Below are 128,288 nucleotides of genomic sequence, written 5' to 3' on the forward strand. Positions count from 1 at the left end.
GTGACTGGCCGCTGGGTTTCAAATGTGCAAGAAGACAGAACGAAGCAATTGTCTAGCTGGGAAAATCAAGCACAGGATCCTCTGTTGTGAGACTCCGCTCCTTCTTTCAGCAGCATTAATTTCCTAGCCTTTCTATAGGTAAAAATAAGAAAACTTCCCTGCCTATAATGTGCCCTGTTGAATGTGGCAGAAACAAGGCATCCTTTGTCTCAACTTGTTAGCTTATTTTCTTTCTGCAAATGATTTCTAAGTTTTTTCTCTCTCTCTCTTACTCTCTCTTATCTTTACCGATGACTAAAGATTGACTCTATAATAAAAAAAAAACCTCTTATTGAAAGGACCATGCTTGCCCGTTATAAGCTTAATTAAGAAGCATGCCAAGAAAAAAAGTGCCAAAAATTGAACAGGACATTGAAATATCAGCCAAATGCCAAATTGTTCCAGAGCTGTTAAAATAGGGTAAGCAGCTTGAAATGGACTTGGAGGGATTAGTGGAGCTGAAAACCTCTGATTTGGAGAGGGGGAAAATTATCCCTTCAGGACAATATTTCAGATTTCTAACAAATGATCATTTGTTATGAACCTGTGAAAGATATGAACTTTTCAGCACTGAATGCTCTGGGCAGCCATAACAAAGTACTGCATTCAAGACAGGAAAAAAAAGCAGCAATATGAGCTGATTATTGGGAAAGTTAGACCAATGGGATGCGGTGGCTCAGTGGCTAAGACGTTGAGCTTGTCAATCGAAAGATCAGCAGTTCAGCGGTTCGAATCCCTAGTGCTGTGTAACGGGGTGAGCTCCCGTTACTTGTCCCAGCTTCTGACAACCTAGCAGTTCGAAAGCACGTAAAAAATGCAAGTAGAAAAATAGGGACCATCTTTGGTGGGAAGGTAACAGCGTTCCGTGTGCCTTTGGCGTCTAGTCATGCCACATGACCACGGAGACGTCTTCGGACAGTGCTGGCGCTTCAGCTTTGAAACAGAGATGAGCACCGCCCCCTAGAGTCAGGAATGACTAGCACATATGTGTGAAGGGAACCTTTACTTTTACCTTAGACCAATATAAATTTGCAGTAAAAGATACAAATCAGAGGCTTGATATAACTTTGGTTAACTGCAAAAGTAACAATGTCCATTTCTTCCCTCCAAGGTATATTATTTTGAACCCAAGTAACTTCAGTGGGATTAAGCTCAGTATTTAACTGAGGAAATAAAATATATGTATTACTGAGCAAGTAAAACACGTACATTTGTGTAAAAATCATATACACCGAATAAATGGTTGACAATCTAATTTATGAAAAGCTAGCAAGCCAGCATTTCTTTCATACAGCAGTGAAATACTGTAACTATCCCAAATCCAGCAAAAGCTTACAGATAAGTCACTATTAAAAATAAAAAACCCTCAAAAATATTAAAAATATTGGATGGCTTGCTAATATGCAAAAAGAAAAAGCTCTCTGTTTTAAAATTCATTTGTCAAGATTCCCTTGTCAATCTCTTTATCTTGTCATCAGACTTAGCATGCTCAAGTTATTAATAACACTACTAGTGATTAAATAGGAAGCCAATTCTCTTAGCTCTGCTCGAATCAAAATATTCTAAAGAAAAATGGCAATTGATAGAAAGGAGGGAAAGTTTCTTTCTACCCCAGGGTCAGCAAAAGACAAAACAAAGGTTTCCCTCCCTACCTCCTCAGGTTTGGTTATAGATCCAGAATTGATACCTCCCAACTGGCAGTGATAAGACCTATCCTGTCCCTGCTATCTTTTGCTTTCCTTCTTGCACAATCCTCTTAAAGATTCCAGCTTACTAGTTTCCCTTCTCTTTGCATATCTTCAGATCAGGACTGCAGGGCCCGTTTCCTTCCTGCCACTGATGCAATCTGTCCCCTGAATTTCCATGAGAGCTCTTAATTTCCCACTGATAGCAAGAAGAACTGTCTCTGTCTGTCTCTTACATTCCTTAAAAATGGAGAAATGTTTGCAAATGCAGTCATTTGCATGCAGCTGCTGAACAAAAGCTCTGACCACTTTCCCAGCAATTCTACTCAAAGGCTGAGCTTTGCTGTAGATTCGTCTACTACAAATTACTGTTTGCATTTTCCCCCTTTTGTATTTTCCTGTTGTTCATTGACTTGGTTGTTTCATTCTCCATTACTATTATAGGTACAGGTGGTCCTTGACTTACAAATCATTCATTTAGTGACCTTCAAAGTTACAACGGCACTGAAAAAAAGTGACACAAGAGTTTTTCATGCAATCCTGTGGCAGCATCCCCATGGGCACGTGATCCAAATTCAGATGCTTGGCAACTGGCATGTATCTGTGACAGTTGCAGTGTCCCGGGGTTATGTGATCACCTTTTTTTCCTGACCTTTTGAAAAGCAAAGTCAATGGGGAAGCCAGATTCACTTAACAACTGTGTTACTAACCGAACAACTGCAATGTTTCATTCAACAACTGTGGCAAGAAAGGTCACATAATATCTTGCTGAGCAATAGAAATTTGGGGCTCGATTGTGGTTATAAGTAGAGGATTACCTGTATGTTATTACAAATGTGTTACCGTCTTCATATGTCAGTAGAGAAAGTTAAGATTAAAACATTAAGTATCGCTAAAAATGGTTCTCTTAAAAAAATGGTTAACTTAAAACTTAATGGTTTTTTTAAAAAAAAAGTGTTGAAACTTGTATTTTGTAGAATGTCTTATTGATAAGAAGGTATAGAAAGGATCTTAGTAACAAATGTGAAATGTGATAAGAGAATTTATAAAAGGAAGGTTGATGAATAATCTTTAAAAGGGGAGTTAAAGAGTGTGAGGGAGTTTTGAATCTTGTAGTAAGTTAGTTTATTTTAGCTTATGTTTGTTAAATGTTATACCCTGTTTTTGCTCTGGGAAGTCGGTGTGTGTGGGGGGGGGAGGGGGGGTTGAAGGATGGTTGAGGATAAAATTGTTGTTGAAATTTTTTTTTTACTAAAAGAAAAAGATAGATAAATGTATTAATAGAAAAGTAAGAAATTTGGGGGGAATGTCACAATAAATGAAATGATAAAATTAAGATATGATAAATACTGGCGGAATAACAAGAAGATACAAAAGATGTACTCAGATGATACACTGTATGATTGATTAAGAATTGTATGTTTGTTTGTTTATAAAATAAAAAACTTTTTAATAAAAAAAAATGACTCTGGCAGAGCTTATAATTACAGTTAGACATTTATTGCCTTGGAGACTGAACTCCTGGTACAGACGCTTAACATCTTCAAGCATTATTTTTTTTTAAAGACACATCATACGTGTACATACATTGCAGGGGTTCAAGCAACAACTCCTTCTTGGAAATACAATCCTTAAGAAAAGAGACTAGAGGCCATTTGCACATTTTTTAAACAAGTATTTGCAGGGCCAAAGCACAGACTGGCAGCTGATTCGCGTTTTTGCCTTGCTCACATAGCATATGTAGGTTAGCGGTAACTTTTCCCAACTGTTAAAACCAAAGTCAGAAGGTTGGGGCATCTGCGCCATGCAGGCTCTGTCCGAGTTTATACTGAATGTGACACATGTCCTTCAGATGTGCCAAGAGTGTCTCATTTGACAAAAGAGAAACATCTGGAGATACAAAAAAAAAAAAAAAAAAGAACAAGCAGAGAAAGAAAATCAAGTCCTATATGCATTACAAACATGGATGGAATCAGAGCCAGTCATCTCAAGCCAAGGACCATGGGAACTGTATTTCAAATTGCACTGCATAGCTACACACCAGAGTCCCCAAGATTCAATGGAGGAACTGCGAGAATAACATTAGTTAAAAATATGCGTCATGTCAACGATTCATTTCTCTAACATCAGGCTTTGAAATTGAGGATGCGCATGAACCATCAGCCCAAAGCTTTGTCATTTCTAATGACCCCAACAGAAGTGGGATAAGTAGGTTCTATTGACAGGGAATTGTCAAGGAGAAAATGTGCCAACGTGCCTGCACTTTACTCTAAAAATGGTGAAATCAAAAGTCAGACACGGCATTTCTTTTCTGTCTTTTGTGACAGGCTTCATGTCTTGTCAGCTGAGGAGACGGTCTTTTCAGATTCTCCTGAAACATTTGCATGGATTAGGAAAAAACAAGTTTTTTTATACTTAACTCTTCACCAAACTAAACTTCTGTCATTCACTTTGTGGAATAGCTTCACCAAGGCACTGGGGTATTTCTTCTCCTGAACAAAAATTAAATTCATCTTCAGCCCCAATGGGGTTTCTGTGAAACCAGAAATGAAAATCTTTGACAGCATGAGCCATGTGAAGTGAGAAATGAATTGTTGACTGACATACAATAAATTATTATCAACAAAGCTGTAAATATCCATCTTTGCACCATTGACTAAATGTTCGGAGCTCAAAGTGACAGAAAATCTTCAAGAGAAGAAGGTTGTTTTAAGATGTGCTAGTAACAGACACTCTTCATATCAATGTCCAAAAATCCTATCCAATGAGAGTCAATATGTCTGCTGTTACATAGGATGACCAACTCTTCATGTCTTCATAAAAGGGAATAGTTGCATAGTATGACAGAGGTTAAATGTAGCTTCTCTGAACAGAAAATGGAAAGAACATTGTTGTTGTTGTTGTTGTTGTTGTTGTTGTTGGAAGAGGAGGAGGAGGAGGAGGAGGAGGAGGAATAGACTGTGTGTGAAGAAGAACACTGTCCTCCACAACTTATTTCATATCACTGGTGGAAAATTCCTGTAAACAGCTAAACAACTCATACATTATCCAGTTGATATAATGATAAACTTAACAAGTAGCATGTGGTCACAGAGAAGCATTTTTAAACACTGTCCAAATGGAACTTATATTTAAAATCATTCTTAGTTTTTGCCAACAGACAACGTGAGTTTTAAGAAAACAGGAAAGCCAGTTTGGCTAAGTATTCCACATTTGAAGGTAAGGGTTTTTTTCTATTTCAGTTTTGCTTGCTTTTTCTTTTTTGGTTGAACTCCATTCGTAAGTTATGGACTGTCCAACAAAGCAATCAAAATATTAATGCTTTTTCTCACAGCTAAGTAATCCACCCATGGTATCTGCATGGCCTCTAGTCTCAAACTTTCTTTTTCAAGTTTTTATGCTTATCTCTACTGGCTATTAAACTATGCCTTGGTAGCTTTTAAAGATTTTTTAAAGCTATGTTTTGGTAGTACACGTTCCATTCTGGCAAACACATTTCTGCAGAAATGAATTAAGACGTCCTGAGGTAAACTACTATGGATCGAGGGCATAAAGGAAGACAGGCTGTTTCCAAATACATTTTATACTTGGTATATGAGAAGTAACGCCTTGGAAATTAAGCTTAGCACCTAGAAGTTTTCAAGTAACAACTGCCAACAAGCTAATTAAGATTAATATGATTTAAAAATGAGGATGACTTAGAATTATTAGTGACATATAGTATTTTCACAGAAACAAAGGTCAAGGAATAAGGTGAATCCTGGATCACTTCTATTTCAGTAAATGGCACTTTAGAAGCTACATGAAGAAAAAGCAGCAAAAGGAAATCAGAGAGATATTCTGATCTTTTGAAATTAAGTTCCAATAAGGAAACATGACTCTGGTAAAAAACTTCTGCCCTTAAATAACTGACAGAATATTGTAGAAAACAAAAGAAGAAGAAGTGACAAATAGTGATACATATAAAATTAATCTGCAAACAGTATTCAAGTTTACAAATATGAATGCACCAAGAAAGTTTGGCTTTCATTAATTAAACAAAATACTAGGGGAAAATATTAAAATTAGTTGTTTTTTAAATCAAAATGAAGAGCTGAGAATGAAGCAAACAGGTAAACTGAATCAAAACACTGAAGTGTATATTCATCGTTTGATGTCGAAGAGGAAAGAAAAAGGGAGAATGCCTTGTAATTAATACATAAGTGTATTTGGTTCAAGCATGAAAATGGCTCATTAATGGAAAACCATACAACTAAATTTAAATAATCCATTCTAATACTAGCTTTTTGACCCTATTGTTGAACTAAATGAATCTGTCCAAAATTCCAGAAGACATATGGCACCAATGTTCAAAAAAGAAGGAAAAAAATTGGGATTTTCAAAAAGTAATCGAGTGAGTTAAAGAACTCCTGAGGAATAGTGAAACTTTGTGGTTATCCAAGGGAAGTCAAAATTGATATCAAACATGGATTCAGCCATAAGAACAGGGGTGAAATGCTCCTGGTTTGGACCGGATCGCCTGATCCGGTAGCGATGGAGGCGAGTAGTTCGAAGAACCGGTAGCAAAAATCCCTGCCTCCCCCCATTGTCCAGCTGAGCCGCACAACCATCAGAGGCTTTTTTTAAAAATTTAAAAAGCATTTTTTCTACAACCTCTTTGGCCAAAAAAATGCTTTTAAAGGTAAAAAAAAAAAGCCTCTGATGATCCTGCGGCTCAGCTGGGATCATCAGAGGCTTTTAAAAGTATTTTTTCTACAACCTCTTCGGCCGAAGAGGTTATAGAAAAAATGTTTTTAAAAGGAAAAAAAGCCTCTGCCGATCAGGCAAGTCAGCTGGGATCGTCAGAGGCTTTAAAAAAAAACCCATATAACCCCTCCACCAAGCCACGCCCACAGAACTGGTAGTAACAAATTTTACATTTCACCACTGCATAAGACTCTTACAATAAAGAGTCCACAGGGAGTGGACGATGTAATGTTACACATGATATTACTGAAGCTTCTACTGGACACTTGTGAACCGACTCTAATTAGGTGTAGATGCATGTCCTAGGAAATATATCTGAAGGCACCAGAGAAGACTATTTTGGAAAGATACCTTGCGATGTTATACATTACAAAGAGGCTGGAGAAAGTCACATCAGAAACTAGAGGTTGCTGCAGAAACTGAAGCTATCTCACATCGAAACATGTACTGATTTTTTTTAAATAAAACATAGAATAGCAAAGAAAGAAACTATGGAAGACACACATTTTGCATATATCATTCCCATTTTTGTTAAAACAAATATAACTACACAAAACTTTGCTTGCATCCTACATATATTGCTTCCTAGCTCCTTTCCTTGACTATTACCATATTTACTACTATGCACCCAATTACACTGATGAAATAAAATTTGATGTTTTGAGTTATTCAATACCGGGGGAAATTAAATGTTACACGCATTGTCACACTTTAACCTAAATTAAAGTAAGACTTGAGAGTGGGAGCCACTCAACTTTCTCCTCATGCATTTGCATTGAAAATCGCTTTTCATGATTATTTTTATCTTTTTTGAGCATTCCAAAAGAGATGGGCTTGATGTGAGTCAGGAAAATGTCTTCCATGGGCTTCCCTATTTTGTGTAATTATTATCATGCAATTCAAGGCTCCAGCATCCCAAAAGAAAATTGGTTTTCCATTAGTTGCTGGTGGAGTGGTGGCTAAAGGCTTTGCCACCCCAGGAAAGTGTTGAGAAATGAGTAATGAGGCTTTCTTTTAATTGCCTGTTTTGCTTCCAAGATAAGCATCACATGCAACAGCAAAGCTGAGTGCTTTCTAATATGCTTCTGATACCCCAAAATATTATCTGTAAAAAAACAAAATCTGATAAGATTTCTCCCTCCCTCAAATGCTTGATTTTTACCCTCTGGAGAATATTAGGCAAAATGCACTTGGTTCTGCCATTCAGACAAAAATATATCACAATTGACCTTTGCATAATGCAACTCAGTCATTAGATTTTTCTAGTTATTTTAGAAATGCAGAATGACTCACCAAATGTATTGTATTAATTATGCTTTTATAGATGCTTTGGAATTCTATTTTAATAAAATTGTAAGACCTTATGGCATTTCTCCTACTTAAGGGAATCTTCTCTAGCTATTAATGTGTTTTACACATTCCCCATAAGCAGAGTTGCTATTTTATAGTGCCCTAAACATTTTCATGGCATGGTCCATATGCATGCATTGTTACATCTTGTACCATTCTGACAGATGTTGAAAGATACAGAGGTGCTGTGAATAGCACCATTTTTTTTTTTTTGAAAAATCATCATGCATTCTTTTCAGCAGTTTTAAACATGCTTCTCAAGAACAAGCAGCGTTGGAAAAGGATCACTGAGAGCCAAAAAATAATTGGAAAACTCCTAGTAGATATTGCAAACCAAGTATTTTCTGTAGTTACTAAGAGTTGCAGGGAAATCAGTTTCCCAAAGCCACCAGATAGCACATAGCAACACCAAGCATACATTCAACATTTTCTTTTTTCTAAACCGCATATGTATATCTTAGTCTTCATTGTTAAAGACACAAAAATGGATGGGAAAAAAGCTACAATTTCTGGATTGTTGAAAAATACACCGAAGCAAGCTCAAACCAGAGAAGCCACACATATTGTCTTGCAGGTAGAAATGGGTAGGAAAACAAGTAAAGAAAAATTGGGTGGAAGGCTGTTTTTATAAATGTCAAACAAAAGGTCAAAGGCTGCTTTCAGTCACTGAAAAAGAAAAAAGAAAAGATGAACTGGCGAGGAAAGTTTTTTTAAAAAATTGCATTAGTTGCAATGCAAACTCCTTTTTCTTTCCATTCATTTTTGGAGAATGGGACTCCTTTAGGAGCAATGCAAAGCTGGACCAGTCCTTTGAGGGCCCCTATGCATAGTGTACGGAGAAGAGAGAGATGGCTTCAAGCAAGCTAATTCCTACAGCTGTAGCTCCTTTTCACAAGCTTGCAGCATTCTGTCTCTTAATTCACATTTCTCATGGAAGTATCAGTGTCATGACCATGTGGCTTTTCCAGACCCACTTAGCCAGCTGTATATACTGCAGAATTTAAATATTTACTGTATAAGGAAAGTCACTCCATATCCAAGCTGTACAATTTTGAAAGCCACACAGCCTGTGCATCTCCCAAAGTTTAGGGCATCTGTTTTGGGAGACATCGCATCAGCTGTAGATAAATTCCAGTCCACTCAAACAGACAATTGGCTCAAGTCTCTATGTCTATAATCCTTTCCCTCTTTTGGCCAAAAGGAAAAAGAGTTAAAATACTGTCTCTTTTCATCACTGAGCTGCTGTGGCTGGAATCAGTCAATGAGATCAATGTGACAGGTGAACAAGCAGCACATTTTCTCCCCGAATGAAAATCTGGTTTATGTGTCGTGTAAACACTTGCTGATAATCCACTCTGGGCCTCTGCTTTTTTCGGGAACGGCCTCTTTTGCCACCCATGCTCTTCTCCTCTACTTGGGATATTCTGCTGGGCAAATCCATGTCTCTCCCAGAAACTTTCGGCAAACTAGAGCTTCGTGTCCTCTCTCTGCTGACGTGCTTCTTTGCTCCATGTTTCTCCTCTGATCTTCCCCTACCTGACTCAGATTTCCTCCTCGATGTCCTTGGATCATATGGAAGGGCTGGCAAGTCCGTAGTCGTCTTTGAATCGGCTTCTTTTTTAACCAAGGACTCCTGCAACCTCAGTCTGTCGAAGAGCTACAGAGAAATATTGGAAATAAATTCACAAGTCATAAAAGATGGCACAGAGTATTTTATACTCTGACTGAGATTTCAAATGATAAACTAATCTCCTTTGTCCAATTAAAATTTGTAAATCAAAGATTTAGTAAATTCTCTTTTGAAGAAGAGAGGATCTATTTTTCCTTAGTCAACAAGTTCTCCAATAGCAATAGCACTTAGACTTATATACTGCTTTACAGTGCTTTACAGCCCTCTCTAAGAGGTTAACAAAGTCAGCATATTGTCCCCAACAATCTGGGTCCTCATTTTACCAACCTCAGAAGGATGGAAAGCTGAGTCAACCTTGAGCTGCTCAAAATTGAACTCCTGGAAGTGAGTAGTGAGTTATCGTGAAATACTGCATTCTAATCACTGCACCACCACAGTTCCTTGTATTTTCTATAGACATGACCATGCATGATTCACACACTTCTCGTACAGTACACATACTATACTACAGATCTGTCAGTAAAAAATATGCCACAATCATTGATGCAGCTGATTTGAATTAAAATACCTCTGGGATGGGTTCATTTCAATTTTATATAGTAGCCAGTGCACTGCCAATATTAAATGTTAAATGGTAGTAATGTACATATATTTACACTTGAAAAGTCTAATGACAAAAAGCCTGAAGCAAGATCAAAGACCCAGCCTTTCCTAACTTTACCCACTTAGGAAGGGACAAGTTTAGGAGTAATCCTGGTTATTGATCTGGTAGCTAGCCAAACCGAACTTTGTGGACTCTTGATGATTAGGCCTACCTTCATCCCCAACATGGATCAAATGTATTGGCGAAAGAATATAAAGAAGAATGGAAGAGAAAAACTAGCATGTAAGATTATCCTCATTTGATCAAATTTAAGCCAATCTACTCCAGCATTGTGTTCCACAGTAACTGACCCAAGTGTCTGTGAGAAGCCCACAAGCTGGTAAAGAAAGCAATAGTACCTCTGCTTCCCAAGTCCTGCTACAAAGACATTCTGTAAATTCTGATTCTTTGGAGTAGACCAAATATTAGTTTCCATAGCATTAGGACATGACTGTAACTCTGACAAATGTAGGAATCGGTTTTAAATCATTGTGAGTTTCTGGTGACTGGTACATTTAGTAATAAACAAAAACAAAACTAAGATGACAGCCACTGAATCAAATCACTGGAAAGCAAGAGGCTAAACTCTGAACAAACTTAAACTCCCAAATGATCTCCCCCGATGAATAAAAGAAGAAATAACCTTCCTTCCTCTTTGCTAGCAGTGAAATCAGACTTTTATAAGGTAGAGGAAGACAGGAAAGAGCCATGTCTTTTTGAAACATATGTGATATTGTGGAGAATGGAAACTTACTCTGGTGAGGGTCAACTGTGGCTCCACATAGAAAGCTTTACCCAGCACTGGTTTTCGGTATGTCTCGTCTACATCAGTCAGGGCCTGGTGCAAGGCAAATAGGCAGAAAGACTTAAAACATATAGGATCTTCTTAGCATAAATTTTGGTGTCACAGTGGGGAAAGATGACAGGAGTCAGAAGGATATCAACATAAAACAATGATTTGATACTTGTTCTCAGTGTCTGATTGAAATATCATAAAGCAATATAGGATGTTCACCTTGCTCACTCAGAATTTTTCTTTTATTATGAGAATAAGCCCATTCGGATATATTAAGGCATTTAAGAGAAATTCCATAGACTTAACATAAAAGCCCAGATTCTTTTGACATTTTCTTGTATTGGAAATGCCAGTGATACCATTTGAATATATGTAGTTAGGAGAGCAAGCACTCCATAGTCCTGCTTGCTCTCCTAACTACATATATTCACATGGAGGTTGGTCTGAAGCTTTCAAGTAAATGCTAGTATATTAAGATATTTAAAATTCAATAGCTGGACCAGTGAAGGGTTGGACAATGAGTAAGAACACACAGTTACAGCTAATTGGTTAAAGAGAGCTGGCCACTGCATGAGGGAATCTGAGCTGTGATTGGTTGCTGTAAGGGTAAAGGGGGAGGTTCTTTGTTTCCCACCTTTTTATTCTGTGTGCTGTGCGTGCTCTCTGTGATTTACCTGAGGATGTTCCTGCTGGGTTGATTTACCTGACGATACTCCTGTTTGCCTTGTTTACTGTAAATATATTTATAGTATATAAAACTGGCTCGTGTCAGCATCTCTGACTCCATTTGGACACCGGCTACACAATTCCCTGACAAAGTAAAAACCACAGAAGGGAAATGTTCAGGATTACCATATTCCAGAACTTGTCAAATGCAACCAAGAATCCAATGCAGACACCACGAAGCCCCTTGAAAGTTCGGATATGGACATTGACCTTTACACCATCACGGACACAGCGGTGGAGTTCCCCAAGTGGACTGCCTTCATGAACTGGAAATTAAGATAACAACCATAATTTGCTGTAGAACAAAACAGCTTGCAGCTATTATTGCTGTTATTATTTGAATTATACTTCTGCCCACAAAGCGTGAGAGAGAATACCTGCAGGATAATTTTGCATTGTATTATTCAGAACTGTCCATCTGAAAGTTCCCAAATGTTCTATCTACCTTCTTATTAAGCATTAACTGACATGGTTCTTGATTTTTCATCCCTCTAAAACCAAAAGAATAGCACATTTTTATTCAGTGAGAATCATTTAATCAAATACTGTATAATAGTTCTCCAAACATTAACAAGTATTATTCTTAATGTCATAGAATTTATTTTTCTCTGGCTTTAGGAACTGCAGACATATAATTACTCATACAGAGTTTATGGGTATGTAATTGGATATGCAATAGTAGTGAAATGGATTTTTAGCACAGTACATATGCTTAATATCCCAATTCTAAAGGATTATTAAAAGGCTTGTCACTATGCAGTAGTTAATATTTCTGGTTGATAATCATGTTAGTAGCCAAACAACAATCAATGCAGTCTAAATTCTAATCTTGCAAATGATTAGTCTTCTATAGCTCATAATTTATTATAAGTGACAAAAATAAATATACCAGCCATCTCTCTGGATAACATTAAAAGGATCGTGTTAACATTAAAAGAATATTAAATTATCTAATATAGAGGTTGCAGTCTTGAATTTACTATTTTTTGAATGGATTCTATAAGTGTTCCAAATATACACAGATATTAGGAAGGAGAAAATGTCCAGGAATGGTTCTAACCATTGGCAACAGCTCTTTCTTTTGGAGAGGAATCATCTTAAGATACAGTAAACAGCAGATGCTCCAAGCCAGTACAAAATTCTTTTCCCCCAGCTTCCTATCATTTAGACATCCTTCCATTACCTAGATACATCTTGTACTGTGGGTTTAGGTTGTGACTATTTGCAACCAAGTGTAGGCTGGCTGAGGAAGTCTATGAGTTGTAATCAACCCATCTGGAGGATAGCCAGGTTGGATAGGAGTGCACAAGGTCATTTAGGCATGCTTAAGAATATGTAATTTTGCCACTTCACTGCAAATTTCCACACTATACTATGCTACTTCCATGGCTATTGGAATCTGGAATTCCTTGGAAGATTCACTGAAACGTGTTCAATAAATTAAAAGCTTCTATACTTTATTAGCTAGATGAGTAGTAGATGATTTTTTTTTTTTTTGGTATTATCATCTTGCATCACTCTGAAAGCACAACCCAAAGAAGTGAACCTTTTTCTCTTGTAAAGTGATAGAGAGCTGCAGTTATTTGGTTGCTATTTAATTGGGATCATAACAACCTAACTATTGCTACAACAGCTGCAAAAGACAATGTCAAGTTCTAGGCTTTCAAAATGCTGCTTACAGCTTTTTCTCCAAGTCTAGTCATTTTAATTCAAATCTGAAAGAATAAGTTTTTAAAGGGGCGGGCGGGGGGGGGGGGGAAGCAAGTTCCTGCAAATGACAGACTTGTGTCGATTAGGAAGCTGTGAAACATTTTGAATTATTCTGAACAGTATAATTTTGAAATGAGTGGTTACAACCTTACCAGAATGATTAGCACAACATAAGAACACTTCCAAGTAAGGTTAAAATAACTATTTTGAACCTAAGATATTATTTCAAAGCTGAAGCATTTAAAATCCAAAATCTCTTGCATGCCGTTAGTATCAGCTACTAATAGCCAGACCTTCTCAGCACAACCTTTGAACATTATTTTAGAATGCAGAATAAAAATTAATACATGCCTTATGTTCTAAATGTGTTTTTGAAAGTTGTCTGCTATGTAGGCACAACATGCTGGAGAAAATATAGGCAGTTTGCATTTACTTCATGCTGGACCCATAGTAGGGTTTTTACTTTGAAGCTACTCTCAATCTCATCTAAACAGGAATACTTAACAACATCCAGAACATCTAAACCAGTAGAAACTTTAGATCCTTTATTTTCTACCAACTATGGCTCTATTATCAGAAATGGTTCCAAGCCATTCTACCTCAATTCCTTATGCGTAAGAATGTCAGCAATATTTTGGTGCTTTCCCAAGAAAATACCTTGGACAGTTCTCTCATTCTTCCTAGCATTATTCCATCAGAAAAGAAATGTTCATTGGCCAATTATGATCATCTCTTTAATCAATTTTCAAGCAGTCCAGTAACTAGGGCATTCAATTTATTAAAGCTCTGTGGTCCCATGGTGAAAGTGATGAGGCATGAGTGATCTCAACTTTTCATTTAACAGATGTACATCTTCTCTTATTTATTCAAATAGCATTTACATTGCCCACATTCAATCCTGCTTAGCACCAGCAGAGGATGAATCTAAGGTCCTTTAACCTCTTATACCTCAGAATATGGAACAATGTGATCTCCAGAACATAGTTGGGCATCTTTCTTTCATTATGCTTCATTGACAATTAAAGAAAATCTGATTACCTTCAGTATTTTTATTCATTTTTATCTTGCCTTTATTATTTTTTACAAATGGCTTAAGGCAACAAATACACCTGATGCTCCTTCCTTCTTTTATTTTCCTTACAAACCTATAAGGTGGGTTGGGCTGAAAGAGAGTGATTGGCTCAAAGGCACCCAACCAACTTTCATGCCTAAGGCAGGTCTAGAACTCACAATCTCCCAGTTCCTAGCTTGGTGCCTTAATCACTATAGCAAACTCCTCAGTGCCCTTTTTTCCTAAAACAAGAAAGCACCCATCATTAGGATCTTTCCTCACTACACCTCAAATTTTCAAACTCTTTAACCAGGTGTTTCCTTGGACCACATTTGCTGGCTAATTATGACCCACATACAGTATTTAAAGTCAACCTAATTATGGTTCAATAATTGATCCCACATTGTGGATTCACACTAAAATAAAGAACTAGGCTCATAAGCTCAATTCACACAACATGCTAAGCAGTGGTGGGTTTCAAAATACCGGTTCTGTGAGTGTGGCTTGGTGGGCATGGCATAGCTTGTTGGGCGTGGCTTGGTGGGCGTGGCAGGGGAAGGATACTGTAAAATCCCCATTCCCACCCCACTCCAGGGGAAGGATACTGCAAAATCTCCATTCCCTCCCCAATCCAGGGGAAGGTTACTGCAAAATCCCCATTTCCTCCTGAACAGCTGGGATGTGGGAGGCAGAGAATAGATGGGGGCAGGGCCAGTCAGAATTTTTACTACCGGTTCTCCAAACTACTCAAAATTTCTGCTACCGGTTCTTCAGAACTGGCCAGAACCTGCTGAAACCCACTTCCGATGCTAAGGACAAATGTAGGCAGCTAATTTATAATTTGGTATGGTGTGGGACCCATCGACTAACTCTAGCTGCAAAATGGCTTGTCAGGACTCGTTCCATACCTACCTACCTTCCAAATGGGCCATCACCCATAGTTCTGTATTCCCACTTTTTTTCCACTCTCTTTAGCACCTACTATTAACTTAAAATCAATTACAACTGGAAAATAGAATTACCAGAACTGTTTAAAAGATTGTTTTGGTGAACGTCACATATTCTTTTTTAGAAACCCCTCGCTCTTTACACAAGCTTATTCTTCACCCACTCGGGTTTTCATTCGTGCCTATCTGCGCCCAATGCGCGGACCTCGGATCAATGCCAACATGCAGCAATACATACTCTGCACTTCACAGCTCGCCCCACATGCGCAAGCTGCGTTCAGTGCCAGATCTCACCGGCGGGACCCAACCCCAGAACCTGCTTTCCAATAACCAAGGCTAGAATCTGGAACGCGAGAGAGTGCCTATCCCTTCGGGCAGATATTTGGGGTGTGTGAGGGGAGGTGGGGGGGGGGAATCGTGATATTTCGTCCGAAAGGAGACGCTGCGCTAAACGCCGCTCAGCTTACGGGGCATCTTGGTGAGGACGTTGCGCGGCGCCTTCCTGCCCCGCGCCCTCGCTCTCTCCGCCGCTTCTGGGTTGGGCTCCTTGACCAGCATGAGGTTGCGGAGCCGCTGGAGGCGTTCGGGGTCGGCGGGGGCTCGGCCGGCCCGGCTCCGAGTACGAGTCCCGGCGGAGCGGCTGCTGCGGCCGGCGGCTGCTCTCGAGCGACCCGGGGCGCGGAGCAGGCCGCGCTGGAAGCTCTCGTACTCGGCCAGGTTGTTGAAGCAGGGCGCGGCCGGGTAAGGCAACGGCGTGCGCTCCGTGTACAGCGCCAGCAGCGGGTCGAAGCGCGGCGAGCTCACGTCCAGCCGGCCGGGACTCGGGGATCGCTCCGAGCTGCGACGCCCGCTTGAGTGGCGCCGGCTCCTCCGCCTCCTGGGCTCAGCCCCGGCCTTCTCCGCCGCCTCCTCCTCCATGTCTCTCCCGCTCTTGCCCTGGTCCCGGCCCTGCTGGGAGGGGCAGGAAGAGCCGCCCGCAGCGCGCTCCTTCGCCGCTATGGGCCGCCCCAGTCCCGCGATTGCACGCCAGGTCCCTTCCCGCATTTCCCGCCGCCTCTTGATGCTCTCTCGGCAGGCCGGCGAGAACTGCGTTGTCGCCAGTCCGCCCGCTGAGATGGCCCCCTGAATGGCTGCCCTTGGCTCTGGCTCGGCCGGCTAGAAGGACGACCATCGTTCGCCTTCATTCATCTGAGGAAGGGATGGCGGAACTCTCGGTTCTCAAGACATCGCATTCCTTTCTTGAGGCTGCGGACTGCTCAACACTTGGCCGCGCGGGCTAGGAAGGGTACAGACCGCGGCTGGTTTGCATTTGAGTTGGTCTTTTGTGAGCCCGGCCATTGGGTTTATTCACTACCGGTAAATCATAGTAGAAACAAATGAGGGCTACTGTAAACCATGCTGTAATAACACCTGCTGAGCACCGGGTGCAGTGGAACAATCAAGGATAACCAGGCTATGCCTTTTGGATGCGAAGTAGATTCTGGCCTGGTTAGTGCTTGGCTAAGGTATTTCAGGGCTGTTAGCTTGAGCGGTCATGTCAGGGCTGCATTGCACCAAATGGTCACTAGATGTCAGTTTTCAAGGTTCTTTGCTGCCATCTAATAGTTTTCCCGGATCCTTTGATGTTCAGGTAGTGTAGCTAGATTGGGGGGGGGGGGTGTCAACCATTTTAATAATGCTGTCAACTCCATTAATAGTGAGTAGTAGTTGAGCTAGACAAGAGTCTCTTTCAGTGCAGTAATTAAAGTAGTCAGGTTAAATATCAAGTATTATAACATTTCCAGTTTGCTTCTTGTTTCAGGCAATTCTATGTATAAATGGAAAATAATGGTATGCTAATATGCCATTGATCTTGTATAAAGCATTTTGTATATATGTATTAGTAAAGGCCAGTAGATATTTTTCACAGTTATAGAACTAAACATTTATTAAAGGTTATCTTTAACCCATTTAGAAAAGAAGGCCATTTGCTGACGTTTGAACTGTCCAGTAGGAACCAAAATAGTGGACATGCAAAGGCCAGATTTACTGAACATAATATGATACGCTGATTCTAACAACCTTCAGAGGTTGGGTCCAAAGTTGTGATTCAGTCAACTGTTAACAAGGAAGTTAGTGATTGTGCAAGAATATGAACAATAAAATAAGCAAAGAAGGATGAACTTTTGTAAACATTTATTTATTCAATTTCTATAGAGGCTCATCTCAATCAAACCCAGATTCTAGAAGATAACCAAAAAGAAGACCATACAGTAAAGGTTTTAGCCTGGTCTGACAGAAATAGGGAAAAAAGCAACCTTGATTAGTAGGCACCAAGGAATATCTTGTGCATAGGATCAGCTTCCCCACCCTACCTCATAATTGTTTTGGCTGACTATTTAAATCTGTAAGGTGACTAATGAGGGATGAACACAATTGTTTACTGACAATTGGAAATTAGGATTTTTTAAAAATTTAGGTCTGTAAGAAGTCTATCATGTACCTCATTTTCTGCTTATGTCTTATAGGTTGATTACTTAAAAATAGACAAATTAGTGAGCCAAGTATATTCCGTCTTCTGATTCTCAGTATGGCTGATGTAAAAAAATATGACACATTCTGCTACCGAGAAGTTCCCTGAAGATGGGCTCTAGCATGAGTCTGAAAGCTCAGAAGACAAAACCTCTGGTCCCAGTGACCGACCCAGATTGGATCCTGCAAAATGTGATTAAAACAAATCTGGTTTTTAAATCTAGCAGAGATCTCTCTTGGAGATCTCTGCTAGATTGGAGAAAGGTGATGGATTAGTAATAATAATTCATAAAGGCACTAGGCCAAGGATGTCAAACTCAAGGCCCGGGGACCAGATCCAGTCCACGGGGTGCTTAGATCTGACCTGCGGAGCTACCCTAAAACACCAAAGGACTGGCCCGGGGTGCCTTTGCCAGTGAAAATGGAGCTCAGGAGGGCTGCGTATGGCTTTGTTTTTGACTGCGACGGCCTCCTGCCGCACTCTGCCAGTGAAAATGGAGCTGGGGGGCGTCTGTGTCGGAGGGCGGCAGGAGGCTGTCACAGCTGAAAACAGCTTGGAAGCCCATTTTCACTGGCAGAGCACTCAGGCCACCACAGACGCCCCCAACACAAGTGATGTTAAGCTGGCCACGCCCACTCTGGCCATGCCTACTCTGGCCCCTAAGGTGAAACACAATCCTGATGCAGCCCTCAATGAAATAAGAGTTTGACACCCCTGCACTAGGCTAACAACTGGCCAGCTTGTTTTTGCTTCAGTGTGTTATGAAAACACAGCTGCTTTTTTATTGTTGCTGCCAATTACCTGGAGCACCTTATGGAAAGCAGGAATACAAAAATCCACCTTGCATAGATACTTTGTCTATTATTCCTGCTAACCTCACTACAAGTATTGTGGATTGCTGACACAGATACAAGAGCACACCATTTTTGGAATGCTAATTGTTCCAGTTTCTTTTTACCCCTTTAATGCTATCTTAACTATAGTAACGAAGACACTTGTCACTTCAGAAAAAAATAAGTACAATTTTTTCAAATGGCTTTAAAATGATGCTAAATGCCTATTATTCTAAATGATTTCCTTTTAGAGCAAATTCACAAACAATTAAGAATCGCCTTAAAAAGTTCTATATAAAATCTAGCCACTAGAGAAGTCAGGCCAATTTTTCACAAATCTCACATTTGGTCCCAATGCCTCTATCCTTTTTGCTCCTGGGCAGCATGGCCTTTGAAAAGGCAGAAGAGTAACACAACTCTTTGAACTTCACATCCCAATACAAGACTTTCAGTAAGTTGGTTGCCACAATTCTCAACAGCAGGAACTGGATAGTTTCCCAGGCAGCAGCAAAATGAGAGCATGACCTACAAACACACCCTGCTGCGCTATCTCCCTTATACAATAACATTATTGCTCTTGGTTGGCCACCTGAGACCTTGTCTAATAATCCGAAAAGCAGCAAGGAGAGAGTCCAAATAATAAATGTTCGATTACAGAGGGAAATTATGTTTCCATAGCTTTCAAAAAGGCCGGAACTAATTTACACTTGAGAGAAAACTTCCTAATTACTTTCTGCTACTTGCCAGGGTATTTTGTTTATCACTCATATAATCCAGAGACATTAGCAACTAGGATAATTTGTAACTTGGCTCCCTGATGATAGAATTTAATTTGAAGGAGTAGTTTAAATGTTTTCAGAGTTTTAAATGGGCAACTTAGCATCTCATGAGACCTACAGCAGTAGAGTTCTTTTGAGGGCCAGAGAAGAAATTAAAGGCATTCCTTTTTCAGTGTAAAGTTTAATATTATTATCAGCCTACTCGTAATTTTAATAAAAAAGTATTTATTTATGAATAATACCTGGATTTTTCATTCATTCCCGGAAGTAAAATGGCTATTACAAAATACAGAATTACATTTTTCTCCCCACCATGATGCAGTCCTTATAAAATAAATTATACCCAATAGGTTCAGACTAAAATGCAGATAGGAAAGGTCACCTCTTGTCAAGCAGGATTTGAGGGTTGTGTTCCCAAAATTCATTTCCAATAATATCACAATGCAAAGGAATTGGTTTATTTCTCATCCTGGTTTCTTCCATTTCCTTCTCATCTGTTTCCCCCGTTTTATTTTTTTTTTTAATGATTTCATCTACCTAGGAATAGAAGTACAAATAATATATTAATAATTGAACTTTTAAAAATCTATTCAGAATTTAATTCTTTTAGAGTTGCAGTGTTTAATGTATTAAAGTGAAGTATCACTTTCACGTATTAGACTATCACTGTAAAATGGCAGACTTCATCTTCAAAGCATTTTAATTCTACTTCATCTAGAAGAGAATGACTTTTTCAACATGTTTTTGACATGCAGTGGCTTAAACTGATGCATAATGCTAAACCAGGAAGAGGCAAACTATAAGTAGCATCCCCCACAACCTTCTCCCAAAGTCTTCAAAGAATTGCCTCATTCCCAAAACTACTCTGCACAAATCTGGCATCAAATCAATTAATGGCATAATTTCCAGTAGGAGCAAAAGGGAAATAAAAATGTGTTTAATCTTCAGAAAACCTTAACATGTTCTAATGAATTAATTCCTATGAAAGTAAAAGAATCACATCTTGAATACCAAGGATGCTGAGTGTCATTATGTTTTCACCTTTTTTTGCCTGGAGGCAAAATATAGGGCAGGAAAAAAAAAAGAAAAAGAAAAAAGCATTGCTTGGCTTTCATGAAAACATAAAATAAGTTTGCTTGCTTTTGGTGTGGGGGATGCAAAAGCCATACCATGACTTCGTACTATAGTTTGCTGATTTGTATAGTTAATTAGAGTACAAATTTGGCCATAACTGTTCGCAAGTCAAGGACTACCTCTATGCTATGTTCAAATAGGAAGATCTGATTGAAGACAAAGAGGTACTTGGAACATTCCCTATCCTCTTGCGTATGGAAGGGAAGGGAACTCCTCCAAAGGGTTGCAGAAATGAAGTTCAGATCCCAAGTGAGTTGTTTCAGTAGCCCTTTGAAGGCATTCCTCTCGATGCAGAGGGGAGGAGTAGTCTTCTGAAGAGCTGCAGAAAAGGAAGTCAGATCCCAAGATGGGAGCCTCATTTCTGCAGCCATCAGAGCAGTTCTCTTCCACACCTAGAAAAGAGCTAAACTCAGCAGGCAGCAATCTTACTCGGCTTAATGACCCAGGGGATTGCTTAAATCACAACCATGAGTACTGGGATTGTGGTCATTGAGCAAAACGTTCACATGGGCATCTCACTTAACGATCACTTTACTCAAAACTGAGATTCTGGTCCCAACTGTGGTCGTAAGTCAAGGACTACCTGTCCAATAGAACATATAAATCATAAAAAAATATAGATGAAAAATGAGAAGCATGATGAAGTGAGGGATCTCACTTTCCCTTGCCAAAGCCCTGGGCTTGGCTAAATAAATACGCTATGTAAATAATGGTAGCTGATACACAAAATGTTCAAGTATAAATACAAACATCTAGAAGCACTCAAGCTTTGTTGGTTTTTTACACTGGCAATACATAGGAAAATGACTGTAAATAGTGGTCTTTCGTGACCAAAAGGTGACCTAAAGAAAGAAAGCTGAAATAAGATGGCGTATTATCAATAGAATACTTAAGTGTTGAAAAGATATAAAATATAATAATGAAAAAATAACTTTTGGGAATAGTACTGAGAGCACACCCAACATCAGTTCCAGATCCAATTCAGGATGTTGGGTCATTACCTTTAAACCCTGGATCCAGAGTATCAGTGGAGCCATTGATCCCAAAGGGACAGGTTCCTCCCACTCACTCCAGCAGAAGTCATATTCCGGATCCCATTTGCCGAAGAATTTCAGTTGGTAGGCTGCAGGAAAAGAGCCTTTTCTGCTGTGATCCCTGCCTTTTGGAATATTCTCCCACTGGAGGCAAGATTAGTCCCCACATTCCTCGCCTTCCAGAAAAGGCTCAAAACCTGGCTCTGCCAGCTGGCACTGATAGGGGCACCCTATGCTGAGGTGACTGAGTGGGTAAAGAAAAGATTTCTACCCACATGTCACCTGTCCCCTTGATTTTTAGTTTCTTATTTAATTTTAATAATTTCATATTATCTCTTTTTTATCTTTTTATCATTCTGTAAGCCTCCCAGAGTCACTGTAAGAGTGAGATGGATGGCATATAAATTTAATAAATAAAATCAGTATAATGTCACAAAATATGAACAGCATAATGGTGTGTATTCCAGTGTACATGTTCAGTACTATTACACTTGATAAAGTCTGCCTCTTTTTTTCAACTTTATTTCACTGAACACTAAAGTGATATTTAGTGAAATATAATGCTTAATATTTTGGCTAGATTAAATTTAATACAGTATTCTACTTTACAACTATTTTTGAAAGGACTCAACAATAGAGATAAGAATATGATTTGATTTTATATATAAACAAATAATCTGGATAGAGACTTCATAAACCAAAATATTTCCACCTTCAATAGCAGGGTTAGTTAATATGTGAGGATCCAGCTTTAATTAAATCTCAAACCAGAATTACCACTATTTTGCTTCTGGTGCCCAGTACCCGCTGGCTGGACATATAATGGATGTCACCGGGATGGCCATGGGGGAGCTGAAGGAGGCAGTGCAAGACAGAGGAGCATGGACAGTGCTGATCCATAGAGTGGCCTAGGGTTGGACACAACTGAATGGCTGATGACTAAAACAATGCTTCTGGTTGTCTAAGACAGAAATAATTCCTGCAGTAACTTAATATAAAAGCATAATCAACTGATAGGACAGATGTCTCTGGTAATTCAGCACAGATGGGCTTTGTAAAAAAAATCACTTTATTATCTTAAAATATTTTGTATCATTACTTACTTAAAATATGTTTGCTGCCCTTTTAAAGACAAACAAGTATGACTTACCTTTTTCCATATTAAAATAGTTCCTTTCCTATATATTTCAGGTTCTTTGTTGTAGTTAATGTTGAATTCAGAAAATAAAATCTCATTCTTGTCATTTGCAAGGGTTCCCTAAAGTGGAAAAAAACCATTTCATAAGAACCTAGGAGAACTCTAATAATTTCAAATGTAATAAATGAATGTTGCTCTTCATTTCATTCTTCCCAGAAAGAAAATAGGGAAGCATTGTTTCATAGCTACTAGCTTCGTTCTTTAACAGGTGACTAAGATGCCACATCCATCACTATTAGTAGCAGGCAAAAGGTTGGTGAAATAATGTAATATAACTTTCTCCCAATTTGGTGGCCTACAAATGTGCTTATACTATAACTATCAGAACTCCCTGACTGCATAAAATATAATACTGAGATCTAACACATCAAAAGGGTACCAGATGGAAGAAGGCAAATTTAGTATTTAAAAATTTAATATTTTTATTCTATAACAAACATTTAAAAAAACAGAAATTTCAGTATCACTTTCTTCTGTGGACTCAACTCATGGGTGTAAGTGCATACACAAACATTTATTTTTAGCTTGTAAACTTTCTGCAATTGGGAGAGAATATTATTTGCCAAGCAGCAAAAAATGTAATGTGCTCTGTCTTCTCTTAATAGCTATTTATACTTATATGTCACCATGACATATATAATTTTTTTACCCTGATCTAGAAGTCGATATTTTCATTTACTTGTAATTTTGATAAAACATAACATGGCCAGAGTCCTTAGCAGGGGTGCTATTCACTTACCTTCCCTACAGGTTCGCAAATGTGAGCGCGCGCGCATGCGCACAGCCTCAAAAATGCCTAAAAAGCACGTCATAGAGCCGTGGCGGGTGGGTGGAGCCACAAGCAATTTCTGCTACCAGTTCGGGCAATCCAGACAGAACCAGCTGAATACCACCTCTGGTCCTTAGTTGAATCTCCAGTAGCACACAGAGAAATCACTATATTTCCCTAACTCTGGGCTGGAAGGTAGATTGGGAATTTTGGAGCTGTTACACTCTTGAAACACTCACATAGTTTACCCACACACAATCAAGTTCCCCATTTCAGATCCAAAGCTGATATTATCAAGAGAAAAAGAATTGTCCATAAATATGCTTGTGCGTAGAGGTACAAGATAAGGACGACGGCAAAGAAAATGTCTTGGAAAAATACTATTTTTGATCTCCTTGCCAAGATTATCAGTAGCAGATGGATGATTGATCCCATTCAAGTGTCTAATCTATGCTACATCCCACTAACTTTTGCACATGGGAAATGAACTTTAGGAAACTAAAGTTGATCAGTGATCAAACCTTCCTGAATGATAGAGCTAAAGTTGAGCAATGAAAAGTATGTAGTACATACTACATTTCTTATAAAATTTCAAGGTCTTAAAAATTAAAAAAGTGAGAAGAAAATGAATCCAATTACAGCTAACAAACACCATTGTTTTTCCAGAGGAATTGAGCTTTGTGTCATCATTATTCTCCTGCAACTCTATTTTTATTTATTTATTTATTTCCTACCTTTATTTTACAAATAACTCAAGGTGGAAAACATATGCAACACACCTTCCTCCTCCTCCTTTCTCCACAACAATTCTGTGAAATGAGTTGGGCTAGAGAGAGTGGCTAGCCCAAAGTCATCCAGCTGACTTTCCAGGGCAGGACTTGAACTCATGGTTTCCCGCTTTCTAGACTGGCCCCTTAACCACTAAACCAAATAATAATTTAGAGAAAAAATCTCAAGGTAGATGATTCCGACAAACAATTACTACTTTTTAAGTAGGCTAACTAGCATTAACCAGATTAAAAAGGGAACTTTTTAATCTTTTTCTTTTAATTAATTTAAATTAATTTATACTGCTAATTCATGTATGATATGCCATATGTTAAATAAATAAAGTTTTCTCTTTTTTATTTCCTATTTTATCTGAAGTTGATCAGTTGCTATCCTTACATCTTTTCTAAATAATAGCCAGTTCTTTGTAGGTTTATAACTTTCCTACCAGAAACCAAATCCAATCCACGTAAACAAGCATTCCAGCAAAAACAGCAAATGTAAAATAAAACTTGGAATACAACACAAATGCACAGATACATCTGTTCCAATATTAAAAATACTTTGAACATTATCTATGCTTCTGAAAATAATACAAGCTAGGTACAATGTGCTCTTTAGGCTAAAATATTTGGAATAATGTTTCAAACCTTAAGTTTCTCCTGCGCTTGTACTGGTGTCAGGCCACTTTTCTGCACAAGAGTCCAAAATACCGTATTATAGAGGTTATTGATATGACCTATGGTGATATCAAGTGAAAAAAAACATCATTAGAGAAGACAGCAATATTTACTATAAGATTGGTTTCAGAAGGGGTGTTATAATTACTACTATTGTTATTTATATGTAACCTAATACAATAACATCATAATTTCTTAAAATGTATTTTTATAATAAATTCCTACATTGTGCAGAGGTATGTTGGTTGTTGTTTTTTTTACTTTCTTCAATTTATTCAGCAAGCCATCTAGTAAGGATTCAATAAGTAGAAATTTTGGGGAAGGCATCTCATCCATTGCTACATGCAATGGAGGGAAATAAAAGACATCATTGATAATCCTGAATGTCCAGCAATATTAATACCTTTGCACTTGTTGACCTGAATAATAAGGCAGCATCTGAATCCTATTTGATAGAGTAATTAATAGGGCAGCTGCATTTTTGTTATGGAAAATATGACCTCTGCAAATAGTTGCCTCACCATGTGGAATATTCCAGATTCTCATTCTCTTTACTTATTTCTAAGTAAGAATACAATTTTAAGAAAATACTTAAGTACTATAAGGAAGATGCAGCCCTCCCCTTCTACTTTCCATCTCTAAAGTTGTGATAATTCAAGTGAATAAAATCAGGTACTTTTAATGTTTTTTTTAAAGCAGAAAATGGGATTAAATATATATTCTTAAAAATTATCATTCTATAACCTCCATCTCACTCCTGCAATACTTACAATCAGCTTGTCGCCAACTGAGATAATCTTTTAGATTTTGGTCACTGGGATACAACACAACACGTCCATCAAATCCTGGTGGATACAAAAGGGGCTTGTCCTTAAAATAATCCTTCCAATAGAAAACATAGCTGGATGCAAACTTGGCGACCACGAGAGTCATTAATTTACTTGTGGGGAAAAAAAGGGAGAGAAAACATAACTTTTTAATATAACCAACACAAGAGTTAACTAGCCTATATAAATATAAGAATGCCTGCCTTGTTCATGATTTTAGGAATTCTTTCCAAAAATGTATAGCTTATTTGTAACTTATATTTGTAACTTATTCTCATAGTTTATGAATCCAAAATGTTGACAGCATAATTCCAAAACATGTAAGATTTCTCTAGAAAAAAAGAGTAATGACTAACTCTAGTAATCCCAAAGTATATGCTAAGTATAAAGTCTAGATCCAACATGTTTAATTTTGTCATGTATATATTTTATGTTAGGCAAGATTGACTGTTAGTATTTATGATTCTATCTCATAATACAATGAAATATGCAATTCTTATTTATGAATTATATAGAAAGCATCTTTTAAAATGTTTTTAGTCTATTGTATTAAACTGATTTAATATCTTTCTGCATTTTACTATAAATGAATTGAACAATTTGTTGTCAAATAAAGTGCTTCAGAAATGTTTGGTATACCACAAGGCTTAACTTACAAACTGAAAGTAACACAGCAGCTCACATTGCTATATGGCCTTCATGTGCTAAATAAACTATAATCCAATATTACACAATCTCTTGAAAAACTAATGTTAAACAATTATGAGGCCATCATCTATTTTTGGAAGATTTCATACAGTTAAATCACTTTTAAGAGTGAAATATGTGAATGAAAGTTAAAAATACCTTGCCCATAACATTTAATGGCTGCTTATCCATCAATGTGCTAATATACATATGCAAAGATGTCTCTGTGTGTTTGTCCCTTTTTCACTACATGTATTGATGTTTCTAAGAATGGAGATAAATGGTAAAGCTGCTGGTATCAAAAAATCAAAAGTAATCAAATTGTTATATTAAAGTTTATTTTGGAAAGGGTGTCTTAACATATATTGGGAGGGGAAAAAAATTGTAAAAGTAATTACCTTGCCCTTCTGTTAAACAAGTTGGTTTTCTTTTTGAAAACAAAGCTGTATTCATCACTTTGTCCATAGGCAATGACAATTTCCTCCATTTCTTCCATCACTGCTTGGGCGCACTTGTTCATCAAATTAAGAGCACAATCATCATTAGGTTTCTTAAAATCATGCTGCTCAGCAAAGCTTCAAAATGAAAAGCATATAATTAAAAACACTTGATTTGTTGTATCTGTTTAAATAATTCTCCTGTATTATAGATACTGATAGGGGCTTTGCCCACTTAGTTACAGCCGTATCTGAGCAATAGACCTTAGTAACAGTTATTGCAGTGTGCTTTACATGGGGCTGCTTTTGAAAATATCTTGAAGTTGGTGAAAAATGTAGTAGCCTACGCGCTGGAAAATGAAAATCACAACAGCCATGTAACATACTGTGGGTCCTGCATTGGTTGCCCATAGGTTTCTGCAATTCAAACTGCTGGATTCACTCATAAAGTCCTATATGTTTTGGCTTTTAGGTACCTTTCCATCTGAAATTAACACATTTGGTGTATGCTCTCCAACATATTTGTCAACTGTCTACCATTCTTAAGAAGTTAAAAGAGCAGGTGCTTGAAGACAATGTTTTTCAATGGAAGCCTCTATATTGTAAGCACATCTCCTCTTAATCATATCAACATCCAACTTAATGACCTCCTTGGAAACTAGTAAAATCAGAGCTTTTCCAGAGAACATTTGGAGCATGATCAATGCACGCCATCTATACAAATGCAATATATGGTTTTATTCTTTTAAAATAAACCATTGACAGTTCTTCCAAATTATTGCAGAATAAGGATATGAAAAACATTTAAGATGGGACCCATCTAATTTTACATAATGTTTTATTGTCATTATAAAATGTTAGAAGGTAGTCATTAAAATGCTATTTTAGAAGAGTAGTATTTTGCCAATTAAAAAATATCAATTAGAAAGTGAGAAATTATTAGGTAAGTTAAACTTTAGAATTATAAAACTAGACATGTGCAGAATGTTACCCCTGAATATAAAATAGCTTTGTGCTCCTTGCAAGAGGTCAACTACATTCAACGCTTTCACGTTGGATGCTAATATTCTTTTTGAACTCTGGATAATGGCATCTGATGTTTTGTCCCTAGCAAGGATCAACTACAGAGAAAGGATTCTTCCCAAAATTACAAATGTAATTAAAAAGAATATTTGCTAAGATTTGACTCATGCTTCTAGGTCCAATTAAAACCCCTGTTACCAAGGTTCAATTATGGTATTATCAAACATACATGCAAGCGCACAGCGGTACCCCCAAATTTGCAGCGTTCACCAAACTTGGCAGCTTTCAAATGTGTCAACTTCAATTCCCAGAATCCCCAGCAATGCCCGTATGAACTGATGAACCCTGGGAACAAAAGTCCAATATCTGGTAGCTGCCGACGGCTGGGAAACGGTATCCCAGAGTGAAGTCGGGGAAGCCAAACGGCCACAGAGCGAAAGAGATTTCACTTTGAACTGGCGCCGCCGATCCCGGCGCTGACCCTCGCTCCTATTGGTCGGGCGGTCGCCGGGCAACCAAGCCTGTTAACTCCACACGCTGCCGCCAATGGTTGAAGCGTGTCTTTACCGGTGGAAGCAGCGTCCGTCCAACCGTACCACGATCCAGCAGTTGGGCAAACATTTATCCTCCGTTTCGAAAGCCCGGACGTATTCGAACTTGCTCTTCGCCATGGCGGCTCGGACGTAACAACGAAACCTTGACTTAAGGCCCAAAGCGATAGCAGCGAAGGCGCCGCCAAGCCGAGGCTGAGGCAGCATTGCCGGAAGGAGTGCTGGGCGACACCGGAAGAGAGGGGACTCTAACGCTGCCTCTCTATGATACCGTAAGATCGGCCGGAATCACTACCGGCCCCTCTGCCTCTTCCAGGCCCTACGTGGAGGCTTCCGAGTAAATGCAGAAAGACCTGAGGCTGAGACCCGCCTTCTCGGATCGCGAGTCCCCTCATCTCCCACCACCACCATGTGCGTAGACTTGTGCGTGGTTCCTCAGTGGGATGAGGAGAAAGGAGCAGATACATGGGGTTTTTTTTTTCAAAAAAAAAAAAAAAAGCCGCAAACCATCTTTCGCTCGGTGGCAAACGCGGGGGGAAGGGAGGGGGGGGCGAGGCCCAAACTCGTCCCTCCGCAAAAAAGCGGCGACACCGACGTAGGGTCCGTGCGCCTGTTCCTCCCCTCGGTATCCAAGGGCGACCTCATTGTTACGTGGCGCCCAGGGTAGCCATGGCAACCTCCAGGCAACAGTCCAAGGAGGGAAAAGTGAGGAGGCACGTGGAGCCCCACAAATTGCCATTTCTTGGCCGACGTGCGGCAGGCGCGAGGCCCTCGCGAGCCAGAGGGCGGGGTCGAGAGCGGGCGCGTGGACCTTGGAGTTGGGGGGGGAGGGGGAGCGGAGAACGTTTGCAAGCCAACCGCAGCAAACAAACGGGCGGTAACAGAGGACCGGGCTGAGCTCACAATCCCGTAACAATCCTACTATCAAGGGCGGGCTGCGGCATGGAGAAAGGGGCGCAGGAGGAAGCCCCAAGAGAGCAGCACCGGCTCCTGCATTCCACGGCTTGGCAGAGCACTGCCTGCATGGACCATCTTCTCCTGCACCCTCTGCCAGGACAGGGGGGCAGGGACCCGCACCTTCTGCTGTTCCCTCCCAAACAGGCTCCCCAGCACCATCTCCTGCACCCCCTCTCTCCCAAACAAAGTGTTTTGCACAAGGAACAGAAACTTCCACAGCCTGGGGAAGGGGGGACCTTTAAAGAGCAACAACATGTTTTGGAAGAGCAGATTTGTCTTGGCAGGCAGCAGCTTTCCCAGCCTGTCCTTGGGACGGAAACTGGAGCCTGTGAAAAGCAGGAAGAGGAGGAAGAAAACGGGCACCAGAAAGGGTTACAGGTGAAAGCGGAGGAGCGTGAGCCAGAGAACCCATTGCTCTTTATGGGAAGTAGCAACAAGAAAAAAAGACGAGAGCCTAAAACGCTTACAAACCGTCTCAGCGGCAAAGATGAAAGTAGTTGTAGCAGTGTGAAAAGTGTAGGGGAAGTCAAACTGGGGAAAGTTGAAGAGACGGAGGAGATCAAGAAGGAGGCAAAGTTGAAAGAAAACTCTGATGCCAAAGTCTTGGGATCTGCAAAAGAAGGGACCATCAAAACCGAACTTGTAGAGCCTCCCGAGGAGGATTGCAAAGGGAGGGAAGAAGTGGCATCCAAGCCTCCACCATCTTCCAGTGGTCCCGCTCACATTAGCCAGGATGTTAGTTTGTCTCAACCTATCGGAACACAGCATTCTCAAGAACTGAAGATTCCTGTTACACTCCATCCGGTCCCTCCAGGGGCTAGGATCCAGTTTCAGGGACCACCGCCATCTGAGCTTATAAGAGTGACTAAAGTGCCAGTGACACAAGTGCCCCTTAAAATGCAGTCCTTGCTGGAGCCTTCAGTCAAAATTGAAACTAAAGATGTTCCTCTCACAGTGCTACCCTCAGATGCAGGTATTAGAAATTAGTCAGAATTTATCATATTAACCATAAACTGGTATGTGTAAACACTGGATTGAACAATAAGAGTGTGCTATTATTTCAAGGTATACGACAGTGCACCCCATCCCTCAAACTTTGAGTCAGCAATTCATGTACAATAGTGCATATTCCAGTTAATGAAACCTATAAATACACAGGGATTATACTTCTCAAATTGTTTTATAGTTTGGTGTAGTGGTTAAGGTGCTGGCCTAGAAACCAGGGAACTGAGTTCTAGTCCCACTTTAGGTATAAAAGCTAACTGAGTGGACTTGGGCCAATCATTCTTTTTGAACCCAATCCCCCTCACAGAGTTGTGAGGAAAATAGAACAAGGAAAGAGTATTACTTATGTTTGCTGCCTTGGATTATTAATCAAAATTAAGGTGGAATAAAACATCTGTTCAACAGAGGCAAAGAATACTAAAACAGATTAAAATGTAATACGTCTGTGTGACGCTTCAATTTTGATTCCAAAAGATGCAGCTGCTTTAAAAAGCTGAAGACTAGTGCTGTATTTGTGCTCACACATCTTTGAAATTGAATAAAAAATGCTGCACAGGCCTAAAATCTTAACATTTATTTTAGGATTTAATTTCACAGAGTAAAACCTATATTACCAATTCATAAAACCCTATTTACAATAAAAGAGTTAGGCTTTTAAGCATCAAATTTGTATAGCCACCCATATCTCAAATGTGACTCTGGGCAGTGTACAATAAAATCAGAATGATAAAAACGTATCTGAAATAACAAAAACAATAAACCAGGGGTCTCCAACCCTCGGGCCGTGGCCCACTACCAGGCCACAGCCTGTTTGAAAGGATAACCCTATTTAGAATAAATTATAGTAGTCTATGAGTGGGAGAGGTGACCAGATAATTGTGATCAAGGAAGTGGTACAAGCAGGAATAAAAAAATCCAGCTATTTGCTATTTGTTTAGAAAGAGCTAGAATAAGTGAATAGTCCTCCATTTTATTCTCACAATCCCATAAAACAAATTAGGTTGAACAAGGAGCAGGTAATGGTTTATTCAGTGAATGTCATAGCTAAATATAAATGAGAAGTTCATTCTGTTAGAAGTCTCATTTTCTAACATCTGTATAAATCTGCTAGTTTGGTATCAAAAGGCAGAAGTTTTATTATTCCACTAAGGTATCTCTGTAATTTTGTTTAAAAATACATTTGTCTATGTCAACTGAATTTGGCTAGATTGCTAATAAAATGCCTTTTCAATGATACATAGATGGAATCCTCATTTAATATGATTGTGGAAATAGTGATATAAGTTAAAACCAATCTTGTGAATTATATTTCATGGTCAATGAGAAAGAAGAAAACTATTTCCTGACTTCAGCTTTATGTTTTCTTTTGGAGGGATATGCAGTGTTTATGATAGATTAACATGAGCCAGAAATATTCTGTCTTCCACCACTAAAGCCATTTATTTATACTGTGTGTGTGTGTGTGTTTCACAACAGCTATATGTTGATTATATGACTGTCCAAAAGAGGGTTTTTTTAAAAAAAATCTGTCCATTCCATTAGTGTATTACAGTATAAAATGATCAAGAGAAAGCAGTATAGAGCTACGTGAAGATGAATAGACTCTGTTGTATTGAGTTAGGGAACAAAGAGGAAAAATATCTCCTGTTTGTAATATTGTGAGACAATATTCTCCTAATAGAAATCCTGAATGCAGGCATTTATTTTCATTCTTACTCATATGTGAAAAGTTAAACACTGAAAGTTCCACATGGCCCATCACGAAAAAGGAACCCCTTTACCCGAAACTCTAAAGAAAAACTGGCTGCCATTGAAAGTGGTCCAGTATTAGGATTTTATATGAATCTTCCTGGATCTTTTTTAGACTCAGACATCACAAATGTAATCATCTTATTATCAAGTAAATAAACCTATTCTTGAAAATATTTTTAAATTTCATAAAATTACTCTTATTTGGGGAAGACATATTTATAAAAAGCATTTTTTATCTCCGTGGCAGAGTATATGTGTTTTTATATGCTAAAGATCCATTTCTGGCATTTTTTTGTGGGAAAGTCTGCTACCTGAATTTCTGAAGTACTATCTGCTACTCAGTTTAGCTATATAATATAATATTACACAAAAAAATGGGTCATTATAAAGCAACTTTATGTTTTATTATTAAAATGAAAGAAATGAGACTGAAAGTTTATTAATGTTTCTTTCAATGTATTTTAATATGGAAGATGTTCTATAAATGAACACTTTTACATGAACTTCATTGTACTGATTTTGTTTTGCTGTAAACTGAAAATTAGATACTTGTTCCAGTATAAGGCTACAAAAAAGTAATTTCAAGTACGCTCAGAATAAGTGGGTTAGTGGAAGTATCTTGAAGGGGACAACATTATGTATTCTGTATGAATGTAAAAATTATTCTCTTCATTTAATATTTAAGTATTGCCAAAGATATTGATGTTATGGCCAAATCATTGAAAAGTCACGGATATATTGCAAGAATGAAAAAATAAATCCACTGGATGGATTAGATGCAGATCTGGCTTCCAGACAGAAGGTTTCTTATGTTTGTGTAAGTTTGTGATCATAATTAAAATATGATCTAAAAGTCTAAAACAGTTTAGAAACAACATCATGTAGTTTATCTCAACATTCTTACCACAAAATTAGAAAAGATGCAGAACAAAAATTCTGAACTATAGCGTAAAAGGGTTGGACTTTTCAATTAAGAAAAAATTGAAATTGTTTAAATTGATACAGTACAATTTCATACTATGGATAAACGGATAGAGATGCTAAATGGGATTTGTTACATGTGTATCTGTTCTATCTGTTTTCCCAGAAGCTATGGGGTTTTTTTCCTCACACAAAACTCTGATGTAATTTTAGCTAAGAGATCCTACTGTCTTATTGAGGAATTGCAAATTTGAATTCAGGTGTCTCTTAGTGCTTCTCTTATCTTGCAAGAAGCTTTCCAAGTGATTGGCAGTTGCATTTAAGAAGATAAAAGGCACTGCTTCACCTACCCTAGTACTTATTGAAAATTTGGAATTTGTTTTCATGAGATACAATGTTGCTGGCTTGTTTAGAAGGGAACTGGTAGATTCCTAGATTGTAAATTTAGTGACATGTGATACTTAAATTGGATTTCAAGGAGTTGGTCTCTAAATAGAGAGAGAGAAAACAGGGCCCTGGGCAATTGAGAAGAAACGTCTGTCAAGATGCTCAGTTAACAAGCCTCCGACCAGAATGCTATTCATCTGGTGATAACCTGGTTATTTGGAAATGTATCCTACTGATTTCAATGGAACTTGCTCCCAGAAAGAAGCCTGATCCATATAACATAATATGATTTGTTTTGGTGTTGATTTAGCTTATTATTTTCATTATACGGCTGATATCTGGCCAGTTAGCATAGCTTAAAACACCAGTGCAATAACTAGCTCATTAGCAAAAAAAAAGTAAAAAAGCAAAAATGGCAACCAAGAGCAGACCATGCTACAATAGATTAACAAGACCTTACAGATCTAATTATTCTGATCTCCATACCTGGGAAAACAGCCAGGTTTTAAAAGCTTTCCAAAAAGCCAGCAAGGTTGGGGCAATCTGAATCTTAAGTGAGCAAGCTGTCTGAAGGGTAGGTGATATGACAGAAAAAGGCAGTTTCCTGGACCCTATTCAATGACATCCTTTAATTGGTAGCATTTGGGTTGTGGTATGATTTTTGGGCTGTTTAAGAATATAGTGTGTTTTCTGAGCCCAACCAATTGGCTTGTTCAACAAATCATGGTATATAGCAATAGCACTTAGACTTATATACCACTTCATGGTGCTTTTACAGACCTCTCTAAGCGGTTTACTGAGTCAGCATGTTGCCCCCAACAATCTGGGTCCCCATTTTACCCACCTCAGAAGGATAGAAGGCTGAGTCAACCTTGAGGCGGTGAGATTCGATCTACTGAACTGCAGCTAGCAGTCAGCTGAAGTAGCCTGCAGTACTGCACTCTAACCACTGTGCCACCTCGGCTCTATATAGCATAATGTTAAGCCAGTCAGGGCCATGTAGTATATGTTTTTATATCCTGATTCAATATACATTTATAGCCATGGCTGCTTTAGTCTCAGGTAAACTCAATTTAGAAACAAAACACTAAAGAGTCTTAGAGACTTATTGACCTAGGAATATTTTTACTTCTGAATAAATGTTTTTATCTTTTCATTCAAATATGGAATATTTTAAGATAAAACAAGAATCTAGCAGAAGTAAATTTGTGGTCTGTTGCATATGCTTCTTTATTTGTAGACTAAGTATTACAAAGTATTTTGAAGCTCAATTCTGTTAATATCTACTCAAAAGTTTAAGTCTTATTGACATGGATCTTAGACTTTGCAAATGATAACCATTTGCAGAAGAATGTGGTAGACCCAGTTCCCTTGAAAGATCTGAGCACATCCTCCAGAATAGTCATATAACAATCGGAGGGGGAGAGAGGGGAAAAGGCAGGAGAAGGAGTTGCTAAACATTATTTCTCATCCTGACAGAAATTTCCTGACAGTGAGAACAATTAACCAGCTTGCCTCCAGAAGTTGTGGGTGCTCCATCACTGGAGATTTTTAAGAAGAGATTAGACAGCCATTTGTCTGAAATAGTATAGGGTCTTCTGCTTGAGCAGAGGGTTGGATTAGAAGACCTCCAAAATCCCTTCTAACTCTGTTATTCTGCTATCCTCTTTGTTGGGATGAGTCTCTTTGTTGGCCTGGATTAGAGCAAAAGCACGACTGAATAGGTGAAACTTTTACCTTTTTAAACAATGACTATCATTTACAAATCAGTACAACTAGAATATGATATAATCTAAAACCCAAGTATCTTAAGGTAATTTTCATTTGTTAAATGGGAATTATTTTCATGCCAGTTTCTGCAGCAGGTCAGCCATAACATTTAATTGGGAATAAGTGTCCTGGATGACCCACCAAAGTGTACCATCAAATGGCAATGCTATGAAAAGGTTATAATGAGACTAAAGAACTCCCACTGTAGTCTGTGCTGGAGCTATGCATGTAATTCTTGTGGAAATCAGTTTAGCCTTTTTGATGTAAAATGTAATCTCCATGAATATTTACATTTTATCAGATTTATATTTCTCTTCAATCATAAATTCTTGGTGGCTCAGTAATTAAAAAATAGTAAACAGTAAACATAAAAATACTAAGAATATATACTGGTAATTATGTTACAAACCCAAAATAATATTTAAAGCTGTCCAAAAAACCCATTTTCAGTTTTTTCTGGAAGGCACTTAATGTTGGGGACAAGTGAACCTCCAATGGGAGACCATTTCAGTGAGCCAATCCCAACATGGAAAAATAATTATTTATTATTTATTAATCACATTTCTATGCCGCCCAACTCCCTAGGGACTCTGGGCGGCTCTAATGCTTCTGGACTATAATTCCCTTCCCCTCTTGAAAATGGGGACAAACAGCTCTTTCTCCTGGCTCAAAGTTGTTGAGATGACTCTAGTGGGGAGATGGAGTCTTGCAAATATTCCAGCAGCAAGTCCTAAAGGGCCTTATAGGTTGAAACTCACACTTTAAATTGAATCTGGGAAGTAGAAAGCCACTGCTGGACACACAAAATAGGTGTGACGTGCCTATTTGTAAGTACCGGTACCTGGGCCACTGCATTTTGTATCAACTGAAACTTCCAGGTGTTCCTTAAATACAGCCATATTAGTATCATATTTCTTTCAGTATATTTTATAGCTTTCACGATTTTCCTGCCCATACAATTCCACAATTTAAACATGACTATTGGACCCATCAATAACCATGCTTAAATTGTGGAATTGTATGGACAGGAAAACTGAAAGCTATAAAATATACTGAAAGAAATTAAATGAGAAGTTCATCTCTAATCTGATCTCTGCTCTTTTTAATCCAGGGTCGCTTGTTCAGATGGGCAGCTATGCAAATTGACTGCATAAATTAAAAAAATAAATCTGTAGTTCCCCATTGAATGAAATGTATGGTACACTCTTAAATATAGTGGACACCGTGAGACTTAATTCTGACAAATCATGGATAAATGGATAAACTTCTGTTGTTCATGATGTAATTAGTAAATTCTAAGAGCAATTTACAGAGGAAAACATGGGATATTGTAGACTTGGAACCTCATACAAGACATGCTTTTGTTCGTTTATTATTTTTATCACTCAGCATATAGTTATTTATCCCCAGTGTCTAGTTAGATTCAAAAAATGTAACCACCTAGTGAATTTCCAATCCCTATGTCATCTTGCAAATTGTTCCTGACAACTTCATTCAGTTTCAAATATAGTTTGCCCTATGACAAAGTGGAAGTCAAAGTTGCCTCAAACTGGTAGAGAACCTGCTCATTCTTTATGTAGTTACTAACATTTACCATGCTTCATATAGTGAGAGAAAGAACTAGTTACAAAATCCAATGGACTTTTTGTTATACAATTTTTTTCCTCTTTCCTATTTCCAACAACTCCTTAGAGGAGGTTCCCAGTCTAAAGCACATAATTCTCCAAAATATCAATGCAGATCCTGAAGATGAATAAAGGCTCCAGGAGGAATCACACTCCTACCTCTTCCATATACAGTAGAAAAGTAAATTACATACTGTCCTATATCAGTTTATAATTTCACTTTACAATAAGATCATATGATACTTGCCAAAAATAGCCCTGTACTAATTACCAAAATTCATAATCTACAGTCATATGTAATAATCATAATAATTAGAATTTAGAATTGGGGTGTGTTTGAGCCTAATGTTTGCATTTGTTGCCAGAATTAAGCAGTATTTTCAGCAATTGAGGGAGAGAAAAATCATTTTATTATTAATTGTTAGGATCATACTTCAGTGCCCACAGAATACCTCAGAATTAGCAGTATATTCCACCCATCCCTATATTACCTAAACATTAATATTACTTTATCGTAGGGATACCAGACACTCCGTTCAGCAAAGATAGAGATGGCCATGTCAAGCGTCCTATGAATGCATTTATGGTATGGGCAAGAATTCATCGGCCAGCCTTAGCCAAAGCTAATCCTGCTGCTAATAATGCCGAGATCAGTGTCCAGCTTGGATTGGAATGGAACAAGCTCACTGAAGAACAAAAGAAACCTTATTATGATGAAGCTCAGAAGATAAAAGAAAAACACAGAGAAGAATTTCCTGGTACTAGAGAGGCAATTATTTATACATTTTTCATAACTGATTGCCATTAGGTAATCCACAGGTTCATGCATGGAAAAATGGTGTTTAAATATAATCATTCAGGAAACAGAATCCTGCAAGATTAAAAAAAAACCTAGTATGTTTAAATAATGAGGAAAATTCCTTAGTTTTTTTCTGACTCGTATATCTTCTCCCAAAGACATACAAGTAGCCAAATGAATGGTGACATTATGCCACCACACATGTAGATCAATCATCTGTATATTAGTATGAGCACTAAGGTTTTCCCATTTTATCAAGTGGGACATATTTAGGATCTGGAAATAAATAATTATTAAACTTGCAGACACTCTGTGGCTCTGGCAGTCCGCAACAATAAAAGAAAGAAAGCCTCAACTTTTCTCTCATCTGTTTGTGAATGTGCATTTCCACTGATTTATGTAAACCTTGTTCATTAATTGAAATTACATCTGGGAAAAAATAGTTTATTCAACAAAAGGCATATGTTAATATTAATTAACCCAATTATATTAATGCTGATAATTTCTGCTGATGTTCCTGTTTTAAATGTATAAACTTATTGCATGTCTTTGTATTATTCCCAGTGAAATACAATTCAGATAATATAATTTCCAGGGCTCTGATTTTATATAAATATTTTAAAAAATAATCTGATGCTAAATTCTGTAATACTAAAGTAAATATAATGAATAATAGAATAAGAAAGGCATTAACTCTATTTAGTATTAGCAGAAATAATATTTTATTTAACAAGTTGGTATTCTGTCATGATTGTAAAGTTATGTCACAATCGGGTGATAATATGGATGGCATGAATACCAATTTGGTGTAGTGATTAAAGATACTGAGCATGAGTAATAATCTTGCACAAAGCAACCGGATGACTGGGGCAGTCATTTCTTTTCAGCCCTAAGAAGAAGGCAAAGGCAAACCACTTCTGAAAAATGTTGCCAAGAAAATTATCCATGTAATCGCCAGGACTCCAAATTGACTCTCATGTTTGTATATAACTCAAACCAAAATCCATGGTAACGAGAGGTATTACAAATAGAAAGAAACAGTATCTCTCTTTCCCTCTGAGAGATTGTAAGATTCCTATTCATATTGTACATATACGTGTGTTCTTTTGCAAATATGATTTTTTGACTTAGCAGCAGAGAAGTTTATGTTACTCTTAATAATGCATATCTTCACTAGGTAAGAATTTTCAAAAGCAACTCTATCTTTCAGCTGGCGTACTCTTTAACATTTCTGCAGGTTGGGTTTACCAGCCAAGGCCTGGCAAAAGGAAGAGGTTTCCATTGACTGTCTCCACTGTATTCTCGGGTACAACTCAGAACATCATAGCTACGAGTCCAATGACAGCCTCTACTGTGTTTACTGGGACTTCTCAGAGTATTATTACTACAAATCCAACTACCATTTATCCTTTCCGATCACCTACCTACTCTGTGGTTATACCCAACGTACAGAACAGCATTGGACATCCAGTCTGTAAGTTCATTTTCGTTGTTTATATGAATTCTTTAAACTGGTTTGAAAGAGGAATCAAAGAGGCTAGCTGTGTTAAAATTGAATAGGCCACTCTCAACAGTGGGGAAGGGATAGGACACATCTGTTTACTATGCAGCTCTTTCAACAGTCCCAAGTCAGTTCCACACTCATTGGCACTCTGATTCAGGTGACTCTGAGGACCTAGATTAACCACCAGATGGTTTAATGACCCTCATAGTGGATGATTGCAAACAGTATAAATCCTTTTCATTCCCCACCGCTTAATTAGAACTGAAGAAGGTTCTTGGGTGAGATGTCTTGAAGAAAAATCAAATAAGTCCAGTTGCCTTTTTGAAAGCACCTTTGGAATAAGAATTTAAATTCCTATAAGCACATTCATAGCACAGTTTTGTAGAAATCTTTAAACTAACAACTAAATATTGCACTTATTGTCTTCATCAAGTTAAACAAGTTGATAAAATATAACCATACTTTTATAAGCATTTTTTTCAAATTTATAAATTTGATTCTTATAAAGTAAAATTGCTTTTAAGTGAATCCACATGGTGAGACTTACATAGTATCAAATTTCTTTGCCACCAGCCTGGAATTAAACAATCTAATGAACAAATTTCCCAGAACTCCCAAGATAAGAATTCCACAAAGTACGTTCTTTTCAAATGAAACATATAAGTAATTTCTGACAACAATACTCTGGTCTGTTTTCTCACACTTCTATAATACATGGAACCAGAAATGTGCTTCTTTTGTAATGGCTGGTCTCATGTTATGACAGCCGGCTCAAGTGAAACTGATTCTTTCAAATAAGAATCTCAGAATCTTTCTTAATTAGACATACTAAAATTAAGGGAATTTGTTGTTAGTTGCGAAGTCATGTCTGACATCGCGACCAGGGGTGGGTTCTACTTACCTTTACTACCGGTTCGCAACGGTATCGCCCCAATGCATTATGATGGAGTGTTTCTTCATTTTTTGTAACAGTTCTGTCGTACACAGTTGTGGACACAGTTCTTTCCATAAAAGGGAAGTTTGCAGGTAGCTGTCTCCTTAAATCTGTGTCAGTCTCTGAACCAACCTTTACATTGGGACAATAGGTATCTGTTCATTGTTTTTATCAGAGTGAAAATTAATTTGCAGAATTGGACATATCTTCTACACAGTTTTCTTGAAATGGAAGTGGTCGGCCATTGCTTTCTCTCAGAATAAAATTTTCAGCTCTCTAATCCAACATACCTCCCAGACTAACCCTTTATAACTTTGTAGATCACATGACTGGGTGTTGCCACTTCTTGAGGCGGATTTTCTGTTTGTTGTTGTTAGTTGCGAAGTCGTGTCCGACCCATCGCGACCCCATATTACCAGTGGCATCTGCCATGTTTGTACAGGTATATGTCAAAACTTGCAAAATGATGAATCTATTGTAACAAGCAGTGTCCATTTTCTTTTGACATGAATCAGTGCACTCATGCATAATGCATGTCCACTAGCTTACAGATTTTGATACTCATAGATGCTTTAGAAGACTGGTAAAATGTACTATAGGATGGTCTCTTCATTCCATTGCCAGTTATCATGGGATGCTTCCATATCATCACTGTTTTCATTCAATAAATCCTTAGAAGCAATGTGAAGGCCATCTGTAATCATTTTCACTTCTGCCGGTTTAGAAATACTGTAATGAGATGGGGGGTGGGTAGTTTTGACCACAAACTGCTGCAAGTTCTGCAGTAACGAAAAATATTATTTCTTGTTCTACCCAAGTAGAAAGAAAAAAACAACAGTTTGTTAAAGAGAAAGGGGAAACTGGAAAAAAATCTGTCAATTTTACTCCTAGGTAGGGCCTATAGTAATATAATATTGTAGTTCCATTTTAAGCCAGAATGCTATTGGAGTATATTTTGTATTTTCTATGGATAATATCCTTCATATTCCATCCATGCCTTTTGTGTCTTTTAATACAGAGTTCCCCAACCTTTCCGGGTTGGCAGCCCAGAGCGGGGGAGGGGGGGTGAGTGAGGAGGGAAACGGGGGATGGTTTTGTGGGAGTGGCATATGTGTGCGTGTGCACACATTGCTCATGTGAGTGGGGCTGTGTGTGTGTCCACACACACAGCAGCCAGCCACTCACACAGCCCAGTTGTGAATAGGCCGCGGCCCACAAGTCGGGAACCCCTGTTTTAATAGGATATAATTTTGATATGGGCAGTAACTGATACACGCATTGAATCTAATCATAAAATAGGTCATTTTCACTTTAGAATTTAGATATTTTTTTTTATAATTGATTAACTTCAAAGAAACAAAAAAAACTTCTTTTAAATGGTGGGTTATTTTTTATTTTTTTATTTGAAATTACAAAATATCACTTAAATCAAGAAAAGACCAACTAAGATTCACATTCAGTCAGCCTTGTTTTCTTTTTTGTTCCCAAATCCCACCTGCAATTGTACTATTAAAATTCAGCAATAAAGTGACATTTCCTCTTCCTTTAAAGGAAACTGGCTCAAAACTAATTGTGTACTTCTAGTTAAACATACTTATTCTTGTGTAAAAATAAAACTCCTCAAAACACAAACATACTCCAAAAGTTCAGCTTTTCTGTGCTAAAACAATTGCCCACCCCCTCTAGAATACAGTCTAAAATGAGGCCTATTTAAAATATAAAATATATGATGAATATAAGATTTACTGCAGATGTTATAAAAATGTGAGATGAGCTGTTAAGATCACCTAAGATTTCCTATCCTTCTTGAAAAAGTTAATTTTCTCCAGAAAGAAAAGAGCTAGAAAATTGACATCCTGAAGAACTTCACTACTATTGTGATGATCCACAATAAAGCTATATTTGGAAGCAGCATTCATCATGCTAGAGTTGACAGACAAAAATAAGAACAAATGTGGGAACATAATCTCCTATAAACAATTATTATTTCACACATATATAAATAATGTATAATATTTAATATATTATATATACTTGGTGTATATATAATACCAAATGAAACTGGATACTTGGTGTCTTAACTTTTGGATACGTATTTGATTTCTAATTCCATATACAGTATTAGAAAACAATGGAATGCAGGCCTAAATATAGGCTTTTATTAACAAGTTTGAAAGATATCCTAAATATCTTTGGATATTAAGATGATAGATACAGTGTTTGTTTGTTTGTTTGTTTGTTTGTTTGTTTGTTTGTTTGTTTGTTAAATAGAGCCAGATTGGTGAGAGGTTAAAATGCTGGTCTAGAAACCAGGAGACTGTGAGTTCTAGTTCCCACTTTAGGCAGAAAAGCTGGCTGGTGACCTTGGGCTATCCCTTAGTCTAACTCACCACACGGGAAAATAGGAGTGGGAAGGAGTATTAGGAACATTTGCTGCCTTGAGTTACTTATACACAGTAATAAATGTGAGATAAAAATCAAATGAAGAAATTGTTCATGACTCTGAACAGCATACAAAGTTTAAAATATAAAAACAATACTACAAAATAACCAAAAACAACAAAAATAATTTAAAAAAGTTAAAACAATACCAATCTTTAAAAACAAAACAAAAACCCATAATTGCAGGACAGTGTGCTCAATTTTCCTAGCAATACAGTCTCCATATCCATGTTTCAGATTCCCAGGCCAGATGGCAAAGCCATGTTTTCGGGCCCTTTTAGATAGCCAGTACTGTTGGGGCCAATCTGACATCAAAAGGAATAATATTCCATAGGGTAGGTGCTTAGCAGATAAGCCTTTCTTCCTCTGTCCTATTAGATGCCATTTCTTCATGGATAGGACTCTTCACATGCCTTCCTGCTGGATCTGTTGGTTAGGTGTGCTTAGACAGAGATTTCCTTCAAATCACCCACCCCCATGCCTTTTTTATATTTTATATTTAATGCTGTTTAATATATATCAATAAACTTTTATTGTTGATAATAGTAATGAGTTTCCAACAAGAGAAGGCATTTTGAGTTTTCAGATTTACAAATTTAAGGAATTATATTTTAATATTTATTTATTTTTTTGTCAAAGTATAATTGCATAGTACAATTTTTACAAAAGCATAGGTTATAATATAGTCCTGCACATATTACTTACAGAACATATGTAATGATTTTCACACATAGCATAATTATTACTTGTTGGCAAATGTTTTGTAGTAAAATTAAATGAAGTAAACTTTAAATAAGAAAATACTATTAATATGAGTTTCTCAGTTAAAACTGATCATTTTCCTTCTCCAAAGGTGAAGCCGCTTCTACTATCCAGCTGCCAGCTCCTTCTGCTCAGCATCCAGGCCCTATTACACTGTTCCAGCCAAGTGTAGGAAACACAACACCATTAGCTGCCTCAACTGCAAACCTGCCAATTCGGCCAGTCCTTCAGCCTCAACGATTTGCTGCACCTTCCCCAACAGAAGCTCATCGTGTATCTTCAGGAACAAATTGCTCTATAAAGAGACCCAACCAGATTTCTATTGAAAGCTCAAGCAGGACCCCAAATAATACAAGCACTACTCACCCTAGATACAGTGTCTCAAATAGCCAACCCCCCAAGGAATACTCAGGTGTTTCTTCATGTTCTAGAAATGGACCCATTCCTCAAGCACCACCTATCCCTCATCCACATGTTTATCAGCCTCCTCCCATTGGTCATCCAGCAACTCTCTTTGGAGCTCCTCCTCGATTTTCATTTCACCATCCTTATTTTTTACCAGGACCTCATTATTTCCCATCAAGGTAATGCAACCACATACTTGCATTCTGGAATAGGTAATTAGACACACTATGCCAAGGTTTGCAGTTACTGTTAGGAAAAGTGCAATAACATTAGACAATTTTCCTTCTGTTTTCCCTCTGTTTCCTTTCATATGAAACTTCCATGCATTCCATTCTGCTGAAATTATTTTCATCAAATTTTTCAGTCACCATAGAGGCTTTTAAAGATTTTTCTCCCATGTACAATCTTTTAAGCCCATCTAGTACATTGTTGTCTCTTTTTAAGACATGAAACAAGACCTTCCAAGTAGAAAAAACAAGTCAGAATCATCATACTCATCTAATTATTAAAACAAATCTTTCCAAGAGGCAATCTGAATGTTTGGGGCTCTACCCAACAGTTTTGGATTAGAGACCTCAAACCCCAATGGCTCAGTTTCTGATTTGCACTCTTGATTTTTCCTAAGTTAGGTATAAACCCATTACAATCGGGACATGTATATATTTTTGACCTGAATCCACCGTCTTCCTTGAAAAGAAGACTGGATGATGGTGGTGGTGGTGGAATCCTGATATATATATATATCAATCAATCAAGGTGACAAACATACCTAATACTCCTGTCTCCCATTTTTCTCACAACAACTGTCTTCTAAGGTGGGTTGGGCTGAGAAAGAGTGAGTGGCCCACAGTCACCCAGCTGGCTTTCATGCCTAAGTGAGGCTAGAACTCACAATCTTCTGGGTTCTAGACTAGCACTTCACCATGACACTAAGCTGGCTGAGTTTTTAGTTCTCTTATATAATCACTTCTGTGCTGAACTCACCCATCTGGCTAAGTATATGGTAAATGTACAAGCACAGATTGTTCAATAAGCTATAGTACTAGTAACTATAGTACAAGACAGTAAACCATAAAGCATGTTGTACGTGTAATGTCTGAATTTATACAACACACTAAAACAGAATAAAATATACCTTAGATTTATGTGAACCTCCTCTTAAGTCAATTTTTCCTTGATAGACTACTACTACTTTTTTAACCTTCCACAAGGGTCCACTGAACAGTGTGATATGGAAAGTACCCATTAAGAAAATGAGAAACGAGCAGAATACTCTAATTTTAGCTAGCTAGCTAGCTATGCTCTTATTCTGGAAAAGGATATCCTTATCAATGTTAATGATAATTTCACTTCAGGGCTGCTGTAGTGCATATTGTGTATAGCAATCACAATCTGGAAGTTACTAAAAATTGGGGCAGGATAGGTCAGAAGAAATGTTAAGTAAAATTTATTCCAAGACAAGCTTGACTCCTGGTAACTTTATTAACTTACCCATCTGGGATTTTTTTTTATTCCCCAGTCTAACTCACCTCTGGTATCCCATCTAATCAGTATGCCCCTGCCAAGGCTATACAAGACTGTTCGGATTCTGTTAATTTGTTGAGAAAAAAACTTGCATTTATATTAAATGCAAAGGAGGACTTTTAAAAACAAAAGTCTGTTTAGCTTGTATGGCTTGGTATAAGAGTGCTTTTGTTTATTGGATCAATCACCTGTCTTGTTAGTATTTAGGGTTTTGCAGTATAAGACATGAGCCTCAAGACAAAAATAACCGCCAGTGAAGGTAAACATAGCAATAGTGGTTAGTCTTACGGTACAGGAAGTTTTAAAGAAGAGATTGGATAACCATTTGTCTGAAGTGGTGTAGGGTTTCCTGACTAAGCAGGGGTTGGACTAGAAGACCTCCAAGGTCCCTTCCAACTCTGTTTTTCTGGTATATGCTGCTCCACAGTGCTTTACAGCACTTTGGGCAGTTTACATCATATTGCCCCCAACAATCTGGATCCTTATTTTACCAGCCTTGGAAGGATAGAAGGCTGAGACAATATTGAGCCCCATCAGGATCAATCTCTCGGCTGTGGGCAGAATTAGCCTGCAATAATGCGTTTTATACACTATCGCACAATACACTGTGCCACCAGGGCTCATTATAAAAGACTAACGTTTTGAACTGACTTCAGAGATGAATTTAGGTGGTTACAATATAGAGTAGTTGGGGGGAAATGAAATGCAGAATACAAGACAGTGGTTGTCTTCTTGTTAATCATAAAGATCCAGAACCAGTTGAGTTCCCTTACTCAATGCCAGGAAGTTATTTGATCAATAGCAACTTTTCTGTAAATTGCTAAATGTAATCATCACAATACCTCACCTATTTAATTTGCTTCTGATATCTAATTACATGTATCTTGTACCCATTCAAACCTTGTATTTCTGTATATGTGTATATATCTGTGTTTATGATAGATGTTCAAAATGCTTCAAAAGTGCAGTTTCAGTTTTGAAACAATTTGCACACCATTCAGTCTATCTATCCATCCATCCATCCATCCATCCAAATTATCAGGAACTTGAATTGAAGGAGAATAGAGATACATATCCATGCATATATGCCTGTACTAGTTAACATTTCATGTAAACAATAAAGCAGACTATATGGCATTTGTCATCACCATAGAATTTTTTAATTGCCTTTTAATTTTTATTTAACCCTTTCTATTTAAATTCAGGATGCTGCTGGGGTGTTTATTGGTTTTGTTTATTTTATGTCACCTTAAACTATCTTATTATTTTGGGATGGATGCTATACTATATATTCATTAATTAAATCAGCTTTTATTAAAAGTTGGGGGTAAGTGACTGAATTGTCCTACCTCTGGATTGATTTCTATACTGTAGGACTACCTAGTCAATATTCTACTTTCTGCATCTATAGACCTTGCAGCAAGAACCTTAGATGCAGCTATAGACCTCCTCTAAAAGTTGTTATAGAACTGTGAATTTAAATGTGATTAGAAAATATGTAGAGAATATCTATAATACCTTTAATTTAACATATAAATTAAATATTAAATTACATTAACAGAACTGATGTTAATCCCTAGTGAAAAGGAACTTTTTATCCTGCTGCAAACTGTTCCTTCTATTGAAAAGTCAAATGCAGTTTTCAGCCTGAAAGAGAATGTACCTTTCTATTAGTTTAACTCAACTCAAGGTCAATAAAGACCTGCTATGCAGGTAGTCCTCAACCTATGACTACAGTTGAGTCCAAAATTTCCATTGCTAAGCAAGGCAATTATTAAATGAGTTTTGTCCCCATTTTATGACCATTTTTGCCACAGTTGTTAAGCAAATCACTGCTGTTCTTAAATGAATCATGTGACTGTTAAGCAAATCTGGCTTCCCCCAGTGACTTTGCTTGTTGGAAACCAGCTGGGAAGGTTACAAATGGTGATCACATGACCTCAGGACCATACAACTGTCCTGAATACATGCCAGTTGCCAAGCGCCTAAATTTTGATCACATGACCACGGGGATGCTGCAGTGTCATAAATGTGAAAACTGGTCATAAGTATCTCTTTTTTTCAGTGCCATTGTAACTTTGAACGGTCAGTAAACAAATGGTCGTAAGTGGAGAACTACCTGCATGTGTTAGTAGTAATATATCAGTCCTATGACAAAGCAATCAAAGTAACCTTTTTTTTTTGTTTTTTGTTTTGATGTAGCACATGTCCATATAGCCGGCCTCCTTTTGGCTATGGGAATTTCCCCAGCTCCATGCCTGAATGCCTTGGCTTTTATGAAGACCAGTATCAAAAACACGAGGCCATGTTTTCTGCCCTGAACAGAGACTACCCTTTCAGAGAATATTCCGATGAACATACACATAGTGAAGACTCCCACAGCTGTGAGAGCTTGGAAGGGACATCCTATTACAGCAGCCACAGTCAGACTGAAGAGGAGTATTTAAACCCTATGCCACAGTTGGACATTGGGGCCCTTGAAAATGTTTTTACAGCCACCCCTTCCACCCCTTCTAGTGTACAGCAAGTCAACGTGACTGATAGTGATGATGAGGACGAAGGAAAGGTGTTGAGAGATTTGTAATTTTTCAGATCAAATCTAGCATACTTTTTAAAACATGAAATAAAACATGTTCCTCATATAACACTATTTTAGTGAGTGTTATCTAGAAGGCATAGTAAATCTAGATGGTTCCAAAGTTTTTATGACACATGGGAGAGTTCCTGAACCAATGTATCATCACAGGTACTGTATCTTTTTATATTAATTTTGCATACTCTGCTGATCAAGGCAGCTCTTAAGATGGTGAAGACTTTTTCATTTAGTTACCTCGTGCCTTTTAGCTGAAAGTTATGGGTAATGTTTCCAGAAACCATGTGAATAGTGTACCTTATTGATTCTACTTTCAGCTAAACTTGATTTGTCAACATTTTCCATTTGAAAAAGTGCACTGAAGAAGTTTGATAATTAATGAAATCAGGGCATTGCCCTATATACCTTGCGTTATGCAATGCTAGAAGCAACATAATTGTGTACAACTTACCATATTTTTTAAAAATCTGCTGTTGAGCAAATACAGACCTTAATTTAAATAGAATCATATATTTATGATGGGAAACTTCATTTTCCTATTTCAGTCTCTGTTCCTTGGTGACATGGTGAGATTTTAATTTTTATCAAGATAAAAAATGTATTTATTTCTCTGTTGTGCCTATGGTGTGCACACAGTTTGTTATACATAAGTCAGAGTTGTCAGATTTTAAAAATCTGTCCTGTGGTGAAAATAGTTATTTTTAAAAAAGCAACTACAGTTGTTCCAGAATCTAATCTATATTTATGCTGAAATTGCTATGTAATTATCTGGTCTGCAGCCCCTCTTATGGTTTAACTTATTCCTCTGCAAGAACAATTCATTTTTTAACATCCATATAAATAGAAAAGTTATATAATTCTAAGAATAAGTAAGAATCAATTTAGCTTTCAGTTGTATACAAGCAGGTTATGATTCTACCAGAATATAAGTAACAACAATATTGCAAACAATAAATTTTAAAATGTAGTGCTTCAAAAGTAGTTGTAAAGAAGATGAAACATTACTAAGCTATTTGTTCATGTTACAAACCAATTTTATAGCTACACTTTTCTTTCTGTTTTGGGGAAAGGGGTTGATAGTATAGATGTTCCATTTTTGTTATGTTAAAATAAAATCACATGAACCGTATGTTGTTACCTCTCTATATTGTGACAAACAATGAATTATGACCTTTGCTTGTATGTATATGGTAAGGTCAAAAATGTGGTTATCAATTTTAATATTGCTTGGAGGGATTTGTTTTAAGGATAATCATACAAAGGGTGTGCTCTAACTATTGTAAGTTGATTGAAAATGTTAATCTTTTTCATGACATTTCATTTAAATTGTGAATTAGCTTAACATATGTATTAAAAGAGAATAGCCTTTATTGGACAGGAAAAAATGTAAAGAATGAAAAGGAAATTCTATACTTGATTGGTAATTTTTGCTAACGATCATAGTACTTTTGCATCAGCACTAATACATAATACTGATGTTGTTTAGAATACCTGATATATTCTAAACATATACTTCAAATATGCTTTTTGGGGAAAGTTGGTCTTCAAGAATTCTTGTGAGCAAATATGCTACAGTCCAGGAAAAAAAAAGTCTGTGCAATCCTGTCTAACACAGAGCGTACAATTGTTCTTTTTTGTTTCCTTTATAATATGTAAATACCAAAAAATAAATAGCAGCACTAAAAGAAGGACAGGTAAACATAGGCCTAGCCAGATCTTGCTCATCCTAAGAAAAGTAGAAGAATCCATGTAAGCCAATTCTTCCCAACCTACAGTCCTCTAGATTTGTTAGATTATAATTCCCAGCAAGGCAGCATACAGAAAAAATTATCCTGCAATTCAGCATCATTATTCACAAATACAAGAGTTAACCACACTATTCTGGCTCAAATGAGTCATATTTCATTTCATTAAAAAAAATACATTTTCCAGACTATGAAAGAAGGTAAGAGAAGAAATAATTATGTGATAACAAAAAGGAAAAAGACAAACCTCCGATTAAAAATTTCCAGGGATTAAAAATCCAATATTAGAAAGATCATTGGCTGTAGCATACTCCATTTTTACAATTTTTTGCTTGCCCAATATAGTGCTATTTCAGGGCAAAGAAAAATCAAGATACGAATTTATGATTTTCTTTTTTTTACGTAGTTTTTTATCTGACAGAATGGAAAACTATGCAATATGAAGAATAAATTGCTGACTTTTGAAATCAGAAAGTAAACGACTAACCTCATGGAGACATTCCTCTATCGTGGAGACCAGTGGTTTTGTCAGATATGGGATAAAGCTCAAAGCAAAAACTGCTTATTAAAATAAAAACCCAAGCTTTTTGTATAGAATAAGGGGGAAAGTTTGCACATTTTCTTTCATATGTACAAAAAATGTAAGCAAACAAATATTCAGGCTGCTGATTCTAAAAACAAAAATGTTTGGCAGCTCAGTTTATAAAACAATATGCCTATTACATTTTATCTTGCATAATTGGGCACAAGGCACAAACAAAATTGTAATGCAATTCCCCTTTAGAATAAGTTTTGTTTTATGCAGGCATCCACAGAGAAAAGAGGAAGTGGGCATTAATTCTGTATGGAAGATATATAGCATTATATGTATGCATAGATATATAGCATTATATGTATGCATATATGATTCTCATGCTGTTTTGATGAAATAAGACGAAGTGAATTAAGGGGAATTCCTTCCATCAAGGACTTTTGCCATCATTAAAACTCATCTGAGACACATTCAGAATGGTTTACCTGGGTCACAAATGTAGAAATCTGTATGACATCAATGTTATGTGTCTACAGGTAGGTTTGCCTAAAGGTTCTGCACTTTTTACAAATCTTAAAACAATAGTGACGATTAAGCTGAGATAGGAATGAACCACAGTACATCGGTGTGATTTCAAAAGCAGAGGTTATTATCTTTTGGTCCAAGGAAAGAATTCTAATCTTCAAAGAATTCTCAAGACTGTTGGAAGAGTGTTAAACCTACAATTTTTTCGTAGCCATGGTGCATTTTCTCCTCCCAGTTTGAGAAAGTGATAGTAACATTAAAAAAAAAAAACGTATTGAAGAGCATTGCTTGATTCTGCCCAGGCAATAGAGTCAAATAGGTATGTGGTCTGCACAGTTCATAGAATAGAATGAAAACTGAACGGATGGAGGAAGTTATGAAAACCCAAGAACAGGAATTCAATCAACAGTAGGCATGTAACATAGAGGCGTGTGATGTACATAATTTCAGCACATAAAGATGCAGAGGTCTCCTGCTAACTCTCTGTTGTCCTGAGTGATCAATAGGCTCATAGGTGCAAAAGGCGGCCGCATGCGAAGTTGAATTACAATAGCATTACAATTCTCAAAAGTTATTGCACCAATTCGAACTGTCATCACTTCATGAAGGTCTTTAAATTGGTCTCTTCATAGTGCCTTGTAGGTATGTCTGTTACTATCTTTAATGTGGGGTAGTAATCAGCTCCTCGGTCCCATTCAGCTGTGTATTTCATCCAGAATAGTAATTGGCACCAATGTGCTTTATATGCACAGTAATTTTCTCTGATTTTGAAATCAGAATGCAACTTTTATTGTCCTCATGCATAATTGCAGGACTAATTTATGCATCCAGGTTAACTTTATCTGCAGGTATGTAGTCTGCTTCTGTGGATGAGGGGGTGATTATTGATTGCTTTCTATTAGTCCAATTGCTCCCCATAATGAAATAAGTTTATACTCATGGATTTTTTGTACTTCCAGGCCATTTGCATCCATAACCTTGTACTTAGCTGATCAGACTGATCTTGAAATGTTAACTAGCATCAGATCTGGTTAAATTGGATGGGTAACCATCAAGAAACAGTAAGCTAAATTGGAAAACAAAAATATCAGAGTATGGTATTGTTGCCCCTAGCCACCAAAAAAGACATAGAAGTATCCATAAGTCATCAAAACCTGAACTCAATTCAAATATTTTATCTGCCCTATAGCAGCTGCTACTGCTTAGACTAATCTTTCTTCAATATTTTGGCTATGCTTGCTTGGTATTCTGAAGATTTTAAGCTAACTGCTTAAACTGCTAAATTGGCAGACTCCAATTTAAGAATAGAATAGAATTCTTTATTGGCCAAATTGATTGGACGCACAAGGAATTTGTCTCCGGTGCATAATCTTTCAATATACATACAAGCAACAAGTGATAAATTATGATCATAATCATAAAATACAATCATAAGTCATAAGATACAGCACTCAGTGATGGTCATAGGATACTAAATAAGCAATCAATATAAATCATAATAGGATACTAAATAACAATCCACATAAATCATAAGATACAAACAGCAAAGTTATAGACATAAGACGCTAAGGAAATAGGTTATAGGAAAGATGAGAAGGATAATAGTAATATAGCCCTACTAGGTAGTTTGACATTCCAGGGCTTAAGACAGTATTGTGAGAATTAGTTGTTTAGCAAAATGATGGTACATGGGGATGGGGGGAATGTCCTTGTATCTAGTTGTTTTGGCATGCAATGCCCCATAACGTTGTCTTGAGGGAAGTTGAAACAGTTTAGGACTAGGATGTGTTGGTCGGTTGATACTTTCACAGCCCTCTTTCTAGCTTGTGTGATATACAGATCCTCAATGGAAGGCAGGCTGGTTGCAATTGTTTTTTCTGCAGTCCTAACTATCCATTGAAGTCTATGTCTGTCTTGTTTGGTTGCTGTGCCAAACCAGACAGTTATAGAAGTGCAAATGACAGAGTTAATAATTCCTTTGTAGCTATATCAGCAGCTTTCTGATTTTCTGAATTGGCTCAGAAAGAACATTCTTTGTTGTGCTTTTTTGATGACATTTTTGATGTTAGGTGTCCATTTTAAGTCTTGAGATATTATAGTACCTAGAAACTTGAAGATCTCTACTGTTGATACTGTGTTGTTTAGTATTGTAAGAGGTGGTAAAATAGGAGGGCTTCTCCTAAAAATCTATCATTTCTACAATTTTGAGTGTGTTCAGTTCAAGACTGTTCCAGCTGCACCACGCCAGCTGATCAATTTCCCGTCTGTATGCAGATTCGTCATCTCAAATGAGACCAATCACTGTTGTATCATCTGCAAACATCAGTACTTTAACAGAGGGATCCTTTGAGATACAATCATTAGTATAGATAGAAAATAGTAATGGAGAGAGCACACAACTCTGGGATACCTGCTAATTGTACAGGTATCTGATGTGATTTTGTTTGGCTTCACCTGATGCTTCCTAAGCTTATGATCTACTTACAGTTGTGGTCAGGCACAATTGTGAGTCAGTTTAGTGACAAGAATATCTAGAAATATGGTATTGAATGCCGAGCTAACGTCTACAAAAAGGATCCTTGCATAGGTCCTTGGAGATTCAAGATGTTGTAAGATGTAGTTTAGTGCCATATTAACAGCATCATCTGCCGATCTATTTGCTTTAGGCAAATTGCAAGGGGTCTAATAGTGGATACATGATGGTTTTCAGGTGGGGCAGTACTCCAAGTTAAGGGTCTGTTTCTATCTCTCATAGAACCACACCAATATTTTTCTAGAGATTCCATACTATGGTAGTGCTGTTTTTCTCTTTTACCAAACAACAAACTAGAAAAATTACCTACAGTATATGAGACATTGTCTTCCTCTGCAGATGGCTTGCTACATGCTTGGAGCCATCATTAAATATGAAAGAAAATTGTCCAGGACCAGGGGTGAAATGATACTGGTTCAGTCCGGTTTGCCCAAACTGGTAGTAAAAAAATGTAAAAAAAAAGTTCCGACAAACTTTACAATGAATTGGTAGTAAAAAAATGCTTTAAAAAAGTAAAAAAAAAAAAGACTTGGATGATCACAGCTGTGCCACATGATCAACGGAACTTTTTTTTTTTTAACTTTTCATGCATTTTTTTTACTACCGGTTCAGATGAATAGGTAGTAAAAAATGCTTTAAAAGAGTAAAAAAAAAAAAGGCTCAGACAATCGTGTGGCACAGCTGTGATTGAGCCTTTTTTTACTTTTTTAAAGCATTTTTTTTACTACCTATTCACCCGAACCGGTAGTAAAAAATGCTTTTAAAAAGTTTTTTAAAATGGTCCCCAAGATCACGTGCCACAGCTGATTCCCCCCCCCAATGCTGTTCTACTTACCTTCCCAAGCCTCCTTTTGGTGTATATTGTGCAAGCGTGTGCAGTGCACGTTTGGTGTGAATTGCGCATGTCCGCGCAGCACACATGTGCAGCCAGTCAACCAGTAGCAAACCGGTTCAGATTTCACCACTGTCCAGGATCCAGAAGACGGAGTAATGGAAAATATAGCAAACTATAGTTGCAATTTGCCTAGTTAAGAAAATTGCTTGCAGCATACATACATCCTTGATTCATCATGAATCAAAGGAAATCATTGGAGACATAATACTTGATTCATCTTCTGGATAATATTTTCCATTAAACCCACCAAATACAGTATTCAGCTTTCTACAGGACTTGTTTTATGAAAACCCAAAAGATTTATTATAGTACTGTATGGCTTTTGTGGGCTTCAGCCCACAATGGCAGATGCCAGAAATACAACACTGATCGTCCACAAAATAATAAGTTCAGGACACTGAGAAAGATCCTGATGCTCAGAATAAAAACCGAATCCTTCAGATGAATTCACCATTTCTTATTCTCTGGATTTACTGGAGCTAATTCCAGTGGTCAGTGGGTTTCATATGTAAACCAGCAACCACAGCTGCCAGAACTTGCTTTTCTTTCCCAGTTTGAAACAACTTTCTGAACAGCACTGAACTAGGCACTCTCACAAGGCCTTTCTCAAGACAACAGTGTCTGCCGAGGGTGAGGGGGGGATTGACAGTGATAAGATGGCAAAGGGAGCACTGTGCTATAAAGGCTGACCTTTTTTTTACATATGCTAAAGTCATTCTTTTTGCCTTCTTATCAATTTTGGCTGCCACAAGTGTATGCTGCTGGCACTAGTCTTGACTTTTAAATAGGTCCTTTAGTTAGTGGGGAATTCGGTCACTCATAAAAAGGAAATCAAATGCATGACTATAGGATGAAAGGTACTTGGCCCACAAACTGCTACCTTGATATTTATGGTTTAAACCAGTGGCTCCCAATCTTTTGGCCACGGTTCCATAGAGAGAGCTTTTTCTGCAAACCAGAGAGGGTGTGGTTTCGCATCCTGCCTGCATCCTGTGCATGGGGCTTTGCTTGTTTGTGCAGACTGATTGCTGACATACCACGGACCGGTGCCGGTCCATGGACCGAAGGTTGTGGACCCCTGGTTTACACCATTTTTTAAACCTTCATTTAACCTTAGCGCTGGAGAATTCTGGGACTTGAAGTTCACACATCTTAAAGTTGCTGAAGTTGAGAAACTGATTTGGACTGTGGTGCTTTTCATGCCAAAAGTTTGGGTTCCCCCACACCATTGACATCCATAAAAAGGATGTCATGGAGAGAAATGTTACTGTGGGTAACGTTCCACCTCCAGCACCGGCTTCTGCAGGATGTAGACTCGCCACCAGAGGGCGCACCGAAAGAGCCATTCCGGTTACTGCGCATGTAGACTCGCAATGCGGTCCCCTTCGGGAGCTTGGCGGAGGCGCGCGCGGTGCTTTTATTTCCAAGGTTGGAGCTGCTCGGGTGCCGGGCTGTCGGCTCGATTTGCACGTTAGACCTTAAAAATAAGGGCAGGCGGGGGGAAAGAGCCCCCGTCACGGATTTTAGGATTTTAGGGCTCCTTAAAAGCAAACCTGACGGAAGTAAAAAAAATTGCACGTATAAACCCATCGCGCTTGGAGGCTTTTGGAGACTTGGAGTAGTTAATACTCGCTGCAGGTTCTGATCAGTTTTAAAACGGGAGGCAAGGAGAGGTGGGGAAGAAGGATCGGTTTTCTCGCTTGCATCTTTTTGTGATGGCTTCGTATCATTGATACCGGGAGAAATTCTGACCAATGGGCGGAAGGATGGCTTCCGTGGGCGGGCTTTAAGAATGGCCTTGAGTAGGCGCACGAATTCAAGGGGCTTCTGCCCAATGTCCTTGCAAACGCGGAGGCATAAGAGTGGCGGAGCTGTCAGTCTTCATCTCGCGGACGATCTTCCCAGATCATTGGAAAAACGATGCCCATGTTGGCAGAAGGGGGCTTGGCTTATTGCATTGGCATCACCTTGCTTTGTCTAAGAGAGTTTGCAGCTGAGGCTTCGGGATGGACAGGTAAATGTTTGCATCTCTCTGCAAGGCTAATATTATAATTAGAGCTGCTAACTGAGTGGCTATTCAAGTAGAGCAACTTAACGATGAGTGTAAATATCCTCAGCATTGGAAAATAATCTTTATATTTTCTTTAAATGGTGCCATTATTATTATTTTTTTAAAAAAAGGGGGGTATTTAGTGGGAAATAAATGCCCTCGGTTCTAGGGAATGGAACTGGTATGATATGTAAGCATTTCCGGGAAGACAAAATATGAGGTGCGTGTTTAGTTTTCATAACTAAGTTTTTTAATAATTTTAATTAAATTTTAATTAATTTTAACTAATTTTAAATTGACTGATGTTTATGTAATTTTTTTTTGTCTCCTTCTTGTAAACTGCCCTGAGCCCTTCGGGAGAAGGGCAGCATATAAATTACATACATACATACATACAAAATAAATAAATAAATAATAAATAAATAACTGCAAAAGAATTTGTTTATAAATAACAGGACTAAAACAGATTGAACAGGGGAGCAGAATTGTTATTCCTCGTCAGCCCGTTCTGCTTTTATTGCTACTGTAATTGTTCTGCTCCCAAGAAGGTTTAATTCAGAAGCAGTGCATTTGTTTGCGAAAAGATGTTCAACAGGTATGCCCAGGAGAAATGGAATTGCTGAATTTTTTTTTCCAAAACAACACCCACAACCTGGTGTCAGCAGAACCCTGTGGGATAACTTACAGCAGCTATAATTAAGAGTCACAGCCTCTAGTTGGACTAAGTGTAGAAGTTTTTAATTTTAGGTTAATTAGAAAGGTATGAGTACTCTTTGAAGAACCAACACAGGGTCTTAAAATGCCAACAGTACTTACAATGTTCTTTGAAAAATATGCTCCAAAAATGAATAAAGTGAATAATCCATACAGTAGGTGGGTTAGTTTTCTCCTTGATTGGGGAAGAGGAGAGAGCTGCTTGTCTGTTACTTCACTCTGGTCATTGATCTCCTTAGTCGTTTTTAAAAACATATTCCCTCTCTTCCCTTGAGAACTTTTCAGCCAAATCAAATGGAGAAGAGTTCTGCCACTTCCTCCTTTAGCCTCAGTGACAGGAAGGATTATACATACAAAGGTGTTTCTTTTCCAGCATGTCCATCATGGGGCCCATCAGATAAGAAAGTGTCAAATATGTAAGGGAATCAATTCTGGGGGAGGAAGGAAGGGATCCTACAAATTATCTAAACCAAATGTCCTGAAAGCTTTCCAGACATGGATGGGAGGGATAAAACAGCAGAGGAATCTACCAATCAGGACAGCGGAAAACATGGTCCCCACAGAACCTCCGACCATCACTGGACAAAATATAGCAAGTTTGAAAGTCAAAAAGGAATTTCTTGAGCCAGTGTGGTTCCCAGCTAGTTTATGGACAGCAATTGAGCAAGTTAAGACTGTAATAAGGAAAAAGCAGGTAAGGGAAAAGTACCGTTATTTATTTATATCCCACCTTTATTTTTATAACTAGCTCAAGGTGTCAAACATCTAATATCCTTTCCTCCTCCAATTTTGCCCATAACAATAACCCTATGAGGTGGGTTGGGCTGAGAGAGAGTGACATGATAATTATCTTTCAATACCTGAGTGGTTGTCACAGAGAAGAGGGGGATTGACTTTTTTCTCTGAAGCACCTGAGGGCAGGACAGGAAGTAACGGGTGCAAGCTTGTTAAAGAGAGATCCAATCGAGGAGTAAGGAGAAATTTTCTGACAGTGAGAACAATTAATCAATGGAATATTTTGCTCCCAGAGTTGTGGGTGCAGAGTTGTGGAGTTTTTCAAGAATAGGCCGGACAGCCATTTGATCGGGATGGTATAAGGTCTCCTGACCTTATAGCAAGGGTTGGACTAGATCAGGGGTCTCCAACCTTGGAAACTTTAAGACTTGTGGACTTCAATTCCCAGAATACCTCAGCCAGCTGGTTGAAATATTCTGGGAGTTGAAGTCCACAAGTCTTAAAGTTGCCAAGATTGGAGACCTCTGGACTACATGATCTCTGAGATCCCTGCCAGCCCTATGATTCTATGCTGTATGTTCTATATTCTAAAGAGGCAAGTTAATGCGAAGGATGAATAAAGAATGAGAAGAGATAAAAGATGAAACTTACTTTTCCAAGAAGAGAAAATGTAGTCTGGCATGTGCATTTTGAGAGGCCCCTTGTAAAGCCAAAGCTAACAGACAAGCAGAGATTGGAAGGAATGACATATAACCAAAGACCACCAACATCCATTCAGCCTATGAGCCATTGGTCACAGGATGGTGGGATGATCCCAAAAAATCTGATTCCTCTAAGGGTAAAGAGAAAACCAACCTAAATAAAAACCATAAAAAACAAAAAGCCATAAATTTTAACAGAATGGGGGTGACAGGACCCAATGACGATGAAGGAAAACAGGAACATAGGGACAGAGCTCCCTAATCCCCTAAGTGGTAGGGGATTAAATTAGAAATAGGTCAGAAATCTTTTCCAGTTTAATCTCAGTATCAGAAAGATTTAGTGTTATAAATCCAGAAGGAGCAGCTGAAGAAAGTCAAGCAAACAAACTTAGTTCTGCTCCTAAATCAGGCCACCATGAATGTTTATGGAGATTGTCTTATCATCTAGGTCATAGTTGTCCCAAAGATGCTTTTACAAAAGGCAACTGGACTTTCTTGCTTTTTCTTTGAAAACGTTTCATTCTCATCCAAGAAGCTTCCAAGAACTGAACCAACCAAGAACTGAAGAAGGTTCCTGGATGAGAAGCAAAACATTTTCAAAGAAAAAAACCAAGAATGTTCAGTTGCCTTTTGAAAAAAAGCACCTTTGGGACCAGCCACCATGATAGCAGTGTTCCAATATCTAAGAGGATGCCATAAAGAAGAGGGGCTCAACCTATTCTCCAAAGCACTTGAATGCAGAACAAGAAGCAATGGATGGAAACTAATCAAGGAGAGAACCCACCTAAAACGAAGGAGAAATTTCCTGACAGTTAGAACAATTACTCAATTGTTAATTAAACAAAGAGCCGCTGTGGTGCAGTGGTTAGAATGCGGTACTGTAGTACTGCAGGCTACTTCTGCTGACTGCCGGCTGCCTGCAATTTGGCAGTTCGAATCTCACCAGGCTCAAGGTTGACTCAGCCTTCCGTCCTTCCAAGGTGGGTAAAATGAGGACCCAAATGGTTGGGGGCAATATGCTAACTCTGTAAACTGCTTAGAGAGGGCTGTAAAAGCACTGTGAAGTGGTATATAAGTCTATGTGCTATTGCTAATTAGTGGAATGACTTGCCTCCAGAAGTTGTGGATGCTCCAACCATGGAAGTTTTAAAGAAGAGTTTGGACAACCATTTGCCTGAAATGGTATAGGGTTTCCTGCCTGAGCAGTGGGTTGGATTAGAAAATCTCCAATGACTCTTTCAACTCGGTTATTCTGTTCTGTTCTGAGTTTCTAACACTGTTTATTTTATCTTTCCAATATTTTTAAGTATGCAATACAATCAGATAATTTCTGTTGCAGGGCATATCCTAATAAATAAGATGATGATACCATTAAATTAAAGACGGAATATTTGAAAAACACTAGATGAGTCTTTTCTAAAACTAAAGGATGCTGCTGAAGGGAAGTAAGAAATATCCAGCGTGATAAAAGTTGTTGCTGCCTTAATGAATTATGGGATTTTTTTCCTCTGATGACTTTTACAAGTTCATAATAGATCTTTGAACAATTTCTTATATTTCTCCAGGAATGAGGAATACAGTCAGTGCCCAGATGCCCCATGAAATTATAATCCCTCAGTGGAGAGCGGATGCAAACTCAGGCAACGACAAGGTAGGTTGTCAAATTACAATTGTTAGCAAAGATTCTGTTTTCTGATGATTCCTCCAGATACTCATTCATGATCTGCTCATGGCAAGAATAGTTTGCCTGTGGCTGGTTGCTCAGCAGCTGCAGTGAAGAACCCAAAACGACGTGATTTGCATATGTTTGTGTACATGTGTATGAGAGAGAAAAGATGTAACCTTTTGAAGCAATATATGGGAAGAAAATTAGAATTAAAATTAAAATGAGTATTCCCTCTTGAGATTTGAATGCTTTGATATTAATAACTTCCTCTTCAAGAGAAGGAATCGATTTTTGCCAAAAACCTGTCTAAATGTTAAGCATTTGTTTTCTCATGGGTTTGTTCTGGGGGAGAGGGATTAAAAAAAAATCAAGATGATAGCTGAAAATTTTCAATTAAAGTCCCTCCTTTTTTTACATCCCTTGTGCATGTGACATATATATAAAGAAAAAGAGAGCTTGATAATGCAGGACCCTTTCCAAGGGATGTCCCTGCTGCTTCTCCCAGAAGCATATATCAGATTCGGTTGAATCCAAAGTGAGTTGAATTGGAAAAGTTCAGAAGTTGTCTGAATCAAAGCAGGGCTTTTCTAGATGAGATTGAACCTAAGTCCTTTGCTAATGATGTGGAGGAACAGGAAATATATCTCAAAAGGGCTGATCCGCTTTTCTTCCTGTTAAGCTAAGAAAAGCACCAGCCTGCAGAGCTTCCCCAAAGGAGCTAACTGACTTTAAACAGTTAATCATTCATTGTCATTCTCCAGTTGCTGGGCTTAGTTTCTGAAATTTAGCAAAATATTGCACAGATTATCAGTGAAAAGAGACTAGTGGTTAACATATTGGAGTAAGAGTGGGAAACCTGCTGGGTATCCTCGGGACAGTCCCTCCCCTTCACTCCTAGGCAGAAGGCAAGGGCAAACCTGTTCTGACCCAGCTCCCCAAACACGACAAACCCTCTGTAGTTGAAGCAATGATTCCTTTATTATGAGCGCCAGCAGCCTTGGCAAAAAGTTTCTCTCACACAGCAGGCTAACAAGTCTGTCCAGCAGGGAGGTGAATAGTTGTCTGCCACATCTATTCATCTCTGCCCCCTGCCTTTTATCCCCAGAGCTAGGGTGGGGCTTCGCTAGAAGCGGTGGCTCTTCTGTCCCAAGGATTGGCCCACAGATTTCCACTATTCTCCTCTCCTCTCTGCCTTCTGCGCATCCGTGTGTCAGGCACTGGACCCAGCTGTTCCTCCTCTTCCTCATCGGACGGCCCAGGCTCCACCTCTGTCTCTCTCTCTGACAGCTCCATTCCTTCTTCCCCCTCAGAGTTCTCAGGTTGCCTTGATGCTGACCTTGACTCCCACATCTGCTCCTCATCTGATTCGGCTGTTGGAGGAGCTGGCGGCTGACAGACCACAACAAAACCACTTCCAAAAATGTTATCAAAACCCCCTCCCTGGGCTTGTCTGTGTAGTTGCCAGAAGTCTGACTGATGAGAAGATCAAAAGGGAAAAAAAACAAAGAAACAAAGCAGTGAAAATAAGAGAAAGGGAAGAAAATGCATATCAATTTTTTTCCAACTGTAAAGATACTCTTGTACAACAATTTTAAGTCCAATCACACAAACTTGATCCCCTCATAAGCAATCAACATGCTGACAAATTTAACTGAAACCTGCCGAGAAACCATTAAAATAAATGGCAGTTCTATTTAAAAATAAAAATCCAAGGTGTAAATAAACCTGGCATATACTTACATACATTTATTTTATTTATTTATTCATTTGTATCCCATCTTTATTATTTTTTTTTTTACAAATAAGGCAGTTAACACATCCAACACACGTTCGTCCTATTTTCCCCACAACAATAGGTGGTAATACAGGCTGGTCTTCAACTTATAAACATTCATTTAGTGATTGTTCAAAGTTATAACAGCGCTGAAAAAAGTGACCTATGACCATTTCTGACACTTAGAACTATTGTAGCATGCCAGTGATCATGTGATCAAAATTTGGAGGTCTGGCAACTGGCATTATTTATAACAGATGCAGAGTCCTGGGGTCATGTGATAACCTTTTGTGACCCTTTGATAAGCAAAGTCAGTAGGAAACACAGATTCACTTAACAACCATATTAGTAACTTAACAACTGCAGTGATTTACTTAACAACTATGGCAAAGAAATGGGGCAAAACTCACTTAACAACTGTCTTGCTTAGCAACAGAAATATTGGGCTCAATTGTGGTCATAAGTCAAGGATCACCTGTACCTTTACTGAAACCAACTGGTTATACTTGTTTTTCTATATTTACGAGGTACTTCTAGCAAATACGCATAACTGCTATTGTGCAAATGAAAATACTTTTTAAAACTGGGAAGCCTTTTGTTTGTTAATAAATGTCTTGCGTAACTTTCTGCTTTGTTCCTCTTGTTGCTTCCTCTTGCTTTACCTGGAATAATTTGTGAAAATGCTTAGCTCAGAGTATTGTATTAGTTTTAATAGTAGTGGAGCTTCCGATGTGGAGGTCATTTCATAGTATGGTAAAGGTTCTGAATAGAAAAATGAAATTATCAGTCTTTGGCACTTAAAAGACTATAATTCATATACACGCTTCATCTTGTGAATTATTCATTTTCATTGTGGATAAAAGAGGAAATATGCTATATGTTACCACAGTGTTAGATGGATTGCCTCTGAATTGCCCAAACTGCCACAAAAAGCTAAAATTGCCTTTAAATTGCTAAAATCTCATGCAAGAACACTAAAAAGGTGTGAGACTTTATGTATGTATATAGCTGATATACATCACACTATTGGTATTTTGAAGGGTATTATTATTTTAAATGTTCTTCAGGCATGTCTGACATTATATATATTAAATTCTATTTAATAAAGGTAAAACAAGACATTGATGATAATACCACAAATAAATTACATTTATTTGTAATTGTTGTAAGTAATCCTTGATTTACAACAGTTCATTTAGTAGCCATTCAAAGTTACAATGGCACTGAAAAAAGTGACTTACGACCATTTTTCATACTTGCGACCATTGCAGCATCCCTATCCATGGTCACGTCATCAAAATTCTGATGCTTGGCAACTGACTCATATTTATGATGGTTGCAGTGCCTTAGGGGTCACGTGATCAGCTTCTCTGACCTCCGGACAAGCAAAGTCAACGGGGAAACCAGATTCACTTAAAAACCTGTTACTAATTTAACTGCAGTGATTCACTTAGCAACTGTGACAGAAAAGGTCGTAAAATGGGGCAAAACTCACTTAACAAATGTTTCACTTAGTGTAGTCTAGTCCCAATAGTGTTGTACGTTGAGGACTGCCTGTATTGGTAGATTCAGACTTGGGTCCAGTGGAGACATTGTTTCTTATGCTTAGTTCAAGACCATTAAAGAAACCCTGAAAACATAAAATGTATGCCTGTGCAGTTTAATTGATCATATTGCTTTCCCCAATTGTTATGTATTTATTGCTTTACTTTGTAAGTCTCTTTGTATATTTGTGCATCCAATGTCACTTTTTTGTATCTCATCTCTTTGGTAAAACGATGGCCCAGACTGTACACAGTGATACATGTTGGCTCTTGCTTAAGGAACTGGTGTTATATACAAGACTCTGATAGTATGAATTAGTAATACTGATTGGATTCAGCCTCTCTTCATTTTCTTTTGCTCCAGGCCTTGGGCCAATGTTGAGAATTCTTTTAGTCCCTACCCAGTTATTTGCTACAGAAAAACAAAACCCAGTTCAGGGAGCAGGATGATGTGAGATCATTCAGTTGTCGGCCTTTGCTGTTCTGACTGTAATTCGGCTGTTCGGCACCAGCTGAATTACAGTGAACACAAGCAGAATGTTATTTCCTTTTCTGTGCATGTGGCAGTATGCTTTGCTTCAAACATCCTTCATTTGTAACCAAATCTTGCAGAGTAAAGGATGGGGAGGATGTGGTAGCCTTGTGCCTCATGCAGGAAAGAGTATTGTTATTCTGTTTTTGTTTTTCTTGAGTTTAGTGTCGTTACATAGATTGCCTAACAAAGGCATTGCATAGAGAACTGTCAAGCTGGGAACTCTGTCCACCTCTTTATCCTAGGTGTAAGCTGGATATCTGTGCAGGCCTGGTTAACTTAAAGGGGGAAAAAAAGTTACGCTGAATTTATCCAATGGAGAGTGGGAGCCAGTGCCTCTAATTTGCAGACTCAACTTTCAATCTTATTTATTTATTTATTTATTAATTTAATTTGTATACCGCCCTTCTCCCAGAAGGGACTCAGGACGGTGAACAGCCAAAATTAAAAAACATACAAATGCAAAAGTTAAGATAATTAAAAGAATTAAATCACTGGCTACCCAATTTAAAACCCCAAATCTATAAAATTTAAAATCCCAATTAAAAACCATTTAGGCTAGGCCGGCTTGATGAAATAAAAACGTCTTCAGGGCTTTACGGAAGGTCCGGAGGTCCGGGATCAATCGTATTCCAGGAGGCAGCTCATTCCACAGGGCGGGTGCCCCCACAGAGAAGGCTCGCCCCCTTGGGGCCACCAGCCAACATTACCTAACCGATGGCACCCCAAGGAGGCCCTCTCTGTGAGAGCGTATTGGCCGGTGGGAGGTTATCGGTAGCAGCAGGCGGTCTCGCAAATACCCTGGCCCTAAGCCATGGAGCGCTTTAAAGATGAGAACCAACACCTTAAAGCGCACCCGGAAGACCACCGGGAGCCAATGCAGCTCGCGCAGGAGAGGTGTTACGTGGGAGCGCCACATCGCTCCCATAATCACCCGCGCGGCCGCATTCTGCACCAGCTGGAGCCTCCAGGTGCTCCTCAGGGGGAGCCCCATGTAGAGAGCGTTACAGTAGTCCAGGCGTGACGTAACCAAGGCATGAGTGACTGTGCACAAGGAGTCCCGATCCAGAAAGGGGCGCAACTGGCATATCAGGCGAACCTGATAAAAAGCCCCCCTGGCCACAGCCGTCATATGCTCTTCTAAAGACAGCCGTGTGTCCAGGAGGACGCCCAAGTTGCGAGCCCCCTCTGTGGGGGTCAGTGACTCGCCCCCAATAGCCAGCGATGGCACCAGCTGGCTATACCGGGACGCCGGCATCCACAGCCACTCGGTCTTGGAAGGGTTGAGCCGAAGCCTGTTCTTCCCCATCCAGACCCGCACGGCCTCCAGACACTGGGACGTCACTTCGAGGGCATCATTGGGGTGGTCTGGGGTGGAAATGTACAGCTGAGTGTCATCAGCGTACAGATGGCATCGCACCCCAAAACCACGGATGATCTCACCCAGCGGCTTCACATAAATGTTGAACAGGAGCGGTGAGAGGACCGACCCTTGCGGCACCCCGCAAGCAAGACGCCTCGAGGTCGACCTCTGCCCCCCTGCCAACACAGACTGCGACCGGTCAGAGAGATAGGAGGAGAACCACCGCAGCACGGTGCCTCCCACCCCCAGTCCCTCCAGCCGGCGCAGCATGATACCATGGTCGATGGTATCAAAAGCCGCTGAGAGGTCTAACAGGACCAGAATAGAGGAACAACCCCTGTCCCGAGCCCTCCAGAGATCATCCACCAATGCGACCAATGCAGTCTCCGTGCTGTACCCAGGCCTGAAGCCGGACTGGCACGGATCTAGATAGACGGTTTCATCTAGGAACTGTGGGAGCTGTCACGCAACCACACTCTCCACAACCTTCGCAACAAAGCGAAGGTTGGAGACCGGACGGTAGTTTGCCAAAACGGCCGGGTCCAGAGAAGGCTTCTTGAGGAGGGGCCTCACCACCGCCTCTTTCAAGGCGGGAGGCAAGAAACCCTCTCTCAGAGAAGCATTTATAATCCTCTGGAGCCAGCCTCGTGTTACCTCCCGGGTGGCCAGTACCAGCCAGGAGGGGCACGGGTCCAATAAACATGTGGTTGCGTTTAACCTCCCCAGGATCCTGTCCACGTCCTCAGGAGTCAGGATCTTCTCCTTCAACTTGATCATATTTTTAGCATTGTCCATGAATTTGACTGAATGTAAACTGAAAAATTCTAAGAGGAAAAAGTCCTGGTGGGTAAAACAAAGAGTTCTTCCATGGCATTAATTTGAGGAGTGAAAGGCATTGTGAATGTCCTGTCTTTCATTCTGGGGTGACCTTTGTACTGATTTATATTCCCTCGCTTCAGTTAAATCCGAAGAGAAGGAACAACTTCTATGGACCTTTGGCATCTTGGGAACCATGAATTGAGACAATCTGCAGTTGAAAAATGTAAAGATCATAACTAGGGAAAGAAGAGCAGCAACAACCTCACAGGCATAAATATCTTTAAAAATGAAGTAGAACACTTAAGCATCATTTATAAGTGTAGAGGTACTTCCAAGGGATTGGAAGTGTTTGATATTGGCACAATATTAATGAAAATGAACCAAACATCCCCAAAAAGATGGAGGTTAAATAAAAAGAACAGAGAGAGACTAAAATTATCAACCAATATTCTAGTTCAGGAATCAGCAACCTGCAGCTCTGGAGCAGCATGTGGTTCTTTCACCCCTCTGCTGCGGCTCCCTGTCACTCAAAATATGTGTCACAACTGCCAATGTGCAACACCCGCCGGCACATGATTTATTGAGCTTTTCAAACCCCTGGTAGGCCAACCATGGATAAATCCAAGAAAAGAAAAGTTTCAGAAGAAAACAGAACATTTAATTCAACTACATATGCTAGTTTTGTGGCCGCTCAAGAAATAGTCAGGCACGGGAAGGGTTTTGTGGCTCCTGGTGTTTTCTTTTCTGTGGGAAACGGGTCCAAATGGCTCTTTGAGTGTTTAAGGTTGCAGACCCCTGTTCTAGTTTATCCAAATACCAACTAATATTACCCAATTACTAACCAATATTCTGGTTTATCCAAAGACAAAACAAAAATCTAAAGGCTTTGTAGGTGGAAAGGATTGTGACTGGAAAGCTCATTGTAATAATTTGAGGAATGTAGGGAACAGAACTTTAAAATTAAAATAGACATTTTCTTTCATAATTAATGAAATTGTATATATAAGATGGCATCACAGAGAGCTAGCAGGACTTAGTGATCTAAGATTTAGGCGTTGGACTAGGACTGGGCAGTTGTCCACCCTCTATCAAGGAATCCATCCACTCTTGGAGCCTTCGGGTCAACTCACTTAGCCCAACCCGCCTCACATGTTTGTAGTTGTGAAATAGAAAGAAGATTACCATCTGAAATTCCTGGAGAAAAGACAAAGATATAAATCTAACAAATAAAAAATAAACAAATGATGGATGGATGGATGGATGGATGGATGGATGGATGGATGGAGTTAGCATCCTTTAATATTGTGCCAAGTCATAAAAATTATGCTTGGACTCTACCTAGAGTACAGTATATTTTCTTTATATTATTGTTTGTGTGCTCAGCATTTTAACATTTAGGGAATGAATGAATCTGTAATTATATTTAGGCAGCTGTTGTACCTAGGGGATTTATATTTGTGCGTTGTATCTAAATCTATGTTTGACCACAGGAAGTATGGTGATGTCATCTGAGAGGATAGGGTCAGGTTTTTAGGTGATTTTTGAGGATGAAAGCTTAAAAGTAAAATAGGTATGTTAAAGTCTGTGGATTAATAATCTATTTAGCTTTTAATTTTAATGAAAACCACAAAAATTATGCTACGGAAAACAAGTGATTTGCTCTCAATTTTTATCGGTGTGGTCTTGGGGGTGGCTAACCTCTATAGATTATGAAAAATGAGTTGGGGGACTGCATTTAGGCTTCATGTTTAATATTACAAAGAGAAAACAGGACCTAATATATGATGGTTAGAAAACTCAAATCTATTCACCTAGATCAGGGGTGGGGAACCATGGCCCTTTTATGACTTGTGGACTTCAACTCCCAGAATTCCTGAGCCAGCCACAAGTCATAAAAGGGCCATGGTTCCCCATCCCTGACCTAGATAGACTATGTTCCCAGTATCCTGTCACAGATATCAGGGAAGAAAAGAGATTATAGAATACAAATACTGTACAGAAGCTGCAATGTCCTACTAAGTAGAATGTTCTACTGAGACTACAGGGGACAGATGGTTATGCAAAACTATGAAGATGAGAACAATTATTTAATAATATAATTTGGGTTTCAGGAGCCCAAATTGTCATTTTCCTTTCTGTTCATTGACAGTTTTAATTCATTATATCTAATACATATGCTGGCAAGGATATGCAGGGGAAGGAGACAATGGCTTGTTATTTTGTTCATGTTTGTTGCAATGCCTATATTTGGTTCCTCAGCTCATAGTTGACAGTCACACAAAAGTTCATTCTAATTGGCCAACTTCCTCACAGATGTAGCAAGAAGTGTTACCTTCTTATTCAGAACCTGCTTCCAGTAACTGTCACAACATGTGTCTACATTAATTTCCTTTTAAGTCATGTTTTTTCTATATAGCTGGTCATGATGCGTGTCCATGTACTGAGATTGTTTAAAATATCATTATACCACTTGAGCATTAGATAAGACAGCAGGGAAGAAAGAATCATTTTTGGGCAAGATTAGAAAAAGCCACCTTTTTTTCTGGCAATATAATTTTAAATTAGTTTTTAAATTAAGTAAAAATTTAATTTAAAATTAAAATTAAATTAAGTATTTAAATTAATTTAAATTAGTTTTTAAATTAAGTATCCGCAGAAATGTTGGTGGCAATTAGAGAAAAGGAAATTCTTCAAATGGCAACAACTGAAACTAAGGTGTTTTAATGGGCTCTTGAAGATACTGAGTGGTATGTCAAGGGAAAGATTATAATAAAAGTGGTTGAAAATACTTGGTGATATTTCAAGAGGTCCCTTGCGGTACGAGGGCATTTGGTTTGGCCTCTTTTTCCAAAAGCCACTGATTCATTAATCTGGTATCAATCAGAAAGCATTGTACAGAGGTAGATTAGTACACATGCACAATCATAACATTGAAGGGGGCCACTTAGATTATCATGTCTTACTCTCTACTCAGAACAATCCAGATTGAAACATCTCCAACAGATAATATCAAGTTTGTGCTTGAACACATCTGATGAAGAAGAATTTCCACCTCTCTGGTTTCCACTGCCCAAATGTTTGTAAAGTTAGGAAGGTTTTCATTACATTTAGTAAGAAACTGTCTTGCTGCAACTAGCCTGGTTGTGAAGGCGTGCATTCAGTACAATTGAGCTGGAATGCAGGAGTTATTTCAATATTCATCAGTGTTGTCTCCAAAAATCAGCTTCTCACTATTTTTCCTCTCTTTTTATTATCGTTCAATGTACCATTTGCAAGTACAGTGTAGATTAATGGATTTGAAGTATAGTATCAACTGATCAAGAAACCTACATCAACAAAAGTAAGGGAGAGTATGAAGCTATAATTTGAAGTTGGCTTGCTCTGAAATTTGAATCCTGAAAACTCAAATGTTTACCTAGATAGCAAAGGAATGAGTGCATGTATCCACAAAGCTTCACTGTATGGCTATGTATTGGTAACTGTTAATTTTTATATTCTATGTAGCATCCATCGAGAGCAGAACTCAGGATAACAGCTGAAGGAAGAAACTTTATTGTCGATGTTGAAAAAAATGAGTAAGTACTTGAAATCTTACCATCATAAAGAAAGGTATAAATAGTTAGACAGTGCAGTGCTTCATACCAAATCTCCAAAAATTGCTTTGGGGCACAAATGTAGCATCTCTCCATAATACTTTGAAGTAGCTGTTTACTTCTTTCAGGATCTCAGAGCCCCAATAAGCGTTTTTTAAATTCATTAAGCAAAAACATTAAGGTCTTTTAGGGTCTGAGATTAACCTAAAGGACATCTATGGAGATTCTCAGTCATCCAGGTCATGGTTGTCCCAAAGGTGCTTTTTCAAGAGGCAAATGGACTTTCTGGTTTTTCTTTGAAGACATTTTGCTTCTCATCCAAGAAGCTTCTTCAGCTCTGACTGGATGGTGGAGAATGTAAGGATTTATACTCCTTGCAGACAGCTGGACATTTGGATTCTTTTAGCAACACAGTCCCTTCAACAGTTCCAAGACAGCTCCACACCAATTTGCACCACTCAGGTGACCCTGATGATACAGATAAATCTGCAGGTGGCCTCAGTGACCCTCTAAAAGAATGCAAATGACCAGCTGTCTGCAAGGAGTATAAATCCTTACATTCCCCACCATCCAGTCCGAGCTGAAGAAGCTTCTTGGATGAGAAGCAAAACGCCTTCAAAGAAAAACCAGGAAGTCCAGTTGCCCCTTGAAAAAGTACCTTTGGGATAACCTAAAGGACTGACATGTATCTTTAAATATGTAACTGAGAAAGCTTTGGGAGGGGCTGAATAACATACATGTGATCTTTCACATTCCTCCTTTTCCTGAAATTTCACTTACTGTGCATTCGTAAATTTTGCCTGGCTGCATTAAGCATAATACATGGTATTTATTACTGTAAAGTAGCTTCAGTATTTCCATATCAAAGCAAAAAACTGCCATATCAAGTTCTCAGCAATGAAAATTAGCATAAATTTTAGTATACTAAATGAAAATTTAAGCATGAACCTTCTCTTGTGTTCTCAAGAAACAAAGAAAGGTAAATATACATGCATTTGGGCAATGAGGGAATAACATTAAAAGCATTTAGCCTAATCCTATTATGAAGTGTGCATCTAGCTGCCAAACTCTCCCTCCACAGAGAGAAGTTTTCATCCTGTTTCCTAGTGATTTGGATCTACATCCTAGTATAAACATAACTCTCTGACCATCTGGCCTTAAATTTCCAGCAATATTTCTGAGTCGTATAAAGTAGTACAGGCAAAGTCACTGATGCAGCAGAATTGGAAGAAGCAGAATCATTAGTAAAATTCAGCCACATATTAGCATGGAGGATAACGATATAACCACCAGATGCCTCCTGGGAATTAACGGTGCTATTGCCATGCGAAGCTTACTCTCAACAGGCTAGCAAAACAGAATATATATCTTTACTTTCCCAGTGGGCTCACCGTTCAGCCAAACGTGCACGCATAGCCATTCAACTTTGAAAGGGATTGAAGGAGACAATGATACGGATTCACAATTTTGTGTACTGTATGTACATAAGTGCTTTAAACTTAACCTTGTGTAGATTTGAAGTGTTGGAAACATTAGCTAGTTAGTTTTTTGCTAGTAGATTTTTTTTCTTATTTATTTTTATCACACCTTTATTATTTTTTACATTTAACTCAAGGCAGCAAATGTATTCAACACACCTTTCTCCTCCTATTTTCTCCACAACAACAACCCTGTGAGGTAGGTTGGGCTGAGAGAGATTGGCTGGCCCCAGGCCACCCAGCTGGCTTTCATAGCTAAGGCAGGACTTGAACTCAAGGTCTCCTCCCGCTTACTAGGCTGGTGCCTTAACCACTAAACCAACGTGGCTCATCCAAAACAAGAAGTTATTGAGTCCAGTGGCCATCATCCAGTTATTTCATTACCACTATAATTTTAAGAAAATGAGCTAGGGGAAGAAGAAGATTTTTTTAAAAATGCAACAGTTGGAACATAGAAAAAAAATCCGTAGAGTTTGTATATTATAATAGTCTAAAAGTGAGGAGAAGATAGAAAGCCCAGCACCAGGCTAATTAAATAGGTAGACTAGAGCCAAGCAATCTGAAGGTAAATGGCCACATTTAATATTCGTAGAAATACATGAATTTAGAACTGTAATGGGCAGAACAGTATTGTGCTCATGAAGTCAGCCAAACTTTTCTATTTTATTTCTGAGTTGGAGGACAGACATTTTGAGATTCCTGTTGTAAAAAAAAAAAATCCCCATCAGAGAAAATTGTATTAAACTGTACTTAAACTACATATACTTTGCTGATGACTAGAGTTGAAATCCTATACGCAGGGGACAAATCCTGTCGAGAAGCTTGTTTAAGTATTAGGAAATGGCAAACTGTTGTGAAATTCTCCTTACCAGAGGATGTGCTTGATTTCAGCATCTGTTTACAACAGGATGATCTCAGTTGCTGTACCCCCATGAACTGGGGACATTTATCTTCTTTATTTGGAGACCACTCCCAAAATGGCGGCCAGACTGGCAAGTTAAATCCTCTACAGCTAAGAATGTATTATTTATTTAGCTATTAAAAGTGAGCTATAAAATAAGCATTTTTCATGCTTTTTTTAAAAAAAACTTTGAAGTCATCTGAGTCCAAACATAATTTTGTTGGGATCCAAAGAATTGGTGCCAGATGGAAAAAAGCTCTTAACTGTCATGTAGCCAGGAAGCAAAGTCCTTGGTTCAATAATTGGGTTAAACACACAGGGCCATGAACCCCTAGCAAGCCAAAAAAACCTGCAGAGGATGGTCATACCCGAAGGACAATGCAACACCATCATCAATTAACTTGATAGCTTTATTGAAAGTCCAAGGAATATAAGGATTGGCAGGAAAAAGAGGCAGGGACAAAATATGAGGTAGGTCCAGAGCAGAATAGTAGCATTCTGGAAGGAGATCTTGGATTCCACTTTATTTGAGTCTATTTGAAGAGACACTGAACACATTCTAACTAACATTAATTTACATTTGCCTTGATATTGCCAGTATTGTGTCAATACAAAGCACATTTAATTCCACAGGAAGTTACTCTATTTACATATAAACTCTGAATTGATTCCTAAACACCCGGTGCACTCAAGTTTGTTTTTCACATACGGGTTGTTGAGATGTTTAAGTTCTGCAGCTGCAAAACAGAAAGCCCAAAGCAGAAGGATATAATGAGAGTTGGGGGGGGTATAACATTGGTCATTACTGTCAAAGAGCATCAGATGTTCACAGATGTGCTTCAAAGCATAATTTTCTGGAAGGAGAGAAGAAAGAAAGAAACCAGTCCTCTTTGCCTGAAGTTAATGGAAGTCTTGAAGTTGCGATAAAAACAAATAACGTTGTTTTAAGTCTGTGTTTAATTAGAATTAATTGCTTTGGGTCAGCACTGGCCATCTGCACAGGCCAACTGGGGACAAGTTCAGGAAGGCAAAGATAGGATGTTGGTTTAGTAATGGAGACAGCAGCATTTTCAGGGGGTGGCAAGGGGAGCTGGAGTGATACTGGTGGAATCATGTGAGTTGGTACAAAGCTTGCTCCCTTTCTGATATATGTCATTATATCAGTCACATTCCCAAAGGGGCAGAGTTTACAGCTCAATGCTACTTTTTTCATTGTGAGAGATTGTAGACATGACTGAATGGTTGTGGTCAGTCATTTTTAAAAGATTTATCTATCTATTTATTTATTTATACTTGTATACTGCTCATTCTCAAGCCTCTAGGCAGCTAATAGTGAACAGTTCTTTAAAAACAAACACCTAAATCAAAATGCGGAAAGAACATTCATAGTAAAAACAAAAAAAAAACAAAAAAAAGATGCATGCCACAGAAACCACTAGCATATTGTAAAACACCCTCTTTCTGACTTACTGGAAGAAGTGAGTTTTAGCAAAATATCAGAAAACTTTCTACTTCTGACAGGCCCAGGAGACATGAAATAGGTCAAATTTGCACTGGGAGGAAGTTCAAATGTAAACTTCAAAGAAATGTATTATGAACTGAGACATTAGTTTGGAAAATCTCCTCATCCACAAAATCTCTGTCCAGTTTACCTAGAACCGGGCTACCAATAATGTGAACAAGCTGTAGCAAGTATTATATTTGCCACGTATAATGTGGGATGTATCATCTAAATTGTTCTGCATTGTTTTATCTGAACTATATTTAGGGGACTGGAGGAGGCTGCCAATTTGATCAGGGCAACATCACAACTCAGGAAAACAAGTGCCTAGGTCAGTGATGGCTAACCTTTTTGCCATCACGTGCCAGGAGAGGGGGGGGGGCGGGGGAGGGTCGCGCGCACATGTGCCCACGCGCATGCGTGCGGAACCCCCTCCCCCTTCCCCCTGCTCCTGGCACATGATGGCAAAAAGGTTAGCCATCACTGACCTAGGCACTTGTTTTCCTGAGTTGTTTCTTTCCCACTCCCTCGGAGGCCCTACGGAGGCTGAAAGGGCCCATTTCCCAACTCTCGGTGGGACAGGAAGTGACATTTTTTGCTGTCCCCAGCCTCCAGAACCTCTCTAGGAGTCTCTAGGAGCCTCTCTAGGAGTCTCTGGAGGCTGGAGGCTGGGGACAGGAAAAAAGTCACTTCCTGTCCCACCGGGAGTCGGGAAATGGGCCCTTTCAGCCTCCGTAGGGCCTCCAAGGGAGTGGGAAAGGCTGTTTTCGCCCTTCCCAGATACACAGAGAGGATCTGGAGCCAGGTAAGAAAGAAAAACGGGCCTTCCCCACCCTGCCCCCAGGCCCTCCAGAGGCAGGAAACAGCCTGTTTCCCTACTTCTGGTGGGCCCAGAAGGCCCGAAAATCAGCTGGCCGGTGCGCGCATGCGCCCCAGAGCTGAGCTGGCGTGCCCACTAATATGGCTCCGCGTGCCACCTGTGGCATGCGTGCCATAGGTTCGCCATCACGGGCCTAGGTTCTTACATCATGCTGAACCATTGTGCATTTGCTTTGGGTTTAGGAAGTTGTGTGAACCCAGCCCATTGTGGCTTATTCAATTCATTATGGTTAGCACTATGTGTAAGCCAAGTCAATGTGGAAATGCATGAAGGTGGTCTGAATATTATTCTTCCCCCTGCAAATTTTCTGACAGAAGAAGAAGAAAAAGATAACGAGGCCGTGGCTCTTTGCGTTTTCTGAAGTTTTATCATGAAGGATGTTTGCCCTGAGACGTGGCATTTTGCCAGAAAAATTCCTGAGTAGCCAAGATGTGATGTAATGAACTCCATGACTAGACCAGCTGGCATAGGAAAAAGTCCTGGCATCCAGCCCTATTCAGAGATCTAATTTTAGAATTGCAGTACTGTAGTTTGGAGCACAAAACTGCCTCATTGCCAAGCCTACTGTACCCTTCCCTTGTGTCAAAGCTACTCTGAATGTCCTCCGGAGGTGCCCCCATCCCAAGATTCAGCTGTGCTGTTAATCTTTGTCCATCATTTCCTGCCTTGTGGTTTCCTTTCCAGAGTTTCCTTTAGAGATTGGAAAGAGGAAAGATTGTTTTCCAGTTTTGGCTTTGGATTGGTGGGATAGCTGAACTTTTCTCTGCAGGGATGCCCTCGCCTTAGCTTTTGCTGATAATTTCCTAGATGCAGGGATACTAATGGGGGCAAACTCACTGGATGCTCTGACCTTTTCCTGCAGAGCTTGCAAAGACTAGCTGAATGGTCAGAAGAACAGAGCAGCCACCTGGGGATTTTTAGTTCATCTTCCTCCTGGAATAATGATTTCATTTTCTGGAGGCCAGGCAAGGAAGCTTGTCTCTCTAAATTATCTGTTCTTCATTGCAAAATTTCCTGGGAGGGAAGTATGCTTCCTTCCTTTCCTTCACTGTTGACTTTTTGGCTCTACAGTTTCACAGTGCAACCCTTTGAGTAATAATTTAAAAGAGAGAGAGGGGGAGGGAGGGAGGGAGGGAGGGAGAGAGAGAGAGAGAGAGAGAGAGAGAGAGAGAGAGAGAGAGAGAGAGAGAGAGAGAGAAGCAAGTGTTGCTAGAAAAGTTGTGTTCTTCACAAATAGGAAGATGCTGAAGTAAAGAGGATTGAAATCTCTGGCTTTGGCAGAGCACATGTTGAACATCAGCATCTAAAAAGGATGACTTTATCCTCTCTTTAGCTTAGGGGCTGGGTGTGTTAATGAAAGGGTGGCTTTCCTTCTTGGTGATCCTAGTTCAGCAAAATATAGGCTGAAAGATGTCAGTGCAAGCAGCTTGTCTAAAAGTATAAGCCTGAAAACATAGTATAATAAATTGTGTGGATACAGCAGATAATCCTAGCTCATATAGATGATTATTTGCCTATAGCAAAGAAGCATTGATGTTCCAATCCCACAAAAAGAGGTTTCCCATGAAATTACATTTTTCAGTACAGTTGGTCCATAGATTTGACTGCAAATTATCAAACATGTGAAAACTTAAGTCTGCAATGATTACAAAGTATGTGTTGTCTTTGATATATGAATGTTGGCTCTTGGCCATTACCTAAGTCTAGTACCTGGTACTGATATGCAGTCATCATTTTGTATTTTGTTCAGCTAGCTGGTTGTTAAATTCCAACACTTTCTTACAGAGGTACGATGGTTTTACAGAACAAAATTCCTCTCTTCCCCTTTAAACAAATACAAATAAGAGCTCTGACAGAACAAGACCTACTAGAGACTTCCATAGAGAATTGTTCAGTGTAAAATGAGGGCAGGAAACCTGGTGCACTCTAATACAGCCCTCAGCATCCCTCAATGCTGGGAATTGTAGTTCATTAGTAACAGGATGAATATAGGTGTTTTTTTCTCCAGTGGGACCAGTCTATCAGGGCAACCTGGTCTACCCAATTATGGGGCGGAACATACTGCTTCTGTTTTCGCCTTTCAGCCCCAATCCAGGGGCCTTCGCTGGCAGTCACTTTCACGACAAACTATTTTTGTGTTAAATTTATGTTTTACTGACAAAGAAATAAAGGGAGACTAGTATAGAACTATTTCAAGCTATTTAGCTCTCATCAGCTAGTCATGCCCTTCTCAGTTGGCCCAGGTTCAAATCCCAGAAGGTTATGGCTAACTGATGAGAGCTAACTAACTTGAAATATTTGTATACTAGTCTCCCTTTATTTCTTTGTCAGTAAAACATAAATTTAACACAGGATGAACATAGCTTCCCCAGCTCTGAAAAGTAGCATATTTGTAACCCCCCAAATGGTAATGAACAGCAACAGTTTCCACATCCTAAGCCATTCTGACCAGGAATGAAAGATTTCTGGGACTTATCTTTTTTTAAAAAAGCTTTTGTATACAGAAATCAGCAGCTCTACAACTAGAGGAGGTATCTGGTATCACAAGTTCTTCTGAAAGAGGCTTTATAACAAGTGCTTGAACCTGCCTCCTTCCCTGAAATAAAAGGATTTGTGAAAATAACTTTGATCTTTTGCAGCCTTCCTCAGTTTGGTGTCCCCCCAGAGCTGTTGGGTCTATAGCTCTGAAAATATTTAAGTAGCATGGTCTGTGGCTGTGCTGCCTCCAAAGCGCTGACTGTCATATTATGATTTAAAGGACATATGTGATTTCCTGTATTTTGTGCCAATTAAGACATTATTACCGCCATTCTCAACCATTAGACACCAAACAGAGTTGCCCAGAGTTACATTAACAGTGAGATGAGTGAAATGTAAAATTAATAAATAGAGTTGATAGTAGACTTTAGACTGAGATAATGAATGGATGACATGTTTGAACTGTCAGAAGTTACAATCTAAGCATCCTAGGCAACATAGTCAGTGAAAAGGAATATTTGGAGTTGTGATTCAAGAACATCTGAAGACTCACAGATTTCCCAACTTTGTCTTGGATAGTCAGAGATATTGCCAGTGTTATGGATTTGTACAGGACTTTGTTGTCTTTTAATTGTATTACATACAGTACAGATCTCACCTTTCTTCCATCATGGAAGAAAGAGTCTCGAGAGACTCTTGTCTTACATAACAGAAACAGCAAGAAACAGACAATCCTGGGTCAAAAACCAATGCTAAGTTAATATGAACATAGTTGAAAGAACATAGTCAAAGCAAATATTCAAACAAAAGCATCCGAAGGAAGGTTCAAAATGTTATGCAGCAGGTATTGGCAAATTTGATAGAAGTAGGATTAATCAAGTTATATTTTTAGTGCCTGAATTACTTCAAGTGAAGGTTTTTATCCCAGAAGCTCCTGGTTTTCAGTGACCACAATTTATAATCCTTCAAATGAATTATGCTTTGTGACTTGTTTTGGAGCTATAACGTACACCAGAGACATGGTGTTCTTCTGAACTTAGTACTCTTCCCAATAATCTGGTGTTTCTTGGAAACCTCCACTTTCTTCTGTTAAATGTGGGGAGGATGCCTTTGTTTTTGTATCGGATTCAAGAATGTAGGATTGGGAATGATGGAAGATGATTCCAAAGCCAAAGTATATCTACAGTAAGTAAACAAGCTTATCATGTTTTATTTCCTATATGCTAGGCATTAGCATGTGGACCATGAAGATTCTGAACTTTGCAAATCAGTGTTGTTCCTGTGTTTTCACTGAGTGGTGCAATCACATGTAGTATTGCCAGAATAATCTCAATTAAAATATGAATAACACTGAAACCAAAGTTGGAAATGATTCAGGTAAAAAGAGTTAATCCACCCTGCCCCGAAGCCTAGAAGAGTAGCCTCAGAAGTATGGAAGGCTGAGTCAACCTTGAGCCCTTCAGGATTGAACTCCAGAGTGTGGACAGAGTTAGCCTTCAATACTACATTCTAACCACTGCTCTTGCTGTTGGTGGCACAGTGGTTAGAAAATTGGTCTTAAGTATGTTTATCCATTCTGATGGGGTTTTCCGTTGTGTAGGAGATGATGAACTTAGTATAACAGTCTTGCAACAAAGAAACTATTCTCATGTTTATGACTTTATGACATACTGGCATTTTCTACCCGAAATTTCCATCTGCCTCATTTATAAACTATTTGCATCCTTTCTCTTCACATTGGATTAATGGTGTTAATGCCACAAAATAGAAACCCCCTTCACTGCAGGCGCCTTCGTTGCTCCATCCCCTATCCTGAAGATGGAGGCTTTGCTCAGAACAATGGTATCATTGACACAGTAGAGGATAGCCAAAAATGTGCTGAATTGGGCTGGAAGGGAAATAAAGCCGTTAAAACATCTGTATGTTGTGGCTACAGGCCAGGTTCTTGCTCATTCTCTGGATCTGACTCTGCTCCTGAGATTTCTACTGTAATGAAAAGTGGCAACAGCTGTCTGCTTTCAGCCAACATCTGTATTTTAGCAGAAGGATGCTAAGTCTGCAGGCCACAGTCAAACTGTATTCACAAAGTGTATTCTTTTAGTGAAAAAAAGAATCCAAACTTTTGATTCTAATAATCCTGAACATGCAAACTTAGAAGTTAAGTCCTACTGAATTCATTGAGCTTACTTGAGAATAAACATGCCTGAGACGAAACTTCATATAATTCACAGTTCTTTTACCCTCTATTTGTTCTTTCACCTAGTGCTTATTTTCTGCATATGGTTTTTTTCAGATGCATGTCCAGGTAAACAAAGTAGCTGAAGCAGCTAGAGATAAAGTCAGGCATTGTTATATTCTGTGATTGCCGCAGTTCAAAAAACAGTTCCAAATATATCATTCACCTTATCACTAGGAACAGTTTCCTTTTCAAATCAAGGCAGCCAAAATTAAAAGCAAAAGCCTGTAAAATACTGAAATCAGCAACCTGGTTAGGTCGCTATATTAACAGCAGTTTTAAATAAACATTGAAGGTAGTCCTTGACTTAACAACCATTCATTTACTGACCATTTGACGGCATTGAAAAAAAGTGACTTGCATCTGGTCCTCGCACTTAACATACATTGCAGTATCCCCATGGTCACGTGATGAAAATTCAGATGCTTGGCAACCAGCAACTATTTACCATAGCTACAACATCCTGAGGTCACGTGACCACCTTTGCGACTTTCCCAACCAGTTTCTGATAAGCCAAATCAATGAGAGAAACCAGATGCACTTAATGACTCCATGCTTCACCTAACAACTGCATTGATTTCCTTAACCACCACGGTAAAAAAAATAATTCTAAAATTCTTAGCAACCAATATTCTGATCCCAATTGTGATTCTAAATTGGGGACTACCTGCATTGACTGATCAGATTTGCAAAATGAAACCAGTTTGGTTAAAAAAGAAAGATTGACTATAGCAAAAAAAAAAAAAAAATAAGGTTTTGTCATATACTCAGTTAATTTATATTTTAAATTATTGATTGGCCCTGAAACACTATCAGGTCCTACAAAAATTTGGGACCTCTGTAAGTCTAGCCATCTGAAGAATAAAATGATTTCTGAAAGTTCCAATCTGGGTCAGTCACCGGGACCAGAGGTTTTGTCCAAATTCCAAACCTCTGGTCCAGCTACCCAACCTAGATTGGATCCTGCTCAGCTTGGGACACGTATATTCGCCTTCATTCATGAAAGTAATTTTTAGCTTTCTTATCTCTCCTGTTTCTAAGATTCTGATTTTTTTTAACATAAAGAATATAGTATATAACCTCTAAAAAAGGCTTCATCCTGAGGTTAATTCTAGTCCTTCTTAACATCCCTCATAGATCTTTTACAGGAAGAAGATAGAATACTACTGCAATTTTCACAAATTGATACGCACCAAATATTTGAAAAATATTTGACCCCAGTTTGAAAAATCTGCTCCAGAATATTTTGGGAAGAGCACGTTGGCAATGTTCACTGCTTTTTAATGTAACACATAATTTTTGGGACAAAAAACAACTCTTTATCTCAGCGGATAGAAACTTGGGTATTGGAGTAATTAGTGCAGCAACCCGCTTCTTTCAAGGATTATCTCATCATTCTGCAAAAAAGTTGTGGTTTTGTGTCTTTTGTTGTGGTAGTTACAGGCAGGGACACCCTCAGTGTACATTATCTTGTTCTCTCAAAGAAAAGCAGCAAAATACCTGAAGATGAGGGAGACTGTTAAATACAATCAATCGGTTGGTTGGTTGGTTGGTTGATTGATTATGTCATTATCAACCATATAGATGGATAATGGTCTGTCCCCAACCTGGTCTTTCAGCCCTTCCAATAGTGCACTCATCACTCTAACGTCAAATATCAAACATAACTCGGTTAAGAGGGGGGGAAAAGGAAGTGGTTCATTGCGTTGGAAAATAGTGTAAACCATCGCACTTTGACCACATTGATCTTAGTTCCTCCAAACTCATTAGCCACAGTTTCATAACTTTTACCATTACAGACATTTTTGTGGTAAGATATCAAGGAAATGGATGATTTAAAATAAACAGGTACATCGGATTTTATCATGTTCTTCAGGGAAAAAAGACCACAGTACCCATCGTCATAGTGAAATAATTAGTCACTCATCTGTTGCCATTTCATGATTATCAATGAATAGCTCCAGAGAGGTCTTTAGTGGACCTCTCTTTTATACATCCATAGTCAAGAGTCATTGTTGAAGAGCAAAGTTTAAAGTTACTAAGGATGCTCAGATAAGTTACATGCATGAGACTCAGTCCCAATGAAGTTGATAGATATGTATAGTTTTCATTGCTCATTTATTTCCATTCTAGCCAAGAATTGTTAGTATTGTATCCATAACACAAGGCTGAGAAAAGCTAACATAAGCTTTACATTATAGAATAACTCGCTCTGTTGCTAGAGAACCAGCTTGGTGTAGTGCGTAAAGGTGTTTCGTGTAATGGTTTAGAAACTGGAATAGTGTAAATTCTAATTCTTAGGCATGGAGTTAGGTGAATGTAGTAGGCCATGTCTATCTCTCCCTCAGCCTTAAGAAGAAGGCAGTGGTAAACCACTATTAAAATGTTGCTAAGAAAAATATATGGACTTGTTCATTTAATTGGTAGACTGCTTTAAAGGTACATCCACATATATACATTGATTTTGTTAGCACTAAACATTGGTTCGTATATCCAGGATTCTGCATCTTGGTAGGCATTTATTTATTAAATGTATCTACCACTGGGCTCATAGTGACCCTGGATGGCTTCCAATTGTCAATGAGAAGTCAGTAATAGCTGATGGGATGGGACAGGAAACAGTCACCTTTTAAAGTATATATTTAGTAATTAAATGAACACGTAGTGCAGCAAAATGCCTTTTTTCAAGGTCCATCCATTTTTTATGTGTTCAGATTGTCTACGGGCTGTGAGCCAGATGAGCTTAGAGGTAATGCTAATGATGATCATGGATGGAGATAGAGCACTAAGCAGTAAATCCTTTGTATCATTAAAGTAATAGCTTTCTGATAATCCGAAGTAATTAGAGAAGGAGGCTGGAGAGGAAGGACAGTGAAGTAGCCAGGACACCTGAAAAGAAGTACAAAGATGATGGGCAGAAAGTAGGGTGGCAGTGGCTCAGCGACAAAGTAGCTATGATGACATGGAAGGTGGAGGATCTCCTTAATCCAGAAATATCATTTGAGCCTCCCGCCTTTTTTCTTATTGCAACTGGTGCCAATGCAGCTTCTTTCTTCTATTAGATTTTTCTACTGAATTTTAACATCCAGTAAGCAGATCCATGTTGTATGACCCAAAATTTTGGAATTACTTTTAGGTTTATATAGAGATATTGTAGCATAATGTCTTCTGATCATTTCACTAGAGGACCAAATGTTGAGTGGGGCATCCTTCTACTATGGGATTTGGGGGAGTTATTTTCTCCTTCCAGCTTTTATTAGATCTATTATATTTATTCTATAACTGATAAAAGGATAGTACTAAAGAAGTGGAAATGTGTTCTCCTAAATTCTTTCTCAAAAGTAACTTCAGGGAAAAAAAGGATGGCCTTATTTTTTTAGTTGCTACATTGACAGTAGTAAGACCAGAAAAAACTAGAACAAAGCATTAAATATTACCCTTTTCAGATTTTAAAATATTGTACATAATGTTTTACTTTGGAATTTCATATAAATGCCCCTGATAAAGGTGCATTCCTACATAATGTATGTGCTATTTATGACAGAGATGGGATATTGACTAAACTCAACTTGTACAGATGGTATTACTGTCTAAAATGTAAGTTATCCTAAATTCTAGTTTTTTAGGATTTACAGAACCCTCAGTGAATCCTCTATTTGCAGAAAGGCAGGCATACTGAATAAAAATTCTTCCTCTGAGATTACATTTTAATTTATTAGATATCTAGGCAAAAGGAAAATGGTAACAATATTAAAGCAGTTGTCTCTCATCTGAAAATAGGCTTAGTCAACTTGATGCCACCCCAAAATCTGTTTCGATTATTGTTAATATTAAATTTGTGTTACTAGATAGAAATCAGAAGGTGCAGTTTTGTTTGTTCATTGTAAATAATCTCAATATTTCCTGTTTCTTTTATAGTCTAAAGAATGGCATCATAGGCTACAGAACAATAAAGGGAAATGAAGTGATAAAAAGACAATATAAGGAATATATAAACAATATAATTGTACTGTATATATAGTGCCCTTAATAGCATCATACTGTCTGACCTGCAATTCAGCCATCTTTGTTTGTTTGAGACCTGGGAGTTGGAAGAGAGCAAAGATATTTAAATAAGATTCAGTTATGGGTATAAATATATAGGTATATATGGAAAACCGTAGCAAATCTGCATATACTTGAATAAGCAGCTATGTAGGTAGTAGATAAGCAGGTTCTGAACCCTGAACAAATGGCAGATCAGTGAGATTCAGACGTAAAAATAAAGTTTAACTGCATTTAACTTCACCACTCCACAAAGCAGTCATGACTCAGCCATTCTACTGACCACTCTTTGCTAATTGCTAATGTCATTTCCCAGACAGGTAATACAATTGGCAAAGAAAATGATTGATTCTTGAAAATGCATGCTGCCCAGACCCTTGGTAACACAGGATGTATAACTGAGCTTATTTTGCAGTTTTGTTTGTGGCTGTTTTGGTTGACCATGATCTAAAGATGCAACATGATGAAGTGACCTTTATTAACAAAGAGCAGGGGAAAAGCAAAATTAGATTTGTTAGAGTCTCACAATGAAAGGATAAAAGCTTCCATGATTCATCTGTTAACCTGAAGTCTTTCTAGAGCACATTTAGTGTGCAAAATGTTTAAGTTTCTCTAATCTTTTCTATGAATTCTTGAGGTGAAGAATCATCGGAGGCTGTTTAATGACATGAACAATCATATGTTTATAGAGTTATGAATGGTATGAAAGGAGTGGAGAAAGACATTTTTTCTTTCCATCTCATATTGCATTATGCAGATTGTTGAAGTGTCAGATTGGCCACAGGGAATCAAATGTCCAGCACAGTTTTAAGAAGAATATTTTTCACCTGCTAAATTGGTTTTACTTCATCTTGCCATTTTTCTTGGCACATAATGTTGACATTTATTAATCGTTGTCACAACTTTAATCTATTTTTTTTCATGAGTCTGATTGACAACTTTTTCTAAATGTTACAATTGGTTATTGATGAAATAGATTTTCATGTACATGAATATTCAAATAATATTAATATTATTTTTCCTCTTCTACACCCTCCACCCCATCCTTCCCTCTTTCTTCATTTTTGTTCGTAGGGATCTCTTTGCACCAGACTACACTGAAACTCATTATACCAAAACTGGAACAGCCCAAACCATCTGCTTGAACAAAACAGTTGAGTATCAAATGTAATTTCACGAGACAAATCCATTTGAAAACACAACCCTGGTTCCAACTTGGATAGGCTTTACATGGAACAAGTCTTGACTGCACCCTGAAAAAAATGATTTGGAGGCACAAAAAAATTGGAGAAAAAATTATCAAGGGAGCAGTTTCAAATACACTCTGATTCAACGCTGGGGTGGTAAATAAAGAAATATTCATTGGTCTTTTCCTTTTTTCGAAATGAGTTCATTGCTAAGTGTAATGATGTAATATGGAAGTAGTGATTGAATAAGAATCTGATATGGGATTTATGATAGTGGCTGCTACAGTTTTCATAACTGCAGCAGTCTATTCAGTTCATTTCTTCAACAAATCATCTTTCTATGACTAAATATAATAAGCCACTGTATTTTTTTATATCTTTACTGCCAAGAGTCATTTTGGAATAGTATAACATAGAAACTCCAACAATATATAAATACCATTCAGATGAGGCAGAATACTTGGAACAGCAAAAACAGAAATAAGTTCCATTCCTTTTCCAAACTGTGACTTTATCTTAAAAAGCAAAACTCTTTGAATCTACTATATTCCATATTAACAATTTACCAGATATTGTTTCATAGGATTCATAGAAATATTAGATGTAGCTGTGTAATGATGAACAGCATCATAGAGTGTTGTTACAACTGCAGTGATCCATAACTACATAGAATTAGCTTGCAATTTGGGTGTGGTCCTTGAAATTCCATACAAAATTGGCAGTGAACTTCCTTGGTGTCCCTACTACAGTGCTGTCTTGCAGCGATATGCTGATGGGCCACTGAAGTATAAAACAACAAACAACAACAACAAAAAACAACAACAGTGAACCAACCACTAGAGCAGTGATGGCTAACCTTTTTGCCGTCACGTGCCAAAAGCGGGGGGAGTGTGGGGAGGTTGCGTGTGCACGTGCCCATACCCATAAATCACATGCGTGTGCAACCCCCCGCACTCTCCCTGCTTTTGGCATGTGATGGCCCAGTGGGCCCAATAGGCCCACTTTTCTCCCTCCCCAGGCTCCAGAGCCTTTCTAGGAACCTGGGGAAGGTGAAAACGGCCTTCCCCAACCCCAGGAGGCCTTCTGGAGGCCGGAAATGGACCGTTTCCCATGTGCCGGAGCTGAGATAGAGCAACGCTTGCGTGCCGACCGATATGGCTTTGCATGCCACCTGTGGCACACGTGCCATAGGTTCGCCATCACAGCACTAGAGCTATCCAGCTGAACATATATGAAGCCATATTATTAATGTGCATTCTTTCTGATTGCCATGTTTTGACATTTCCTCTTGCACTTCCTACTAGTGTATTATCTGTTTGTGCTCTTGGCCATGTCTGATACCTACCCTATCCTTGCTCCCGTCTGCAGAGGACTCCTCATGTCATAAAACTGAAGAGATTGGCTATAACCTTTTCTTTTGCCTCAATAGCAAAGTACTTATACATGAAAATTCCAGATTTTAAATTTGTGTGTGATGTCTGTACCTTCTAAGCTATCCAGGCTAGAAGTGCTCATGAACTTAAAAATGGATATCATCCAGGAGCTGATCTTTCAACTTCTGTCTTCTGCTAAGTGGGATCTGAAAGCTTGTTATCCTCTCAAGGCCTTCCTAAATTAACATGCCAGCTGGCTGTTGTCCAGCCGGACCTCTCTTCTGAATTAACTGACTGGAAAAAAATGTTGACTGGCTAGCAGCACTTCAGATAGTGAATTAGGTGGTTTACAAATAAGTGTCCATAATAACAGCTTTCTTCTTTTCTTTACTGTAGTTTCCTAAAAGAGGCTGACTGTGCAACATTGTAATGACAGTTGGGTTGCGGATTTGTTGTTGTTGTTGTTTCTTTGCTAGTTTTCATAGTGGAATTCTATGCAGTACAGCTTTATCATTTCACAATATGTTTGTGGTTCCTCATAAGAAAATTGTACCCCAGAAGTCAGTAAAACTTTTTCAGCCAGAAAAGTTCCTGTCTTCTCTCCAAAGGTTTTGTTCAATAGAATAATAAACACATTGGTACATAGAATTCTCTCTCGCTTTCTTTTAAAGTAGAAATAGTTTTCCAAATTATTTTTTCCCTCCCCTACAAAATATTCTCTCAACATTTACAAATAAATGACGGTATCAAGGGTACAAAGGAAGTATTTGTAACTCAGGGCTGAAATGAAGGGTCCTTGGTGCTGTCTGAACTTAGTTGTTCAACTAAGCTCAGAGAGCACCAAGAACCTCTCAAATGAGGGTATGCATACAAAAGTAAGGGGGGTCACAAAGCATACTAATCCATAACATAATTTATGGCATTGTCCAAACATTTTGCTAAGCCATATTTGATTTAAGTGTTATTTAATGAAAACTATAATTGATTGGGTTTATAACAAGACAAAACCAAGGTAACTGTATTATGGCTTAGACCAGTCTGGGAAACCCAGCCATTATGGACAATTCGGCTCTAAGCTTTATTTTGGTAGGAATGAGTAGAGGGAGAGATTGGAAAGAATTCCTATCTCCAGAGAGCTAAATAAGCCATGGTAGGATCACTTCTATGCCTTTTCATGCTTACTTTTCATGTAATTCAGACTTGGATCCCTACCAAAGGAGTGGGGTTAAGATAAATGAATCTGCAGGATGAGATTACTTGCTCATGACACTTCCTTTCACCCTCTCAGGATAATTGCTTTTACCATGGAAGAGTGAGGGCCGTTCGTGAATCAAGTGTGGTGCTCAGCACATGCAGAGGTCTACGGTAATTTTCCAGCTCTTTCATGCATTCTCTGTTTACAAAGTAACAATTGCACAATCTCATAATTTGCAGTTAAAAGTTAGAGTGATGACTAAAGGACTTTAAAAAAAAAATACTAGATAGATGAATGGCTAAATAGTGATAGACAAAAAAGAGATTTTTTTTCTGTATGTAGCTCTGCTGTGAAACCAATATTTCTGAGGATGATCTCAGAAGGATTCAGTAAGCTTTATTTGTATTGTTCCTTCTAAATACCACAAGATAGGGATGGGCAGCTTTTGGCAGCAGGACTGCTGCTGCTGCTGCTCCCTCTCCTTCTCCTTCTCCTCCTCCACCATCACCATCACCAACAACACTACGGACTATTCTAAGATGACCACACTGCAGGGGGGGGGGGATACTGATACACTCATTTGTTTTAAGAAACTTGACTTCTGAAAAAGAAATATCCCACTACATCTATTTTATTATTCTTTTAAAAAATCATTTCTTCAGAGTTTTGCATCAAATTTCTGCAGACTAATTTTAAAGGGCTTCAAGGGGTCATGAAAAAAAGAAGCTAGCCAGAGGGTAGCTTCACATAATTCAGAAGTTGGAAGTTGGTTATCCTTGCTGTAAAAACAAATGTTAATTTATATCCAGGGATTCCACTTTTTTGGGATCTACAGTCTTCCTGTTTAGCTTATTTGGAATAAGATAATTGACTGTCTAACCCAGTATTATCCTCCTTAACTGGTAGCAGGTCTGCAGAATTTGGGGTAAGTGGGTTCTTTTCCCAAGCTTCCCTGGAGACATGGAGGGTTGAAATCTGGAACTTCTATATACAAAGCAAGTCTCTTCCAAAAATGCTACAGATAGTCCCCAGTTCTAACAAATGCCAGAATCTTTCCATTTTCATTCATTCTTGCCTTTCTTTAGCCTGATGTTATTTATCTCAGAACAGTTTTCTGAATATTTATTTTGGTCTTAATATTTGTAGCAATCTTGCAAACATCTGATCCTTACTAATATGAAGTTCTCACTTAGTAAAATCCTTGGATAGCAAGGAACCTTGGTAGTACAAGAGCCTTGGTAGTACAAGGGTTTAAGGCACCCTGTTATTAAGCTGCTTAAGACCAGCTGCCTGCAATTACTGCAGGGTTCGAATCTCGCCAAGGCTCAAGGTTGACTCAGCCTTCCATCCTTTCTAAGGTAGGTGAAATGAGGACCCAGTTTGTGGGGGCAATAAGCTGACTTTGTATAAATATACAAAAGGATGAAGGCTATTGCTGAGCACATTGTAAGCCGCCCTGAGTCTTCGGAGAAGGGCGGCATATAAATCAAATTAAAAAAAAAAAAAAAACCTTTCCTGCTGATTAACATATGCTAATTCTACAGTGCACTTAAGAAACTAAACACATTGTTTTTATAAATAGGACTTGGTTTCCTTTTGGTCACTTCAGAGCCTATTGAAAGCTGGGCTTCTGTCCAGCTAGGAAATAGCTTTGGCCAATTTTTAAAAAATCCTCAATAATCTCAAGCCAAATTTAATGTAAACAAATTGTCTGGGTGTATAAACAAAATAAAGTCTTCCTTTTATGGCTGATACACAAGACCTGCATAAAATAGAAAGCATCACAGATGCAAGGTGAACCACTTTCATCCCTCCCTCCTTTTTCCGGTGTTTTGGGCCCTGGCTTCAAAATTTCCAACCAAAATTGTAGTTTGTTGTTAATATTTTGATTGACTGCCCAGCTGTTCCATATACTGGCCAGCATCCTTTACATTATTTTAATATCGAAATAATTTGGGATTCCTGATCAAAAAGCAAAAGGTAAAGTCTTGCATATGTTTTTAATTCTTGTGGGAAAATAAAGCACAGCACAGCTAGGAAAGAGACTGACCACAGACAATTATTTCTTGCTTTGTACACTGGTGTTCATTAAAAAACAATTTGGAACTCAAGTCCAATTATAACACTTAATATTTCAATAAAGCAGTTCTATATGTAAGCTATTACCTGAAACTTAATGATACTGTTTTTTCTATAGAAACCAGGAGTAGGTTGTGAATACAGAAATATTGACTAAAACTCATTCTACGTGTATGAAAACATGCCAAATAGTGTTTTTAGCAGTTGATCACACTCCTATTTTATTTATTTATTCACATAGCTGCTCACCTTATAAACATGACTATGTGGTGTAACATAAATAGCTATAAATGAATACTATTGAAAATGTGCCTTATTTTTTTGAAAAAGCAATATTATTAAAAGACTAGGAGAATATTTACAGGCAGAAAAACATCTGACTAAAGAGAGAATTGGGTTTTTCAGAGGCTGATTTCCATAATAGTTTGCAATAGTTTTCAGTGATTTAAAAAGCCTTCCTTCCAAAAAAGACTGTGGAACTCGAAAAATCAGTCACTATTAATTAATTAATTCCTTTGTTTCAATCAAATTATATGGCTGCCCATTTCACAGCAGTGACTTTGAGTAGCTAATAAAGTTCAAACTCAATTTTAAAAGTACAGGCAGTAATAATAGCAGTAAATATACATAGACTAGTTAGCTTGCTTAGACTTCTATATTTTAAAGGCCTTTCATTTTTATTACGAAGTCAATTATTTCCATTACTAATTTTACTTCAAGATTCTTTTATTCACTTAATATATTTAATGTTAAGTGTATCACTGTAATATATTTAATATTAGTCTCCTTATAGCCATTTAAGAAAGTGGAATGGTCTTTTTGGGTCTTAGAAATAGCCATGTCTTTTCTTTGTTGGGTTCAAAATTTAAAATCTGGGATTTTATTAAATGTCCTGGTTAGCTTTGAAAATCAAGACTAAAAAGGGCTTAGTGGCTTTCCAATATTATTAAATGTCACTCTTGTAAATACCAACTCTGAATTACATCTTACTAAATTCTGTTGTTACTAAATTCTTTATTTTTCTTTAGCTGATTTGCCTTCGCTGCCTTCTAATGGTTTGTTGAATTGTTTTTCAGTGGCCTTATAGTTATAAGCAACAACCTCAGTTACGTCTTAGAACCTCTTCCTGATAGCAAGGAGTATCACTTCATCTACAGGTCTGAGCATCTCAAAGTTCCTCACGGAAGCTGTGGAAATGAGCATTTGGAGTTAAAGGTGACAGATTGGCTTGCAGAGTTGACAGGCCGAACTGAACCCCGTTACCACAGGGTATGTCTGAGTCACTCCTCCTATCTTACAGGGTGTAGCAACATCAGAGTGGGAGGGAGTAAAGAAAAATAAAGTGGTGCATTTGTTAAGCTTTCAAATTGCTCTACCTGGACTATTCCAGCAATCAATCATATTTTCCAGTTGGAAAATATAGGCTAGTTTATTATCCCAATGTTGACGGGTGGAAAGCTGAAGCTGAGAAATAACAGATAGTCCTTGCTTACTGACCACTCGTTAAGCAACGATTTGAAGTTGCAATGGTGCTGAACAAGTGATACTTAAAATGGTTCTCGAAATTCTGGCTATCACAGTGTCCCTGCAGTCACATGACTGTGAACTGGGTGCTTACCAACCATGTCACAATTATGACAGTTGCAGTGCCCCACAGTCATGTGATCACCAATTGTGACCTTCCCTGCCAGTTTCCCACAAGCAAGTCAAAGGGGAAGCTGGCAGAGAAGGTTGCAAGTCACTCAAGGAAATACATCCCCCCAGACTCAAAATCATTCATGCACGTCATTGCAACCACTGCTGTTGCAACAACCCATATGTCCTCCTCCATCTGGTAGCAAGCCTGAAATCACTTGCATGCACTTTTGCAACTATCACATACTTCCCCCACTTGGGAGCAGCCATTGACACCCCCCTAACCCAACTGTTTCATCTCTTCGTTGGCAAACAATTGAGCAGAGAAGAACCAATTCACTTCTAATGTCTTTAAATATTTTCATTGCTTCATAAATTGCCATTTTCTTCCTGAAAACTCCAATAATGTCTGTGGTGGGTGAGGTAATCACTCTAGCATTGTTTATTTATTTAAGAATGTATATTCTTAAATAAATTTATTTATTTAAGAAGGCATATTTTAAATAAAGAAAAAATTAAACAAGCCCAAGGGTTTTTTCTAAAGTAGAATCCAGTCAGTTCAGAAATATTTTGTAGTGTTTATACTTGGTAACCTAAATAAACCATAATTTAAAACTTGTGATAAAATAATAGCAGCTAATAATAATAACAAATAATAGCAGGAGAATAGTTCAGTGAGTATTTTGGGCAGAAGCATAATGTCTTGATAAGAAAATAAGAATGCAAGTAATTTGCAATTATATATCTGTGTATGTATGACAGATGACTGAGAATAGGACTTAAATGAAGGGTAGACATGGTGAATCGTCTATATAAGAACAATTCTTAAATATATAGCTTAATTGATACTTAATTATGAACAGTTGCTCATCTAATGTATGACTGGTCATTATTTCTCTTAAAATGAACATATGTACAGAGGTTCATTGTTTGACCAAAATAAACAACAAACATGTATTTATGTGTGTGTTTCTGCCATAGGTGAAGAGGGATGATCAACAATCAATGAAATATGTGGAGCTTCTATTAGTAGCTGATTATGCAGAAGTAAGAAAGTCACCTATTATGTCTAATTAGTGGTGAACTCAGGGCAGATAAAATACTAACTACACATAACATGGACAAATCAGTGATCCAAAGTCCCAGTTATGTTACCTTAGAAGTGGCTATGGGGAAATCCTAGTATCAGTTTTGTGAGAAATAATTTTTATTGCACACCATCCTGCCGAAGGTTAAGAGATAGTTCTGCCATGTGCCCAGTCAGTCTCTAGAACTCCAACTACAAGGATATGATTGTTTCTGAGTAGCCTCCCTTTAATTGTTGATCCCTAGTGTACTGAGGAGATCTGGGGATGAAACAACTGAAAAGACACCCAGAGTGCTGATGTCACAAAATGAGGAAAAATACAATTAACACAGATACAACTCAGGTTCACGGCAATAAGAATGGTGCAACAGATTTATTGTGTCTGCGAAATTTTATCCATGGCATTTAAGATTACCTGAATTCTGTTCGATCTGGGCATAAGAGAAGATTTCCTAGTAGGCTACTGTGGCTGATTTGCAAAACACTTGTAGTCAAAATCCCTTAGAATCAGGTGACACCAATACATTGAGTTAATGGAGATGATATCTTATAATGTAAACTGGGATTCCTTGGAGCTTGTAGACTGTGCAGTAGTAGCAGGATTCTCTACAAATGAACTCTTCCATCTGCACATTGGACAAAACTGTTGCTTTAGTTAACTAGTGGTGGTGGAGGTAGATGGATTTAAGTGGTGGCAAGTGCTTCTTTAACAGCAGCTCTTACCTATGTTTAGTGGTTGAGTTCGTTCTTCGTCTTCCACTAGTGGCATATAGACATCTCTTAATCCATTTAAATCTCTCTTCATTCTTTCATATACCACAGAGAACACCAAGATCCCCCAGGTCAAGAGACACCACTTGGGCACAATCTTGTCTAAACCTCACTCACCTTCCTATTCCAGATGGCGACTAGGGACTTGGCAGGACTATGCAGCTGATCTCATAACCTCCTCGCTCCCTTTGAAATCCATTAGGGTCAATCAGTCATTGGGGCAGACCAATCTAATAAGTTTCCCCCTCCCCCATGAAAGGGTGCGACTCAGAAGATTATAGCTATCAAACTGATCTGACAATGATAAAGGGATTAAAGAAATGATTATTAATCCCAGATCACAAAGGCACCACTCCTTCAAGAACACCAAATTGGGTGTGTGACCACTATTCCTAGCTGTGTCCTGGATGACTGGACAAGCCCTATAGATAGAGATGTAAAAACATTCTGTGTGAATATGTCTGGAATCTGTTTCTAATCAATTACTGGAACTAACTAGTGTAATTCCCAATAGGACATTAGATCATTCATGAATTTTTAATTTTAATTCCTTTTCCTCCTGCTCGGTTCTTTTCAAAGATGCGATTTCTGCTGACATCATGTCTCTGGGTAATTTGATTGTCTCACTAGCTATTTACTTGACTATTTTTTCCTATTTTTAATTTACATTTGATACAAAGAAATATATATTCTCAGCCATGGTGACAACTATATTCATAGTCACAGCACATATCCATACATCATACACCTGAGTCTCCAATTATGTGACTCTGAATTTGCCAAGTATAAGGTGCATAATAATACACCCAATAATTTTTTATTCAATTATCTTAGAGTGAATGTGCCATCTTGTCTTACTCATGAATTATAGCTAAAAGTGTTCAGATTCTGCTGAGTTATGGTTATAATATATTCTTAGTGAAATGAACAAAAGTGTCATTTCATTTTTCTTTCCCTCTATGGAAAAGGTGTGTGTGAGAGAGGGTGGGGGGAGACAATAAAGGAGTTTCTTGAGATTCCAAATGTTTCCTTTCTATATTTTGTTATATAGAAACATAAATCGCATATAAATCATATAAATCATATAAATCACAATAATAAATAAATAAATAAATATAAATTAATGCATTTAATTAAATTATGTTTCCTTAACCAGAAACAGGCAAGCTCTTCATAGTCAGTTCCCAAAAATGAATAAATAAATCTTACATCATTCTTTATTAAAGAAAAAGTTTATAAAGCCCACTTAAACCCATGGGATGGAGGGGATGAGAAGGGAGATCCAGCTTTCCAGATGTTCCTTCACTTAACTCTCATTATCTCCGTGAATTATGCCTAACATATCAAATTACAGAAATGTATATTCATACATTCTGGTAGATTGAGTTGCCATAAGGCTAAATGAAGGTAATGCAACCAGCTAACCATAGGGAAGAAGGATTAAAAATATTGTTTTCTAAAACACAAGCTTTTGTTCCCAAAGACCCAAACGCTTCTGAAGTCTGTGCTTAAGATAATGCCTCAACTGTTGTAGGTAAAAAATGGAACAAATGGGAAGCAAACCTCCCTGGATTTCTCTGTTGGCTTTGGAAGTTGGGATACCATTCATATGTTACTGGTTAGCACTTAGCAATAACAATGGCACTTAGACTTATATACGCTTCATAGTGCTTTACAGCCCTCTCTAAGCGGTTTGCAGAGTCAGCAAATTGCCTTCAACAATCTGGGTTCTCATTTTACCAACCTTAGAAGGATGGAAGACTGAGTCTAACTTGAGCTGGTCAGAATCGAACTCCTGGTAGTGGGCAGAGTTATCCTGCAATACTGCATTTTAACCACTGCACCACCATAGCTCTTAGGTGAAGCCTATTTGGTTTCTTGCCTTGCATCCCTATCACACCCCAATCTTGTTGCCTATTAATACAATACAGAGATTGTAGCCCCTTGTGGGCTATGCTTCAAAAGAGATAGGCCAATTCCAAGTTTCTGATATGCTAGTGAAGTAAGTGCTGTAAGCATCTTCAAGCTTCGAGCAATCATTTTACTCAAAGTCCTGCCACCCAGCTATCCCCAGTTTAAACATTATAATCCGTATTTACCCTGTCTATTCTGGGCTGCTGCTACCTACATATGGTCTGCTCTGCAGGCTGTACTTTTTGCAAATGTGATGGAAATATTATTTCAAACTTCATACAACCGAAAACATTAAGACAATGAAGAAGAACACTCATTGAATAAACATGTGGATACTTTACATTATTTATCAAACATGTGCTAGAAGTCAAACATGTGCTAGAAGAACAGAAGCTAGGGAAAACAAACTTCATTGGTCATGATGTTCTTAACTCAAAGAATTAAGAGTTGACTTATAAGACTTGACTTATAACATCCATGGGATAAACTTGACTTGGATTTCAAATCCTGGCAACAAGGCAGTAACAAGCTGTACATGACTGTATTATCTACAGCTAGAAATGGCTGTATGGCACCTTATTCATTGTATTTATGAAAATGTAACATAGTTTTGATTGATTATTTTGCAGTTCAGCAGCACTGATTATGGCTGAATTTCTTTTTCTATTTCAGTTTCAGAAAAATAAATATGATCTTCAAGCAACCAAGAATAAATTGGTGGAAGCTGCCAATTATGTAGATAAAGTAAGACCAGATATATATGTTTTATAAAACCTGTTATCTTTTAAAATAAGAAATCAGGAAAAGCTGAATATTTAACTGCCTGTTCTGTGTAATTCCCCACATTTTCTAAAAAAGAAAAACAGAAACTAACAGATAGAAGAAAGAAACGTGGAGTAAAGATAAGGTTGTGGGAGAGTTGCCTTTTAATTTAATTATTCTATTACTAAAAAAAATACAATTACAGAACAACATTTATCTTCTAAAAGGATATATTCTTTTTATGTGAAAAGGAAAATTAAAGAGGAAAAAAAAAGGAATATGCAACTATAGGAAGGAAAAAGTTTCATTAGAAAGTTTGTGTATTTTTATATATCATGCAGCCAAATTTTAAGATAATATATAATCAGTCTCTCCATGCTATCAATGGAATGTTGCTTTATAAAGAGAAAATGATTACATATCTGTAAATCCAGAATAACTCTGAAATAATGATTTTCCTTTCTACCCCTCATCCATGATCATATGTCAAAATTCAAGAATCTGCAATCATGAATAATTATGGATATAACTGTAGATTCCAAAATTTTGGTATACAGTTTGAGGGCATCTTCACATCTTTAAACAACAGTGATCTTTATAATAGTTTATTAATCATTTTGTGAATATTAAGCAAAAAGGGAACATTAATTGAATCTTATCATAATGTCATATGAGCTGAGAGCAAGTTTGATGGAATAGTTAAAGCATCAAGCTAAAAACCAGGAGACTGTGAGTTCTAGTCCCATCTTGGGGTACAAAAGCAAGTGGGTGACTTTAGGCCAGATACTCTTTCAGCCCCTGGAAGAAAGCAGTGGCAAACTATTTCTGACAAACCATGTCAAGAAAACTTCAGAGACCTGTCTAGGCATTCTCTAAGAATTGGACACAATTGAGCAGAAGATTTTAAAAAAACACAGGAGTAAATGTTCTCTCATCTGTATGACACTTCTGTCATAACACAGTTAATAACCAATTCTTTGTAGACATTATGTGAGGAGTCCAATACCTAAACAAAAGAAATTGTTTATCTCATTTTAAGATATACCAATATGGTTGATATTTTTAAAACCCTTTCTAATTGATTCAATAGTATAGGATATCTTGACGGATCTTAGTAATATGAATTTTTCTATTTCATTTTTCCCCTGTGATATTGAAAATGTGATAATGCTCTTGAATGAAAGAATACCACTGATGGTGGGTGGGTGCTTTTGGAGCAGAGAAGTGGTATAGGTTGCTTCTGTCCTTCACAATACTTTTTCTGTTTGGAGACCAATCCCAGAAACCTGAAAACCACAAAGAACTTAATTTAGCAGGAGTTCTTTGAAACATCATGATATTGTCTATACCATGTGCGTATCAAACTCATGTTGTCACAGTGGCGTCATGTGACTAATTGGGACTTTTCCCCCTTTTGCTAAACCGGGCATGGGCATGGCTAGCATGTTACGTATCCGGCCCGTGGGCTGGGAGTTTGACAGCCCTGGTCTATACCATGGGTATCAAACTTGCTGCATCACATTACCATCACGTGACGTTTCATGACATTTTTCCCATTCGTGGAGCTGGGGTGGGCGTGGCCTGCATGTGATGCATCTGGCCTGCGGGCTGCCAGTTTGACACCCCTGATCCATACGGACATTTACTACTCAGGAAGAAAAAATAAAAATCTGTCACAAAACTTCCTTAGAAAGGTAGCTCATATTAGAACTGTTTCATAGACGCAAAGTCTGTTGATTAACTAAAACTCTTCTACTTTTCCTCCCTCCTTAACTTTTAGTTCTATAGGTCATTAAACATACGGATTGCTCTGGTTGGACTTGAAATCTGGAATGACTACAATAAGTGTGACATCTCTGAGAACCCACATTCAACGCTTTGGTCATTTCTTGCTTGGCGGCGCAGATTACTAATAAATAAAAAGCACGACAATGCCCAGTTGATTACGTAAGTTGTTGATTTGGGAACAGTATGACTCCTCCCAGATGCCAATTACAGCAAGGATAAGTAACCTTGGACCAAATCTCGCCTGCTAGGCTAGATCAGTATTTTCTACTGATTTAAATGGAAGAAGGGTGAGGCTTTCTCATAATTCTCTCTTCTTAAGTTCCTCCCTGTGAGATCATCTATCGTACTTTGTATGGTATGCAAAATTAGATCTGATCCAGTTCCTCGCTGTTGTCTCAGGAGAGTATAGTGCAAGCGGTCATATTAGGCTACATAAAATGGTCTCCTTTCAAAATGTAACTGCATGCATAGATGGACAAATTTTTATTCACAATTTTGTTCTCTTTCTTGTAACATGGTACAGTGGGATGTCCTTCCATGGTACTACTATTGGCTTGGCCCCTCTGATGGCCATGTGTTCGGCTTATCAGTCTGGAGGAGTAAATATGGTAAGTTACACTTGATAAATAAATTCTTGCTTTGTTCAAAACAGTTTGAAATAAATAGGAACAAACCCAAAAAGAGGAGATCTTAAGATGAGATCTTAAGGCTGATTTTTTTTTTTTCATCAGAGGGGTGGAATTTCAGGGTCCAGTTCCTTTAATGGACATTACTGCTATGGTTTGCTTTGAAAAGCTGGACTGTTTAATCATGGAGAAGGGAGGGAAAATTAAACTTTTTTTCAGAAGATTTTGGGGGAGAGAAGTAATGTTTTGCTGATAGGTTTGTCCACAAAGGGGAACAAAATAACCAGAAGGGACACTGCGTGTTTCTGCTATTTCCTGCCCAAATTGCTTTGTATAGGCTGCAACCTCAATCAAATAACACATGCTCACTCAATAAAACTTGCTAGGAGTAGCTTTGTTGTTGTTGTTAATTGCGAAGTCATGTCCGACCAATCGCAACCCCATGGACAACATTCCTCCAGGCCTTCCTGTCCTCTACTATCCCCCGGTGTCCGTTTAAGCTCATGCCAACTGCTTCAGTGACTCCATCCAGCCACCTCATTCTCTGTCGTTCGCTTCTTCTTTTGCCCTCAATCTTTCCCAGCATTAGGCTCTTCTTCAGTGAGTCCTTCCTTCTCATTAGGTGGCCAAAGTATTTCAGTTTCATCTTCAGGATCTGGCCTTCTAAAGAGCAGTCAAGGTTGATCTCCTCTAGGACTGACCGGTTTGATCGCCTTGCAGTCCAAGGGACTCGCAGGAGTCTTTTCCAGCACCATAGTTAACAGCCTCAATTCTTTGGCACTCAGCCTTTCTTATGGTCCAATTTTCACAGCCATACATTGCAACTGGAAAAACCATATCCTTGACTATATGCACTTTTGTTGGCAGGGTGATGTCTCTGCTTTTTAGTATGCTGTCTAGATTTGCCATAGCTTTCGTCCCCAGGAGCAAGCGTCTTTTAATTTCTTGGCTGTAGTCCCCATCTGCGGTGATCTTGGAGCCCAGGAAAATAAAATCTGTCACTACCTCCATTTCTTCCCCATCTATTTGCCAGGAATTGAGAGGGCTGGATGCCATGATCTTAGCTTTCTTAATGTTGAGTTTCAAGCCAACCTTTGCACTCTCCTTCACCTCTTTAGTTCCTCTTCACTTTCTGCCATTAGAGTAGCTTTGGAACACTCAAAAGCAAAAGTACTGCTTTATGGTACATAATTAATGTAAGAAATATGATACTAAACTACCACAAAACAAATTATGGCCACTATATTAAATGGCTTTAAAACAGTATTAAATAAATTAGTATAATTTGAATCTTTCAGCTGATAACTCTTCATGTTCACAAGATGTGTACATCTGAATATTAATTCCTGGGAGTACAAACAATGCTTCTCTCAGTCTCTCATGTCACTATAACAAGCCAATTATTTGATAGAATGATCCAGCAAGGAGGCCCTTAATGTTTTTTAAGAATGTATTCCTTAAAAAAGTTACATTTACATACAGGTAGTCTTTGACTTGCAACCATTCATTTAATGACCATTCAGCGGCATTGAAAAACGATTTATAACCACTTTTCACACTTACAAACATTACAGCATCCCCACAATCACATGATCAAACTTTGAGTGCGTGGCAACTGGCATGTATTTAAAATGGACAAGATTGGGCTATGATCTTAATGCACTCTCCTTGGATGAATGAGCCCGGAGGAGGAAATATACCATAGAATTGTAATATTAAGTAATCTTAATTCTGTGCTTGGACAGGATCACTCTGAAAATGCCATTGGAGTTGCTGCCACTATGGCCCATGAGATGGGCCACAACTTCGGCATGAGTCATGATTCAGTTGGCTGCTGCTCTGCCAGTCCCAGAGATGGAGGATGTATTATGGCTGCTGCAACAGGGTAAGTTGTTTATGTGCGTATAAAAAAGGATGGAAGGCTGAGTCAATCTTGAGCCTGGTGAGATTCGAACTGCCAAATTGCAGTTAGCTGGCAGTCAGCTGAAGTAGCCTGCAGTACTGCATTTTAACCACTGCGCCACCGTGGCTCTGAAATGAAATGTTTCACTTAAATTAAGGCCTTCACAAGGAAAGGGGCTTTATCTGAATTACTTTTTTGGCTATGACCGATACATACAGTATGTAACCCATTCAGGGCATCCATAGGCAAGATCAAAATAGGCAAGATGGACAACAGTGTCAAAAGGCGAGAAAGGTCCCTTTCTTATGTGCACATGTTCAAAAATCAGGGCTTATATTGTAACATCACAAGTGTTTAGTATTGCATTTAAATAATGTTATAATTCAATATTATACACTAATGTCACACTGTACAGGACATCTCAGTACCCTTTTTTCATTGTCTCAATAGAATTTAGTACTAAAAGCGTTAATTTTATTTTTTTCAGCTGTTTCGTATATAAAGAATTGAGCAAAACACTGTTAACATTTAGAAGGTATCAGTTCAAAACTAAATTCCTTCTTTGACCCAAAGAGTTATGCACTGCTTGTTTTCACCTTTATAGGCACTTGGTCCAAATTTATCTCTGATTCTTCAGGAATCAAAGGCAATTTGATTCCTGAGTTACTTTCTTAGTAACTCAGGAATCCTGAGTTAGTATCCTGATTTCTTAGTTACTCTTCCAAAGGCAATTCTTTACAACTAGGAAAACAATCACAGCACCTGGCAAGTTAGAATTTGTCATTCAAAGTTATGGCCCTTGTACTAGATGATCAGGGACATAATTGTCATTCAGCCAACATCCACTTTCCAGCAAAGTGGACCAACTTTTTTCCTTTTTCCTTCCTTCCCCTCCAGTAGTAGTCCTACTTTTAGTGAACTAAGTCAAGTGAGTCACCAAAGTTACAATAATATTTATTAAAGGAACAAGTAGAGCTTGCGGCCTGGGGACTATTGTTAGATTTTCTGCAGGATCAACAGAAAAATGAAATTTTGACTTTGTGATTTGAGGATTAGATTTAACTTGACAACAGAAATATTGTGGATTGTCAAATAGAGCTAGTCCTTGATTTAAAACCCACAGAGCCCAAAATCTCTGTTGCTAAGCAGGACAGTTGTTAAGTGAATTTTGCCCTATTTTATGATTTTTTTTCACACAGTTGTTAAATGAATCACTGCAGTTTTTAAGTTAATAACATGGTTTTTATGTGAACATGAGCCAGTTGCCAAGTGCCCAAATTTTGATCATATGACATTGGGGATACTGCAATGGTTGTCATAAGTCACTTTTTTCGGTGCCATTGTAACTTTGAATGGTCACTAAATGAATTGTTGTAAATTGAGGACTACCTGCATATGGCTATAATTTATTTACAGTTAATAAGCTTCTATGTTTTACATTAATAACTAAGAATATGTTATTTTTTTAATATTGGTTGTCAATACTTTAAAGGTTTACTTAAACTTAGAGGTTGTTGTAATTATATAATTGTCTCTGTATTGAAAAAAGTCAAACATCATTTTTATATATGTTATTTTATGTATTCTTTTCACTTTTTAACTTTTCCCTTTTTCCTTTTCTCCTTTATGTTAATGTGTATTTTATTGGTTAATTTTTTTTTTTAATAAAGCCCAATTGTAGAAGCTTTCAGAGGTACTAATGCTTGAATAATAACAGTCAGTTCAAGATTGCTCCTTGGGTGTTTTACAGGGCACCCTTCCCCAGAGTCTTCAACGAATGCAATAGAAAAGAGCTGGAACGGTATCTGCAATCTGGCGGTGGGATGTGTCTTTACAATATGCCAGATACAAGGACCTTATATGGAGGACAGAGGTGTGGAAATGGGTATCTGGAAGAAGGGGAAGAATGTGATTGTGGAGAAGTGGAGGTAATTCCTTTTGGTTGGTTTCACAGATTTTTCAGAGTCAACTGGGAATTAGTATTTAGGTATTCCTTAAGAAATAATGAGAAGTATGTTCTTCTAGTTATCTTTTCTATTATTGCCTCCACCAAATATTTTTTCTGGTTTGAAAGCTTCTGTTTATTCTAGCAATGTGGCTATTGTAACTTAATGAACACGGGGAAGAGCTTCAGAATTATTTCCTTCCACCCACACCTCCTCATTCCCTTTTTCGCTACTTGAGAAGAACATCAATCCTCTTCTTTCTAGAGTTTAGAATCTATAAATGCAATCCAAAAGCATTGGAAATTAAGTATTCAGAAAAAAAGCAGAGAGACAATACTGATGCTATTGTCCAAGAAACTTAGGTGCAGATTCCATCATTTGAGAAACTCAGACCTGATGTTTTGGTGTTTTGATCTCAATTTATTTGAGAATTGAAGCATTTGAGTCCCAGATGTGACATGTTTAAGAAGCAACTTTGAAGCTTCTTGGAGATTGTTATGCTTGGCATGAAAAGTAAAAGCATATCTAGCTACAATCTTACAAGCCACCCAGAAAGACAGCCAAATGCTTTCCAATGTTTTCAGATATAGAACATCTGTTCTGTAAGTGCAGCACATGTCATTTCTGTTATTTCTTCTGCAGGAATGTCATAATCCTTGTTGCAACGCTGCTAATTGCACTCTGAAGCAGGGCGCTGAGTGTGCTCATGGAACTTGCTGTCACAAATGCAAGGTGGGACTACCTTCCTTTTACCTGTGCCTTTCTATTCCTCTTCAGTTTCTTAATTTTAATATGCATAATAAAGGCTTGAATTCTCATTTGAATCAGCACTCTGATTTGGAAAGATTGTAACCTCAGGACACACATCCTCTTCTGAATCACTGCAACAGGAAGAAAAACAGGGTTAGGGTTACATGATTGCTTCATCTATTTGTGGGTAATTAAGTGCCAGAGAGGACTGGGTTGGTGGCACAATACCAAATAGGATGCCCTGGGTGTGGGGAAAGGAGTAGAGGCTGTGGGGGAAGGCCTTAAAGAACCCCATCTTCAGGTGGCCATAGGGTTTGGTCTACCTATCATAACCACCTATCAAGCAGTGTGTCTTAACATGCCATACACACACCATTGTCATAACTTAAGGATATGTAATAAAATGTTTGGGTTTAAGTATACAGAATTGCAGAAGTTGTAATCAGGAAATAATTTTAGTTGCAAATATGCATACACTGTTTCTGCATTTATTCTCAGGAAACTCAGTCATTTAAAACAGGAGTTTGTTTAACTGTGCAATTGTCCAAGGGCCCTGGATTTGGCTATTATATGGCCAATTCTACTTGTTACCAGGAGTTTTATGGCATTGTGCAAAAGTTTATAGAGTCAGTTTGATTTAGTGATTAAGGACATAGTCTAGAAACTAGGAGATTATGAATTGTAGTCCTGTCCTAGACGTGAAGGCTACCTGGGTATCAGGGAGAGAGAGTCAGTTATACCCTCTCAGTCCTAGGAAGAAGGTAAGGATGAATAACTTTTGAAAAATGCTACGAAAACAAATTCATGGCATGCCAATTTTCTGAATTGATACCAGGGGTCAAGACTGACTTGAAGATATCAGACAAAGCAGAGAAGCCTAAGCAAAACTGAAGTTTCTTTATTCGTTTTATTCCATTTATATGGTTGCCCATCTCAAGTATGGTACATAACTCTCTGTGGTTCACAACATTAAGAACAATATATAAACACAAATACAAAATAAAATGCATAATAAAACACATAGCAGCTTGAAAATCATAAAAAGCCCTTAGTATAGCCAGGAAACAGGTGCTGTCATACGCTCAGGATCCTAAACTTGAACACAGAACCAGGTGTTCAAGGCCCTATGGAAGGCCTGCAGGATTGGGCCAGTCTAATCTCTGGAGGGATCATGTTCCAGAGGTCTGCCGCCATTCTTCTTCAGGGCCCCACCAACTGACATTCCTTGGCTGACAGTACCCACAGCATGCCTCTCCTGCCAGATAGCATAGGATAGATAGAGACAACCAGGTTCTGATTTTCTCACTTTTATATGTTTGGGAAGCCACCCAAAGCAGCTGTTTTGGCTAAAATTAGTCCCACCCTGAGATTAGAACTACAAACGCGAAGCTTGTCTTTCAAAGGAGGTTATTGACCCAGCTGGGCCTGAAGTTAAGCCTTCTGCTTGCTTGCGTTACCAGTTTTTTTTACATGTGGTGTCTGGCAAGAAAAAAAATCTTCATTTAAAGTTTTCTCTGACTCTGCTTCTTACTGATGTCTGTTTTCTGTTGTCTGTTATATTTTACTGAATTTGAGAAATCTGGATTTCTCTACAGATTGAGCTTCATTTCCTGGGTAGGGTGGAGTAGATAAATATACAGACAAAAGATTCCTGCGTATCACTTTACATTATAGCTTTCTTAGGAAAATGTACTTAAAATAGTCTTGGTATGCTGGGTTTTTCCCATATGTCTCCTGGAGGCCCTGCTTTCATAAATGCATCCCTTGGGTTTGCTTAAAATTGCTGCTCAAGTTGGTCAGGCAAAGCCACTCAATATGCAACATTTGAATTCTTGCACACCATCACCATCTGATATTTTGGATTGCTTGTGGTGGCGTTCAAAAGCTTAGTTCTTTACATGGTGACAGCTGAATACAGCTGTCTGGATACCATCACAGAGCGAAAGTACCTTCCATGCAAATTCAAGCAGGGACCACATTCCCCATTACGGTGAAAAGTATCAGTGATTCTTAAGTGTTGCATGCAAACAGTAGTTCCTTTCCTTTGTTAAGCAAAGGAAGCTCCAGAATCAGCTTTAGAAGCATGATCTGCCTGAAAATAAATAGGGTAGCCTAGTGCTAGCAGAATATTGCCTGTTAAAGTGATCATTTAAAATTTATATAATATATACCAGATGTTCTACTTGCTCTGTGTCCATTAAGCCACTTGCTAAAAGTTATCAGTTCATCCTTCCAGGAGCTTTTAAGAAATAAATACAATATTAAAAAAAAAACAAAAAAACAGAAAATGCTGGGAATTGAACATGGAATATTTTCCATCCCAAAGGTGCTTTTTCAAGAGGCAACTGGACTTTCTTGTTTTTCTTTGAAGACATTTCACATCTCATTCAAGCAGCTTCTTCAGCTCTGACTGGATGGTGGGGAATGGAAAGATTTATATTCCTTGCCGACAGTTGGTCATTTGCATTCTTTTAGGGAGTCATTGAGGCTACTAGGAGGTTTAATATTTTCTATCCCAACTTTGGTCTCTTCCTCTGTTATAGGTTCTCCTATGAAGTAAAGGTGTAAGTAAATTGTAATGAAGCATTACTGAGCAGGAAGACTAAATTAGGATATGGTTCAAGATTGCTTTTGTTTGAAAAAATGTCCTCGGATTTTGACAAAAAGAGATTCTTTTTGTAGAGTTGAGACAACAAAAATGTAATTTGGGGGCAATAATGAGGAGTTTGTTCCCTTCAGTGAAGCTTCAGGAATTAGGTTGAATGGAAATGAAATTTGCTATACAGAATGAAGAGAACTGAAAGTCAGTTGAACTTGTCTTCAGAATAAATCTATGATATACACATCTGAAGCACCTAGATCAATGCTTAGCTACCTTAACTGAAATGCCAAGTATTCTACACTACCCTGAAATAAATATTTAATTATTTTCCCTTCCTTTAGTTGGTTTCATCTGGAACTCTTTGCCGGGAACAGGAAAGAACATGCGACTTACCAGAATACTGTTCGGGCAAATCACCATTTTGCCCTGCAAACTTCTATCAGATGGACGGTACCCCATGCGAGGATGGCAGGGCATATTGCTACAATGGAATGTGTCTGACGTACGAGCAGCAATGTTTGCAGCTTTGGGGATATGGTAAGGAGGACCAATCTCTAAGAAAGACAAGAGGCCCCTTGCATTCACAGGTGTAAGAAAAAGGAAGGAGAAGATTGTTCTTATTTTTAGTTTATGGAACTATAATTACATCAAGAAAGAAGAATAGAGAAAGGGAAAATGCAGGTGTTCATCCGCAGAGGCTATTGTGATCAGTAAAGGCCAGGCAGCTACTTTTATGCATCATTCTAAGCCTTGCTTTGCTGAATTATGGTTTGTTGGATAACATGTTAAATGGTAACAGTAACAGAGTTGGAAGGGACCTTGGAGGTCATCTAGTCCAACCCCCTGCTCACGCAGGAGACCTGTACTAGGGATTCGAACTGCTGAACTGCCGACCTTTCTGATTGACAAGCTCAGTGTCTTAGCCACTGAGCCACCTAGTCAGGCTGTTGATTGAGTCCATATCACTCTACCCTAATCCTAACATGATCCTTAAAGTGCAATGGCTGGGTTGACACATAACACACTAAATCAGAACGCCATAGTGTGACCTTGCCAAGTCAAGTCTGGTTTTTTTTTTAAAAAAAATATATTTTTAAGTTTGAAAATTGATTCAAATTTTCATCCCAAGGGCTAAAAAGCTTTTTAAAAATGCAATGTGATATTTCTGCACGGTTTTATTTCAAATAATCATAAATATAGATATGTGAGGGTGGAAGTTCGTTCTCTGAGCTTGTGGGTTGGTTTCCAAATGTTTCATTACCAGGCTAGGTAACATCTTCAGTGGAATTTAGGTGATGTCAGTGTTCTTCTGCTTATAAGAGCTTCAGTGGGTCTTGTGATGGGGAGGTATATATATACATACCATGTTTCCCCGAAAATAAGACCCTGTCTTATATTTTTCTGAACCCTGAAATAAGTGCTTGGCCTTATTGCCATGCACTCAAAAGCCCAATTGGGCTTATTATCAGGGGATGTCTTATTTTGGGGGAAACAGGATATACATATTGATATATATATTGCTGATAAATAAAGGGAGACTAGTATAGATCTATTTCAAGCTTTTTAGCTTTCATCAGTTAGCCATACCCTTACTTGGATTCGAACTTGAGCTTCCTGCATGTTAGGCAGTTGAATTAACCTTCTGAGCCACAAGTTCTCAATATAAATTTGGTATAAAATGGTTTGTCGTGAATGCGACTGCTTGAGGGTTCCTGGATTGGAGCTGAAAAGTGAAAGGGAGCAGAATGCCTCCTCCCACATGTTGGGATAGACCAGGTGTTTCGATAGAAAAACACTTAATAGATAGATAGATAGATAGATAGATAGATAGATAGATAGATAGATAAGATATAGTTATAGATAATCATAGATTATTTGTACATGAATACAGGTAGTCCTCAGCTTATGACCATAATTGAGTTTTGCCTGATTTAACGACCTTTCTTGCTGCAGTTGTTAAGCGTATCATTGCAGTTGTTAAGTTAATAACACAGTTCTTAAATGAATCTGGCTTCCCCATTGACTTTGCTTGCCAGAAGCTCAGAAAAAGTGATCACATGATTCCAGGACACTGCAACCGTCATAAATATGAGTCAGCTGCCAAGCATCTGAATTCTGATCACGTGACCATGGGATGCTACAGCATTCATAAATGTGAAAAACGGTCATAAGTCACTTTTTTCATTGCCGTTGTAACTTTGAATAGTCACTAAACGAACTGCTGTATCTCGAGGACTTACCTGTAGTCACGTCTGGTAAACCCCATGAGGATCAGATGAAATATATTCCACGGGACAGTTTTGCCTGTTCTAGTGAAGCAACTATTTTGTCCTTACTGATGGGTTCACACCCAATGCTACGCAGCTGTGTGATACAGTTGGTAAGTTACCTTTCACAAACACCGTACTTTGTGAATCTTTTCCATACAGGAGCAAGGCCAGCCCCTGACCTTTGCTTTGAGAAAGTTAACGCTGCCGGAGATTCCTATGGGAACTGTGGGAAGGATATCAGTGGGAACTACAGGAAGTGCGACACAAGGTAGAAAGACACAAAGCCACCTGTTTTCATGTGAGATGAGATAACTCAGTATCCTCACAAGTTAAAAGATGAGAAAAATGAATCCAGCCTATGTTGCAAATAGCTGCAAATTCATTGGCCATTTTGTTAGACCAAATTGTCATTTTTGCTTTGCTTATATTAAAATCTTTCAGAACAAGTTCATACCCTGACTTTTCTGGTTGTGGAAAGAGTGAGATTATTTTTCATGACCTCATCATATCTATGAACATTTTCCTGCTGTTCCTTATTGCGTACATAAACAATATGTCGATTAAACGGCAGAGAAAGGACTCGTGGGTTGTGTGAATGTATCATCTGAAGTACTTTTCCCAATCCAGATAGGAGCTCCTTACTTCTTCCAGCAGATTTCTCTAAAAAATCTTTTGAAGCTTAAAGCTTTTCAACAATTCCAGACTGTTTTCATAAATAACCCCCTTTTTTAAAAAAAGAAAGAAAAGCCACCAATACTTTGATCCCAATATGGATCAGGACTCTCCACACTTGATACTGAAAAGAAAGAGATACAGTGTTCTAAGTGGGATATCAAAATGCTCTTCAAGCCGTATTTTGTTTTACAACTATAAGCATGCTCATTTTCTTGCAATTCTATCATCCTTAGATACACAAAGCAAACAAAGGTTTTATTAATGAAAAGCAGAAGTAAAATTGATCTCAGAAAGTAATGGAAAGTCACAGTAAATGTCTGAATACCTGTACATAAAACTCTATGTGACACTGGGTTTTTACTTATCCTATTATTGGTAGGGTAATTTTGAGGTCAGTGAACATGAAAAAGGATATTCTGCATCTAATAAATATACTTTTCAGGACATAACATGGAATGTGACTGACCAGGTCCCTCAAGACTCTTCATTTTATTGGAAGTGAATAATGTTATGGAAGCCTTTGTGTTGGGTGTGTGTGAAGCTAAGATCTTAGCCAGAATACTAAGACTGACAAAATTTTCCTTTCCAGAAATGCTAAATGTGGCAAGATACAGTGCCAAAGTTCTGCTTCCAAGCCTCTGGAGACCAATGCTGTTGCAATTGATACAACTATCAAATTAAATGGAAGAGAAGTTCATTGTCGTGGTACCCACGTCTATCGAAATGAAGAAGATGAAGGAGATATATTAGACCCAGGACTTGTGATGACAGGAACTAAATGCGGTGACAGTCACGTAAGCACTGGATGCCTATTGTACCTTATTCCATTTTTAAAATACATGTTTGCTTTTCCCCAGAATTAATTGCATGCAACAATTTGTTTTAGAGGTTTAATACAACTTTGAAAAAAAGAGAAACACCCAAAGGGAATCCTCAGAATCAACAACTTGGAGTAAGAAGGACCTGCTGGGTGTAGCTTCCCTCCCTTGGAGCAGGCTGCTCTTTGGCTAAGATCAATGCTGTCAGTCCCATTACAAGTCTTGAATCTGGATGTAGTCACACTCTACACAACATGTTGGATCCAGCATTACAGATTTATGCAATTTGAGGGACTTAGTTTAGTAACCCTTCATCTCCCATAAACTATTGCTCCTTCTTCCCATATATTAACTTCTATTAGTTGGACCATGCTAGCCTTAAGCAGATGCTGAGAGCAATGGCCTTGCCTATGGGATAATTGCAAGAGTTGGCTTCGCAGAGTTGATGCAGTGGTTTTACACCCCAAGCCTGCCTTGTACCCAAATCATTTAATAGCATTATTCTTGTAGTACAGCATTTCTTAAACATTTTTTTACTATATTAAAAATTAAAGTAGACACATTCTCTAGGATTTTAATACTGCATTGTTTTTAAACATATGTTGGCAAATAATTTTGATTTCATGGACCTCTGACAGGGCCTTTGGGGACTTAGAACCACATTTTAACAACCACTACTCTAGTATAATTCTGAATATTCGGTTTCTCCTACAGGTGTGCTTTGAGGGCCACTGTCAGAATACCTCCTTCTTTGATAGGGGACATTGTGGAAAAAAGTGCCATGGCCATGGAGTAAGTATCTGTCCTTGTATTCAGATATCATGTGACTGTATATACCGTATTTTTCGGAGTATAAGACACACTTTTTTCTCTCCTAAAAGAGGCTAAAAATTTGGGTGGGTCTTATACTCCAAATGTAGCTTTTTTGAAGCTTTTTTCCAGTCTTAATGAGGCACTAATGAGTGAAGCAATCTACCTCCGACTCTCAGCTGTGCTTCAGAAGCTTTTTCAGTGAAGCGATCTTCCCTTCTTTGCCTGGTACCTCCGACTTTCAGCTGTGAAACTTTTTTCAGCCCTAACAAGGCACTAGCGAGTGAAGCACTTTGCCTGCTCCCTCCGACTCTCAGAGGCGCTAGCGAGTGAAGCGCTTTGCCTGCTCCCTCCCACTCTCAGCTGTGAAGTTTTTTTCCAGCCTTAACGAGGCGCTAGCGAGTGAAGCGATCTCCGTGATTTGCCTGCTTTTCTCATTGCTTCTCTCTCCAAAGATCAGTTGTGCTTTAGAAGCTGTTTTTTTTATCCCCAAGCAGGGGATAAAAATCAGCAAACTAATGTGCTGAAGCTGACCAGACTAAGGGCGCTAGCCAGATGAATACCTGGTAGGCAGATTTTTTTCCTCCCTATTTTCCTCCCCAAAAACTAAGCTGTGTCTTATACTCTGGTGTGTCTTATACTCTGAAAAATACGGTATTCCTTGCTTTCTTGGCTAGCTCTTATTCTTTTTGTTGGGTTTCAGAAAACTAATAGATAGCATCCATGGAGAAAGATGTCCTATCAAAGATATGCCTGGCTGTAGAAAGACTTCCAGTTCAAGTGTATTTGGAGAGCTAGTTTGGTATGGTGGTTAAGATGTTAGCCTAGAAACCAGGAGACTATGAATTCTAATCCACTTTAGGCATGAAAGCCAGCTGGATGATCTTAGGCTACTCGCTCTCTTAGCCCAACCCATTTGGGGTGGGGAAAATAGGAGAGAAAATATTACAAACATGTATGTCCACTGTTTTGAGTTACTCATAAAATAATAAAGGTGGGTTAAAAATCCAATAAATAAATAAACTCTTCCTCTGGAACAGGGATCAAACATATTGTTTAAAATCAGTTTAATTTGTACATTGACCAAAATATATTTTAGAGCAGAAATTTACACTGCATGTGTCCTTCTAGCACCCCATCGTATGCCCTGCCAGCCCCTTGAAATCATGTGGCTAAAATTTGAGAGCAATATGCCCATTTTTAAGTAAGCAAAACAGAATAGGAATTGATGAGAACAATAAAATAAGAAATAAAAGTAAAATTTCAATGGCTATAAATGCTTTTGTACTTTTCGTGGAACAAAATGCAAAACATTTTTGTATTTATGATCTATTTTTCTTGGAATATTTTTATAGCAAAAATGGGATTGTTCACTAAACAATCCCAAGTGGTGGCTAAGAGGTGGTAGAATGGTGAGACAGAATACAAAATGTTAGAGTAGGTGTCCGTCATGCAAAATTAAATTGATACTTCTCTCACAGTTTTAAACAGATCTTAGGGTTCTCTTCAGAACATAAAGATAGGCTATGAAGTATTATACTGATCTTAAATATCAAATGTTGGAAGGACGGCTTTCCTTAAGCTGTGGTTTTACATTTGAGAAGAAGTTATGGCCATTTGTTATGGAGAGGGTATTTATTGGGAGGTTAAAAATAGTGGGAAGTCATCTCTGTTCCTCTTCAGGAATGCACATATAACCCAAAGTGAATTTTGAAAGATGCAAATATACCCTTTGTGGCTTAAGTATTAAAAATGAAAAGAATGTTTAAACACTGCATTTCTTGGGAGGGATGATGGACATAACCATGGATTGTTGGGGTGACTTTTAAATGCACTGAGCTCTAACAAAATCCAAGGCAAGTTGCAAAGGCTTCTTGTGTTATTGGATTGGCCTGAGCAGGGTGTTTACTACAGAAGTAACACTGATGGTGTTCTCTCAATACAGATTTGCAACAACAATCACAACTGCCATTGTTTCAGTGGATGGGCACCTCCATTTTGTGATAAACCTGGAAAGGGAGGAAGCCTGGACAGTGGCCCCATGCTTGAAAAAAGTGGGTGTGATTTGTATTGTTATTTGATCATTGACATGTGAACAGAGCTTGTGGGGCAGGGATTTGGCTGAGCAGAGGAGGCACAGGACCACAATGTATTTGGTGGTCCATACCAATATAACTGAGGGGAAGATGGAGTATGGCAAGTGAAGTTTTTGTCTCTCTCATATTCAGCATTGGGACACATGATACAGATATGCCCTTCACTATTACCTGTTCAAATGCTGGCATCCTACAGTGGGTGGGTTTGGGTTTTTTTGGGGGGGGGTTGCATTTTAGCACAATCAATGGATTTGAATAATTTTGACTTTTTTTTTTTTGCGGTCCAGATCCTATTCCAATCATCATAGGTGTCCTGGTTTCCATCTTGCTTTTGACTTTAATTGGAATAGCTTTATGCTGTTACAAATGGAGAGCCAAACTTGTGCCAATTAAGAAGACTATCTTTGCTCCCAAGAAAACCGAACAGCCAAGGTGAATGAATGAATGAGTGAGTGAGTGGGTAGGTGGGTGGGTAGATGGATGGATGGATGGATGGATGGATGGATGATTTGTCAGTAAATGAGATAATTGCTTTTTTTTATGGTAAGTAAGCATGAGGGTTGATATGTTGTTGCTCATATCCCCTCATATTTCATTTGATTTCTGGATACATATGCATGACAAGCTACTATTCTTTTATTTACTGTATATACATATATTATAAAGGTATCATTAGAGTTTCTGGAAAAGCTTTATAGACCATATTCAAGGCTTTTAGGGAAAGGTTACCTTTGGCAAATCTCACTCTGTAGACTCCTGCCCTAAATTGATTTACAAACACAGTGGCTGAGTACATATAAGAGAGGTGAATTACATATAAGAGCCTTAATATAGTGTGTGAACTATAATTTGAAATATATCCAGGGCATAATTCCACTTATATTTTAGATAACTATTCAGACCTGTCAGCACTTACCCTATAGATCTCCTGCTAGAAACGTTATGAAAAGAAGTCTCTATTATATTTAACAAGAGATTTCACCCATAGAAATATGAATTGTTAAAATTTGGCTACTGAGTATATCGGCCTTTTTGCAATGTTAGTCTAAATAAAAACATGTGGTTTTATTTGTAAGAGAAACCGTTATACAAATAATGCAAGTGCAGTTGCAGAAATGATTTATAATACTTGTTTGTCCCTATTGTTTGGATACAGCCCACCTCCTTCCATTCAGAAGGAAGTGAATGGACATGCCAACCCAGCATTCAAATTGAAAACTCCACAAGGACAGAGAAAGGTACTTTGAAATGACTAATTTCCATTCAAATCTCTGTTGAGCCATGCTCTGATTCTTCAGCATTTTAAAATACGCTATCAAACAAAACAGTGGTGGGTTTCTACCAGTTCATCCCAATTCGGGAGAACAGGTAGTGGCGGCGGCGGGAGGCTCCGCCCACCCGCCTGGATGTCATTATGGATGCTCTGCGCATGCGCAGAAGCATGACGCAAGAGTAAAGTGCGAGCGCGCACATGCGTGCTCCTGATTCCGAACCGGTAGCGAAAGTAAGTGGAACCCACTTGAAACAAAATATCATAGTTGTACAACTAATTTCCTTGTTATGTTCTAAGAAACTTGTTCCATATGTCAGTTCCCATAAACTCTGAATTAGACTATTTTGGGATCTTCAACCATTTTTTTCTCACTGCAAATCATTATTTAAATACTTATTAATTATTTGTTAATTTATGTTGTACTCGAGGCAGTATAAGTAGGGGGTCTGTCATTTTACTCTTAAAGCAATGCCCCAGGGAAAGGCTGGTCTAAAATATAATACCTGACTCAGTTGCTCAGTGAGTCAAGTGGAGGCTTCTAAGCTCACCCTCTTAACCACTATACTATAATGCCTCTTAATTTTGTCCTATTTTAGAGTTGCAAATTGTATTTATTGCAAATATTTCCAATAGGGAACATGTATAGATTATATTTTAAATGTACTCTTCCAAGTGCTGGAGCCTATAAAAATAAGGACACAAGAATGAACAGAAAAATCCATACACACACACACACACACACACACACACACACTCTAAGCCAGGACATAAAATATATTGGCAGCACTCATTCAAGAAAGATATTTGGAAAATAGAAGTGCAGTGATTGCTGTAAACTTATTTGATCTCTGTGAGTATTTGCCAGAGTAGGGAAAAGATAAATGAGTTTGACTCCTGGTGACTTAATGGAGTTGTTCTTTGACTTCCAATTCTCACTTACAACCATGCAAATCCCTTGAGGTCCCCCAATTAAGCATGAACTAAGTCTATCCTAAATCGTTTTGAGCCCAGACAGGGTCAATCCAGTGCTGTCCCCTGTTGAAGCCAGAAAAAAAGTTGTTTGTCAATCAGCCGCATTAACTAATAAAATAGAAATGCCATCTTTCTCTTTGTATGATTTGCTTGTAGATTACTGATATACAGAATGCACTCTCAAAATCTGAAGTGCTATACTGCGAGCCACCTGCAGAGCTCAAGAGACAGGGGCAGCCACCACCCCCGGCTTTTCCACCTAACTACACAAAGAAACCTCCCTTTCTGGAACATCGTACTGAGGAGAAGCATTTGCCAAAACGAACTCCACCAAACAGGCCCGCACCTCTGCCTCCAAACGTCATGGTTCAGCAGGTGAGGAATTTATATACCTATGAAATCCTCTTTGTCAATAACTCTGGGTAAGCTGTACAGGTGTTTTAAAAATAGCGAGCATTCAAACAAGTACATTTGGTATTTGCTACCAAATGTGTTCTGATGTAACTTTAGAGTAGAAGTATCTGCTTCAATCTGCATTGTATAATTGGACCATATATTTTTCTCAACACAGATATAAACAGTGTATCATTTGGGTGTGTCTCAGGGATGAAATGCTCCAGGTTCAGACAGGATCGCCCGATCCGGTAGTATGGTGGCAGGTGGTTCGGAGAACTGGTAGCAAAAATCCCTGCCCCACCCCCATGCCCAGCTGAGCCGCGCGATCATCAGAGGCTTTTTTTTTTACTTTTAAAAGCATTTTTTCTAAAACCTCTTCGGCCGAAGAGGTTGTAGAAAAAATGCTTTTAAAAGTAAAAAAAAAAAAAAAAGTTGGCCACGCCCATCCAGTCACATTACCCCCCACCAAGCCATGCCCACAGAGCCGGTAGTAACAAATTTTACATTTCACCACTGGTGTGTCTTATATCTGAGATTGACTGTCACTTGTACTGGCATGACCTGGCCTATAAGAGGAGCATTCATAGTTCTTTTGTGTAAGCAAGTATTGACAAGGAAAATATATAGGATTATATAGGGTTTTTGACTGACGGGTTGATGCAGCAAGGAAGCATAGTGGTTGATGTGGTAATATACTGAAAGTAGTTCAGGATCCAGCATTACTATAAGAGAAGTATTTATTCTCAGGAGAATGGTTTTGCTTGTATATATTAGAATGAGGGGGATGCAGTGGCTCAGTGGCTAAGACGCTGAGCTTGTCGATCAGACGTTTGGCAGTTTGGCTGTTCGAATCCCTAGTGCCGCATAATGGGGTGAGCTCCCGTTACTTGCCCCAGCTTCTGCCAATTTAGCAGTTCGAAAGCATGTAAAAATGCAAGTAGAAAAATAGGGATCACTTTGGTGGGAAGGTAACAGTGTTCCATGTGCCTTTGGCATTTAGTCATGCCGGCATATGACCACGGAGAGGTCTTTGGACAGCACTGGCTCCTCCGCTTTGAAACGGAGATGAGCACCACCCCCTAGAGTCGGGAATGACTAGCACATATGTACAAGGGAACCTTTACCTTTATCAGAATGAGAGAATTAAGCTTTTAAAAAAAGATTCCCATCAATAAACGGCAAAGGACTTGCGTTTTTGTGTTTTGGTGGGATTACTGCCAAAGTTTAGTAGAGTAATATATTGGGGCCTGAGAGCTGCAGAAAGGGAAAGTGGGGAGCTCCTCACAGATTTCTCTTACCGCCTTTACCACTTCATCTCAAACAGATTGAAGTTCGTTGGCAAAACCAATAAGGTTGAAATGACAGCACCACCTTGTGTCTAATGAATTTCCCTTCCAATCTCTTCTCTGCATAGAACATCTCATTTCAGTGATGAGGAACTGAACTTCATTTTTAGCTTGGCATAATGTATAGTGGGTTTAGTAAACCCTGGGTTCCAGATTTTTAATTTAGCCTTGTGGGTGAACCAAGCCATGTCTCAACATTATTTTTTAACAGTTCCTAGGCCCTAACAGGCTACAACTGTTCATTCCTTGAAACCAAAAGTGCCCAAAACATTTCCTGAATCTGATTGTGCAAATACATCATGGATGTATGACATGACAATTATGATACTTAGATTCGGAATCTGTCTGATCTGATTTATCTATAACAACCATACAGCCTGTCATGGGACTTCAGTGAAAAGACATCTGAGACTGATGCAGTCTGAACAGAATGTTGTTATTGTATTTCATACTAACTGAGGTTTCTGCACTTTCTGCAAGATCAGTTCCATGTATAGCACGTTGGTTTCTTATATGAGAATCAGCAGCAGTTATGAGCCAGTTATGAGCACTTAGACATATATACTGCTTCATAGTGCTTTACAGCTCTCTCTAAGCAGTTTTACAGAGTCAGCATATTGCCCCCAACAGCCTGGAATGATGGAAGGCTGAGTCAACCTTGAGCAGGTCAGGCTCGAACTCCTGGCAGTGGGAATGCAGAGTCATCCTGCAATACTGCATTCTAACCATTGCACCATATGGCTGTTGATACACACAGAGAGAGACAGAAAAAACATGGTGGGAACAATTTGTTTTATTTTTTTCATGTACATCTTCTAAAAATGCAAATCAGTGCATATTTTTGTCTTGCATAATATTTGTATACACCATAAAGCGTGAAAAGGAATAGCAGAATATAATTATCTTAAATTGACCTTCACAAATCTGGTGGCCTCCAGGTGTATTGCATTGCTGTCCAAGAATTCTGAAGTTGCAACACCACCATATTTGGGCTGTTTTAGTTGGAGAATATACCTTAAATCGTGAATGTTTTTTCTGCCTAATAAATTGCTTTCCTTTCTGAGCTCTTCTAATGTTCTTTATACCACACTGTTAATAGATATCTGTTTATCTATCCAGTTATAAGATCTGTATAATGTTTATTCTTTCTTTCTTTCTTTCTTTCTTTCTTTCTTTCTTTCTTTCTTTCTTTCCCTTTCTCTCTCTCTCTCTCTCTCTCTCTTTCTCCTATCTATCTATCTATCTATCTATCTATCTATCTATCTATCTATCTATCTATCTATCTATCTTATCTATCTATCTACCTATCTTCTATCATATCATATATAATAAAAATTGAAGAATTCTTACTTTTTTCCCTAGGATTCTTCCAGACTAAAACCACCTCAGAGAGCACTTCCGGCTAATCCAGTCTCTTCAAGCAACAGGATGGGGTTGTCCAAAGTGAATACAGGAGCAGTACCATCCTATGGCACTTCAAGGAATACAGGAATAAATGCAGCCTTGGCAGAGGTGAGCTATAAAATGGTAACAAGGATATATAAATAAAAGATAAAGGGGGAAAAATAACACTCGAGTGTTGTGTGATATTTTTCCTGTTTTGAAATATTCAACTGAACACATGATACCAATTTTTTTCTTGTTTTTTGGGGAGGACAGAAAGATAAGTTGATTTAAGAAAAGAATAGTAAAGATATCCACATTTTATTTGTTCAACTTGTATGCTGCCTTTCTCCGAAGACTCACATAATTGTAGCATGGTATTTTCCAGAGGTAGAAAAGCCTAAAATTAAAATTCACCAAGAGATGAATTTTAAAATAGATGCAAAAACCGCGAGGCAATGAAATGTCACTGGAAAATTCTCAAGGCTCCAGATAAGCCTTTCATGGGAGACTCTTTAGTCACCTGCCTCAATTGTCACTTGCCTCAATTGTCTTCCTGAAAAGAACCCTTTATTAAACCCTGAATTAAAAGGTGAAAACAACCCAGGAATGACTTGGAAGCAACAGAGTCACAGATCTCCTCGGAGGTGAGATATGCTTGGATCCTGGCATCTCTGAAGAATCCCTAATGGTTCTCCTTGGCTCTTAAAGAACCAGTGGTTTGTCCCTTCCTCAAGTAGCCTTTGCCTGAATCCAGTGGCACTGGCAAATTTTGTCTGGTTTCCAATTCTTCTATTTAGGGAAGGTTGATGGAAAGTGATCAGTTTACAGCTCCTGTATGTCAGAGTAATGTTGGTTGAAGATATGAAAATGTGTATACGTTGTATGTGGATAAAACCAATGTTGTTGACTGGGAACTCATATGAGTGAGGAGCAGGGATCTTAAAATTACTGCATCAAAGATCAAGGTAGTTGCATGGGGGGGGGAGGTGGAATTGAGTGAATTAATGCAACGTATACCTCGATGGTCAGCAGTTAGTACAAGTAGGTACATTTGTGAACTTGGGTAGAAAGTTTAGTAAATAAGGGAAAAAGCAGAAATTTTGGAGAATGCAAATCCTGATAGAAACCTAGTGGCTAACAGATGGTCTAAGAGAATATTGTTAGAAGGGTCCTTGGAAGTCTTCTAATCCAACACCTGCTAAGAACAACAACATATTTTTATGGTCAATGATCAGTGCAAACATGAAGTAAAGTAGATAAAGCATTTTAGATTAAGATGCAATACATATTTAGTACCCATTCGATTTTATTGCACTCAGCAGAGCTACAGTATGTGGATCAGGTCATAATTCACTTACGGAAAGAAGTGACGTGACATTTAAAATGTTTGCATATTGGCAATATCCATCTCCATTGTTTCATCTAAATGCAAATATATCTCTAGTTTCTCCTATCCGAGACAAAACAAATACTAAAATCATTTTATCTTTTGTAGAATCGAGCCATGAGAAATCCGGGAGCGGCAAATACTCTGAAGTTTAGAAGCTGAAATTTGTCCTATGGTTCTAAAATCTGCATCAATTCTATTTGGTTTCACCTGGAATTTTCAAGGGCTTTGTTTCGTTTTGTACAAGTCTCGGGCCTAAAGTAACTGAGGTCAATTTCAAAGCAACCTTTAGGAAAGGACCTATATTTTGTGGCATGGGCTGATGCAATTCTCTAGAAAAGGTCTAGAGATCTCCCAGTACATACAGAGGACTTAATTACTCCTGTAACTCATTGTTTCAACAATAGACAGATTGATTAATCAACATTGCATAATGGAGGCAATATATCTGTCTCTGAACACTTTCTGGAACAAAATCTTAAAGAAGAGAGAAATGTGATGTCCTAAGATCATCGCATGCTGGTGAGAGATCCTCCCAAACTACTTTAGATCATAGAGAAGTGTTTCCCAATTTGAAGAATTTTGCTGTATATGCATTTAAGAGAAGAATTTTCTTTCCCTTTAAGGAATCTTTTTACATATATTTAATCTCTTATATTCTTCTATGGCATCAGCTGTCACTCCAAAGTTTTTTCAGTCCACACTTTTCAGAATTTAGAAATTTTAGCAATGTAAATGCAGTGAGTCCATATTTTGCCTTGAACTTCCACGATTCTCTGAGGTATACTCAGGTCTATTTCAGTAGTGGGTTTCAAAACCTGGCGCTACAGGTTCGCTATCGGTAGCGCGCAGGTAATGTGTGCTTGCTTTGTGAGCGCGTGGTGCTTCTGCGCATGCGCAGATCATTTTTGATGACGTCTGGGTGGGTGGGCAGAGCCTCCCACCATCACCACTACTGGTTTGCCTGAACCGGAGCGAACCGGGAGCAACCCACCACTGGTCTATTTGCCTTGGAATTGTAACAAGTACTGACCAGCTATGCAGGGGTGTTTTTGTGATGGCAAATGTTTACCTTCAACCTTCAACTGGTCTTGACATCATTTCTTCTCAGCTGTTGTTTGCTTCAGATGTCTTATGTATCTCTTAAATGCAACTTTGGGAAGTGATTGCTGAGCTTTCTTCAAATGTTGCATGAGGTAATTTCAACAGAAAGTGAAGAATGGACAGATGCTTCTAATACGACACCCATCTCTATTCCAAAAGAAAATACGTGGAAGGAACTTCATAAACCTTTTATATGAAGAGGGAAGAGGGCTGTTTTAGAGGGGACTAGAATAGGGAGGAAAATGACAAAAATTAAGTTGGACTTTATCATGCATGGGGCAGGAGCAGGATTTTTTTCTGTTTTTCTTTTCTTTCTTTTTTTTGTAGGTAGGGTAGATTTTTAAAGCTGTATTATGCCTAGTCTAGGTTAACTTTAGAGTTTATTTATTGTCTGGTCTTGAAATAACATTTTACGGTACAGTTGGAGAAGGTGCAAGAAAGAGACTTTTAAACATTCTTTTGCTCTGAGGGATGTAGCAAACCCTTGACCCAATACCCCATGGTGTGCTGAAGCTGGCTTGTCCTGGCTCACGAGAGCCAATTGTTACATTTTCTTGAATTTTGTGAGCTGATGGAGAACAGAACTCTGAGCTACTGTGCCTACAGTACACACCAATCATCATTTACCAGCATATCAGTACCCATTTCTCACACACCAGGAGGTCCTCATGGATTTTGCTGCGTGGACTTTACCTTCCTGAGGACAAAAAAAGATGAGAGATATTATGCAGGGTCCACACAGTGTTTTTGTCACTGCTGCCCCACTCTGCTTAAGGTAGTTTTTTAAAATGTATTTATCTTTCGTATATAGACTGGGCTTACTCACTTAAAACATTTGAAAATGTCCTTAATGTAACTAGTGACTTTCTATACTTTCTAATTTGGCGCTGGTATAAGGAATACAGCCAATTTATAATAAGAACAAAGTCATCAGATAAGGTACCACAGTAACTCTTATAACACCATTATAATGGGGAATCTCCTGATTAAAATGCAATGCAGAGCTATGTATATGTGTCACGTTGATCAGTGTTTATGTAAGGATGTTACCTTACTCATCCCACATTCAAAGTTTTATAGGCTTCTCATTCCAATTAATTAGGGGATACCTAATGATCCAGCTTAATTGGATGTCCACCACAGTTCACGAAGCTCAAAAAATAGGCTTTTTGATTCATGGTGCTAGTTGAGCAGTTGATAAAAGTCTATTGTTTGTCTAACTGTGCTCCACAAGTTGTCTTTGCACTTTAAACAACCTTGAATTGTAGTGAAAGTCAGTTGTAACACTGAGGCATATCCGAAGCTTCACAAATGTTCTCAGGTTTTAAGTGGTGCTTCCTTTATCCTGTGGATTTATTTTCAGTTTGCTTTGCAATATGTTGGTGCTAAAGAAATGCTGTTTGGTTTCTGATGACGTAAAATTGCCATGGTTAGTCTAGGAGATATAGAGCCACAGTGCATATAATATGTTTGTGTAGTACACATTTTTCCTGTTTTTAAAACTGACTCCAGTTGTAACTATAAGCATCTGAACTGTGATAGAGTACAATCCAGTTACCCCACATACTAGTTTAAGAGTTCATACAGAAATCTAAAATTATGTTCCTGAAAAAAATGATTTCCAATTGGGCATTAGCTGCTTTTGATTAATGCTGGTCTTATCAAATAGTATTTTAATTGCATACCCACATTGCCAGAGTACAAAGTAATATTGTATGTTTATGTTTCATACTGAACATGTAGCTACAAGAAGAGCAAATCTTTCCCATGATCTTTCTGTGATGCTCATTAGTTCCTAGCAAAACTGCATAATTATTTGTAATACGAATGAAGAGTTTTCTAATCCCTTTATATTTAACTTCTTCTGAACGAAGGAGTGTATTTGTAGAAATGTGCACAGAATAGGAAACATGTTGCAATTTTTGCTCAAAACAAAATAGGTCTCCTCAATACACACTGTAAAAACACTTCTACGGGAATGTGTTGTGTTAGAACAAGGGTGTCAAACTCAATTTCATTGAGGGCCATATCAGGGTTGTGTTTGACCTCGGGGGGGCTGGGGGGGGGCGTGGCCAGGGTAGGCATGGCCAGTTCAATGTCACTCATGTCGGGGCGCCTGTGGCAGCCTGAGCACTCTGCCAATGAAAATGGGCTCCCAAGCTCCATTTTCGCCTGCGATGGCTTCCTGCAACCCTCTGCCAGGGAAAATGGAACTCGGGATGGCCTCCCGCAGCCCTTGCAAGCTACGTTTTTGCTGGCAGAGGCACTGCGGGCCAGTCCTTCGCTGTTTCCAGAGCGGCTCCGTGGGCCAGATCTAAGAACCCCACGGGCCAGATCCGGCCCCTGGGCCTTGAGTTTGACACTCCTGTGCTAGAACATAGTTTGAACAGTTTCATTCTGTTGGACAAAGCTTGAAACTGTTAAAAGTATTCTGATCATAGGGTTTAGTGGGAAATCTAGATCCCTATTTTTCATGCCAGAAAGCTACAAACATTTATACATTAGCATTTCATGCCAAGTTTTATGTAGAAAATTTGATCAAGTAAAAACTAAAAACCCCAAAATGTTTTTCAAAACTTTTTGAAAAACATTAAATCCAGAGAGGAAGCAAGAGGAACAGAGTTCTGCTCTAACTATGTACTCTTTCCACTCTACTACCCACTTCCACATCTGCTTATCCAGTATGAACAATAACAGCAAGAGCATCACTTAATCCTTGCTATTTTACTGATATCTGAAAAAGTTGAGAAAAAGGAACCCAGTCATAAGTCACAAAGCAATAGCCCAGCTGCAGTTCTCAGAACAGGTAAAATACTGAAAATGACTCCAAAGCTGCCAGCATAATTTCACATTCAGAACAAACTGCTGTGTTTTGCTCTAACCAAACTCTTGAACCAAACAACTTTTTTGCTCCATGTTTGCAATAGCTGAAATGATCATTTTTAAAGCCAAAGTATTTTGTGCATTCCTAGGTGTATGTTTCAAACCCACACCAATCTAGTAACTCTTTTACAGTAAGAAAGCATCTAGAAAGTGCAGCCCTCATACAGAGTTATATTTAGTCCTTTGAAGAGGATAGGTAGATTTTCAATACAATCACTATAATGTCATTCAAAATTATGACTGCAGGAGTTGAAGCCTTGTAGTAGCCATATTATGTAATGACTGCCTTAATGAAATGCAAACACATCCTACATTCTCAGTCTTCCATAATCTGAAAATCTATTTCCAAAACTTTGCAGAATCTTATTGAAAATCCTTTACTGAGGGCCATGGCAAGTGAAGACACAAAAAATCAAATTCTTAATTTAGTACTGCTTTGAGTAAAGATGTACAATCCTGCCATTTCTTCCACTAATCTTTATTTGGCCTATTTCATATTGCTTCAAGGTGTCTCTATTTCCAAGAATATTTTACAGACAAAAGGATATCTTATTAATCATATTGCTAGTTCTTAAAAGTGACTTCCTCATAAATTCTAAAATTAGCATCCTGCTCCCTTCTCACTGGTGCAGGAATACAACTCTGTCTTCTCCCTCTACCTCATGGGAATAACAGACATTTCCTTGTGTGATAATGGGAGAGAAAATAACTCTGCTCCTACAGTTACTGCATGATGGAGGGAATTTTGGTACATAACTATGTACATAACTATGTTCTAGAGCAGGGTTCCCCAACCCCTGGTCTGTGGATCTACACTGCTCCCCGGCATGCCAGAAACCAAGCCTTGCAAACAAGCGAAGACCCATCCACGGGATGCAGGCAGTTTGCAAATCCACAGCTCCTCCAGTCCATGGAAAATCCTCTTTCCACAGAACTGGTCCCTGGTGCCCAAAAGTTTGGGGGCCATTATTCTAGAGGAGTCTTTTCAGATGCAGGAAACGACAGTCTCAATTACAGCATATGCCTTAATACTGATAATACTTCATATTATTCTGTTTTTTCATATGCATGGCATAGATTGGGAGAGAAATGTTACATGTGGCTACAGCTCAATACATATTGAATCAGATTGTGCTCCTAAAATCCTGTGGAGCTTATTTCCAAGTTTAATAAACACTAGAGCTGTGCAGTGCTTTGGATTCAAAGGCAAAAGGCAAGATGAGGATTCACCAAATGGAGGGAGGGAGGGAGGGAGAGGCAGAGTTTCATTGTTTGGAGATGATCATTGCTGCATGATCACGGGAAAAGATATATTTGATGAAATGAGTTCCAAAGTGCCCTTTCTGCCTTTATAACTGAAGTACCGTGCAATCTTAAGACTGAACTATAACAATTTCCACACAAAATGTTTTGAAGAAGCCTTTTTTTTACCATGTCTCACCACTTTGTTTTGGAGTTTACAGTATGATTTTTGTGTACCTTTACAAATTGTACACCTATACAAATACTTGAACAATGCAGTTTGTTGTGCCTTTTGCCTAGATATACTGAATAAATTTTGTGATTGCTATTTGTATACTTGTCATAAATTATTGTATGGAGATTGATAGTATTAAAGAGGTAGGGGATACTATTCTTTAAACCAATCTTCCACATTGCTGGAGAACAGTTTTCTTCAATTTGAATTTGATCCAGGAAACAATGTGGATTTACTTATGTAATTTTCCTTGGACAAAACAATACATGAATCCTGCTGAATCAGGCCATAGGCCCACCTAATCAAGCATTTTGTATCACACAGTGACCAACTAGATTACAGGTGTCAAATTCGCAGCATGTTGCCGTCACGTGATGTTTTGCCATGTTTTTCCCATTCACGGAGCTGGGTTGGGTGTGGTCTGTGTGTGACACATCTGGCCCGTGGGCTGCCAGTTTGCCCCCCCCCCCGTGAACTAGATTAAGGAAACTCAAAAGTTTAGAGTAGAGAACAACATCCCCCTTCTGCAGGTCCTTCCCAGTAAATCAATAAGGCTTTTTGACTCTGATTCAGGAGGTACTAACAGCCAACAGTACAGAAGTGGTTTGTCACTGTTTTCTTCAAAGATGATTTCTGAGTTCTGAGGATCAACTAGAGTTGGCTAGCTTTGTGCTGTTTCCCCTCCTCCCCAATGATATTTAACTTTTATTTTTAAACCCTATGGCCATCAAAGGGACTCAGTGGCTAAGACGCTGAGTTTGTTGATTGAAAGGTCGGCAGTTCAGTGGTTCAGATCCCTAGTGCCATGTAACAGAGTGAGCTCCCATTACTTGTCCCAGCTTCTGTCAACCTAGCAGTTCAAAAGCAAGTAAAAAATGCAAGTAGACAATAGGGACCACCTTTGGTGGGAAGGTAACAGTGTTCCATGTGCCTTTGGCATTTAGTCATGCTGGCCTCATGACCATGGAGATGTCTTCAGACAGCGCTGGCTCTTCGGCTTTGAAATGAAGATGATCATCGCCCCCTAGAGATGGGAACGACTAGCACATATGTGTGATGGGAATCTTTACCTTACGGCCATCAAGTCAGGTTGAAATATGGGATTTTTTTCTCTTTATGTTCTGTCCCCCACCTCACACAGGCAGACACATGAGCAAAAGACATCTATCAGTAATTTATTTTTACAAGCCAACCTGAATCCCTTTGGCAGATAAAACCTCTCTTAAACTGTTTTTTAAAATTTTTAAATTTTAAATTTGTCTTATGAATTTGGGGTGTTTTAAATTTTGTTTTCCGGGCCAATTATTTAATTGTATTAATGGTTTTTTAACATTTGTATTATATGTATTTTATTTGGCTGTTCACCGCCCTGAGTCCTTCGGGAGTAGGGCGGTATACAAATTAAAAAAAAAAAAAAGTGCTGGCAACTACTTTCCGAATGTCTGCCAAGTTTCTTATCACCTCTAAAAACAGGAGTCAGCATTGCTGGGGCAACCAAGAGTTCAAAGAGTAGTCAGAAGTTATTCACAAAGTCCAAGCCTTAATTCCGAAAAATATCCCATCCAAAGCTCACGATATGCAGTTTTTGTCCGTCATAGAGCCTGCAGAGCAACCCCACCCACTTTTATCCCCTGTGGGGCATGGCTCAGTGACTCAGCAATCTCTGGCCCTTCCCCACCTCTTCCTTTAGTGCGCACGCCTCTCCCTCCGAAGCTGCCTGGGATCAATCCAAGATTGATTTTCATCACTCCCTATTAGTGGGTGCTCCGACATACCTTCCTCCTGGCCTTCAGCTGGAACCTGAGGCGTTGCCAGAAAGGAGGGTCCTGGAGAGGGAGGCCTTGTGAGTTCCTCCCCATCACTTTCAGAGTCATCTTCCTTCGTGAGGACAGGCTGGGGAGCCGGAGTCACAACATTTTGTTTACAGACCACTCAGAGAGTAAATCTCAGACACAGGAGCGTTTCTCCAAATGTGATACGTGCTTTTTAGCTATAGTAGATTACAACTCTCTTCCCATAAAACAAGGCTAATTTCAGAAAAGATGTTAAGGGGCAATAGAAATTAGCAAATGAAACAGATCACCAGCTTTGGAAGTTCATAAAAACAATACGTTCTTCCATACAAAATAAATGAGTTGTACTAAAAGTCTTATGAATCAAACAAGAACAAATTTCAGTCATTTATAAAGCCATTTGCAAAACTCGATTATACTATTATCTAATTGTAAAATACATTCATTGGCAACAAAGATCTCCAAAGTTTTACAAGATTTGCTTGACATAGTTTTATTTTTTTGTAGTTTTGGAAAATGTAGTACCTGTGAAACAAACCTTCACTATAATGAAAGCCAAAGCAGAGTGGCTGGGTTTATACATGCTAAACAAATATACATTATGGCTTAGCATAAGGAATAGATATAAAAAGTTGTTTTCTGATGCCAGCAGAGCACAACAGCCCTTAGTACCAGATCATTACATCTAACCATCCAGAAAGCTTCAAATATACCATCCCCAAGTCAATGTTTTAATTTTGAAAACTTTATTTTTTACAGTGCCCAACTACTTACCTATCTATTCACCCATCTACCGATCGATCTACAGGTTCAAAAACCAAGAAATAACATTTTGCACCGGAAATAAAGTAGCAAATACATGTATAAAAGAGAATGACTACTTATATGAAGTGAAGCTGCAAATAGGGGAAATTTGGGAGGGGTCAGATTTTTTTATCCCATTTTTATTATTATTTTTTTAATTAAGGCGATGAACATACCTAATACAGGAAGTCCTTGATTTATCAAAATTGAGCTCAAAATTTCCACTGCTGAGCAAGGTAATTTTTAAGCGAGTTGCCCTATTTTACGACCTTTCTTGTCACAATTGTTAAGTGAATCATTGCAGTTATTAGGTTAGTAACAGTTGTTAAATCAATCTGGCTTCCCTATTGACTTTGGTTATCAGAAGATCGCCAAAGATGATCACATGACCATGGGGGAATGCTGCAACAGTCGTAAGTGTGAAAAATGGTCATAGCTCACTTTTTTCAGTGCCATTGTAACTCTGGTCATTAAGCAAATGGTTGTAAGTTGAGGACTGCCTGCATTCCTTCCTCCTCCTATTTTGCGCACAACAATCTGAGGTGAGTTGGGCTAAAAGAGTAACTGGCCCAAAGCCACCCTTTCAAATCCAGGATCCAGGAAACAGAAGGGAAACCCATTGCAACGCATCTTTGTTACAAAAAATAAATACAATTTTACAAAAAATTGTTCAGAGAAACAATTTGGTTTAGCACTTCCATACAACCATCCCATGAACTATACATAGATGGAACTCCTCCAATAAATCTTTCGATGGTATTCCTCTTAAAAGTTACATGTGTTCTTGTGATCCCTGAAGTTGTATCTATAAAATAGTCTTCTTTTATAAATGAGAACTATATTCTGCTGTTGACCAATAGCAAAGTACAAACAACTATATATGACAGGCTTTCTGAGCTTGCTTGATTTCTTGCAGATGTTTCATTACCCTAACAAGGTAACATCATCAGTAGCACAGATGGTGTTACCTAGTTAGGGTAATGAAACCCTCATTTCAACCCTGAGCTACAAATATTCTCCTTTATTGGAACTATATATGACCTTGTTTTGTCTACTTTTCTGACTTTACAATAATCAGAATAGGCTCATTAATTTAGAAGCACAGAGACAAGACTCAAAACAGCCTGAAATATTTATCCAGAAGCTTTTTCTAATGAAGTATACCTTCAAACTTAACAAAATTAAGTTTGTTAATTTTGCACTTGATACAACAAATAATTATCTCAAACCAGTCATGTGAATCTTCACAAGCACAGACAATTATAACACTTTAGATTAGAACATCTTGGTCATCCAGGCTAAAAAGACTTTCATTAACCAGTAAAATAGCATAAATTGGGTGGCTAGTGATAATTATCATAGGCAGTTAGGCCTCTAACTCATTCACTTCTTATAACTAATTAAATCTTATTAACTTTTGACAGTTTTGATCCCAGTTTACACTCTCTGTGATCATAACTGAGTTCTAAATTATAGAAATTACCCCATTCCTCCAAAATATCTACAAAATACAATTTTGTATGGGGACAAGAACAAAGCATTATCACAATTAAATTAAATTAAATTATAATTCATATTTATGGAAAATGAAAGATAACTGCTGCTGCATCTGAACATCTAATAGTATCAGTAAAATTAATTAAAATAGGGAAAGCACCAAAATGTATTAAAATCCAATATCCAAGAAAAAGGCTGTAGGGCAATTTTTTGAGACTGCACCATTTAAGAATAAGGACATGACTGAAATTCTGAATGTCTTGAGCAACATTACAATCCGGAGGGAAACGTAGCTATTTATTTTACCATATTTTCAAAAATGACTTGGGTATTCCTAGCTGGAAAAATAGACATGCTTTCTTTTGAAGCTTCAAATTCTTCACACACTTCAATGAATATAACTTTTTCTTGTGAAGATAGGGGAAGAGTGAGAAAGATCTGGAAGAAACAATGCCAGTTGACAGCAAAACATTTCTTCCAAAGGCAGAGGGAATATGCCCAAGTTTGAC

The 128,288-nt window shown here is 38.4% G+C and overlaps 4 protein-coding genes across 6 annotated transcripts; 2 read left to right on the forward strand and 2 right to left on the reverse strand.

Annotated features, from left to right (window-relative positions):
- Nucleotides 1-9,087: 9,087 nt before the first annotated feature.
- LSM11 (LSM11, U7 small nuclear RNA associated) lies at nt 9,088-16,367 on the reverse strand. Its single transcript, XM_070933835.1, has 4 exons — nt 15,791-16,367; nt 11,742-11,881; nt 10,848-10,931; nt 9,088-9,477 (listed from the first exon to the last, which is right to left on the reverse strand). The coding sequence occupies exons 1-4, from the start codon at nt 16,365-16,367 to the stop codon at nt 9,088-9,090; spliced, it is 1,191 nt and encodes a 396-aa protein (XP_070789936.1).
- A 3,104-nt stretch (nt 16,368-19,471) lies between these two features.
- On the reverse strand, nt 19,472-28,762 carry THG1L (tRNA-histidine guanylyltransferase 1 like). Of its 3 annotated transcripts, none has more exons than XM_070933836.1 (6): nt 28,572-28,762; nt 26,943-27,119; nt 25,801-25,970; nt 25,001-25,089; nt 22,766-22,873; nt 19,472-19,984 (listed from the first exon to the last, which is right to left on the reverse strand). In XM_070933836.1, the coding sequence occupies exons 1-6, from the start codon at nt 28,760-28,762 to the stop codon at nt 19,826-19,828; spliced, it is 894 nt and encodes a 297-aa protein (XP_070789937.1). In that variant the 3' UTR covers nt 19,472-19,825. The 3 variants fall into 3 exon arrangements, with proteins under 3 accessions (XP_070789937.1, XP_070789938.1, XP_070789939.1); XM_070933837.1 differs by having other exon boundaries at nt 26,943-27,055; nt 28,572-28,725; XM_070933838.1 differs by lacking the exon at nt 28,572-28,762 and having other exon boundaries at nt 25,801-25,875; nt 26,943-27,080.
- Nucleotides 28,763-29,497: 735 nt separating this feature from the next.
- SOX30 (SRY-box transcription factor 30) lies at nt 29,498-47,934 on the forward strand. Its single transcript, XM_070933839.1, has 5 exons — nt 29,498-30,485; nt 37,491-37,730; nt 39,009-39,245; nt 43,505-43,997; nt 47,545-47,934. Exons 1-5 carry the CDS (start codon nt 29,498-29,500, stop codon nt 47,924-47,926), a joined length of 2,340 nt encoding a protein of 779 aa, XP_070789940.1. The 3' UTR covers nt 47,927-47,934.
- An 8,151-nt stretch (nt 47,935-56,085) lies between these two features.
- Nucleotides 56,086-118,411, forward strand: ADAM19 (ADAM metallopeptidase domain 19). Its single transcript, XM_070933840.1, has 23 exons — nt 56,086-56,179; nt 59,931-60,016; nt 69,568-69,638; nt 84,249-84,327; nt 87,023-87,099; nt 90,085-90,277; nt 91,625-91,690; nt 95,088-95,159; nt 96,958-97,124; nt 97,489-97,573; nt 99,337-99,476; nt 101,245-101,422; nt 102,083-102,172; nt 105,134-105,329; nt 107,222-107,330; nt 108,327-108,531; nt 109,270-109,347; nt 111,311-111,419; nt 111,749-111,893; nt 112,618-112,699; nt 113,863-114,081; nt 116,811-116,960; nt 118,330-118,411. The coding sequence occupies exons 1-23, from the start codon at nt 56,086-56,088 to the stop codon at nt 118,381-118,383; spliced, it is 2,745 nt and encodes a 914-aa protein (XP_070789941.1). The 3' UTR covers nt 118,384-118,411.
- The last annotated feature ends 9,877 nt before the right edge of the window (nt 118,412-128,288 follow it).

The sequence above is a fragment of the Pituophis catenifer genome, unplaced genomic scaffold, assembly GCF_029215685.1.
Source record: "Pituophis catenifer annectens isolate HBS135680 unplaced genomic scaffold, rPitCat1.0.hap2 SCAF_2, whole genome shotgun sequence".
NCBI classification, from domain to species: domain Eukaryota; kingdom Metazoa; phylum Chordata; class Lepidosauria; order Squamata; family Colubridae; genus Pituophis; species Pituophis catenifer.

Coding starts and splice junctions, on each gene's coding strand:
- LSM11 (XM_070933835.1), bottom strand. CDS start 16,367: ATGCGGGAAGGGACCTGGCGTGCAATCGCGGGACTGGGGCGGCCCATA. Junction 11,882..15,790: donor CGTCCTCACCAAGATGCCCC/GTAAGCTGAGCG, acceptor CTTAATTTCCAG/TTCATGAAGGCAGTCCACTT. Junction 9,478..10,847: donor CACAGTTGACCCTCACCAGA/GTAAGTTTCCAT, acceptor ATTTCTCTGTAG/CTCTTCGACAGACTGAGGTT.
- THG1L (XM_070933836.1), bottom strand. CDS start 28,762: ATGCTGCCTCAGCCTCGGCTTGGCGGCGCCTTCGCTGCTATCGCTTTG. Junction 25,971..26,942: donor TTGTTTAACAGAAGGGCAAG/GTAATTACTTTT, acceptor TTTCCCCACAAG/TAAATTAATGACTCTCGTGG. Junction 25,090..25,800: donor CAGTTGGCGACAAGCTGATT/GTAAGTATTGCA, acceptor ATATCACCATAG/GTCATATCAATAACCTCTAT.
- SOX30 (XM_070933839.1), top strand. CDS start 29,498: ATGGAGAAAGGGGCGCAGGAGGAAGCCCCAAGAGAGCAGCACCGGCTC. Junction 30,486..37,490: donor AGTGCTACCCTCAGATGCAG/GTATTAGAAATT, acceptor ACTTTATCGTAG/GGATACCAGACACTCCGTTC. Junction 43,998..47,544: donor CCTCATTATTTCCCATCAAG/GTAATGCAACCA, acceptor GTTTTGATGTAG/CACATGTCCATATAGCCGGC.
- ADAM19 (XM_070933840.1), top strand. CDS start 56,086: ATGCCCATGTTGGCAGAAGGGGGCTTGGCTTATTGCATTGGCATCACC. Junction 91,691..95,087: donor TAGTAGCTGATTATGCAGAA/GTAAGAAAGTCA, acceptor TTTCTATTTCAG/TTTCAGAAAAATAAATATGA. Junction 107,331..108,326: donor TACAGGAAGTGCGACACAAG/GTAGAAAGACAC, acceptor TTTCCTTTCCAG/AAATGCTAAATGTGGCAAGA.